General features: G+C 36.5%; 3 protein-coding genes across 7 annotated transcripts; 1 reads left to right on the top strand and 2 right to left on the bottom strand.

Annotated features, from left to right (window-relative positions):
• Positions 1-5,254: 5,254 nt before the first annotated feature.
• LOC110443701 (cell death abnormality protein 1-like) lies at positions 5,255-17,940 on the bottom strand. Its single transcript, XM_021488083.1, has 11 exons — positions 17,792-17,940; positions 14,986-15,189; positions 13,710-13,949; positions 13,117-13,215; positions 12,486-12,581; positions 12,006-12,101; positions 11,621-11,716; positions 10,397-10,492; positions 9,538-9,631; positions 8,706-8,752; positions 5,255-7,040 (listed from the first exon to the last, which is right to left on the bottom strand). The coding sequence occupies exons 1-11, from the start codon at positions 17,856-17,858 to the stop codon at positions 6,961-6,963; spliced, it is 1,215 nt and encodes a 404-aa protein (XP_021343758.1). The 5' UTR covers positions 17,859-17,940; the 3' UTR covers positions 5,255-6,960.
• Positions 17,941-21,633: 3,693 nt separating this feature from the next.
• On the bottom strand, positions 21,634-39,566 carry LOC110443706 (dual specificity protein phosphatase 23-like). 4 transcript variants are annotated; one of them, XM_021488093.1, is made up of 5 exons: positions 32,817-33,077; positions 30,016-30,105; positions 23,761-23,944; positions 23,280-23,383; positions 21,634-22,477 (listed from the first exon to the last, which is right to left on the bottom strand). In XM_021488093.1, exons 1-5 carry the CDS (start codon positions 32,832-32,834, stop codon positions 22,262-22,264), a joined length of 612 nt encoding a protein of 203 aa, XP_021343768.1. In that variant the 5' UTR covers positions 32,835-33,077; the 3' UTR covers positions 21,634-22,261. The 4 variants fall into 4 exon arrangements, with proteins under 4 accessions (XP_021343768.1, XP_021343769.1, XP_021343771.1 ...); XM_021488094.1 differs by lacking the exons at positions 30,016-30,105; positions 32,817-33,077 and adding an exon at positions 39,098-39,566; XM_021488096.1 differs by lacking the exon at positions 30,016-30,105 and having other exon boundaries at positions 32,817-33,072.
• Positions 39,567-50,951: 11,385 nt separating this feature from the next.
• LOC110443691 (uncharacterized protein C19orf44-like) lies at positions 50,952-68,145 on the top strand. Of its 2 annotated transcripts, XR_002462140.1 has the most exons (10): positions 50,952-51,096; positions 56,097-56,231; positions 56,530-57,229; positions 57,741-57,889; positions 58,961-59,237; positions 61,039-61,708; positions 62,264-62,463; positions 62,799-62,962; positions 65,362-65,803; positions 66,401-68,145. XR_002462140.1 is itself a non-coding variant. In XM_021488067.1 (9 exons), the coding sequence occupies exons 2-9, from the start codon at positions 56,142-56,144 to the stop codon at positions 65,437-65,439; spliced, it is 2,328 nt and encodes a 775-aa protein (XP_021343742.1). In that variant the 5' UTR covers positions 50,952-51,096; positions 56,097-56,141; the 3' UTR covers positions 65,440-65,987. The 2 variants fall into 2 exon arrangements, 1 of the variants encoding a protein (XP_021343742.1); XM_021488067.1 differs by lacking the exon at positions 66,401-68,145 and having other exon boundaries at positions 65,362-65,987.
• The last annotated feature ends 56,431 nt before the right edge of the window (positions 68,146-124,576 follow it).

The following is a 124,576-nucleotide window of genomic DNA, read 5'->3' as shown; positions in this document are numbered from 1 at the left end:
GTCCTGCGGTCGTATAGCGGCTCGTCTCCGTTCGGGAAGCGTGCGTCCTGCGTTCGTGCCACAAAAAGTGGATACTTGGGCGTAATTCTAACTGTATCTGGCTTCGTGGAATATGTATGTAACCGAATTAAGTTCATACTAGGATAAAATTGAAAAAAATGTCGTTTAACCCTTTTATACATTGTACTCCATAAGGTCACTGACAATGAATTCAAAATAATCGTGGCCGGTTCAAAAAGTGATCAATTATATTCAATAACGATCCTAGTACTATTTTGTTTGATTCTTACCATAAGAACATTTTTTTGCAATTTGACTTTTCGGTGGCAATACTTTTTATAGTATTAAGAAGTTATCACTTTTGATTTCCTTATCATGCATTCTAGTTAATGTTTAATAAATGTACTGACGTCATCAATATTTTCCCGATATCATCGGTACACTACATAGTCTAAAACTATGTTGTCGATTATACGACTATCATATACAATATATTTCAATGCACCATCTTTCAGGGAGATCAACTGCACCCACCATTCGAAGGACGAAAGGATTCTAATCACTTGTTTGTTTAGTTAAAACAATGATAATATCTGTTTAAAATTTCATTTTTCATTTCAAACTTCAGAGATATGTACCATGGGATATCAAATAATTGCAAAATATTGCTCACATGGGCACAACGGCAAACAAACGTCTGTCTGAATAACAGTAGGAGTCTTATCGATTGTTAATAGTTTCGTATCATCGCAATAGAGGTCATCTCTGGTTATACACTACTACTAAGTGCAGTCATCACAATGCATTTAACTAAAGCAAAGCAAGTATGTTGTTCTAGTGTGAAATTCTGTAACATTTCGTTTCAGTCAGATTTCACATCCACTTTGAATAACGCACGAGCAAGAACAGAGCATATCAACTCTTTTGTATTTCTAAACCGTTTGTGTAAACTAGTTGTGTAACCTTAATGTACTAGTTGGCTGTTCATATCGGTTCACATTGAATAGGCAGCACTTAACAAAACTGATTTTCATTTCAAACTAATAACATTTCATATCTATCCTTCACATTTGACAAAGAAATTTTCGTCGACTATTAAAAAATCAATGTTAACCGCCTTTTACAAATCTAGTCCCTCAAGGGTAGTGAATCGGTACGTTCACAATCTATTCGTACGTTTTGACGTGAAGAACGTTATAGGATAATGAGATTTTGGCAATAAGTGTGCACTCCCTTTATCAGGTTTATTTCACGTCAGTACGGATTTTACTAAGCATAATTTAATTGATCCACTTACGTGTATCTTATCCATTAAAAAAGAACTGTTGAAAAGATGAAAACAAATGTGCTGGAATTAGAGACAAATAACAGTAAAATATTCACAATAAGCCTTGACAAAGCCGGCCATACCCCCTTGACGTATTTGGACAATCCTGCACTGGTCCAGAAACATGGAGTGTCGTATTGACAGAATAATTCACCAAGGAAATGTATCGAAGATTTTATCGTTATTGTAAACGCTCACTTGAGTCAAAACAATTCCATCAGTTTAGCTTTAAAGATGAGAGCTTGACAATCATTTAGATGTGCGCTTCAGTTCACTCCAACACTAAAGCAACTAACCTCTCCTAATGCAGTGACGTAAGTATTGTGCACTCAAATATCGAATCCACACATGCACTTGACCTGTGAACAACAGATGTTTTGTACCTCGGCATTCTGGGATACATATGCTTTTCATGCTGGGAACTGTGGGCGTAAAACGAGAAGTCTAACCGTTTAGGAACCGCTGTCTCTTGTATGTTGACTTATTTCAAATCAATTTTATGTCCACTCAAAGCCTCAAATCGTAAGTGACCAGTCAAAATGATATGTCTTAAAAATGGACATCCTACTTACCGGTCGTTTGTAAATTATTGTCGAAATAGCCGGACTTAGCGGTCAGTGGTTAATTCTTTTCACACTAGCCGAACTAAACAGTCAATTGTAAATTAGTATCACACTAGCCGGATTGAACGGTCAATTGTAAATTAAAATCATACTAGCCGAACTCAACGGTCAATTGTAAAATTTAATCACACTGGCCGAACTGAATGGTCATTTGTAAACTAAATTGTACATGCTAATCACACTAGCTGAACTGGACGGTCAATAGTTACTTTAACGCATCATTATCAATTTGACTTTACAACAGTAGCGTACCCTCTCTGAGCTACTTGAATCAGCCGATGTGTAGGCTTTTTAACTTCCAGTACTGCCTAGGATAGTGAAGTTTGGTGTGACAAGATATATAACTAACATAAAACCAGTGTCGGCCATCGACACGTGCTTTTAATATGAACGTGAAGACCTCAGCTATGTCTTACGAGCTACTTCAGATAAAATGAGATTTTCTTGCCAGCGAGGAAGCAAACATTCTCCAAACTACCTGAGGTAACAGCATGTGATAGAATAGGCAAATTCCATCCATATGATAAGTGTTATAGAAGAATATGATGTAACTGGGAGATAAAGAAACGTTAACGCCAATAAAACTAGTTCCGGTGCTGGTTACAATGGCGTGGTAGTGAACATGCCTACTTATTAGATTAGATTTAGGGTTGTCGAGTGTACGATTAGGAGATGTTGAAGAATAAGATGATCGTGTGCTGTTATCTTGGATTTTAGAATACACTGACGTTTCCCTTACATAGAGTACATCTACAATCCCTTACAAACTTAAGAAATGATGCGGCTTATCATTACCACTCTCATGAACCAGCCTATTTGATTCTGATAAGACTTCTTTTCAAATGAGATTTAAAATTATAAAAATTGGAATGTTAAGCGAATGTTTCTTTTCATTTCAGTTAAATATGGTTGCTTTTGTTTTTAGCGAGCGATATATATGATATTATACACAGGCATGTTTATACATGTGCATCTGTACACAAATAGTCAATATATAAATCGGGATTAAGAAGATAGAAGAGAAAGTTCTTAAATATAAAGCGATATCAGATTATTTCTACTTCATCTAAGGTACGAATTCTAAAGATGATTGAAATAAGGACAACAAGCCTTAATGAATAAATGGAATAGGAAGCTTTGTAAGAATCCGCTTTATTGATTTATTCAGTTTTTGGTACACAACGCGGGCCCATGATTATCAAATCAAATTTGTATTCGATGACCGATGATAAATTTTGTAAAAATATCCATATGAATTAAATGCTTTTTTTTAACTATCTGTTATGTATGGAAATTGAAAATATACTGTGTAAATGCCTCTCTTGGTAGCCTTAGTATTTTCGTCTAATTGACGGAAGACTTCGTAACGGTAACAGAAATACTTACACTTTGGACTACTAAGGTTAGCCTCCGATAATAATTTGTGGAGCTCATGTTGCCTTTTGTTTGGAAGTCCTTTCGTTATGTAATTTATCCTTGTGTGTTGACGCTATTCAGGATTTCTTCCTAAGCTTTAGAGTTCGTAAATATGTTTGTTACTCTTTAAATATAACAAAACCAGTCTAGCCGTTCACACACCATTGTATTGCGTTAGACTGCCTTGTGGTTTTGTTGTCGCTACCCGAGTTCCCGAATATAAGGACGTGACATTCTTAGATTTAACTTAGATTTACATGGCATGTTTCATCGATGAAGCAAAGACGCTCAGCCTTCCGGAACACCTGGTCTGATTCTCCTTGATCTTTTTAAAGGGTCTCAATGTAACTATTTCCTTTAATTGTGGGCGGATTGGTGGAGCCTTCCAAGCAGGCGGCTGGGGTTCGATCCCCGAAGTCGCCGTACGCATGGAATATTCAGAGAAAGTATTTTTCTCCTGCCCACACAACTATAACAACCCAGGTGGATTAAAAATGATCTGGGGTGGGTGTTGCGGTATCTGTGCTGTAGCATTCAAGTGAGGTGGTACTATAAAAAATACCGTTGGAAGCACGGTCCCACTACAAACACAACACAATACATCTCCAGCACACACACTGGCATACACACATAGGGAGATATTAGCCAGGTGGCATAGGACTGGTAGTTAGCACCTGATAAGGAAGCTCCTGCGAAGTCCTCAATATTGTATTGATTAATCTATATGCTAATCGTATTGACTGTATAAAATTGTATATCTATGTACTGTAAAGCGCCTTAGAATGGCTTATGTTAGCTATATAGGGTGCTATATCGAATGTTGTATATTTGTTTTTATTTATTTAATCGTATTCTGCCCTAGTTTTAATTGATTTTGAGTTCGACCTCTTGTATTACTGGCACTTGGGTACGCTCTTGTTATTGTTTTCTTATGTAATTGTTCGAAAGATTGAAACAAGTGAGGATGCGGTTGTAACTGTAACATTCACTATGTGTATATGCCAACGATTTTACCCTTTGATTTTAGGCAATATGTCACTATTCGAAGTATAAAAAGCATCATGGGTAACATTCAAGACATTCTGAATACCAGTGAAATTGAACATAAATAGATGAGTCAACGAATAAGAAATGTTAGTTTTGACGTAAACATACGATTTAATAAATACATCTTTGACTTAATAGCTAAATTTATCGACCATTCGATATAAAGAAAGGAAGCATGTTTATTCTTTAGGTGTATTCAAATTGTATCAATTGTACATAGCGACCTGTTGTTATAATCGACATCATCCTTCATCAAAACCTTCCATTGTCCTTGCACAGTTGACAATTGATCACAATTACACCTTTTCTGTTACTTTGTGTATTTTATTTAACTGTTAACGAAAGAAAGCAAGAAAACAATGACAATAATGTTTAAAAAATATATAAGACCGACGAAAAAAACTGCTAGCATCTGTATCCACTAACATAATGGGTCGACCGGCATTAAAACAAATCAAACATAAATCTCAATTACATCCATACGCTCCGGGGTAGAATTCCGCTATCAGTGACTCAAATAGGGGACATACTTCAGTTGTTCGTGAAGTAGTTCCACGTTGTTTTCCATTAGCTCACAGTCTACACCAAAGCGAAAAAAAATCCTTCCGATCACAGTTAACATTCACTAAGTGTACATAAATATCTACATATTAAAATTAGCTATCACTGTATCAAGTGTATTCATGTGTTAACTAAACAATCATTCCGAAGTCTGGCTGTTTGTTTGGTTATCAGTTATCAGATACTTTCTTATTGTAGACTTATTGTAAATAGAGCTGCAGCAAGACTTCAAATTCCTTCAAAGTGCAAAATGTTTACCCTGTTAGCACATGCCCCACAGTAAGAACAGGCTAATATACGTAAAGCAATATAAAATGCATCACTTCATCAAAGGCGTCATATTTTATTTACTTGGGATAGTATAAATTGTTTCCAGGCTGAATGGACCATGAACATTACAGAGTTATTTCCCTTAGGAACACGAAGTTGTTGTGTAAGGGGAAATAATCGCAACTATTTCATTGTATCAATTATGTGGTTGTTAAAGAAAGAAAAGATTATCCGAAATTTCATGGTCAATACTTCCAAACTTCCTTTTATAACAGTATATTACACTGATTGATTTTGCAAACATATGTAGAAAAAATAGGTGAAAAGACTAAATTGCAACAATAATAATACGTCATATAGTTAATTCCATGTGGTGCCTTTTTATTATCGTACAACTGCAGCCAATAAAACATAAGTATACATAATTAGCGAATATCTTAATCACATACAAAGATTCAAGTAATTGGCAAGTGTTTTTCAATCTTCACTTTTCCTTCAACATACACAATACAAACATAACAAACAAGTCCTGGTATCATTGAAGAACAATTGTTTCCTGAACAATCATCATACAACACTTGGTTGCAGTTATCAACATTGGTTGTCAGAGCATTTTGACGTTATCGTCCTTCAATATATATCACGATATCATTCATATGAAAATTTATCAATTAATGAATATATACAGAAATAAATAAATGTCATACAGTAAATATAGCACCTTAAATACTTGCATTCATATTTTTGAATAAAAAATCGAAATTTTAAATTCTGGGTATAATTTTATACTTGTAAACATATTAAAAAATTACATCGAACAAGGAATAAATAGAAGAATATTTGATATTTTCAAGCTTTGGATGTGTTATTTAACCTACACACTCTATGATTAGCTTACCCGATGCGTTACACAAATATAAGTTTGCTATACAAAACAAAGTATCAAAGGTAAGTTCGTCCCTCTTTGCTCTCTCCCAGCCTGATAGGTGGACACTAACACTATTCATGAAGTAAACAGGGAAGTAATGTATCAATCTGATGTTACGATGTGTATGCAATACTAAATTAAAGAATTAGCATAAGACCCGGAACCGTTTTATCATTTGATCAGATTAAAAATATATGCTCACCACACGATCATTGCGTGCAACATATAGTGTTACAGTTCGTGTTCAATAAACAGGAAACGAAACACTTCCTTGTAAAAACAAGTATGTCATTCATATCTACAGCCAGTCAACACACATAAGCGTCGCTATTCATGCTTGAAGAAAAGTTATTTGTTACTTGTAAACTTCTCCAGATGTTTCATATCAAAACATACATTGTCAAATTTACGTCATAGAAGCCTACGCAGCACTTTCCATTTATGATAAATATCTCATACCTCATTACATGAACCTATTTCCTCTTCATGTTTGATGTCATATGTTGCAACTTAATTAAGCTTTCGTATTGCATAATGAGCTTTTCGCTCGCGCTAAACTACATCATTTTAAACATTTCACTACAGTCATGCATTTTATGTCATATAAATCACAGTAAACCTGGACATTATCACCATGAAGACTGATTTTCTATAACCTCGAAATAAAGTTTACATGTTCATCATGATCAATTTTATATTTTCATTAACATATGAATATACAGTTTTTAAAATAGTACAAATATATGTAACAATGGCGACGCAAGCACCATTTTCACCTGAGCAACAGTCTAATCCACAGCCCCAGAATTGCTGTAAACGTTCGGTTGCTCCAATTCAATGTTGCTTTTGTTGTCAGCATAGAACGGTTCTGCCAGATAGAGAGAAACGCAATAGTAATGAAATTTCCGGATCTTTCAGCATTTCTAATGCACCATTTAGCATAGAAGACACGGGATCAATCAATGTAAAATACTATTATGAATTTGGATAAATAATAGCAGTCACTCCTGATCCAAGCTTGCGAGCTTAGCCTTTCGTTAGGCCCATGAATGGCTAAGCCAGAAAGTTTTGATCGAAAGTGACATATATATGTGATTGAAGTAATAATAACAATCAATCAACTAGAAATTATTGGCTTACAATTTGACGGGCTTTTCACCTATACTAAACCTGAACTAAAGGTAATGTTTTCTATGCTACTGAGCAAATATCATCGCCCTTGGTCTCTTGGTTATTGAGAAGGGTCGTATACAGATTTTTAGACATTTGACCCCTATGGCCTTGAAAGTAGGTCAAGATCAACTATTTTCACAAACTTTTTTTTATTGCAATAAATAGCAATTGAAAGCAGTATGCTACTGAGCAAATATCATCGCTCTATGCCTCTTGGTTATTGAGAAAAGGCCGTATACGATTTTTAGACATTTGACCCCTATTACGTTTTGAAAGTAGGTCAAGGTCAACTATTTTCACAAACTTGATAGCCAATAACCTGAGCACCTTGTATATGAAATATAAATACACAAGACCTCCTAGAACTTAAAGGGAAGCTTTTTTAAATGCGTTACCCAAAATAGCACTTTTGAAACTTGATCAAAGCCGAAACTGAAAGTTGACGTTGTACACAAAAATGTTTCCCGATAAAAAGTTTTTATTTGTTAGTGTTAAAAACCTATACAAATATGAACTTTATATGTTCAGCCATTAATGAGTTATGGTAATTATTGTAAAAACGGGTATGACGTCATGGTGGTCATTTTGTTTTCTCAAGATGTCAAGAACCTAACCTTTGAAACACTATCTGGAGAAACTTTTATGCGATGAGTAATTAGAAAAATATCTCACAGATATTGGAGAGAAAATTGAGTTAAACATATTGTCGGCATTTCAAAAAGATCATAGGAAATTTTCAATATTGGGTACAGTGCAAACGGAAAACGTTATAAAAAACCTGAAGACATCAGATTTATCGGAATGACATACTGCATCGATTTAAAAAAAATAGTGACATTTGACCTAACAGCGAGGATTTTTATTTGACCTTTTTTGTATTAACATGTAATAAAAAAAAAGATAAGCCCTAAAAATATCTACAAATAATATAATGTCATGACTGCTGTACAATCAACACTTTTTGAGTTGTGGCCATTTTAAGATTTCAACCTATGACGTCATGGCGGCCATATTGAATTTTTGACCTACTTGAAAATGTTGCAATGACACCTTTTGACCTTGGCCTCCAATATACTTATAAGACTGTTAAACACATCTGCTACCAATCAAAAGATTAGTAGGCCACAACATCAGGGAAGAGGAATAATAATAATAAGAAGAAGAAGAATGACAAGAAACATAACAATTCCAATAGGTCTTTTCACCGATCTATGTACTAACATCTGGTGATGGTTTGTCGTTCACTTTTAACTGAAAATCCCGAAAATGGCAATCACAAATATTAGCAAAAGTACAAAGTTAATCTCTGCTCATGAATAAAATGCATACATAATCGAAAAAGTATTGACTCGAATGTTACCTTTTAGCTTTGCTGGACCGCAAGTTCCGGTGTATCTTTGCTTCATCCTGCAAAAACATTAGTAATATCACGTAAGTTTATTTTAGTTCAGTGTTTGGTGATGACATCTAGATATATCTTTTCAAATCGCGCTTAACGCCACTTCATCTATTTCACGTGATATGCGATGGGACTAACTTTTGTTCAAAGTTCATGATTTCTTTTATGGATGTGTAATAAAAAAAAAAAAAAACCACAGCATCACTCTTACGTCCCCGCCTTTGTAGGACCCAAAGATAAAAAATATTCAATAACAAGTATAAAAATATAATGCAGAAATTAACAAAACATTAAGTTAAGAAAATATAATTATATTAGTCACAAAAGTTCGACCAAATCACAGCATACAGTTGTTTAATGCCTTTTCATCGACAGTAAAAACTATTTTCCCAAGGGGGTGGGGCCCACGAGAGGAACTGTTTCCCAATATCATTTAGGCCTAGCAGCTGGCAAACGAACATCGTGCTTTCTTTATCATAGTGACCAATCAACAGTCGTAGTGTAGCAAACACTTGGTTATTGCGTGAACAGTTAGCAGTTGTACGACAAAAACAATTGTCGTATTACGTTTCATTATTCTAGGAGGAAAACAGTATAAAATATGCTTAATATACATTTATAAAGAAAGCCAGTAATAATACAAATTCATCAATAGGCATTGTTAAAAAAGAGTGCGAAGATACGCTCTAGTTAATACACTATAAGAATTCACCATGTATACCTTTACTATCCTCTATTGCATAGGAAAACAATATTAATATCATGTTTGATTGTTAAGATATCTCTGACATACCGAATAATAATGAAAGCGCACACTACTATAACGAAGGCCAACAGGACAGGGAAAACCACTTTCAACGCGGAGCAGTCGTTACATTCTGCTTTTTCTGCAAAAAACAGAAAGTACATCTGTAAATATCTAAATGAAACCAGAAGACCAACAAACAATTCAATGTCAACACGCAATGATAAAACAAATTTCGACGGCAACATACCAAATAAATACCGAGGACGAAACCAAGGGGAAATAAATATAACTTTTCATACCGAGGGAAAGCAGGGGATGATGTTAACTTATCACTAGAAGAAACCAAGGAATGACGTTAATTTATTTATTTAACTTATTATTGAGAGAAAAAAATGGATGATTTAACTTATCACCAAGAAAAATAGGGGGTGATTTTAACAATTAACCACAATAAAAAAATACCAGTGGATGATGTGAACTTATTTCCGAAAATTCCCTAAGGGATATGATTTGGACAACTTAGGCATTACAAAACGGTAAGTTAAACAGCGTCAAGATCCGTCATTGATATCTCAAATAATGCTAGTATATAGCACATTCTGATACACTAAATAAAACTACTATTGGTGCAATAATAACATTTAAATTAAAATTAACTATTTCGACCAGTTTGCTTTCATGGACATGTTACACTGTGAAATTATTTAAGTAGAATATCGTATTGTTTTCGTTAATGCCAAAATACCATTTTCAAAATATAAATATCACACTTGACTTCCATTCCTGTTTTCTTGTATGCGTTGTGGATACGTTTGTGTTTGCTGAAGTATGTATGTGTTATTACATGAAATACTGTTCGAACAAGTCACTAGATCACGTCACTGTATATTCTGAATGTTGATACCTGCGCACGTTCCATCAGCTTGTAGACAATGCCTTCCTTCACAACAGCCAGGACACGATTCCTCACAGGTGAATCCGTATTTACCATGCTTACAATCTTTAAATAGTAAAAATCCTAGTTAAGCAACAGTTTTACCTCTGAAATATGGGGGATTGGGCTTGGAGACAAAGCTTCATTTTCATTAATGAAGATAGTATTGATTATGTTTGCAAAATGATATCACTTGGGAGATTTGTTTTATAGTAATCTCTCTTTAGGTTTTGATTACATGTGTACGTAAGTCTTCCTTACAACACAAATGTTTCGCATTAGCTAGGTCATTACTCCATCTGGCACAAAGCCTGTAAACTTATAAAACGGCTTGGTGTTGCTGTTCTTCCGCCATTTGTCCAGGGTCTCGTGACATTATATAGTAAGCAAAATTTTCTTTATTGCCATAAAGGCATAGGTTAATGATACCAAGAATATTCTGGAGTGAATGGGTATCTGGTTTGCCAAATCTTTTACCCTAGTTACATACTAGTAGTACAAATCTGCTTAAATCTATAAACATCTTCTTCTAACAAAGAGGCCTGAAGCCACAATATATTTCCCGTAGCATGCTATCATGAGTAAAAAGCCTTCGAATTAGTTCAAATGAAAACCAGACTATCATAAGTTTAATAAAATTATTTACCTTGGTTAACTTTCCTCAACATATTTTGTTTGCTAACATCCTGACTCACCTGTTAGCGCTACATGCCTAGCAGGTAAGCGCATTTGGTACGTTGTTTTCTATCTCAGGAGTAAAAATAAAATATGTACTTTGTACGACTGTTTTATACAACGTCATTAAGATCTTCCGTTACCTTAGTATTCAACTCTAGCAAAACAAAATTTAAAAGCTGTATATTAGAAAACAGACACGTAATTGTGTATTAAGCTTAAAATTGAAAAAAAAAGATAATAAAACCCCCACCTGTTTGTTGATATTCATACACATTTCTTGACATTTTTTAAATATTGAAAACAAGACATACATGTAGAATTCGGTAATTCATGAACTTTGGATTCTCAAGAGAAAACAAACCCGTAGTTTTGACATGCGTATGGTCGTGTAGCAAAACGATACCATATATAAACATGTCCGCTATATTCTATGAACGATTATTGTTCCCAAAGCGAAACGTCAGATTTGTACCAACTATATGAGATTATTTTAGAAAATAAAATGTTTATATTCACCGGCACAAGTGCCCACTGTTTGTTCACACATGCCATTCCTGCAGTTTTCTGGACAAGTCTTGTTACAGTGTGCACCAAACTTGCCTGTTACACAACCTGTAATGTACGGTGTATTGTAAAGTTTTTTTCTGAAAAAACACATTCTCTTTGGTCATCATGACCTGTTTACCAAATACCAAATTCAAAAATATCACTGTGTCCTTGACCAATATTGCTTGAAACAGGAACTAAACTTGCTTACAAGCCAAGGTAACCCTACCAGATTTCAATGCTGTGCCCTACTTATAGTTATATACTGATTCCATTGTAAGAAATACGCCTAGTACTGGATTATTTATACATTTTGAAAGTATTTAAATATAATTTGTTCGTGTTTTGTCATCACCTTTTTCACAATGTCCTCTTTTCTTGGCACAGCTGCCACTAGCACATTCAGAGGGGCATGGTTTACAAAAGTCACCGAATGTTCCTTCAGGGCAATCTGGAAAAACGAATCTCACGATATTTCGTATTTCTGATTCGTCTGATTCGAGAAAATAATTCTCGTCAATAACATGCTTACAAATCCATATCACATATAATATTGATATTTATTCATTAATAAATCAAATTAAGCCAACCAAAATGTACATATTGTTCGTTCACTCTCGTTTCTAATTACAGATTGCTACAAAACAAATTAATATATAACCTGTAAGATTTAATACCCTGTTTTGCATATTTGTTTAAGGATTACATAAACATTTTTATTTAAAAAAATGTTCGTGTAGTTTATAACTATGTAAGTGTTATTTAAAACAATCTAACCAATCAAAACATAAAATATTTCAAAATATTTTCAGATTATTTTCTCACTCGTACTTACGTGCACAAACACCTGTTTCGCCATCACAGACGCCAGGACAGTGCTGCTTGCATTCGGAACACCCTTGTCCATCTTTGTAATACCCAGGACTACAGCCTTGGGTGGATGGATTAAGAAAATGCCTTTATAACCAAACGATATGTTCTGTAGAATTTATGACCTTATTTCATGGATAAATCGGCATTTTGATGGGATGGCATGCATTGCTTCATATGTGCACTAGTGAAAACGTTGGATTATATCGATATTTTAGATGTATATTTCGAAGGAGAATATATTATGTATATTTCGTACAATAATCTGCGTCAATGATTACGTTTAGAACATTTTTGTTTTTGTGAAGATAATTTACAGACTATCCATTTTACAACAACAAAATAAGCATATCAGAATTGGTTGATATTATACAAAAGGCAACGTCCGGAATTGTTCAATTCCTGTAGACTTTGTAATGAAGTGTGGCTCTTTGGGTTCAGTTCATATGCCCTTCGTAAGATTCTTACGATTTTAGTCATCGCTCTGAATGCCGCATTACAAGACGATAATTGGTCCTTCAATGTGTAGTAATAGTGTACGCTGAAAGTGTTACATCGTGCATACAGCTCAAAACTAAAATAGCAAACATACTTACGGAGACATATACCAGTGGAAGGGTGGCAGTTTCTGTCAACGCAGCTAACGTCACAGGACGAGTTACAGTTACCAGTCCCGTAATAACCTACCGGACAACCTGTTCAACATCAGCAACAACAGTTTAACCTATTTAAGTTGTATTGAATGCTTATCAATGAATTGAATGTGTGTTACTCCAGTAAATAGTCCACCTCAATAAATCGTAAGTACTGAAGATTCTCCAGATGGTGAGTACAAAGGACTAGGACGCTGAAGATACATTTATCGAGTCCTGCTGTGGTAAAAACGTAAGGCTTACGGTGTTTATTAAAAGTAAAAAAGCAATTATTTTTTGAATGTTGTAAATAAGTAACAGTGATATTTGTCCAAAAACACATTTAACATTTCTCCATATGGTCAAAATAACACATTAAAAGAATAAATAATATTCCACATTTCAGAGTTGTAAATGGAATGAAATTTGATGTAAACATATCGTTACGTCCAAATCCTATATATGATAACATAATATATATGTAAACATATGTTGTATGTTTATAATCCATAGGTTTATCGTTATGTCTTTGTTACTAATTATGTAAAGTTGATTACCGTAGACCTCGATTTCACACAGCTCTAGAATGGCAGCACGTGAGTACCAGCTTCGCAGCTTTACTCGGCGGTCAACGTAAATAGTCAGAAACTGGGCGACTCCTTGACATGTGTTGTTCTGTAGGCTCGGCAATGAACATTTTGAAGGGGACTTGTCAATGTAGCAACGATCACCTTGTGCCCATTCACTAGTATTTGACAGAATGATTTCGTAGCCTCCTAAACGATGTATCCATCCGTCTAATCAAAACAAAAAGAAACGTGTTACTTAAAAAATATCTCTTAATCAGTATGATATGCATATGATGAATTGTGATTTGTTTTTAAACGTGTATTCAAAAATAAACTGTATTTGATGTAGTTTTATGAAATTTTTCAAGTTGTTTGAATGATTAAAAATTCGTGTAATCATAATTACTCTACGGTTAATCTTGTCGTTCATATAAGTAAAATGCTATTATCGAATTATGATATTGCTGTGTTATGCTTCTTTTTTCTTTGTAGATCAACTATGAAAACAATATAATATTAACTATATTTCAACAATAGCCCCTACCCCCAATAAAGTAGAATTATTAGTGTTCAATTTCAATTAATGTAAGTAACAAAAAGGAAGATGATAAACATTTAAACATAGACAGGTACGTTGACCATGTGCGGCAGATTGACCTTAAAAATAGTATGTCATAATATGGTGAGTAAGATAAGACTTTAGGAAGTAAAAAAAAATAAAATATTATACGCATTTTCAATCGACATGGATAAATCGGAAACCTTAAGGTGATACGGACATTTTCTGAAACAAGGGAAACAAAGCCAAGTGCTCCAAAACGTAGACATTTTCTGAAACAAGGGAAACAAAGTCAAGTGCTCAAGAGCGTGACCATTTTTTGAAGCAAGTGGCACCTATCACAAGAAAATATTACGTTTCAGTCAGTGTAAAAATAATTTAGGGAAAAAACACACATGTATAAGCCAAATTTAAATCAGTAGGCTGTGCTTGGGGATGAGAGCACAGTAGATATAACACTCGCCTTTCACTACGACGGTTTTGATTCCACGATCAGACGTTCAATGGTATTTGGTTACCTGCCCGATAATGTAGTTTTTCTCCTGGTACTCGGGTTTCCTCCTACATTGATACCCTCTTTGGGCTTCCATACGTATTAGGAAGATTATTTAATGTAAGTTGGAGAATGTTTTAAAATTTTGTTTTTAAAATAAACTTTATATACTTAAAAGTACGATCAGCTCATTTTTCAAACTATACACATACCTCTATAATAAATGAGGACGTTTCCTACAGCGATTGGTTCCTCTAAATCCACCCACCACCAAGCTTCTAAAAGACCTTGATCACTTGTATGCATACAACAGCTCCTAAAAACGTTTTGATTTTTACATCCATCAACAGCTAAATCACTTGACCATGTACCATAGATGCTGCTCATGTTTGTAGGCTTGCCTCTGCTTAAATTTTCTGAAAAAGACCATAATTAATAATAAAATTGTATAAATCACTTTGTAGGCTTACCTCTACTTAGGTTTTCTGAAATAGAATATACTCAATAGTTAAACTATATCAGGCTGGCTGACCTTTATTGATGTTTTCTGATATAGAACATAATTGATAATTAAATCATATCGATTTCTTTGTGTCAAACAATTGCACATCCAAGGTGTTATTTTCAATTTGTAATAAAAAAACAAATATGTAAGGTATTATATGCAAAACATTATTGTTTTGTCATTTATTTGAAATGATATTATATAAATTTTCTCTTTTTGTTTTGTTTTGATGAAGTATCCCAAAACATATATGTAACTATAAATAATAATATGAGATTATTCGTACAATGAAAATTTGTAATTATTTATGAAATATATAAAGCTAACTAGAAACAAAAAATGTATACCACAACGTGAATGCACAAGCCTATGGTAATATATGGTACCAGAACCAATGCATCTTGTCAAGGTATATACTCTAAAATCTTGGCCTTGGAAATAAGCATTGGATCCTTACATTCAAACATACATGTATCTCAATGATTATCCATATTAGGCCGGTCTTGAAATATACATAGGATTCCAGGTAGGATGCATTTCCTTTACTTCCGACCCACACAGGTTTTACAGGTAAGTTTCACATTTCATGATTTACTATTGCAGCAATTTGAAAAGAAGAAAACATAAAATTTCAATTTTATTAGTATAATATTACATTTTCCATGAAAAAAGAAGGTCTTGAAAAGTATGCGTCTGCAGAAACTCTGTTTCAATAACTTCAAGGCTGACTTAAAATAGGCTCGCTTTAAAAACAAGCCTGACATTTCTTGCTAAAAATGTAAATAAGCCACAGTGTATAATCAAGATTTGAGGGCATGTCATCAAAGTAAATAAAACACTCGTTGAGTATTTTATAACAGTAGGCAATGAAAGTTTAAAGCTGTAAAAATATGTCGAAGATGAAAGCTGAAGTAGAAACCCAATACGTTTATCACAGAATATTTACATTCTGTATGCTTGGACCCATTGGCGAAAATGACATTCATTTTTGCATAACACAGGTGACCTCATCACTGCGTATTGATACATTTTAATGACGTAGCACAGGGCGTACGTGTTACACGTCCGCCGTGAAACAGCCCTAGGTGTAGTTTAGTTATGCTAATATGATTAACATTAAACATGATAGGCTTCATTTTAATTCTCAAATGAGGTGTGTAAGGTACATGATAATAATATCCGACGTGTGCAAGTTCTACAAATTAAATTTGAAAATATAACTATTTTCTGTTTGCTTTGTTGCCATGCTGTTGGTAGGACCCCCCCCCCCCCCCCCCCCCCAACGGAAGTTTTACATTTTCGCGCAAAAACACGCTGTTCTCTCTACTGCGTTGCCCCATGCACAAATATAAAAACACTGCCGCAATTATTGTTATTTATGCTTGCATCGGAAATTTCAAAGCACTTAAAATTGTAAATATAAGGAATGAAATTTATTTCATCAACATTCATGAGGTCATAACAACATTGGCTTTCTGGGCATATCTACCAAGAATCGCTAACGCGATTCATGGAATATGTCCACAAAGCCAATGTTGTTATGACCTCATGAATGTTGAAAAATTAACTTTCATTCCTTAACTCTGGTAATAACGTAAGGAACATTACAGGAGGAGTTTTTCTCCCGTTTTAGCAGAGAAAAATCAGCTTGTCACCTCCTAGGGGGAGATAGCCTCGTGCCGATTAGCACGTGTTCAATTGTGACGTCATTAAAATGCGTCATCGGTAATTGTAACGTCATCAAAAGTGAATGACGATATGCATTCCCTACAAGTGTTTTTTGTTTACAAACATGGCAGACTACTAACGGTGGAGCTGTGACTGAAATAATAGGATAGGAGAAAATAATCATCCCCTACCATGAGGGTGTAACAGAGAAATCTCCAACCCTCGGGGTGATTTTTTTGGTTGTCTAACCCTCGGCAGAGCCTCGGGTTAGACAACCAAAAAAAACATTACCTCTCGGGTTGGAGATTTCTATTAATCTTATTGTAGAACAGACGGCCAAATCCACCGGTATATCGGGCATAACATTAATTATCATTTTGGTTTAAAAATTGAATGACATTTACAAAATAAAAGTGCATTAATTGTCTTTATGAGTTTTTTTTTTTTTTTTAAAGAAATGAAAAAAAAAGAAATCGAGCACTGCTGTTTACAGCAATTTGTGTGGTTACTTTTAAATATTTATCTATACATTGACAAAGAAAGATGACTACATGATACGTTCATGATGGAGCTAGCTCTTTCTCACTTCTTACCTGATACGTTCATGATGGAGCTAGCTCTTTCTCACTTCTTACCTGATACGTTCATGATGGAGCTAGCTCTTTCTCACTTCTTACCTGATACGTTCATGATGGAGCTAGCTCTTTCTCACTTCTTACCTGATACGTTCATGATGGAGCTAGCTCTTTCTCACTTCTTACCTGATACGTTCATGATGGAGCTAGCTCTTTCTCACTTCTTACCTGATACGTTCATGATGGAGCTAGCTCTTTCTCACTTCTTACCTGATGCGTTCGACAAGTGTATGAAGGCTATACAAATGACCAACAGCTTAGTTTTTCCCCTCTCCATGTTTCCGTCCCAAATTTCCACTCGTGTAAATTAAAGCTACACAATATAAATAACAAGGGAACATACCCCCTGTCAACTACAAATTATCATATTTACATGATATCGAGTTACAATTTTATTTAATTATTTTCCAATTAAAACGACCACTACAACAACAATGTTAAGTACGGCATAGCATTCTTAATGAGCCAATCAGGAAGAGTATGAACAGCACCATAATAAGTTTATCTTAGTGATGTAGTTAGTATCTTTATAGGTCAGTTTTTGTTACAGTACATTAAGTAAACTAATAGGCGACATATCTCTATTTCATCTGCAGTACTTTCGATAACATCTCTGTACGTTTGGTTGTACGCATTTCCCATAGATCTTCATGCGTACGTATTTTGGATTTCAAGTTTATCTCTGTTTTTGATACATTTCAGCACATACTGTAAACAATGGTTCTAGAACACCAAAATCGCTGAAGACTCTTTTTCTTTTCGTTACATTGTTTTTGGTAAAATAAATCTTTTTTTTTCATTGGTAGAGACGTCTAGGAAATCAGGTTTTATGAACTGCTGAATGTGAGTGTCATTTATTGATTGCTTTATTTATCTGTCCATTTTCTTATTTAGCTATTGTTGTGTCTTTTCGTTCAGGAAAAGGAAAATTACACATATACTGGTATGCTGTACTTCACTGACAATCTGTATTGGTTTGCAGTAGATGATACATGTATCTAGCAGTGTGTTATTGCTATCTTGGGCATATCATGGCGCTTTTGTAAAAGAATTGTCTGCATTATATCTGTATAGTTCGGAGCCTGTCGTCGTTCACGTTTGTTAGCATGAGAACGTTTCGTTCACGTCACCTTTTATTGTTTTGATTAAGTATACAGCATGAAATAAAAAGGTAATAATATATGCATTGACATTTTTTTACCTTTTATATTCAGTATCACATAATGTGTTCTCTTAATCAAAAGAAACAGAAAAGGTAGTTTTGTATCAAAAAAATAAATGTATACTAGGTATGGAGTTGCTGAAGGTCGTTATCAATCTCATGCTATTTAATTTAATACAATTGAAAATAATGAATTTATTTGCAAATAAAAATACATATTCCTATTTATTTTAGAAAAAGGTGAAACAAAGTTAAATTATACGTTTAAGTTTGGAAAAGGATGTAGTAATTCAAATTTTGAATTACATTTGGGTTAGCAAGATGTGCTTGTATAAAGCAAGCGGACGTTCAATCTTTTCCTCGTTGTCCACTATGTACAGTTCAAGGAGCAATACTCCAAATGAACTTGAAAGTACTGTTTATCACAAGCACTTTTCATCTTTCCCACTTTTTCTGAGTTATTAAATGTGTAACGAAGCTAAAATTCTGAAGTATGTTCTTAAATACTTCTTAAATAATATTTCCATTGCTCCCTTATTCCCGTGAGTTCATGTTAAGGTACTGTACAACTATTGAAAATGTCGATCCTGAACAGACAACAGTGAATGAAGAAGTCCTAATCATGTCATATCCATTATCTAACAAATACGAGTATTAATATTTCCTTAATTATTATCCTTAATATTCTCATGTTTTCTTTCTTAATAGGCAAGTCCTATATCAAAGTTCTAATGCCAGGTATTTTCGCTGATTGACAGAAAATGTCTTTATCTTCGGCAAATCGTTATCACTTATATACCGTAAATACCTTATAGGAGGGCTTTGATCATGTCATGTCCAATCCTTCTGGTACTGTACAACCCGTTGTCAATTAGATTTGTTAGAAGTATTCATACACCCGTCACGCTAGTACATACAGCATTTACCATTAAAACACAAAACATAAACACAGACATATTGTAAATTGTGTACTGCGGTAGAAACACAGTAATTTTATTACAGCAGTACTTTCAAAGCAATTATAAAATAAAAGCTACATGATACAATTAATGTTATCAAGTATATAACCAGTAAGATATGATATGTATAATGTAATGTAAGCTAAAGTGATGTTACACCTGACGCACCTTTTAGTCGTGTGCTGTGTGATGTTGTCCTCGTGAGCGACCTAAATGTTGTGCTACCAAACACCAGAAATAAATCTGTTATACTGGTTTATAGGTCAAAGGGTCAATACCTTATTTAAACAGAAGGTAAATTCAATCATCAATAGTGCACATGTATACAAGTGTGCATTTTTGGTGTCGACAAAGACGTTATTTATACACAAAACGATTTAAGTCTTGACAATACTTTCTGTATAAGAAATAACGTCGTATTTCTTGGTAAATACTGTTGTTTGTTGGTATACGTTGGTGGTGTTAGAGTTTGAATTTACTGCGGTGGCCAAGTGGTTAAGGCGTCTGACAATCTGCTACCACTAGCCATTCAGCAATGGGTCGCGGGTCCGAGACAACTCCGGCTTCCCTCCAATACCAACACCATGTACGTCCTTAAATGACCATAGCTGTTAACGGGACGTAAAACATAAACAAACCAAACCAACCCCGTCTTGTGATATGCGTGTAAATGTCTCTCCTTGTGTGTATGTGTGTTGTATTGTTGTAGGCAACACTTATGAAAACGCAATATGATCAGCCAATCATCTACGTGCTAAGAGTTCATCCCCGCCTCTGAACTGCCTGAAACACATACTGAGCAAATGGACAAAGAGAAACACATGAACAAACATTGTAGGTTTTTAACAATCATAATAATGTTTTAAAATCTAATTTGTAATTTATATAAACGGCAACAATTGAAATGTCATTGTCTCTTGCGAAATTTTAAATATATTCGAATAAAAAAAGTTTTTGTTCAAGATATGGATTCATTTTTACATATCATCCAAATGAAATTTTGTTATCGAGTTTTAAACTAGATAACATTACAAACGAAGTAATAGCATTTATTGTGGTCAATGTTTATAGTAGCAAGACAGGCTGGTAAAGTCTAACAACATGTGTTAATATGTATACATTATTGACATAAATTGTTAATTAAGACATTAAGCACGGCACAGTCCTACACAGTATATACATACACTGGCTTAAGGAAAACAACGTTTGTTACAGTACCGTACGTGACCGTCCTCGATATCCAGGGTTTACGCTCACTTACGCTCACTGCACCCCTGGAATATGTCATAGCAAAATTGAAGGCAAAATTTGGTTGGTCTCAAGTTAAAAACCTGACCAATCACTAGGCTGATACCTGTCCTTTGAAGATTACAGAGGAGCAAAGCTCGACTTCAAAGACGGTCAATTTTACCGTTACGCGACCGCGATATTCTTTTGGTGTACATCAATGGATCGAACAAGTCTTCTTGTCTCATCAACAAGGTGGTACATGTACACACTGAGCCTTCAATATTGCTTTGACATATTCCAGGGGTGCAGAGAGAGTAAGTGAGCGTTACCCCAGGATATCGAGGAGGGTACATGTACGTGACCAGATTGCACTGTAATGTTATTCAATTGTAGCGTTTGGCTGAGGTCGATACCTGGATTTATTAACCCGAGAATAGATATATTGACCGAGGACGGAGTCCGAGGTCACTTTATCGTTTCTCGGGTTTTTCAAAACAGTGATGTTAGCAATCTGACAAAAAATAACACAACAAAAACACTTCGGCAGCAGGACAGTGCATTGTTTGGAAACACGTCATAATTCTATTTATAAAAACACACAGTCCTTCAAAAAAAAAAAACTGCTTCAAGTCAATATCGGTTTTTATCGGTGGATACGTGATGCACTCCTGGCCAATCACTTGTTTGGAATAATATGAAAAAATAATAATACCATAAATGTCCGGAATGAAAATAAACTTAAAAAGTGGTCCTCTATATCTAAAAATATCATGTTAATCGACAAATCTGATCTTACACGTCACATATTCTACACACTTCTCATTTTTCAATTAAAAGGATTTTCCGGAGGATAGCTTATCCACCGACATGATCCTTTACTCTTTTAGTTGCAACCCGTATTGTTTTGATTCCCCTCATTAAATTTAATGTAAGCAGTCGGAGAAAATTGCGTAAGTGGTAGAAGGATATGCATATGAGCGTTTTACGTCTTTGATAAATACACCGAGTAAAGGATATTTGAATCAACATGTGTCAGTTACCCAAGTGTCGTTGAAATGTGTCTTAGGGTTTAACAGTGACAGCCGTACACGACCATGTGAAATCGATGTTCGAGCATTAAAGAAATTTCGTGATAACGGGACAACATTTTTATGAGGGTGGGTCCGGACAAAATTGTGTCTTAAAATAAAACAAAATATTTAAAAGTTTAAACCACCTGATATGATATCAATAATTGGCACTGTTGTCCCGGTTGGTCCTGTTTTCAATTGATTCATTTCACAGCAGAAACACTTTCTTAAATCCGAAAATGTGAATATATTTCTCTTCCTACTTGTTTTCACAGTCTTGTTTATGTTTTTCCTTTACATAATTTGCATATTCAAATATGACCTCTTCCTGTTCTTTGGTCTCCACTGAGCCAGGTCTGTACATGCGTATCTGGTCGAGTGCCCGCTGGGGCTCCATACAGAACTCCCTGATGAAGTAACAGGCCAACACCGTTCCCGTCCGTCCCTTCCCGTGGGCACAATGTAAACCAGCAGCCTGAAATGAGATACTTAACGTTTGTTCATCTTATCCAACAGGAAAGACAGTAGTGTGCTTCCACTGAGGGTCAAATCAGCGACCCCCAGCTTCCCAGTCCAACGCACTTCCAATCAGAGGGGTACACATTTGAATGAGCAAGCATGTCTTACAACGTTTGTCGATCACATTTCGTTCTAAAGAACAATGTTACCGCATATGATTTCGAGTACAGATAACTGTTATTGAATCCCGTCTTGCTGCATTCCAACATGCTTTGTCCATGAAATATACGTACTGAGGTTACATGCAACTATTTCCTGCGTTTAGCTTGAGAAACGCGGTAAAATAACATGCTTATAAATATATACATGTATGTTTGTGGTGTTAATACGTTTAAGATAGAACATTTTGTAAGTATATATTGTGTTTGTTACTGTTTATTATTTGATTACCAAATTGACCAATTAACCGGTTACTCACTCGGAAGATTGTTCGAGTAACCGGTTACCAAATTATGACTGGTTTGACAACCCTAATCACTATAAGAAGACTTAAATAGGAAATATTATCTTTATCTAATGTAAACCTTGCCGTCCAATGAGTGCACGAGTTGTCCTTGTTCATTCATATACCACGATCCTACTTGAAATGTGTGTTTCCTTTTAACCGTTTTCGTCCAATTCGTTGCGACTATTGGTGAAATAAAACAAACGGAAAAGTCCTGAAAAGGGATTTTTGATTAGACATACACGCTCCCAACGTTTCAGAACACAAAAAAATACCCAGACTAGAACAGGCTTACTTAAGTGAATGTACTTACCTTTCCCTCTTGTAATGCCTTGTCTATGATGTCTAAACATTGATCTATCTGTTCCAGAGTAGGCGGTGTAAAATCGAGAACTGTTATAGGCAGAACAGTGATTTCTGAAAGTGAAATTTAACCATAATTGCAGATAGCAATGCTGTATTAGTTCATGCTAACTATAAATTGAGGCTAAAAATATATTTTAACAAAACATATTCAGCTATTGATGTTACGGTTAAACTAGCAATTTAGGTAGTGAGAATAATCTTTTCAAAATTACCGTAAGAACTGCGTTACTGATATTTTAAAAAAAATGCGTTCAAAATATAACATTTCACACAACGAAAGACTGAATGTGACTGCAGGTAAACTAGGTATTACCCAACATAAAAAGACGCTAAAGGTGACTGCTGTATACCGAGGTCGTATACAACGTTATGTAATTGGTATTTAAACTAAACCGTTACAGACCGTACGTTAATGGGAAGTTTCATACCTGGGAAGTCGCTTACGGATGGCTGTCTTTCGGCCGTTAGTGACACCAGGTAGCGGACGTTATTTTCTAATAAATACAGCATGTTTTCAGGCGATCCGGGAAATCCCATAGCACATACTTGTGAGTCCACAACCCAGGAAAAGTTCTTCGGCATCTTAGACTTAAGAGCATCTCCAACGGTTGTCTGAAAATATATTGTGTAAAAAACGTATAATACAACCTAAGAAAATTTATATATATAATAATAATAACAATAATTCCCAAGAATCCTGTCAAAGACAAATATCAGATCGCGAAAAGATGGGAAATTGATGCTACACATGGTTGTTAAGACGACATCCGGAAATGCCAACTGAAATAAGTTAAATACTTATATTTTCCAATTTTACGAATTAGTTTACGTCATAAAAAAAAGTTTTCGCTTATCAATATTCAGCACTTTGTTCTATGTAGATTGGTCGTGTCTCTTGTCCAATGAATAGAACCACCAACTGTCCTAGGAGATCGGTGGTAAATTCGGTAGATCTTCATTAAACAACAGTTTCGGAATAGCAGTGGATAAGAACCATCAACTCAGAAAAAGAGTCAAATAGCCAAACACAATGGCAACAATCATTTTGAGGTCTTTTAATCATCTGGTTATTTGATAAGTTATTTCCAATATATAAATATCTAGCTAGAACTCATGAAACTTTGCAAGTTCATTCTGGTCTGCGTACAAAATTAAACAAATAAAACATATTTGAGGAAGGTTGTAATATAAAACTCAAAGTATCAAGGTTGTAATACAAAAACTCAAAGTATTAAGGTTGGTAAAAACTCAAAGTATTAAGATTGTAATATAAAACTCAAAGTATTAAGGTTGTAATATAAAACACAAAGTATTACTATAGTTCATTTTGTAATTTCGATACAGAGGCCACTGGATTTAAGAATCTGAAGGACGTTTACCCAGGAACTGGCAACGAAGGTCAACCGTTGAAATTTTCCAGCATATTTGCACTTCGGGTAGTAAGTATGTAATAAACTACTAGAGGATGGTGTGTATGGCCCTTCGCTGAACAACAATGGATCCTTGCTATAAGATTTCAAGTCGGTGATTCATTGAAAGTATGAACATTAGTTTGAATGTTATCATGTTTCTGTAAATTAAGGTCCTGGTTCAAAAGAATTGTAACTTGTATACATGTGTACGAGAAAATGTATTGAAATACTTTTTTTAATCATGTGGTTAGCATGTGCTTTTTACCGAAAATGTCACGGCAGGTCATTTTCCTGGATGTTCTTTATTTAGAAATGTATTGTGCTGCTAAAAATAAATCTAGCGTGGATATCCATTATAACACTAGGCGGTGTGTTGTAATCACGAGAGTTTCCATAAGCACGAGAAATCTCCAGGGACACACGGACACATTAAATTATATATTGTATATGATGTCTCGGTCTGTTAATGGTTTTTGATTCCCACTGTGTCTATAGTTCAAATCCCATATAAACTTTATAGATATGACCAAGACATAATCTATGCTCAGAACATGTAACGTATGTAGTAATCACTCTATCATATCTTTATTTAATTATTTAAAAAAAAACAAAAAAACTTTTTAAATCAGCTAAACCACCTTGGTGTAGACGTAGACAACCGAACTATGGTCGGGGGCTTTAAACAGCTGAGCCGCCTTGTTATAGGTGTAGACAACCGAACTCTGGTCGGGGGCTCTAAACAGCTGAGCCGCCTTGTTATAGATGTAGACAACCGAACTCTGGTCGGGGGCTCTAAACAGCTGAGCCGCCTTGTTATAGGTGTAGACAACCGAACTCTGGTCGGGGGCTCTAAACAACTGAGCCGCCTTGTTATATATGTAGACAACCGAACTCTGGTCGGGGGCTCTAAACAGCTAAGCAACCTTGTTATAGGTGAAGACAACCGAACTCTGGCCGGGGGCTCTAAACAGCTGAGCCGCCTTGTTATAGATGTAGACAACAGAACTCTGGCCGGGGGCTCTAAACAGCTGAGCCGGCTTGTTATAGGTGTAGACAACAGAACTCTGGCCGGGGGCTCTAAACAGCTGAGCCGCCTTGTTATAGGTGTAGACAACCGAACTCTGGTCGGGGGCTCAAATCAGCTAAGCTATCTTGGTGTAGATGTAGACAACCGAACTCTGGTTGGGGGCTCTAACCAGCTAAGCTACCTTGTTGTAGATACAGACAACCGACACTGGTCGGGGACTCAAATCAGCTAAGCTACCTTGGTGTAGATGTACACAACCGAACTCTGGTTGGGGACTTTAATCAGCTAAGCTACCTTGTCATTTGCGATCGATCAGTTTAGTCCTGCTACAAGATATAAAAAACATATACGAACCAGTTCTGTCTCCGACATGCTTCGGTCATTTATGTCCCTAGTGTTACCAACAAGTGTGCGTCTGGACGTCAACACTGTACAGTACAACCCCACACATATACACTGTCATTATAAATAATTCAACTTTCAGCTTCAATTCACACGAAGCTTGTTCTGTGATATCCGGGTGAGTGGAGGAGAAACGGGTATTGCTGATTTATCACGAAACGCGTGTGTTTAGAAACAACGGGCCACGCAAGCGTAAGTGTGTGATAACCTGTGTATAGTAACAGTGCCGGTGTACCTAGGAAGTAGTACTTACAGTTAAAGTTGATAACGATGAACATGAAGTGCAGACAAGTACAACGTTAATGACTAAGACCCTCTCTTGTGAAACCTACCGTGAAGGTCAACACATGGTTTTAGTGTTGTCTATGGCTTTTATAAAACGTAGAAATCAATACAAAGTTGTGTGTAGCTCACAGACCGTTTATACTGATAACCACACGTCTTTGATGGTATTTTATAAGCTTTAGTCGGAAGTAATACCTGCAATAATATGCCAACAAATATAAAGGTGTCTTAGACTGTAACTGTAACTTTAATTTTAATATAACTTACATGTACCTGTGAGTCGCTTTAAGCTAAAATGTATGTTCAGTACTGTAACTTCAAACTTGTCATCATACAAGTACCAAAGATTCTTGCAATAATGACGCATAGACTGTATATAGTATGTGTGCGTTTGTATATTACATATTATGTCGGTTCAAGAACGCTTCCTGCGAGATACCTTCAGAAATGCGCCTATATAAAATCAACAGTAAAAATAATTGTAACAGCATTACCAAATAACTTAAAAAGTAAACCACACAAAACACACACAGCAATACAGACCTGTGTATGGTTGAAAACCAATGAAGTGAAAGATGATTGTACGGGTGAAACGTGGAGAGTAATTTAGAAACACGGCATGGATGATTGCCCTTGGAAAATGTGGATTTGAAGTTAAAAACAGTCGATTTACAAGCTAAAGAACATGGCGTCCGGATGTATGTGTAAATGTACCTGTAACGTCAAAAGATGAAATAGTATTGTTGGTAAGGTGTAAAGGGGAACAACCCATGGTTTTTGATTCATTCATTGAGCTGTTGCAATCAGATTGAAATACATTGGTTTGGATTTGGTACTGACGATGTTATATATATTTTTATCGTTTTCTGACACAGGTATCAACATACAGATAAATACCCTTACAGACAGTTTACAAACATCATATTTATATGTGTGTGTATCTAATACCTGTGTACTAAACACAACAAATATTAAACTTCACATGTGTGTAACAAATAATTAACAAACACAAAAACACAACGTTTACAACGAAACAAAAAAAAACCATGTCCATTTGATTAAAACCCTTTCGGTCCGTATCTCGTTAATCCCATCACCGAAGTTGGTAAATCCTCGAATGCAATTACCGGGGGGCTAAAGGCAGATCAAAACGACAGGAAGAAAAACAAACGGTAAAGCATTCACATGTGCATGTATAAACGACCTAACACTCGGATAAACTGTCACCAAATGTTGATATCTGTCGGCGATTTGTTATGGTATTTCCCACAAATAAAGATAGTTCGTCATGCTACTATGCAATAGACCCGTGGTTATGATTATATGAGTATCTGTTTGACCACTTTTACCACTACAGATAATATTTCAGTTATAAGTTATAAGCAACGACGTCCAAAGCTCCATTTTTCAGTATAATTTCTGGAAATATGAGATATTTTAAAAACACAATGTGATGAATTACCACAAAAGCAACGTTCCTATGTGGTTTATTTTTATACCACCTCTTCCTAGCGTGCATACAAGCCAAAAGTCACTAACCTGCGCCTTCTGGTAATTCAGAATAAGACAATTAAAGATTTTAACACATTTACCTTATTTTATGACCTTGAACATGGCTTAAGGTAATTCATTTGAAGAAACTTAATACACTGTAGCACTTTACTCAATCAAGCTATATGTCAAACACCATATTAATAGACCTCCTCGTTATACAGAATAAGTTGAAGGTGTAACATGTAACACGTCCGAGCCCAATGACATTAAATTATGGTCAATGTAATTTCTTTTTGCAAACTTTGCAGCACTCCAGGCTAACAAGCTATCAGCCAAATAGCATGACTCTAAGTCTTTTTGTTTTAAAGAAGAAGTCTTTAAAGCATAAATCAATGTCGTTTCTGTTCAAACTTTATGGCATGCCGTGTCAGCAAGCTACTGGGCAAATATCATGACCTAGTATGTTCAGAAGAAGTCGTTTGAGTGTTTTAACAAATTTGACCACTCTGACCTTGAGTCATTATCGATACTCCTGGAGTCACTTTTCTTTTTCTCTGTGCAAAACACGAAAGTGAGCGTAACCCCATGAAGTATCAAGGATGTCCTTGGGTATAACAGTAATATCTTTTTGAAAACACTGCGTAGCACCTCATTTGTTTAAGCTATCGACCTAATAGCATGCCTCTAGACATTTCGGTTCCTCAGAAGAAGTCATTCGAGGAATTTGGTTTTACCCAAGTGACCCTGAAAATAGGTCAAGGTACATTTTTGCAAATTTGCAGGGCTTTATCAGAGGAACCTGCTGACCAAATACCAATACGCTGGGCCTCTTAAGGATCGGTTCTCTAGAAGATGGTTTTAACGGGAAAGCTTACGGATGACGGATATCGCACCACGGCAAAAGCTCACTTTGATCTTCTGGCTAGGTGAGCTTGTACACGATCAGCGAGTTATCTTTCTTATGTTGTAGTGTGTAATACGTATATAGCATGATGAAGTTATAATATTTAAACTAAAAAAAATATAACGAGAGGAGTAAAATGGAATGTTGTATTACCTTTGCCATTGCAAGCTAGTGCACTAGCTTTGCTAAAGAATAGTGTTACGCAGTCCTCAAGAGGGGCTTTTTCTGATGCCTTTTCTCATGAATATAAAACCCCGAATCACTCTTCAAACTCTTTTCACAAAACAAGCAACAACGAAAGGTAGAAGGCTACTCCTTAATAGCAAAAACTGATAGATTACCCATCACGATATATATTTTTAAGTAATTGAAACAGTGAGTGATGTGATTTAAATAACGTTAACTTAAAAATAGTACATTCATGAGGATATAATATTTAGGATCTCTCAATTATCACAACCCATCAATGTTCTACCGTATACAGGTCGGTCATAGATAGGTACCTACATGTATCTGTTAAATATGCATTCATACATGTATGCATGTACAAAGAACAGTAAGATAGTAGTAATTTCCCAAGAGTTAGAACGTTTCGAATTTCCCCCATCAATGTTACAGGAAAGTGTTAACAAATACCATGACGGATAGCTCAGTTCTGTTCCTCTGCAATTAAGAGATCCGAAAAATCCCGAGAAGACGTTTTGTGCAGAAGAAACAATAAGAGATATGCGAGGCAAGAAACTCAATGTCAGAAAAAATATGTCTTAAAATAGAACAACGGCAGGACACTAAATCTTTATATGAAGACCACTCGAAATAGTGTGGGACCTCATCATCTCAAATATTATACTGAAAATGGAATTGGAGACGTCTTTGCACAAGTTTTATAACTGAAATGTTGTCTGAAATTATAAAGGTGGCCAAAAAGATATCTTAAGAATCATAACTACGGGGCTATTGGTAACATAAAGAATTAGCTTTAATCATGGGAACATAACAATTCTCCGACAGAATTCAACTTTTGGTGCCAGTTTATCCGAAAGTTTGAAAAAAACTCGAGGAGCTGGAAGGTCGTTTATACATGAATATGTGAGAATTGTTTCCGAAATAACATTGGCTATGTCTCATTTCACGAGGCTCTTTAGTTTGAATGCCTTACCGTTTTCGTTTCTCCTGCTGCTTCGATCTGCCTGTTGCCGCTATGTTTTACATACGTAGATTCACAAACTTCTGTCACGTGATCCCCCACCTGTTTTTGATTGTATTTACCTTCATTGTAACTAAATGGATGTAAGTGAAATGTGAACACCTAAGTCCAATTAAATTTTAATGTGTTGTAACAATATCCAATCGAATAATTAAGAAAACCATCTGGACTAAATACCAAACAATACATGTAAAAAACAAAAATTGACAAAACACATAAAATGAAACTAACTACATGTAAACAATTAAATAAACCAAATCAAAACAAGTACTAACTTAACGCACTCATAAAATAACAAGCACAAAAAAATGAATAAATGAATGAATAATGAATAATAAAAAAGATAAAACAAGTGCCAACGAAGTAAACATACATACAATGTATACGGTAATGCTCTTCTTTATCCTTTTCCACAACGAGATATCCTCTAAGTCGATCGTCGACTACAGCAGTTACGAACCTTCTGTCCGAGGGTACATAAAACCCCTCAATTTTTAGTCCGAGTTTCCTCTGGTCCTGACACCAGACTAACACATTTTGACAGATAGGTTTCTGGTCTAGCGTAAGGACCAGAGGAAAATCGGGCTTCTCAATTTTGTACTTGTCAATACCAAAAACGATTCTTTAACATTGCAAATATATAAATTGCCTGGCATTGAATTGGTCAAAATTGATGAAATTCAGCTCAAGGCTAGAGAATTATCTAGTGTTTCCCATGATAATACTTTGATATAGTTTTAGAGAACTCTAACCTTGATGGAATACGGGGCAAACGCGATTTTTTACGGCAAAAATTAACATTATATCTATAGGAAAGACGTTAAACATTTATCCTGGGATGAAAAGTGATATCTCAATAACAAAGCCACGAATATTAACATGAATATTACCAGAAGAAACACTGTGTAATTCGTTAACAGTGTGCAAAGTTTTATCAAAACTGGATGTCAAACGGAGTCTTTTTAAATAGCATAGAAACCAATCGAAAAATGTCGTAATGTGAAAGATTTATGATGACACGGTCTTGTATGTCATATGCTATTTTTAAACAGTTTCTGTTTGTCGTTACCTGAACCTCGTTAGCTTCAACGGAGAAGACAGTTAAAAGATTAAAAAGTCATAAGCTACGATCTTTCATTCAACCCTGTTTGTAGGTAAGACCTCGCTGAAAATAGTCATGCTCCCCAGGACCAACTCCACAGTGCTTGAATTGATTGCCTACACCCAACATTATATCCGACTTGAGCAAGGTACTCAGGTACGGATGTGTAAGAGGCATACACATGTGGTTTGGTTTGTTTTAATTCTGTTAAACGTCCTATTAACAGTTAAGGTCATGTAAGTACGTGTCTGCACGTGTGTAATGTATGCCTGCTTGTGTGTGTATATGTGGATATACAAATGAGGATAAAAAAGACAAGCTAAATGACTTTACACGATCCCGAGACTATAACTGTTTAATCAGAGGATATCGGAACGCCGTTTTACTATTTAATCTCATTTAGTGCTCAACGTAACGTATTTAAATATTGTAGTTACACCCTACATGTTTAATGAGCCGATTCAAATGTTGAGTCGATGATATATGGCAAGGGACATAACATATGATACCAGCAAAGGGGTTTCCAAAAATATCAGAATTAGCTCTAAAATTTCGGTATGTAGACTTAATTAAATCGACTTGCTATAGCGATGTGAATTATTGAATTAACTAACAGTGATGTAACCGATATTGTCACAGGCACATGAGAATTTGGCAATAGTAGTTTAGATGCGTCAACAGCTGAGCCGCCTTGTTATAGGTGTAGACAATCGAACTCTGGTTGGGGGCTCTAAACAGCTGAGTCACCTTGTTATAGGTGTAGACAACCAAACTCTGGTCGGGGGCTCTAAACAGCTGAGCCATCTTGTTACATGTATAGGTGTAGACAACCGAACTCTTGTCGGGGGCTCTAAACAGCTGAGCCGCCTTGTTATATGTTTAGACAACCGAACTCTGGCCGGGGGCTCTAAGTAGCTGAGTCGCCTTGTTATAGGTGTAGACAACCGAACTCTGGCCGGGGGCTCTAAATAGCTGAGTCACCTTGTTATAGGTGTAGACAATCGAACTCTGGTTGGGGCTCTAAACAGCTGAGCCGCCTTGTTATATGTTAAGACAACCGAACTCTGGCCGGGGGCTCTAAATAGCTGAGTCGCCTTGTTATAGGTGTAGACAATCGAACTCTGGTCGGTGGCTCTAAACAGCTAAGCCGCCTTGTTATAGGTGTAGACAACCCAAATCTGGTCGGAGGCTCTTAACAGCTGAGCCGCTTTGTTATATATCGAACTCTGGTCGGGGGCTCTTAACAGCTGAGCCACCTTGTTATATACCGAACTCTGGTCGGGGCTCTAAATAGCTGAGCCGCCTTGTTATGGATGCAGACAACCGAACTCTGGTCGGTGGCTCTAAACAGCTAAGCCGCCTTGTTATAGGTGTAGACAACCGAACTCTGGCCGGGGGCTCTAAATAGCTGAGCCGCCTTGTTATGGATGCAGACAACCGAACTCTGGTCGGGGGCTATAAACAGCTGAGCCGCCTTGTTATATGTGTAGACAACCGAACTCTGGTCTGGGGCTCTAAACAGCTGAGCCGCCTTGTTATATATGTAGACAACCGAACTCTTGTCGGGGGCTCTAATCAGCTAAGCTAACTTGTCATTTGCGATCGATCTAGTTTAGTCCTGCTACAAGATATAAAAAAAACATATACGAACCAGTTCTGTCTCCGACATGCTTCGGTCATTTACGTTCCTAGTGTTACCAACAAATGTGCGTCTGGACGTCAACACAGTACAGTACAACCCCACACATATACACTGTCATTATAAATAATTCAACTTTCAGCTTCAATTCACACGAAGCTTGTTCTGTGATATCCGGGTGAGTGGAGGAGAAACGGGTATTGCTGATTTATCACGAAACGCGTGTGTTTAGAAACAACGGGCCACGAAAGCGTAAGTGTGTGATAACCTGTGTATAGTAACAGTGCCGGTGTACCTAGGAAGTAGTACTTACAGTTTAAGTTGATAACGATGAACAGGAAGTGCAGACAAGTACAACGTTAATGACTAAGATCCTCTCTTGTGAAACCTACCGTGAAGGTCAACACATGGTTTTAGTGTTGTCTATGGCTTTTATAAAACGTAGAAATCAATACAAAGTTGTGTGTAGCTCACAGACCGTTTATACTGATAACCACATGCTGCTTACATGTCCTTCGTGCATTGAATATAAACGATGTACATCATACCTGTATTCCATTTTTATTATTTTAATTTGCAAAAACAATATAATGTAGTATTTCATTTTCAATCAAAGTGTTGCTATAACTTATGTATATATTATACATCTATGATTTATGATGCCTGAAGTATTTATTTATTTCAATGGCTTCAATTTTTTCTTTAAAATGTGTTATAATAATATGTTATTGTACATTCTGTCTATTGTCAGTGCTTCTTTATATAAGCATCGTCTTTGATGGTATTTTATAAGCTTTAGTCGGAAGTAATACCTGCAATAATATGCCAACAAATATAAAGGTGTCTTAGACTGTAACTGTAACTTTAATTTTAATATAACTTACATGTACCTGTGTGAGTTACTTTAAGCTAAAATGTATGTTCAGTACTGTAACCTCAAACTTGTCATCATACAAGTACCAAAGATTCTTGCAATAACGACACATAGACTGTGTATAGTATGTGTGCGTTTGTATATTACAATTGATGTCGGTTTAAGAACGCTTCCTGAGAGATACCTTTAGAAATGCGCCTATATAAAATCAACAGTAAAAATAATTGAAGCAGCATTACCCAAATAACTTAAAAAGTAAACCACACAAAACACATACAGCAATACAGACCTGTGTACGGTTTCAAACCAATGAAGCGAAAGATGATTGTATGGGTGAAACGTGGAGAGTAATTTAGAAACACGGCATGGATGATTGCCCTTAGAAAATGTGGATTTGAAGTTAAAAACAGTCGATTTACAAGCTAAGGAACATGGCGTCCGGATGTATGTGTAAATGTACTTGTAACGCCAAAAGATGAAATAGTATTGTTGGTAAGGTGTAAAGGGGAACAACCCATGGTTTTCATTCATTCATTGAGCTGTTGCAATCAGATTGAAATACATTGGTTTGGATTTGGTACTGACGATGTTATATATATTTTTATCGTTTTCTGACACAGGTATCAACATACAGATAAATACCCTTACAGACAGTGTACAAACAACATATATATATATATATATATATATATATGTGTGTGTATCTTATTCCTGTGTACTAAACAAAACGAGTATTAAACTTCACATGTGTGTAACAAATAATTACCAAACACAAAAAACAACGAAACAAAAATAACATGGCCATTTGATTAAAACTCTTTCGGTCCGTATCTCGTTAATCCCATCACCGAAGTTGGTAAATCCTCGAATGCAATTACAAGGCGGCTAAAGGCAGATCGAAACGACAGGAAGAAAAACAAACGGTAAAGCATTCACATGTGCATGTATAAACGACCTAACACTCGGATAAACTGTCACCAAATGTTGATATCTGTCGGCGATTTGTTATGGTGTTTCCCACAAATAAAGATAGTTCGTCATGCTACTATGCAATAGACCCGTGGTTATGATTATATGAGTATCTGTTTGACCACTTTTACCACTACAGATAATATTTCAGTTATAAGTTATAAGCAACGACGTCCAAAGCTCCATTATTCAGTATAATTTCTGGAAATAGGAGATATTTTAAAGTGAACACAATGTGATGAATGACCACAAAAGCAACGTTCCTATGTGGTTTATTTTTATACCACCTCTTCCTAGCGTGCATACAAGCCAAAAGTCACTACCCTGCGCCTTCTGGTAATTCAGAATAAGACAATTAAAGATTTTAACACATTGACTTTATTTTATGACCTTGAACGTGGCTCAAGGTCATTCATTTGAAGAAACTTAATACACTGTAGCACTTAACTCAATCAAGCTATATGTCAAACACCATATCAATAGACCTCCTCGTTATACAGAATAAGCGGAAGGTGTAACATGTAACACGTCCGAGCCCAATGACATTAAATGATAGTCAATGTAATTTCTTTTTGCAAACTTTGCAGCACTCCAGGCTAACAAGCTACCGGTCAAATAGCATGACTCTAAGTCTTTTTGTTTTAAAGAAGAAGTCTTTGAAGCATAAATCAATGTCGTTTCGGTTCAAAACTTTATGGCATGCCGTGTCAGCAAGCTACTGACCAAATATCATGACCTAGTATGTTCAGAAGAAGTCGTTTGAGTGTTTTAACAAATTTGACCACTCTGACCTTGAGTCATTATCGATACTCCTGGAGTCACTTTTCTTTTTCTCTGTGCAAAACACGAAAGTGAGCGTAACCCCATGAAGTTTCAAGGATATCCTTGGGTATAACAGTAATATCTTTTTGAAAACACTGCGTAGCACCTCATTTGTTTAAGCTATCGACCTGATAGCATGCCTCTAGACATTTCGGTTCCTCAGAAGAAGTCATTCGAGGAATTTGTTTTTACCCAAGTGACCCTGAAAATAGGTCAAGGTACATTTTTTGCAAATTTGCAGGGCTTTATCAGAGGAAACTGCTGACCAAATACCAATAAGCTTGGCCTCTCAAGGATCGGTTCTCTAGCAGATGGTTTTAACGGGAAAGCTTACGGACGACGGATATCGCACCACGGCAAAAGTTCACTTAGCTCGCCGGGCTAGGTGAGCTTGTACACGATCAGTAGTTTTAGTGTGTAATACGTATTTAGCATGATGAAGTTATAATATTTAAACTAAAAAAATAAATAAGGAGGGGAGTAAAACGGAATGTTGTATTACCTGTGTCATTGCAAGCTAGCTTTGCTAAAGAATAGCGTAACAAAGTCCTCAAGAAGGGCATTTTCTGATACCTTTTCTCATGAATATAAAACCCCGAATCACTCTTCAAACTCTTTTCACAAAACAAGCAACAGCGAAAAATAGAAGGCTACTCCTTAATGGCAAAAACTGATAGATTACCCATCACGGTATATATTTTTAAGTAATTGAAACAGTGATTGAAGTGATTTAAATAACGTTAACTTAAAAATAATACATTCATTAGGATATAATATTTATGATCTCACAATTATAGCAACCCATCAATGTTCTACCGTATACAGGTCATAGATAGGTACATATATGTATCTGTTAAATATGCATTCATATACTGTACAAAGAACAGTTAGATAGTCATCCTTTTTCTAGAGTTATATTATGTAAAACGTTTTGAATTTCCCCCCATCAATGTTACAGGAAAGTGTTAACAAATTGCATGACAGATAGCTCAGCTCTCTTCCTCTGCAATTAGGAGATCCGCAAAATCCCGAGAAAACGTTTGGTGCAAAAAAAACAATAAGAGATATTCGAGGCAAGCAACTCAATGTCAGAAAAAATATATCTTAAAATAGAACAATGGCAGGACACTAAATCTTTATATGAAGACCACTCGAAATAGTGTGGAACCTCATCATCTCAAATATTATACTGAAAATGGAATTGGAGACGTCTTTGCACAAGTTTTATAACTGAAATATTGTCTGAAATGATAAAGGTGGCCAAAAAGATATCTTAAGAATCACAACAACGGGGCTATTGGTAACATAAAGAATTAGCTTTAATCATGGGAACATAACAATTCTCCGACAGAAATCAACTTTTGGTGCCAGTTTATCCGAAAGTTTGAAAAACCCTCGAGGAGCTGGAAGGTCGTTTATACATGAATATGTGAGAATTGTTTCCGAAGTAACATTGGCTTTGTCTCGTTTCACGAGGCTCTTTAGTTTGAATACCTAACCGTTTTCGTTTCTCCTGCTGCTTCGATCTGCCTGTTGCCGCCATGTTTTACATTCGTAGATTCACCAACTTCTGTCACGTGATTCCCCACCTGTTTTTGATTGTATTTACCTTCATTGTAACTAAATGGATGTAAGTGAAATGTGAACACCTAAGTCCAATTAAATTTTAATGTGTTGTAACAATATCCAATCGAATAATTAAGAAAACCATCTGGACTAAATACCAAACAATACATGTAAAAAACAAAAATTGACAAAACACATAAAATGAAACTAACTACATGTAAATAATTAAATAAACCCAATCAAAACAAGTACTAACTTAACGCACTCATAAAATAAGAAGTACAAAAAAGTGAATAAATGAGTGAATAATGAATAATAAAAAAGATAAAAAAAGTGCCAACGAAATAAACATACATACAATGTATACGGTAATGCTCTTCTTTATCCTTTTCCACAACGAGATATCCTCTAAGTCGATCGTCGACTACAGCAGTTACGAACCTTCTGTCCGAGGGTACATAAAACCCCTCAATTTTTAGTCCGAGTTTCCTCTGGTCCTGACACCAGACTAACACATTTTGACAGATAGATTTCTGGTCTAGTGTAAGGGCCAGAGGAAAATCGGGCTTCTCAATTTTGTACTTGTCAATACCAAAAACGATTCTCTAACATTGCAAATGTGTAAATTGCCTGGCATTGAATTGGTCAAAATTGATGAACTTCAGCTCCAGGCTAAAGAACTTTGATATAGTTATCCGTTTCAGAGAATTCTAACCTTGATGGAATACGTGGCAAAAGCGAATTTTACGGCAAAATGTAACATTACATCTATAGGATTGACGTTAAACATTTATGCTGGGATGAAAAGTGATATCTCAATAACAAAGCCGAGAATATTGACATGAATATTACCAGAAGAAACACTGTGTAATTCATTAACAGTGTGCCAAGTTTGATCAAAACTGGATGTCAAACGGAGTCACTTTAAATAGCATAGAAACCAATCGAAAAATGTCGTAATGTGAAAGATTTATGATGACACGGTCCTGTATGTCATATGCTATTTTTTAACAGTTTCTGTTTGTCGTTACCTGAACCTCGTAAGCTTGGACGGAGACAGTTAAAAGATTAAAACGTCATAAGGTACGATATTTCATTCAATCCTGTTTGTAGGTAAGACTTCACAGATAATAGTCATGCTCCACAGGACCAACTCCACAGTGCTTGAATTGATTGCCTACACCCAACATTATATCCGACTGGAGCAAGGTACACAGTTACGGATGCGTAAGAGGCATACACATGTGGTTTGGATTGTTTCTATTCTGTTTAACGTCTTATTAACAGTGAAGGTCATGTAAGTACGAGTCTGCACGTGTGTAATGTATGCTTGCTTGTGTGTGTATAATGTACGCGGATATACAAATGAGGATAACAAAGACAAGCTAAATGACTTTACACGACCCCGAGACTATAACTGTTTAATCAGAGGATATCGGAACGCCGTTTTACTATTTAATCTCATTTAGTGCTCAACGTATTTAAATAAGGTAGTTACACCCTACATGTTTTGTAAGCCGATTATAATGTTGAGTCGATGATATATGGCAAGGGACATAACATATGATACCAGCAAAGGGGTTCCAAAAATATCAGAATTAGCTCTCAATTTTCGGTATTTAGAGTTGATTAAGTCGACTTGCTATAGCGATGTGAATTATTGAATTAGCTAGCAGTGATGCAAGCGATATTGTCACAGGCACATGAGAATTTGTCAATAGTAGTTTAGATGCGTCAACAGTAGTCGTAGACTATAATGGTATGACGTCGACAACGGTGAGTTAACTGTGAGCTGTTACAGGACATGTATCCAAACCTTTCCTGATGTGTGTATATCAGACATTTTAAAGTTTTGGATAATCATTTGTTATAAATGCTTATTATAAAAAAAATGATGTCTCTGTGATGTTACCGTAAATAGGATAAAAATGTAAATACGGCGCTATGTTGCTTTTTAATCACGTTCGATCAATGATTTGAAAACGGCGCCTTATGGTATCGCGACTGAAACACAACAGCTGATTCACCAGCATGCAAATGACATAAACAGGCATGTACTTACCGAAAATAAACAAACGAATAAAAGGAGGGACGGAGAAGACATTTTGGATACGGTGTCTCTGTCAATGCCCGCTAACTATCCATGAAACACTCTGCCGTACAAGGTTAAACCATACTGGTATAATGTCTACGTTTCACAGGCTGTTCATCATGTGGCAACATTTGTGGAATCGATCATCTTGTAATTTTGCAAACCAAAGACAGACGATATTGATCTGTCTATATTCTTCATTGCATAATCTTTGATAACACACACTCGAATGTCGTATTGCATATAACGTTGCTCCTACTTTCCTTTGTTTTAACGCTATTTGTAAGCCAAAAGCTCCACCCAGCCCCTTAATTAGCGAAGTCAGTGTTACAGTCAGGGCAGTAGGTACAATTTGGCATCATTTCAAAATGATGTCTGAATGGAATGGATATATACACACTGACGCACGTAGTTTCCTGTACACATATACACGAGTCGAGCAGTGGTTGGCTGGGCCTACGTCACTAATACACGTGTACATCAATGTGTAGCACGAGTTGTCTTTCTTACTATAGTATAATCTAGAAGTCTGCGTGTGACGATTGGTAACTGTCTATTTTTGAACCCATATTTATGTGTATAGAGTGACAACAGACTCATTAGGGTATTTTTATAGCAACACTCCTCGGTCATGATCTAAATCCTTAAAACCTCTAATATTACTCATCAGCATAATTCCAAATATACGTCCTGGAACTTAATCTCAGTTTGCTATGGAGTAAAACAGTAACGAAAATCAAACTCTGGTCTGGTCTGAACGTTTCGAGTCGAATTACATTAAATCCAACACAATAATTGACAGAATTTACAGTTATCAGTTTATAAATTTCTCTAAAGTGCTTAGCATAAAAAATAATCTTAATATAAAATAAAATGCATTTATTGTCCTTACTTTAGGGAAACACGATTCGCTGTTTCTCCGCCCTCGTGATTTTTGTCATAATAAAATATAAATTGTCCTAGGAGAAGGTATAGCGAATATAAAAACGCTCTTGTTATATTCAACAAATCTAAAAACGAAGAAAACCGTGTCTGTCTTATTAACAAGAAAAAAATGTACAAAATATTAGAATACAAACTTAAAAAAGAATATAAGTGTCAAAAAGGCAACATGCTCAATTACATGAGAAAATATAATCCTAAGAGTTTTTATAAACATTTCAAAAAAAGGAAGCAAAAGGTTAAAAACGATTTGAGTGATACTGATTTTTTCGACCATTTCTATAAATTAGCTTCAACCAAACCAACTATTTATGCTAATGTTAATTTTTTTCTGCAAGAACATGATTTTAACTCTTCGAATGTTACATTTGACGAATTAGACGCAAATATATCAGAAGCCGAAATATTTGTTGCAATTAAGAAATTAAATGCAAATAAGGCATGTGGCCCTGACAATATTTTAAATGAATACATAACTAAATGTAAGACGGTATTGATGCCTTGTTTTGTAACTTTATTTAACAATATACTTAAAGCTGGTCATTTCCCGGAAGCATGGTCAAAAGGTAATATTGTGCCTGTCTTTAAGAAGGGAGATGTCAACGTTGTAAATAATTACAGAGGCATTACTCTTGTTAGCTGTTTGGGGAAACTTTTTACGTCAATCATTAATAATAGGCTTGTGGTATTTGACCAAAAATATAGTAAAATAACGGATGCGCAGTTTGGCTTTAAGAAAAGCTTGTCTACTATTGACGCCATATTTGCTTTACAATCTTTGATTAACCGCACTCTAAAACGTAAAAAAAAGATTATACTGTTGCTTTATTGATTATACAAAGGCGTTTGATTTCGTCAATAGACAAAACTTGTGGTTCAAATTGATAAAAGAAGGCATTGATGGGAGATTATTAAAGCTAATAAGGTCATTGTATAGTAGTGTTAAATGTTGTGTTTAGCATAATGGTTCATTATCCAATTATTTCAATTGTGAAAATGGATTGTTTCAAGGTGAAATTGTATCGCCATTATTGTTTACATTATATGTTAATGATTGCGAAATGCAATTTTTAATTGACAACTGTCAGTCGATAGAAATTCAAACACTGAATTTGTCCCTTTTGATGTACGCAGACGATATGGTGATTTTTTCCGAAACGCCAGAGGGTCTGCAAGATATGTTAAACTCTTTAGAATCGTACACAAAAAAATGGGATCTAACAGTCAATACGGATAAAACAAAATTTCTTGTTTTCCGAAATGGGGGTATTTTGAGAAATAATGAATGTTGGAAATACAATGGTCGTCAGCTAGAAATTGTAACTGAATTTAACTACCTAGGAATCTTACTAAATTACAATGGAACATTTAGAAAAACACAACAAAAAATTGCAGATCAGGGAAGAAAGGCTTTGTTTTCAGTTATGAATGTATGTCGGAAAAAATATTTTAATATTGAAACTCAATGATCAGTTGTTGATACGTATGTAAATAGCACTCTAAGCTACGGTTCTGAAATATGGGGCTTTCATAAAGCCCCAGATATTGAAAAAAATCATACTTTGTTTTGTAAACGACTGCTTGGCGTAAGAAAAAATACTTGTAATGTTATGGTTTATTTAGAACTTGGGAGGTATCCATTGTCATTGGTAAGAAAGTTAAGAATGATTAAATATTGGATTAAGTTAAAAAGGACTAGTAATTGTATTTTGCAAGCATGTTATAAAGATATGTTAGAGAATAAGGATAAATGGGTTTTAAACATAAAAAATGATTTATTTAGAATTGGCCTTGGTTACATATGGGAAACAGAAATAAATGATGATATGTGTTATAATGTTATTAGAGAAAGACTTATTGATAAGAATGCAAAGAAAACGTAAGATCATCTTCAAAGGGATATATCTATACATATCTTTATAACCAGTTTGATTTACAGTGTTACTTAAGAAAACCATTATCTAGAGAATATTTGAAAGAGATTACAAAAATTAGGTTATCTGCTCATAATCTAAATATAGAAAAAGGTAGATATCAAAATATTGAGCGTAGTCTTAGAGTGTGTACTGTATGTAATTTAAATGACGTTGAAGATGAGTTTCATTTTATGTTGAAATGTCCATGTTAATCGGATTTGCGTGTTAAATTTTTGAAAAAGTACTATGTAAAAAAACCAAGCATGTTTAAAATGATAAATCTAATTAATGTAAATAACACAAAAGAACTTGACAACTTGGCCAAATATATAAAAGCGGCAAATGTAAGAAGAAACCAATTAACTTAATTTGTTACACTCTCCATACTTTTGTACATTGCTGGTATTGTATTGTATGTATTGCATGTATTGTATTGTATTGTCTGTAGATATTGTAAATATATCTTACTTTTGAAACCGATGGGTCAAACGACCCAAGGTAATAAAGTACTTGAACTTGAACTTGAAGGTTGACGCACCATTATTGTCGTCTGTTTCTGTCACTCGGAACTAAAGTGTGGTTGATTATTCTAGAAAGGTTCCGAATAAGGGAAATGTGATCGGGGGGATTTGAGCGGGTGAGGGCAACATGATGTTTTAACTCTTGTATGTTTTTCTACAGAAGCTCCGTATATAAGGGAAATATGACGGAGAAAATTTGAGTGTGTGAGGGCAATATGATGTGTTATGCCCCCGTCATGTTTCCCGTATCATCCAATCAGACACGCTGTTGTAAAGATGAGGTATAATATGTTAAACTGTAAATCAGGTAACATTCAAGGGGGAAATATTCTACCGTTAGTCATTGTGATCTTGCAGTGCCTTGCATAGTCTGTGATCAGGCTTATTGAAGTTATTAACCATGGTATACTTTTCAAACGTGAGTATTCTCACGAAGTAGCTGGTGATGCACTCTCCTGGGTCCAGTACAAGTCCTATTGCAGTGATCGACGACAGTGTGTTGCCATATGATCTACTACCTCATATCACAAAATCCAATATTTCGGTAATCTTCCGGGATTGATGTTCGGACCACGACATCATTGCCTTTATGTCGGGCGTCAAAGCCATTCACTAGCATTGTTGCGCTGATGACATACAAAACTACGAGGCTATCAACCTACAAGACAATTAGGACACTACACCCAGAGAGGTTGCAAGCTTGTCGAATAGACGTCAATGCCTGAAAGAATGCCGCTATACAAAGCTTAATCAGGAAAAAACAGATTTTTTTTTTCTCCAAAAAATCCAGCAAACACAAGCTTTCCGAACACGGAGAAACTGTAAATCGCTTTTGAAAATTCCAATTACTACCAGATCAGGAATATTTATGCATTCGGCAGTTTATCATTACAAAGATACTTTTTTCGTTGTTCTTCACCTCTTGTTTTGATTTTCATTGGTATATACATTGTATCTGCACTGTGTTACATGTATATCTGATGCATGTCCACTAATTCGCCGTCTGTAGAGGCCCGGAACACATATATGGTTACCCGTTCATAATGTGACGCCGGGAGCAGTCCAGATCGACAAGAAAATGTTTTTCTTTAATTTGATGTATGATTTGCCATATATCATGCAGTATTATTTTCAGTAGGCTTCATGAAACATCGAAAAATGGTCGAATTTCAGTTGGTCGGACACTGTGCTGTCCACGGGATGACACGCTACACGACATGTCCGCTATTCAATGTTGGTACAGTGTTTGTATGATAGTTCATGACCTTGCATTATCATGTCGGACACTCGAGTCCAGTTTTCAAGCTGATCAGGCTGACGATCGAAAATCTGAACAGAGCCTGCCATTTTTTCTAACTTTTGTGACTTCGACGCTGATTGGATTCTAAATCTAACGGACCAATACAATGTAAACACTTTGATATTAGATCGCTACTCTTGTCTTTGAAATCATGTACTTAAAGAGTATGACTTGACTATTGTATAACGTATGTATTAATAGAATCCATCCCTGATGTGAGGTATGGATAAGGTTATTCAAGGTTATTGAGCATTATTTTATCCCGAGGGTTTGAATAACCTTATCCTTTCCACACATCAGGGATGGATTCTATTTCTTGTTATTACCTAAAACCCGTAAAAACAGCTGCTCTTTTATTAAAATCGTAAACTGTCCGCACATTTCTCATTTGCATATGAAGCCCGGATGGCAATTGTTAGTAACCTCAATGACCCTGACTGACCCCAAAACGTCATAAAATGACGTCACGGACAATAGCGTGACCCCGAAAGGTCGCCATAATTCCCCCACATGTCTGCGCGTGTAAGCGATCTAGACCCGTGGGTCAGATAGAATTTTCCAGCACCGCCGGAAATGCGGATATCTCGGTCTAGTATGCAAGAATGTATAATCAATAAGCTGTATTGCCATCATGAATTTGGAATATGACTTATGTACACCTATATTATCATATGCTTTTTGTTACACTAGAATTAATTATATAATTAACAGGCACATATAGTATAAAGCACCTCTAAGTAATTTTTTACACTCTCTGCGTAATATTGTAAATTAAACAGTGCTTTCAATGGAAATGTTGTGTATTTTTATCAATTGTCTTTAAAGAAGCAGCTAAACGTTATGACGTAACGTCATATGATGACGCACAAACGAAAACTCGCGGATCCCGCTACATTAGCGTTATATAAAATCTAAATATGGATCAAATATATATGTAATTATATACCATCTTGTTCAGAACAATTCCATCTTCCTGACTATTTCCTGTAACAGAAATTGAGAGTATATAGTGAATAACCTCTGATATAACGTCGAACTTGGTCATTTTCCCAATGTAATGTGTAACATAATCTGGTTGCGCGTTTAATCAAATAAGAATTTCAGAGTAAATATAGGCACATTCCGAAAGTATATTATTGAAAGCACACAACAATTTTTTTTTTAATTGTATGATGCATCAAAGTCGAAATCACTTAAGAAAATTGTAAGAAATATAGGAAACCCATATCTATTATTTGTGTAATGTTTTCCGTTGTACAAAATATATGTTTATTCGACAGATAAATTCTAGATGATTAAATCATGTCATTTGCCTGTGTTTTCAAACGATTTGCAGAAGGTTTCTAGAAATTGAAGCAAAAATATTTGGAAAAATTGGATATTACTAGATCTAGCCATAACTTAATCAATCTATGCTTTATAACGAACATATCATGGTTAACATTCAGGTATCAAAAATGATACTAATGCGGATAGAGTTATTTTATCACATTTTCTATGACTTTTTTAACCTTTACCTTCACATTCAACGCGATCATTGTCAAACTCGGCTTCACTTGTCATATTCAAATCGTGACCATATGAAAGATGAAACGAAATGACGTCAAAAGTGTGTTACACTATTGTGCGTCAACATCTTACGTTGCGTCTATATAAATTAATATAATTAATATATATCTTAAGCTTCAAAATGAATTGAAGCCATATTTTTTCTCTCTTTTTTTCTCTCTTAAATATAAAGATCCCGATCCAACATTTTGACAACTGAATCAAGTTCAACTGTAGTTGGTTTTGCTTTATGTTTATTTTTTCATATTCATTATAAGACACACGGACTTAGATTAAGTTTAAACATATTTTAATTATTGTACAAATATACAAATGGATTGGACAACAAGTTATTTCAACTTAATACAGTCCTCTCCTCAATACATATGGTAAAAAATAATGTACATATGTGGTTTTTTTGGGAACGGGAGACGGATACGGTGGAGAAGGAAGGGTGGGGTGTTACCTCGAAAAGAAATCATGTAAACTATGAAAATCATCTGTATTTGAATAAATTATGAATTATACAAAGGGCCTGTTTCCAAAACGGCCCCTTCTCTGATTCAAATTTCCTGTTGGTGGTGCATTGCCCATGCCGTTGTGGTCACAAATCTATAAAGTATAAAGATTTAGGTCACTTGGTTTGTTTTTTATGGCTCCTCAAAGTTGTACCTTTCAGAAGCTGTCTAAGTGTTGATAAAATGTGCATGTTATGTAAAATATTAATGAAAATCTAATCAAATGATGGTCACCGTAAAGAATACATTCATGGCATGATTGTGACAAAAAATCATGTTTCCATCGCGCCATTTGGCTGTTTTATGGAAGAAACAATCTCAAAAATGCCATTTTCGATGATAACATTTTAGACACAAAAACTGTGTTTTTTAGAGAATACACCCTTTTATGGGCGTTGGATGCAAACCAATTTTTATCCTATTAAACAGTACGTAATATGCTATTGATGAGAGGAAAAATCATCAAAATGTAAGTGGTGGAACATTTTCAAATGTTGGGTTGAATTAGCCTATGGTTGAATTGCCGATTTTCGACTTTCTTTAGATAATTAACAAAAAAACGAGAGTATTTGCTCGGTATGTTGAGAATATGTACACAGATATGAAAAAAAGTGAGAGAAACACTTTTTCATAAAAAAAATCCAAGATGGCTACTTCACAAGTCCCCGTGGTTGAAGACATTGGCTGACAAATAGACAGAACAACAAACAAAACGTGTTCCTTATGATTTTGGTTGGTTTTCGCATTTACGGGAGTGTTCATAGCTACGGGCGATTGTATAATACCTATATTTATAAGTTTGGTTAGTCACATGGTAACGGGGATCTTTCATATCGAGCCCCAAACATACTTTCGACATATGCACTCCGTTGCCGCATGGAAAACTATTTCAAGTTTTGTCGGAATTTCTTTACCTGTGGTTGTAATGGTCGAGGGTTTTCCAGCGTCCTGTAATACCCAAGGTAGTACAAGATACTGGAGATGTGCGCACACATTCCCATCGTTCTCTCTCCAACTGGGCACTGGCAGTAGTAGTCCTTTATTGGGGCCTCAACATCGGGTGAAACGGTGAACCGTATCCAAACGTTATATTTCGTTTGGCTTTTGTGTCGAGAATGTATTTGACATCGGAGAAGGTCTGGGGAGTGCTGGTAAAGCCACACCTCATAGTCTCCGTCATCACTTAAATGTTCGGCGATGTAACCAGGAGCCAGAGATATCTGATACGTTCCACACGTAATGGTTCTCAAGTAATCAAGATCGAGACGGGGAAACAGTACGGAAGATGCATCCATCTTGACAAACTCGGACCTTGCCCGTCTAGATAGATCCGGATCTGTCTTGACTCTCTGAGCTAAACCATTCGGTGTTGTCAAACGGTCCTTCATACGTTCAGCCATTAGCCTATCTTTGGCATCTCTCTCTGGAGATCTCTGGTAGATCGGTCCTCTAATACCATTCAGACAGGCTGTGACGGTTCGAAGCAAAGCCTCGATGACATTGATAAAGCTGTTAGACACCAATTGCGTTCGGAAGAACGTCCAGTGTTTCAGACGACCATGATAGGATTCCACAATCCACCTCGATTTGGTGATAGTTCTGTCAAGATTTGCTTGGACGTCAGAATGTTGACTTTGACCGGGTTTCAGGTATGACGGCATGCTAGCATTGAGGCCAGAGGCTTCGAGAACTGGTAGGACATCTCTAAAACCTCGGTCAACGACAACGTTGTCGTCTGGTTGTAGCCAAGTAACTAGCTTGTCCATGACTTTTTTTGTAATTGTAGCATCATTTTCGCTGCCAGTGAATGGTCCTACTGTGTCCAGAATGTAGCCATCTGGTAAGGCGATGCTCATGAATTTGAGATAGTTTCTCTTCTTCTGGCCACAGTAGGACATTCTCTGGAGCTTGTGGTCGGAGCTTTTCTGGATATAAATATAGGTGCCATCTAATATGGCAGTGGCTTTATCTCCAAAAAATGCTTCTGAAAAGACAGTATTGTGCCCGAGCAACTGTTCTCTTGTCAAGTGATCCGGACCTAGAAATTGTGGGACTATCGATGTGTCTAATGCCTGTACTATGGAGTGGAAAGTTTTGGACACACTTGACTTGGAAATTCCAAAAAGAGAAGAACACTGACTCCAGGAAATGTCGGTTTTCAGTTTTACCCAGAACAGTAATAGAGCATCGTGTGTAGTCTTGGTATATATACCAGATGAAAGATATGGGGAACAGTGCGAGTGGATTTCGAGGAACTGATCTTTGGACCAACCTGTCCAGGCCATGCATGCCGAGTCATCAAGAGAAGAAAAGCTTATTGTAAACGCAGACTGGTTCTGTGAAAGGACGTGCGACACCTCTAGGAGGTCATTAATGATTTCGGACGATTTTGATGGTAACTGAGATTCCAAGGAACCTCTACCATCAAGGACAACCTCTGTAGACGGATCTAAGTCGTTACCAATAAGGTGAATGGAGCAGACGCGGGATGAGGTGGGACACCACAGTTTGTGTGAATAGATCAGGTGATGTCTTGCACGTTTTGGTAAGACTGATGATTTTGTTCCATTTCTTGCAAAGGTAACAAGACAGAGACAGCATTTTTTGTGTGAAGATGATCCATTCAAAAGATCATGAAGGGTCAGCAACGGCAGGATATGGGACGGGGAGTCGTCTTCTTCCTCTATTTCCTGGTTCTGCTCGGGTTCAGGTTCAGGCTGATTTTTGTTCCGAAGATACTTCATGTAGCACTTCTGGCAAATAAGTGCTTGTTCCTTTGCTGACATCAATCCTTGTTGCACCAGCGTATCTAGGAGCCATTTATATTGTGGACTATTTACATTGCGTGCACTTCTGTTCTTATTGCCACTACGTTTCTTGAAGTATACTTGACACCCTTCTCCAACACATTTACCCTCCATCTTGAAACAATAACGATTGGTTTATGAAGCGTCGATAAAGTAACAAAATAGCAAGCCACCGATGATTGCTGTAAACAGCTAATACTTAGTAGTTTGGTACAATTATGCGAAAATGTGTGATAAATAACGAACAACTAATTACACAAAATAACAAGACAATATAATAAATCACATTCAATACCTCCAAGAAGCGCAGAATTGATTGATTACTTAGAACAAAATAAAGTATTTCATATGGATAATCTATCTATTCGATGTGGCGTGGTCGGCAGGCACAAAGAAAGTGAGACAAGTCAGGGTCCCAACCCTGACAGAGCCACAACGCTTTGGAGATGGGACAATAAAACAAGGAAAGTGAGACAAGAATAGCTAGCGTCGAGTCAATGATTCCGTAAACGTATAGACAAAGACAAGAAGATACGGATAAATGTACAAGGCCACACGATCAGAAAATTCAGAAGAGGACAACTTGAGATAGAACAGTATTCATGTATCAGGGTGTCCTCAGTGTAAATCTTTATATCGATACTGTTTATTTAGTCGTTACACATCATAAAACTGTCATGAAAATATCCGCTCTGATATTCAATATAAAAGTTTGTATATAATAAGCTATATAATAGGGTTTCAGACAAGGTTGTTACTCATTTCCCCTTTTCTTTCAATTTACAACCACATTCAGGCGGCGATATGAGAACGTTCCACCACATGGAATTAGCTGATTTTTGGTACACATATGAAACAAGTAAAGCTCTATCCGATTTTCTGATGGAAATTTGCATCCAAAACTATATAACGGGAGAAAATTGCAATTTTATGGCATTTTTCTTCATAATTGTGTCTCTGCAAGTGCATTTTCATCCGAGAATATTTTTTTTTTTGTTTTATGAATAAACACGATGTTTTGGAAATATTTATCAAAAGAAATTTATACTATGTTGCGAATTACAATTTCGAGATAACCTTCTTTTATTTACGAACGTATGTCTTTGATGCTGAAATTGACAACTTTATAAAAATACATTTTCACTGAAATTATGAAATCTGGGTGTCGGAAAGGTGTAAAATTATTCTTCGGAAAAGAAAAAAACAGTAGTTGAGCTAGATAAAAAATTATACGGGGGCAGGCTCCTATGGAGAATTAACATTACTGGAAACATGCCCTTTCATGACATGCAGCCTGGTAGAGTAATTTCATAATGAACACAATCAATGTACATGTAACAAAGAAATCAGGCAAAATAATGAAATGCAATTTCATAAACACATATCACAACGTACACACATAAATAAATTGAGGAAAATAATTATAGTTGTCAAAACCTATTGCTGGATTTGATGTAATGATGCTCATGTCTAAAAAATGTTGTATTGATTTCAACCTAGAGTTGAGTATTTCCAAACAAAACTTGAGTAGTTGCAAACTAAAATCAACATGCAAGGCATTCAAATTTTGGAGCAGGGTGCGTCTTTCGTTGTTAAAAAGTAAGCACTCACAAAAAAAAGCAATATGATTCCCTATTGATTAGATGTTACACTTTAAATTTGAGCAAATTAACGAGTTTCGTTATTTTCTTCATCCCATAAAGTATCCAAATTCTACGTGTGTGAATGTGATTTATTAAGTGTTTTATTTTGTTGTCGATGTGATTATGAAGCATATAATGTTTGGAATTAAAAAAATAATGAACGTATGTGCAATGTTAATGTACATACAACTAATAATGGATAAACAATATTTGGTGGGGAAAATAAGTTTTAGAAAATCACTGCTAAGCCTAGCCGTCGATCACCTTTCCTTCTTTTTTGTTTTAAACTTATTTTATTGTAATTTATATACAATGGGAGTTGGGCACAAGTTTTACAACTTATATTAAGCCCTTTCCCTACGATATATATATATGTACTACAAATTACCAAGATGGCATATAACAGAGAGAGAGAGAGAGGCACAGGGACCTGAATTTGTTATAGCTTATTTTTACCCGTTTTGTGGGTCCAAATATAGCTGTAACAAATGCTCAGGTCACTATATTCGAAATAAGACTGACACAGATCCCAATTATTATTTCGGCATCGATTTTTTTACATTAGATGTCAAAGCAATTCAAGCGTCTGTTAGACGCATATACTAAAACGCAAAAGCGACAATGATTTGTTTACAAATGGCGGTCCCAGAGCAGCGAGAATATTATTGTGCGAGTTCTCTAACTTCAATCGTCAATGAAGATTGAGGGGAAAATAATACCACACGGAAATATTCTGAAGATATAAATATGTCAACCATATTTATTTGACAACAGGTAAAACCATTGCACTAGGTGAAACTCATTGTCCTAGCACAATGCTACGGTGTCCAGACATGTTCTGATCATGTTTAAATGTTTGTGATGCCTAGATTCAATTTACGTGCAGTCTCTGCTGGATAATATATCTCGTTTAGTGATTCATGTGACGTATATGTGACCAAGACGCAAATGCTGGCGTGCGCAGTGGAGGATCCAAAGGGGTTTATGGGCTTCAGGAAATCCCCCTGGAAATTTGGAAACACCCTAGATATGTCTCTGGATCCGCCACTGGTGCACATAAACTCTGTGTGGCAACCCCAGGCGTTTATGTATACTCTAACAAAATTCCTCGATGTAACAATCGTTACACTAGTACTAATATTAATACCCTGCCTCCTCTGCCCCGACGCAATATATTAAAAAGGTCTCGTCGTCAAAAAGCTACGTTATCACAGCTATCATTACACAAAAGAGGTATTTGTGTCTTGTTACACTAAGGGTTGTTGTTGCAACCCTTATTGTGACAACTAATCAAGGGCGAAATAACAGATATTTGTGTAATAAAAACTGATTTTGTTTCTATAGGGAAACCCTGGGTACATGGCCTTCTACCATAAGTGCTTGAAGTTGATGTGTATTGTCATTTAATCACTTATTATAACAGTAATTCTACTGTTTATTACTTTTGCTCTGTACATATACATTTAGTGTAAGTTCAGCTACTGTATATATATGTCTATATCAATTAACTTCTCTTCTGAGATGGGAGATTTTACTATGAGTAAGGAGTATGACATGCTTGAGTGTTTGTGATGTCATTATCCTTGTGATGTCGTCACAATTGTTGACAATGTGTTTGGTGTGGATTGTGGATTTGGCTATTAAGCACAATTTTGAATAAAACAATGTTTCTTCAGTATGTGACAGCTAGGTTCTAATTTACATTCATACGAAGGATTATAATTTACATTCATACAAAGGATTATAATTTACATTCATACAAAGGATTACAGTCGCCTTAAAGCTTCATGCTACTCAATTGGTAGAATGGCAGATTGGGAAGCTATAGCTATGGGTCACTGTTTCGATCCCTGGTGGAAGCACACTACTCAGGGGTGGCACGATTTACCCAAAAACACCCCAAAAGACCCAAAAAACACACCAAAACACCCAAAAAACACCGATAAGACCACAAAAAAACACAGACGACACTTAAATAATATTCAGTTAATATTATAATGTAGTAACCTGTTTTTCGGCATCAACTGTCAATTCCTTCAATTCGAAATTACGAGAGTATGGTATATGTGTTACCTCCCTTGCATCGCGATGTTACAGATGACAGCATTGTTAAACACATCAAGACTCACAGTCAGATTATTTGATCATAACCATTTATTTTGATAATCATATTTTAACACATATATATACATAGATTACAAATACAACGATGAAAATAAGTTTGTTAAAATTTGTGAAAATACATTTGCAGTACATAAAACATAAAATTGTCATAAAAGAATTGTTGAAATAAATATTATTTAAACAAGTTGTCACAATTTTGAACAATCAGTTGATGTAATAAAACAATTTTATATGGAAGTGTGTATTGAAAACGTTATGATACAAATAAACGAAATCAACAAGTATAATATAAAATGAAAAAAATAAAACATATAAGCGGATCTAGTTTACTTATACATGAATAATGGAAAGATAAATATCCCAAGAGATATCTTCCACGTAAATAATGGAAAAAACATATATCCTAAATACTTTGAATTTAAACAACACTATAAAATAACCTAAGGAAAATGGGGGATGAAGAATTTATGACATTAAATAGAATTAAACTAATCATACCTGCCAAGTGAGCCGATTTCGTCGGGTTACACCCGGGAGTTTAGCCTTTCACCCGCTTTTATAACTTCACCCGCCGGGTTACGATTTTGACCCGGATTTCGTCAATTTCACTCGTTTTCACCCGGAATCTTTTCGTATATTAGAAGTTACCGAAGTCACTCGGAATTCTCTAGACTCCTCCATCCTTCTTCATAAGAAAGACGATCTATTTTTAGCTCACCTGCCCGAAGGGCAAGTGAGCTTATGTCATGGTGCGGCATCCGTCGTACGTCCGTCCTCGTCCGTCAACTTTTCTTTAAACAGCTTCTTCTGAAGGAGCCCTACAAAGTTTGAGAACGAAAATGACCTTGATCTACTTTCAAGGTCACAGGGGTCAAATGTGTCAAACACTTCAAACGACTTCTTCTGAAGAACTGAAAGGTATAGAATCTTTATATTTGGCTGGTGAGTTCCCAGGATAGAGCCCAACAAAGTTTGAGAATGAAAACTAGTTTGACCTACTTTCAAGGTCACAGGGGTCATATATGTCAAAAGCTTCAAATGACTTCTTCTGAAGAACTGAAAGGTATAGAATCTTTATTTTTGATTGATGGCTTCCTTGGATAGAGCCCGACAAAGTTTGAGAATGAAAATGACCTTGACCTTCTTTCAAGGTCACAGGAGTCAAATGTGTCAGACACTTCAAACGACTTCTTCTGAAGAACTGAAAGGTATATAATCTCTATATTTGGCTTGTAGCTTCCTAGGAAAGAGCCGAACAAAGTTTGAGAATGAAAATGACCTTGACCTTCTTTTAAGGTCACATGAGGCAGATATGTCAAACACTTTAAACGACTTCTTCTGAAGAACTGGTAGTTATAAAATCTTAATATTTGGCAGGTGGCTTCCTGGGAAAGAGCCAAACAAAGTTTGCGAATGAAAATGACCTTGACCTACTTTCAAGGTCACAGCGTTCAAATATGTCAAACAGTTCAAACAGCTTCTTCTGAAGAATTAAAAGGCATAAAATTATAATATTTGGCTGGTGACTTCCCGGGATAGAGCTCACCAAAGTTTGCAAATGAAAATGACCTCAACCTACTTTAGAGGTCACAGAGGTCAACAACATTTTAATGGATTTGTTCTTGAGAACTAAAAGGAATGGATTCATAAGATTTGGCTGGTAGCTTTTTGGAATAGAGCTAACCAATTTGAGAAGGAAAATGACATTGACCTACTTACAAGATCACAGGGAAAAATATGTCAAGCAACTTCTGAAGAAGAATCAAAAAGCATAGAATCTTATAATAATATTTTGCTGGTAGTTTCAACAGATGGAGCCAACAAAGTTTGCGAGGGAAATATTTTTAGTGCAATATAATATTTAATGAGAATATTTTGCTATGACTGCTTAAATATTCAGGTGAGCGATACAGGCCCTCTTGGGCCTCTTGTTTGTTTTCGTTTCTCACCAACAGGTAAGTTGCGAGTTGTTTATATACGTACTAGAACCGTTTTTCCTAATGTTTATACAAATACCATTGTTACTCTAATGAATGACACAACATGTCAATTTGCGAAAAGCAATATCTGAAGAGATAGCGGATCATGTTGTGATTCACCAATACAATAATCTATAAATATGTAGCATAAGAGAAATGGGGAAGGAAATGAAGACGATGTACGTAACACAAAAGTCCCTGTACAGTAGATACTTGTGACCCAATACTCATGGAACTGGCCTATTGTTTTTTTTTTACTGTTCTCGATCTTTCAGATTTTTGTCTTTTCCTTTGACATGGCTTTTTGCCACAGTTTTGCTTCGGTTTTGGGCACACAAAGTCAGTGTCTGAAGCCTTAGTAAATTTGCTTTCGCGGGTAATATTCTTTCTTTTGGCCAAAAAGGTTCTAAAATATGCGTCTTTTTCTTTCTGTGTTTTTTTATTCCAAATTTCCTGGTCCACCTCAAATGATGTAGTTTTGCCTTCTAGCCTAAAGTTGCCAGTTCCATGTAATGCCCGTCTTAAATCAAGTATCTGCATTTGAGACACTAAGGCCATTTTTTCAACTAGCTGAGGTAATTTATGCTGTTTGAAATTGGCAACCTGTTTCAATCTGTTATTAATTGACTCCGAATTGTTGTTGGTCCAAAGAGCATTGACTTTCTTTTCCCGAAGAGGTGCCATGACATATGCTTTGACTTTGCATTCAAGAAACTTTAACCAATAATGCTGAAACTTTGGATTTTTTTGAGGACAGACAGAATGGACCAGCGATTTGTTAGGCAAGCCATAGCAACAGGTGCAGAATTTGCATTCCTCCACGTCGGAGGTAAACTTGTTGCAGGGGAAGTAACTCAAATACGTATAGTTAATATTACTCGCGTCGCTATAACTATTCAATTAACGGGAAACATCATTATGTTACATAATGCCAGGAAGTAGACATAAAAATATCTGTACATATTTCATGTTTTTGTGTGTTTTTTTGGTGTTTTTGTGTGTTTTGTGGGTCTTTTGGGGTGTTTTTTGCTGCCACTACTCAGCACCCCTATTTTTTTTTCAAAAGACTGATTTACATTATTTGTATGTAACAACTAAGTTGCTTCTAGGCCCAATTGTTTTTTTTATTATCAGTAAAAAAAAAATGGGCCTACAAGCTACATGTACAGTTCCCGCAGCTTACAAATAAGAACCTGAGGATACCAAATTTTGAAAATCTATCAATCAGGTATACCCCCAAATCTATAATTCATAGGGAACACAGATTGTTTCATTGCACACAGTATCTGGGTTTAACCTGTTTCCAAGCAAGACTGACAGTATCACTGTGACACAACCAGGGAAGTATGCTGACATTGCAAGTGTAATGTGCAAAGTACAGACCCCCCCTTCAGTTGCCCAGGCTATACTAGGTTATATTAAGTAAACTAATATTTTTTATTTTTTACTGCTATAGTTTCGCATCACTATCCGTGATAATGCTGGTCTTTTCAATAAAAATCATGATCAATTGGTGTATTACATCAAGTAGAATATCCTTGATAGGGTTAGCTACACATTAATCAATTTACTCAGCAAATTGTGTGAGAACAAAAAAATGGTTTTTGTGGATGTTACAGTTTGAAGTGTGGCTATTTGTATCTCTATGAATTTGTATTACATTTCTGCCAGATTTCTCCTCCTGCCGGGTGTTTGTTGTTCCATCTTATTTTGACAATGAAGAGGTCCAATGCTTTGCTACAGAAGGTTTCATCACAACTGAAGGGAGACATAATCAAGAAACCAACAGAAGAGGATGATCTTGAGGTAAGATCAAATACAATGTAGTTTTATACTGTTGAATGACTGGTCAAGATGACATATGAATTTTAATGATTTTAAAGCAGTTTTTATGAAATCGGTTCATAATCTTATATAATTTAATTCTTAATACACATGTATACTTATACTGTATATAAGTATTGTCTTTCCAAATGAATTATTTGTTAATGTATAGATCTATCTTTCTTTTAAAATTATTTTAATGGTCTTTCTCCGAAATAGATCATCCATGACTGTACTCAATAACCACATCTGATATTGTCTGTTTTACCGTATTTTACAGGCCTATATCAAGAGTCTTTCACAGAAGACAGCACAACATAAGAAATCAGTAAATTTTGAAGACATAGGTGATATATCCATTTCTAGTGAGTTGGATACAAATTCATCTACCCAACATAAAAAAAATGTTCCCACTGTCGGAAGCAAATTTCTGAAAAAGAATACTGGACAAAAAACTGCACCAGCTCCTCAGTCAAAGTTTTTAAAGAAACCACAAACATCCGCAGCTAGTCCCATCCCAACTGTTTCTTCTCAACCACGCCCTGGCACTTCCAGGGGGGCTCTACAGCAACAAGCAAAGGGTCCCGTGTACGGACAGCCAAGACCAGGGACACAGAAATCCTCCTCATTAGACAAGGCTGCAGCTCTCACTCAGAAGATTGCTGGAAGACAAACTTTTGCAAACACCAAAAATGTTTTTACTCTTGAGACAGACAGTGAGGACACATGTACATTGACTACTCCACGAGCATCCAACCCTACCCCCGGTAAAAGACAAAACAACAGGGTCCTTAGCCCTAGTCCTAGATCTGTGTCCTCTGACAGTGTCAAAATAGGGAGAGATGGTGGCAAATTCATGAAAAAGAAACAACCTGCTCCTGCAGAGGAAAAGTCTGCACCACATAGAAAACCAGAGCCTAGTGGCAGGAAAAGTCCTGTTCCGAAAGCTAAGCAGGCAGGAGAAGGCCAGAGAAAGTCAGGTTGACACTTGTTTTGTTTTTAGTTCATCCAGTTTGTGTAATGTCAAATATTTTATTATTTATGTATTGTACCTCACATATTGTGAAACAGCTAAAATCTTGTTTACTCAAAGTCCTGTGACTAGATGAATAACCAACCTAACTCAAACACATATATGTAATTTGATTTTAGCCAACACATTTCTTTTCAAATATGAGATACCCAGACTTCTTGATACCTTATCCTCAATTCTGAAAAAGTTTGTGTTATTAAGAAGTTTTTTGATGTATATTAGATATGGTAAGCCAAGATATCGTAAGCCATTTATCATTTTTATTGGGGTTTTTTTTTCTGTCATAATCTGAGAATGAATAGCTTTAATTTCATTAATGCTTTGGGTGATATGTATGTATAGCCTGTTAGTCTGTTACAATTTAAGTTAATTCCTGTCACAAATAAAATGGTTTGTTAAAATTATTAAAATAATTGCACACACAGACTTATAAATCTGAAATTGATGATACTTTTTAGCATCTCCATTTCTGCTGAAGAGTTCTCAAAGATATTCCACAGATGTTGTGTTATCGTCTGAAGAGGAGAGTTTGGCCGAGTTTATCACTGGGCTTGACGCTGACTCCTCGGAGGATGGTAAAATTAGGGAATATATGAAAAGGATCAAGGTAAGCAAAGTTGGCATTTTTAATTCTACCATTTTTTATGTATTTTTATCCTATGCAACATATTTAGGTCCTATTCATTAAGGACCAATGCAGAGGTAGTTCATGTCTTTCATCAAATTTACATACAGGTCATTACATTCATACATATATATATCTACCCTGTATACCATGCCAACTTTAATTTGTCTCCAAATCTTGGTGAAACTTCATATAAACGCTGTGTGAGTGTAAAATATTTTAATATCTTGAACAAGTTTGTATTTAAGAATTCTGAGGTCATAGTCACTGTTACTGTTTTACCAAAATATATTGGCAGTTGTTCTGGTCATTTCATTTTCAAAGAGATATTGATAAAGTTTTATACAAGTGTAACGTTGGTAACGTTTCTCCATTGTGCATCAGTTAAGGTGATGGTAACTGTTACCACTATTAGAAAATCTGTGTCATCAATCCAGTGACTTCATCACCCGATGGGAATCCAGTTAGGATTGTATACTTCAAACAAGCCTCAGGGTCCACATCCTGATGTCAAGATAAACGTTGCATACTATTTATTGGAAATATTAGTATTTCCTCTATAAATAATGATACCTTGCATCCAGTTCGGGTGTTCACGTTCTGCCATATACATAAACTATGACGTGAAAGACAAAATGGGGTGGATACTGACAGACAGGGCTCCTCCACTGTTTTACATATGGTTTTGGAAATTTTGGAACAAATTCAGTTAATTAACTTGTTTTCTTCTCTACGTTAAAAGTGATCAAAATCAAACATCTTTTTCAGTATAAAGAAAACGCAAATGCAAACGAAATTATGAATGAAAGAATAGAAAAAAATGCCTCTTATGAGGGCCTGTTTTTGCACAAGGAGGGAACCTAGTACCCTTCAATCCTGGCCCACCTTATAAATGTGCTGAGGAGAGAAAAACTTCCCAATTCCCATGAATAATCTTTTAAATAAAATCAAATATGTTCATGAATTCTTAAAATGTGCTTTTATGGGGTTATTTTGCAACAATTTTCTCTATAGCAATCATGATATGATCAAAGATAAAATAAATTTTAACAGTCCAATGATAAACTGAAGACCCGAGTTCCATCACCTCCTCCCAGGAGGACTCCCTCCCCAGATGCCAAACCTCCCACGGCTATCCGAAGAACTCCATCGCCACAGAACCAACGCAGGTCGCCCTCCCCAAAATTCCACAGGAGGTCACCATCCCCGGTGTTCCGAAGGTCAAGGTCATCTGATGATTCTGCACTTTCGGACTCCCTCCAAAGTGAGGTTATAGAGGAGAGAGACGAGAGTGACGCACAAAGTATCAGTTCAGAAGATGGATTTAAATGTAAGATATCTGTATACTTCCTGTTAGGTTGTTGTATATATATACATGTGTATTGTAGATAATTTGTTTACCCACAGTACATTGAACAATTAAGAGAAAGAATCCTCTGTGCTTCAACATTGTGTTAAATCTCCCAGAAAATCAATGATGCCAATGTCATTAACAGCCAATGGTTCAGGTTATAAGGGTCTGGAATTGTCTGGATGATTAATGTGAAATGCATGTTTTTGTGAAATGAAGTCTCTGGAGAATTTGATCAATGTGGTTGTCGGTGATTGAAAGTGGTGTCGTGTGTTTAGATATAAAAATATTGCCTTGTTGAGACTAGGATTTTCCCCAAAAGAATACACAGGAGCCGCCCAGCGCCGTCTAATCTAACATGTTGAGGAACAGTTTTTAAGTTTGATTGTGTGATCATGTGTATTTGGGGTTTAGACACTGACAAGTAAATATCAGTGGCTTGAAAGTGTGTATCCCGATATACAAGATGTACAATTGGGTCACCGATTGCATACAACCAGGATGGTCTTGCATGTATAAAAAACTTATGGCTAATTACACTTGCCCATCATTTCATATGTCATCAATTAAATAGTTATCTACCGAACTACATGTACAATGTTTTCATGCTGTAACTTTTAACTAATATCAATGGTATTATACTGTTAACTTAAATCAATGGTATTGTACTGTTAACTAATATCAATGGTATTGTACTTTTAACTAATATCAATGGTATTGTACTGTTAACTAATATCAATGGTATTGTACTGTTAATTTATATCAATGGTATTGTACTGTTAACTAATATCAATGGTATTGTACTGTTAACTAATAGCAATGGTATTGTACTGTAAACTAATATCAATGGTATTATCCTGTTAACTTAAATCAATGGAATTGTACTGTAAACTAATATCAATGGTATTATACTGTTAACTAATATCAATACTGTACTGTTAACTAATATTAATTGTATTGTACTGTTAACTAAGATCAATGGTATTGTACTGTTAACTAATATCAATGGTATTGTACTGTAAACTAATATCAATGGTATTACACTTTTAACTAATATCAATGGTATTGTACTGTTAACTAATATCAGTGGTATTGTACTGTTAACTAATATCAATGGAATTATACTGTTAACTAATATCAATACTGTACTGTTAACTAATATTAATGGTATTGTACTGTTAACTAATATCAATGGTATTGTACTGTTTTAAAACTTCATTTGTATCTCGAACTGCTGACAGCTTCGTCTTGTTGATGTGAAGAAAACCTGCTTAGAAGTAAACATATTAAGATTATGGTACATACAGGCATAGTTTTAGTGTCTTTATCACTTCTGAACTTATTGTATCTGGAGCACAACACTGAGTTAAACACATGCACATCACGTGGTTACATATAATACAATGCTTGTGACTTTGTGGAGACCTTGCAACTAAAGATCTTTGGCTATGTGTCGATTTTTCGAATTTCTTAAGAAATTTCTGTCTATTTTATCTATTAACGCTTACCGGTACATTGGCAGTAAATGGAGAACACAGTGGAAATTTGGATGATTGCAAGTTTGAATATGTACATATTTTGCAAATTCTTTTGAAATAACACCCTGTTTAAGAATACTGGTTTGTTCTTCAAATTGGTTTTATATATTTTTATATCTTATTTAAAATATATTATGGTATGTATTATTCTTATTAGCAATGTACGTTGTATAAGAAAAAATAATAATTCGTGTTATGTCATCAATTGTCCTTTGATATTCATCTAATCTGTCTGTTTCCAGTCAATCTCATGGATGCCAATTCTTTTGAGCCGGTAGTGTTTGAAACAAAATCACGAAAGACAACCAAATCTCCTGTTCAGAAGAAATCAGCCAAATCTCCAGTAGAAAGAAGGTCAAGGGAGACTATGAAAACTGCCAGTAAACCAAGAAAAGAATTAGAAAAGAAACCCAAGAAAGAAAAGAAAAATGATCTATTTAGTTCATTTGGACTTCACACGGTAGAAGAGTTGTTGGGGGTAGGGGATATTTCTGAGGTTCGTGATATAAGTGAAGCATCAGAGATTCGGACAGAATCTTCTCAGTCTGAGATTCGTACAGAGAAAGATGAACCATTTGTCTTTGGCCAAAGAACTAAGCCAGAACCAGAGTCAGAGATAGAAATTGTCTCCGAGATTAAAACTAGGGACTACAGCACTCAGCGAAAAGACTCATATTCTGAGGACTTTGAACCAAGTATTTCTGAAAGGATTGGTATGAGTTCAAAATCCCACCGATTAAAGTCAGGTTCTGAGATTCGGACACGATACAGTAGTGAAGGCACTGCAGACGACTATACAGAAGAATTTAATAGTGACACAGACTCTATAGCCACCATTTCAAGAACTTCGGCAGGGCCACCATCTGAGATGACAATCAGTGACAGCTATACAGACCAATCAGCATCATATAGGTGTGTTTTTATACATTATCTACTACATGCATAAAAAAAAATTAAAAAACAATTCAGGAATAATATCCTTTCAGATTCTTCATATGTTGGTAAGATATTATCACAACCAAAATTTTGAAACAATTTCCTTATATGGGAAAATGTCAATATTTAAGACAATTACTATAAAAGAAAATGAAATTTCAGAATAACTTTGCTTATATATATGATTAGGCTTTATTGATTAAAAACATGTTTCTTTTACAAAAAGAGATTTATTTTTTTATCAATCTAGAGAATGTAGTTTATCTGCATTTGAATTGTAAGTCAATAATCCACATATATAAAATTACTTTGACAGCTATACCTCATTTTTTGATAAACTTGTATGAAATTATTATTGATACATGGAGTGGCAGTCTGATATGTTGCAATGATTTCCTTGTGGAATTGTTTTGATTTTATTTGCTTTGGATTCCTTTTAAATTCATCGATTTCTGATATATGTACGTTAAAAACATCCCAAGATGCAGAAGGGTCCATTATATCCCCGTTTTTACTCTGTCGTTTTTCTAGTTATACAGCTGAAAAAAGGAAGCCTAAGACGGGACACGTGAAGATGAAGAGTGTGGAGGTACAAACGGCTGAGCCTGGTCTGACATTCTCCTGGGATTCCCGCTACTCTGGTATGGCCATGCCTGGGCCAGCCCTGGGGATGGGCTTTGTTGACCCCACCCCTATAGCTACACATGTGGTCAGCCCAGAAACACTAGAAAGTAAGTAGCGTGTATGAAAACAGTGATCTTTCACTAACTTTAATTTTGGAATTACAACTCCATTCATGGTAGGTAGTGCACGTGGAAACTTGCATAAATTTTTAGTGTAACTGAAGTTACTAATCAAGGTCACTATTTCTTAAAAGCAGTGTTTCTTAACTAACATATTTGAAAATCTAGGGGTTAAAAGGTCAAAGGCTATAATCCATTGTTAAGAGAATTAAGATTCTTTTTTCAGGTTTCTGACATTATGTTGCAATTGAAAAGGGATTTCGGAAACATGGACTGAAAAGATATTCATCTTATTTGTAATTGGCTGTTTTGGTTATTTGCAGCAATGACAGCATACAGTCCAAGTATGATAGCCCTGCATGACATGTTACGACAACAGCTGGAGCTGACCAGGGACTTCCTCAAATCACAGAGATATATGTACCAGTGTATGATGTCTAGTGTAGACCAACGCCACACCTACACAACGCTGGAGGATACCAGAAAGGTCAGTTTGATTTACTCAACACTAGAGGATACCAAAGGGGCAGGATTGGCCTGGGGGACGGGCCCTATCCCTAACATCTTATTTGCCATATTACTTTCATTTAGAATCTTTTGCCATGATTGCTTAAATATCCTTGTGAGCGCTACAGGCCCTCTTGGCCTCCTGTAAATGAAATGAGATTAAAGAAATGAAGAATTTTCATTATAAAGGAACCATTCCATTTGGATGTACTTCCCACATGTGAACATGAGTAGTCTTCATTTGACATCATGAGCAGCTTTTGTGAAGGGTATTTCTATATTCAGTTTTCAAATTAAAGATACCAAATAGATATGTTCTGCTGACATGTTACACAACATATAGAGCATGTACCTGTACGCCATACAGGTACAACAGATTGATTGGTTCAGACATCGCTCGTATGTCATCTGTACAGTTCTTGTAAACTAATTAAGGTAACATCACAAAATGATTAATTTCAAGCACTATGTATTCAATTTTAATATGGCTGTCTGGTTTAAATTAATATCATGAGTTATTGTGGGTAATTAATTTCATTTACAAGGCATCATCGTAAAAGGATATTAACGGTTTCCATGTTATTAGTTCTCATATGATAGTAGCATTGTAATTTTGTGTATGTGGCCATAAACCTACACTGGTAGGTTATGATATCCTATCTGATGTGTCCCGTTATAGCGGATCATCAATCCGTCAGGCTTACATCAGAATACGGATTGATATTTTGTACTGCTACATGTTTATAAATAGTACAGGTTTATAACAATGGCATGTCTATAATCATTACATGTCTGCAACAAGTACATGTCTATAGGTATATATCTGTCTTTTATTTGGGCCCAGCATCAGAAATGTGTATCAACACATCTGTCTCTGCAGATTATCTCTGATTCCGCATAAGTGTAAAATTTCAAGCGATAATGTCTAGCTCTGAAAGCCTGTTTAGTTTGGTAAATATAAATTAATGTACTTTCAAATAGCAACACTTTGTTTAAATAGTATCCTCAATGTAAGCCACTTAATCAGAATTGGGTTAGCTGGTTACATGTAATTTTTTTCTACTGGACTTTTTTTTTCTCAATTATAAGCTCACCTGGTCTGAAGGACCAAGGTGAGCTTATGCCATACCGTTGCGTCCGTCGTCCGTCCGTCAACAATTTCTTTAAACAACTTCTTCTTCTAAACCACTGATTGGAATTCAACTAAATTTGACTGGAAGCATCCCTAGGTAGTGGAGATTCAAAATTGTACAAATGGTTGGGCTGACCCCCCAGGGGGCTGAGGGGCGGGGCCAAAAGGAGTCAATTTGGCTATATTGCTTTAAGCGACCTCTTCTCTGGAACTAAGAAGTCGATATCAACCATATTTGACTGGAAGCATCCCTAGAAGTCAGGGATTCAAAATTGTACAAATGATGGAGCTGCCCCCTAAGTGTATTACTTGGCAATGGTTGAGAGCCCCACCATATAACCATGGTATACAATTGCTGAGTTAAAGAGAAGAATGCACATTTGCTTCCAGGATGGCTATAGGGTCTGGCCCCACCCTTGGAGACAAAGTCCCTGGGCCATAACTTTAAAACTGTTGAGATCCCCACCCCCAAAACTATATATACAAATGCTGGGCATAAAAAGACGAATGCAGTCATGATATCAGAATAGACCCTGGGGTCTGACCAAACCCCTAGGGACCTAACTTGTTAGTCACAGCTTGGAAACAGTTGAGGGCCCCACCCTATAACGGTATATGCAATTGCTGAGTATAAAGAGATGATTGCACATATGCTTCCAGGATGGCCTTGGGGACTGCCCCACCCTTGGAGACTTAACCCCTGGGTCATAACTTCGAAATGGTTTAGATCCCCACCCTAAAACTAAATATACAATTGTTGGGCATAAAAAGAGGAATGCAGTCATGATATTAGAATTGACCCCAGGGTCTGCCCCACCCTTGCAGACTTAACCCCTGGGTCATAACTTTGAAATGGTTGAGATCCCCACCCCAAAACTATATATATTCAAATCCTGGGCAAAAAGAGACAAATGCAGTCACGATATTATAATTGATCCTGGGGTCTGGCCACAACCCTAGGGACCTAGTTTCTGAGTCAAAGCTTGGAAACAGTTGAGATCCCCACCCCATAACCATACATAAAATTGCTGGGCATGAAGAATCTAATACAGATATGCGACAAGGATTTGCCTTGGGGTCTGGCATATTCCCTTGATCTCATTCGGAGAATATTTTGCCATAATTGCTTTGGTATCCAGGTGAGCGATACAGGCCCTCTGGGCCTCTTGTTAAAATATCTTTTTATTTATATGTTTATAATTGTTTGATCATTTTATTATTATCAATTGATCATTTTGTTTTTGTAGTATATACGCAAGAACAGAAGAAAAAGACTTACCTTCAAAGAAGCTCTGAGAATGGTGGATGCCGAGATGGAGAGATAGTCTTTCTTTCAGGAGAACACTGTTAGTGTGTATTATTCTTCACAGGAATATCAGAACAATACAGAACAAATATCAGCCCCTCCAGATAGAATTGCTTAGAGCAATTAAGCTTCTTAATACGCTGTGATTGAATTCTATGCAAATTATACTGAAGGACTTCTCTTTGGTCTTTAGTTCCAACATTTAATACATGTAACAATTTCAGTTATGCTAAGTCAGTTTGAAAGAGATTCTGGAATCCCATTAAAGTCTTAGAAGTTCTGTGTCTGACTCAACAGTCTGTGAGGTGTCATATTACTGTCAGATCAGCCAGGTGTCTGACCAAACAATCTGTCAGGTGTCATATTACTGTCAGAGCAGCCAGGTGTTTGACAACACAGGGAGTCAGTCTGGTGTCACATCCTTGTCAGAATGGCCAGGTGTCTGACTCAACAGTCTGTCAGATGTCATATTACTGTCAGAGAAGCCAGGTGTTTGACTACACAGGGAGTCTGTCAGGTGTCATATTACTGTCAGAGAACCCAGGTGTTTGCGTACACTGCGAGTCTGTCAGGTGTCATATTACTGTCAGAGAAGCCAGGTGTTTGAGTACACTGAGAGTCTGTCAGGTGTCATATTACTGTCAGAGAAGCCAGGTGTTTGACTACACAGGGAGTCTGTCAGGTGTCATATTACTGTCAGAACAGCCAGGTGTCTGACTATACATGGAGTCTGTCTGGTGTCATATTACTGTCAGAACAGCCATGTGTCTGACTACACAGGGAATCTGTCTGGTGTCATATTACTGTCAGGTCAGCCAGGTGTCTGATTCAACAGTCTGTCAGGTGTCATATTACTGTCAGATCAGCCAGGTGTCTGACTACACAGGGAGTCTTTCTGGTGTCATGGCACTGTCAGAACAGCCAGGTGTCTGACTACAATGGGAGTCTGTCAGGTGTCATATTACTGTCAGAGAAGCCAGGTGTTTGACTACACAGGGAGTCAGTCTGGTGTCATATCCCTGTCAGAATGGTCAGGTGTCTGACTACACAGGGAGTCTGTCTGATGTCATATTACTGTCAGAACAGCCAGGTGTTTGACTACACAGGAAGTCAGTCTGGTGTCATATTACTGTCAGAATGGCCAGGTGTCTGACTACACAAGGAGTCTGCCAGGTTGACATCAGATTATTGTCAGAATAGTAAAGGTGTCTGACTAGATATAGAGTCTGTATAATATTATATCAATGTCAGAATGGCTAGGTGTCTGATTAGATGGAGAGTCTGTCTGCTGTCATATCACTTTCAGAACAGCCAGGTGTCTGACTACACAGCTGTGAGTCTGTCTGTTGTCATATCATTGTCAGACTGATCAGGTGTCTGACTACACAAGGAGTCTGCCAGGTTGACATCAGATTATTGTCAGAATAGTAAAGGTGTCTGACTACACAGGGAGTCTGTCAGGTGTCATATTACTGTCAGAATAGCTAAGTGTTTGACTTATTAGGGAGTCTGCTGCCATATCACTGTCAGAATGGCCAGGTGTCTAACGAGATAGAGAGTATGTCTGGTGTCATACTACTGTCAGAATGGCCAGGTGTCTGACTAGATAGAGAGTCTGTCTGGTGTCATATTACTGTCAGAATAGCTAAGTGTTTGACTAATCAGGGAGTCAGCTGCCATATCACTGTCAGAATGACCAGGTGCCTGACTACACAGGGAGTCTGACTGGTGTATTACTACTGTCAGAATAGCCAGGTGCCTGACACCACTAACTTGTGGTTGTTTTGGTGCCACTCTAGTGTAACATACATGTATTGCCTTATTTTAGCTGAGTAGGGGATACTAACCTGTTAGAGATAATGGCTATTACAGAAGCTGTGACCAGACTGGGGACATGAATCTCCTCACCGTCACTGGAGTAGATAGTAACCAGACTCAGGACATGAATCTCCTATCCGTTATTGGAGTAGGTTATAATTACCCTTAAACAGACTGGCCGATATAGTGGCTCAGACATTGATGCATGTCGTGCTGATGCTGCAAGTCTATCAGTAAACAGTGAATCACCAGGACCTGTAAAACAGTTTTATCTCATTAAGGAAGTGTTTGTATGGTAGGAGATCAGGATTAGGCTCATGTACCTAAATCCATTGGCTGACACCCTCATGCCCCCAAAGATTCAGACACGTGGAAATATAAGTATTACTAATTATTAATTTATAGGTGATCTTATATGACTCTACCATCCTTGCACTTTGTCCTTCTATGTGTTGTGTAATATTTCATTGATAATTTGGTATAAAGATCACTATATTTCCTTCAATTAGTCTCATTATCCCAATTTAATATGTAGGTGACTCTGCTGAAATAAGAAGTTATAACTGAGGGTGGAAATTAGGAATTTCCGTCCAAAACGAGGATGCTTGGGAAAGATAAGCAGTGGTTTCTGTGACGTTTTGACAGATTCTGCTGTCCCTGTGGTTATTTAAAAAAACATTGGGTTTGCTGAGAAGTGTTATTTCATTTTGGCAGATGAAATACAAATGTTTTACAGAAACACCCTGAAAGAGAATACAAAGTGTATACATGTAGTAAAATAATCTATAATGTTTTACATACGACTTACATATTGTGAGGCTGTATGATATAGTATATCTGTGATATTTTTTATAGATCTAGGACCTCGTTATCTAATATGTAAAAAATGTAATTGACATTACTTTGATTCACATTTAAATAAACGTATGAAATATTTATTGTGTCTTTTCTTTAGTCTCATGGACAAGTGGAGTACTAGTGTTTGACCTGTTATAAATTTGAATATGACCCAGGCTGTTGCCAGAATGGGAAACAGGGATCCAAAACAAATAGATTTAAAAAAAGAAAAAAACTAAACAAAAAATTGAACCATTCTTCAGTTTAGACTGTAATTGCTGTAGATTGTCGTAATAAGGTTCCTGGCAAATGACGGGTTCCATTCGCTTTAAGTATAATAGTTCGCTTCTTGTGAACTGCTGTTGACCTTGAACAGAGCTGAAGGACACAGGCAGGCCTTGTGATGAACGAATTATCTTTGAAGGTCATTATGACTGCAGTCTAGTACAGTTTGATGGTTCTCGTACTTCATGGGGACGTAGTATTAACTACACATTGGCCTTTGTTGAGGGTCGTACATTGTAGAAACCAAACGATGACATAAATTGGGATGGAATCCGTGACTGGCTCTAAAACCACTCTTTACCAGAAAATGTATGTTCTTATTATCTATGCTCAGGCACTGACGCCACAAGTTAAATGTCTAACTGATTTGATTGAAAGAACTTGGAAGTTCTTCATTCAAGGTCGGTTGCTAATGGCATTACGTTAAAATAGACATTTAGAAATTACCATATCGTCAGTATAGTCGAGGACAGAATTCAAAACCTATTCAAACGAACTGAATACAAAGTGATCTAAAAAAAACATGGCAAATTCAACAAAAATCTGAAGGCGAAACAAGGACTGAGGCAAAGTTTGATGTGGAGCAAAATCCGCGCATCATTAGCATACTGTGCTCAGATTGGTTAACGGTTTCTGCATAATAACTTTGTCAAATACGGTCGGATTATGATAAGACTTTGTCAGTATTATATTATACAATGACAATGGTTATGCTGAAAGACAATCAAAGCCTACACATAATTTACTGCATGTTACATACAACTCTTTAATTATTTGTCGACGGTTTCCGTACAATGACTTTTTCAAATATAATCGGATTCTGATGAGACGCGGTCATCATTTACACTTTGTCTAATAGCAAAATCTGCCAGTAGTTGTAAGTAATGGACATACGGAATATCTTTGGTTTTAGTGTTGTTACATGAATCGATTATTGGCAGAAAAAGGTATTTTTCAATTTCTATTGTCACGGTTTGAAATATATACAAAGGTAGACAATTCCTACGAAAATTATATTTTAAAAGTCAAAGTACACGGGAATGAAATATATATATTGTTTTAACTTAAGTTGGTGAAGTAGAGCATGTTTTCTACTTTCACAATTAACATTCAATAAATAGTTGTCAACTTTACTGAGTAATACAGACAGTACAAATGTTATTTCTTCTCCTTACATTTCAATTATATTGGATACAATAATGCATCGAAAGGATTTGAAATATGTCAGATAGGCATGGAATGGGCGTATATTGTTCCTCCCTATGGTACTCTTGTCATGATACTTTAAAAACTGAAAATAAAAAACATAGATTTATCAATACACTGTTTGTCATATCTAAACATGCTGTGATGAATCAGGAATATACATGTAGGCGTTTTAGCTCGGTGACAGGCTCGGGTTGCCGGAAGTACACGTTTATACGAACATTATGAAGGTCGGGGTGACCATGCCGTTGACTTGATGACAAAACTTTCAACGCGACCGTCTAAAGGTCTAGACACGAACAAAAGTTTAACTTTACCACGTGGTACATGTAAGAGAGCGAGACAACATTTGCTACCAAGAAGCCATAGGTCAGACAGCGGATAGCCATTGGCCGAAGCATCATACTAAAATACATCCAATGTCATACGTTGTAGGATTAAATATTATGTCACCAGCACCAGGAGCTGCTCTGTAACCTGTACATCTGATACTTGGATTCGTTCACAGTGGGTGTTTAATACCACTGGCGATCTGGTAATGAACTTCCGACGTCGGATTCCACAGACGAACCACATGACGGCATGAAATGTCAACTCGTCGATATTGGTCTGGTCAGGGCTTCACGTGGAGGGATAAATTGCATCCGTTGACATTTCTGGTTTCCATGACATCAGCTGAAAGATAAGTTAGGACACACGCATATGTGACTGCACCTATCAAGTTTGGTTTGCCAGAAATTTATTAGGTGATTCGTCCTTCTGGGACTCATCGGTGATGCTTAAGACCAAACATTGGTTTAAACTACTGTTGAAACAAACAAAAAAAGCAGGGGGGGGGGGGGGGGGGGGGGAATTATCCCTGAAATTGTATTAGTTTCACAAAAAATAGAGGAGTAATGGATAACCCAGGGACTGATAAATCCACTGGCGGAGTCTACTACCTTAGACTGACCACAAGAAATGCACTTTTACAGATGCTTACATTGTTGGATACAAACATGACTTAAAACACAAATATTGTATCCATGTACATGTATCAGGGATACCAGCGCCGCTCAGACGTGAGGTCTAAAGTTATTTTAGTGTAGATAATGTATAGTTTAGTTTAGTACTGTTTAACTTCCTATCAACAGCTATGGTCATTTAAGGACGGCCTCTCCTGTGTGCAAGATGCATGCGTGTAGTGTATGCGTGTGTGTTTTGGGCGGCTGCGATATGTTCGTCTCCTTGTGATAGCGCGGAACTGATGCCGACTGTATATTGCTACATCACTGAAACATACTGTCGAAGACACCCAGCAGGACACCCCACCCGATCATATTATACTAACAATGGGCGAACCAGTCGTCCCACTCCTAAATTGCTGAGTGTTAAGCAAGGGGTAGAAACTACCATTTTTACAGACTCTGGTTTGTCTCGACCAGGGGACAGAACAAAAAGCCTTCCTCACAGGGGCGAACGCTCAACTAAAGGCCAAAGGTTAGGCATTGTCAAGGGAGACATTAGATAGAAGAAAGTTGTTTAGAAAGAAGAGAAAAGATAGATCCCAAATTTAGTCGCCTCTTACAACCATGCAATGGGGGCAGAAGGTATAATAGAATCCATCCCTGATCTGAGGTATGGATAAAGTTATTCAAACCCAAGGGATACAATACTGAGCATTTCTCATTTGCATATGAAGCCCGGATGTCAATTGTTAGTGACGTCAATGACCCTGACTGACCCTAAAACGTCATAAAATGTCGTCACGAACAATAGCGTGACCCCGAAAGGTCACTATATTTCCTCCGCCAGTCTGCGCGTTTCAGCGATCCAGACCCGTGGGTCGGATAGAATTTTCCAGCACCGCCGGAAATGCGGATATCTCGGTCTAGTATGAAAGAACAATTCTTACGCTCTACCTGAGGTCTAGAGCATTGGCATGGGTAAGCGTATGCACATTGGTGTGTCGGTTGGCAGTGGTTCGAGTCCCATTGCCGAGGATATGTACCTTTGTTGGACCACAACCTAATTGAATATCAAACATACATCTGTATCAGATATATAAGAATCATATACATGAACGCTTAAGTACTTATTTGGCTGAAATCTACATTATCCTTCACAATATCCTTCCATGGTATACATTGTAAAAGAATCCAGTTTTGTTTAATTTATTATTTTTCATGACATAGAAAATCTTCGAGATGGATATCTTGGAGCCAGTGTGACCATTTTTCACGGGAAATGGACGCATAGAGGTCGCCAATCCATTCCACTGAGCTTTAGGAAAGTCGGCTAATGTTCAATCATTGCTGGACGATAACTTGTTTTAAAAGGTTTGATGTTTAGTAGTTAGTGTTTTCCCTGGCTTGAGTTATACAGGACTTGTCAGGTTTATAGTATTAGTCTCTATATATCACACAGGCCATCACGTAGTAGAGACGATAGGGCCCTGATCACATTTCATATGGACGTTTGCCGGAGATCAGGGTTTCTTTTTAACGTTTGTCCTTAGTGATTTCGCTCAGGATTGCACGTGTTCCGAGTACTTTGATATTTAGAAATCTATAATATCACAGAGAAAAATCTAAATGTCAAAGTTGTTAGCAAATGTCTTTATTTCCTCGCCGGTGTGGATTAAAATAGGGAGAATTATCAGGGAGGGCACATCGATTTATAGCTATAGTTGACCTTTGTAGTAACTGGTATTAACTGCACGAAAAAGTGGCCAGAGTGTTTCCGCACGCCGCCGTAGACATTCTGTTTTTATCAGTATACGTATTTGTGTATTCAAGGTAGACATGTTCGCATGGCAGAGCGTCCAACTTAACATTTCCTGTAAAATCCGAAGAAAGATCGAAAAAGTACCAGACATATCTATAGATGAATCAGATAATTCTTTAAATGAATTTGATATATCATTAAATGTTAAAATATCTTTAAATAATCTCCTTTTCGTCTTCATATATCTCGACTATTAGATTCACAGATACCTCATGTAAGTTTAAAAGGACGTATCGATACTTTCTTAAAATGAAATAGAGATATCTTTGAATTAAAGATATCGTTAATTTCAATTTCAATTTCAAAAGTATTTTATTGACAATACATATATAATACAAACATATAAGTTAAAATTAAAGAAGACGTTAGAACAGTATTGACAAAAGAATTAGACAACAGGCTATGCCTATATCAATCTTCTTCTATTTCCGGTAGCTATGTACAATGCTTAAATATATAAAATGTTGTAATTCGTTTTCCTCTCGCACACATGCACCCCCACACCAGCTTATGTGTAATACTCATTGTTTAAGGGACAAAACTTGCCTGAATTATAATAATAATAATAACAATGCATGAATATTAATTTGGAATTGATCTAGCATGTATAAGTAACGAAACGTTTTGATGATTTAATATAAAAGTCAACATGCATAAGAATAGTATTATTTAATTGGTCAGGTACATTCCTGATACCATATGATAAACAGTGCAGATTTAAATATCCTAATAGATTAGAAATAGTGGTAATATGATGCCTAATATTGGAATACAGAGGACAATAAAAGAAAAAATGTATTAGATCTTCCCTCTGTGCACAACATACACGGGAAGCATCACCAATCAGATGGTGTTGTAACTTATCAAAGTTATCTTTAATTGAAGTTAGATACCCGATTTTAGCAGAATGATTTAAGCATTGAACTGTTACCAGATGCAGCATACAGTCGATATGAATGCAATTTGGGTGACAGATAAATAGAATGTCGCCCGTTATGAACTTGTTTCTATAGTCCAAAACAGAATGCATAGTCGTCGCACGCGCCATTTTTTAAAAACGTAATCAAAACACTGACATTTGAGTTTGAATTACGCTTGAATTACGTTTTCTTGTGCTATTTGAACTTAAAAACTAATCACCCGTAAACCAAAAAAGGTGCATTGCTATCTATTCTAAAACTACATCATTGTTATAACTGATTTGTTGACACATTTATTTATTTATAAGTATTTTTGCAAAAAGTGATCCGATTTGGGTACCGATCTGATTTGGATACTGCCTCCCTAACTCAAAATCTCGAAACCGAGCGCATGTGTGATGACGTTGGCAAACTGGGTAATTTCGTATCTAGAATGGCGCTTACAATAATTTAGTGGTACATTGTACCTACACATCTTATAATAAAAAAAAATGTCAAAATTTGTCAAGTTGCTTTATTGTTTGCGATAACCTACATTGCTAAATGCTAACAAACCCAGAAAGTTCTCTGACTAAAGGCCTTTTGATACCGAAAGTATCTGGTGGCAATGTATGTTCCTACACTGACCGAGTCACTGTAAATGCAGTATACAGTCTCATATACTGGAATTTGGTTTACTAACGACATATAGGCAAATGCAACACAGAATGTAAATATACATGTATATCCTGAAGTATGAGATATAGAGGTTCCCCAATGACTGTTGGTTGTTTATCAAGTTTAACTCGAATTAGCCAATAAAGAAGCGAGATTTACTGAGTGTCTTTTAACAATTTGAAACTGTACTTCCGAGAGTTAGATAAACATGATAATCAACCATCACGAGTTTAGAAGTTTTTGCCTCCCACAAAGTCTATGGATATTATATCTCGGAACCCATGTATTTCTCACGAGAGTTCATTTTTCCTGTTTACGATCGGAGAAACATATTGCCATGAACTATGGAGTCAAAATGGAAGATGACGTCACAAAGCATCGTTTCTTGACGTCGTAATTAGAAGACTTACCAATGAAATAACCTCCAGGGTGTTACCCACTAGTGAATAGCCAAAAATGTTTACCAACTACTAGCAGGTTTATCAAATGAGTCGGGAACGAGGAGACCTATAGTGGTTGTGGGAGAAATCTCTTTAATGTAAAAGATCTAAGTTGGCTTTTCTTTGTTCTCGCTCCGCTCTTTGTTTGTACATGTTTATTTCAATAACTCGTGAGTCTCTAAACTTCAATTTGACAAAACTTGGTTATAAATGACACTCTCGTGGCCCTTTCTGTAGTCATTCAAGATTGCCGCTTGCATTCTCTTTTTTTAAAGGAAAACTTTCAGCCAAACACATATGTTGTGAAAGATGAGCAACATTGCCACTTACAAAAGTTGTCGAGACTTTTTCAACTTCTGAACATCGTTAGACGTGATTTTCCGGGTTTCCGAACATCTGTGTTTTTTATGGTAATTGCAATAATTACAAAACTACAATGGTCTCTGACTGGTCATGATAATTTCGACTCATAAAGATTTTCATGTTATGTTCAGTTATTCACTGTACAACCTGATTCGACATAAAAAAATGAAACCTCACTCAAATCAGGGCCCTATGTCTGCGTGTACAAATCATAGCCATGTGTCTGCGTGTTCAAATCAGTGCCCTGTGTCTACGGGTGGATTGGTCGAGTGGTTAACACTCTGGCCTTCCTCGCAGGCGGCCGGGGTTTGATCCCGCCGGGGTTCGATCACCGAAGTCGTCGTACGCATGGCTATTTTAGAGAAAGTGACAACCCACGTGGGGTATAAATTGGTGCGGAATCTGTGATGTAGTATTCAAGTGAGGTGGCACTATAAATGATGCCGTTGGAAGCACGGTCCCAATACAAACAGAACACATTACATCTCCGGCATACACGCAGGCATACACACATAGGGAGATATTGGCCAGGTGGCATAGGACTAGAAGTTAGCGCCTGATAAGGCTGCTTCTGCTTGTATATATGCTTAATATATTAGTTGTATATCTATGTACTGTAAAGCGCTTTAGAATGGTTTATGTTAGCTAAATAGGGCGCTATATAGTTATCAAATGTTGTATATTATTATTATTATTATTATTACGTGTACAAATCCGGGCCTGTATTTGCGTGTTACAAATCCGGGTACTGTCTGCGTGTCCAAATCAGGGCCTGATGACCACATGTACAAAATGTATATTTCATGTCCCCATAACTGCATGTAAAACAGGGAGAATATGTACGTGTCTTCATATACTTAATTGAAGGGACCATGTCCCGTGAGTTTAACATTCACGTAAGCAATATACATATTACCTTTGGGCTTTGGAACTATCACAGCTTTGCATTTTCATATTTCAGAATTACTGACATATTAATGAAATTTTCAAGGAAACATTTTTAACAAGTCAACAACTGTCGAGGATCAGTGACACATCGCTCAGTTATAATTACATAACTCAAACATCGGCCAGCAGCATGTTTGACGGATAGTCAGCTTTAAAACCTTAAGCTGTCGATCCATCACTTTTTTTCTAGTCCGATCTGGGTCAGGACGAGCGTCGATCGAGGTAAGTCACGCGTAATTAGAATCTGCCAATCTGTTCCTGAAATCACAGGCTGGGTGAGATTTGGTGATACATATAGAAAGGTCTTTCCCGGTAAAAGCCTATACTAGGCAACGCTGTTCGTCCTCCAACGTGTGACCATGCGTCAACAACATGTGATTTCTGAACCATACATCAACACTATGTCCTAACCATGCGTCAGCAATATGTCCGAGCAACGTGTCACCATGCAAGTCGTGCCCTATACAATGCGTCAACAAGGTATACACTCCTTGTCATGCGTCAATAATGTGTATCTCCTGACCATGCGTCAACAATATGAAAATCCTAACCATGCGTCAACAATATGAATCTCCTAACCATGCGTCAACAATGTGTATCTCCTGGCCATGCGTCAACAATGTGTATCTCCTGACCATGCGTCAACAATATGAATCCCCTAACAATGCGTCAACAATATGAATCTTCTTGCCATGCGTCAACAATATGAATCTCCTAACCATGCGTCAACAATGTGTATCTCCTGACCATGTGTCAACAATATGAATCCCCTAAGAATGCGTCAACAATATGAATCTCGTAACCATGCGTCAACAATATGAATCTTCTTGCCATGAGTCAACAATATGAATCTCCTAACCCTGCGTCAACAATATGAATCTCATACCCATGAGTCAACAATATGAATCTCCTAGCCATACGTCAACAATATGAATATTCTTACCATGGGTCAACAATATGAATCTCCTAACCCTGCGTCAACAATATGAATCTCGTAACCATGCGTCAACAATATGAATATCCTAACCATGCGTCAACAATGTGTATCTCCTAACCATGCGTCAACAATATGAATCTCCTAACCATGCGTCAACAATGTGTATCTCCTTGTCATGCGTCAACAATGTGACTTAACCATGCGACAAACATTAGAGGTGAGAGGACAAGATATTCTGTGATAGTTACAACACTTTTACATGCATAAAACCCGTCTTTATTGATATCAAATGAATTTTCTTGTCAGATATGCTAACGTATAGGTAATGGCTATCAATTATGGACTTTTGTTGAGATAAATACAGTATATATGGAGTTGTATGAACATGAGCGATGTAGCCGAGACAAAGTCGAGGTCAATATCGCTTTATTCAGGTCCGTTTAATCGCATATTCACCAAAATCAATCCATCGTTATACGAGTTATGATATTTTGATATTGTTTTTCATTGTCAAGAGAAAAGAAAGTATCTAATTGTGATGGATTTTTGCAGAGAGCATTGTGACGTTGCAATTGAAGTGACGTCATAAAGAGAACAGTATTGATGTTTCTGAAAATAGAAACACCAAGTCATTATCACCAATCGTCGACCTCCATGTAATACAGATTCAACCAATGAGGATGTTAGAAACCATGGTGTCATCTAACACTCAAAAAAAGAACTGTCTTAAGTTATTATGTTATTGTATAAAGACACCGCGTCCACTGGTTATGTGTAAACTTCTGTAAATGAACGTATTTGTTATAAATTCTTTAAATACGAGTACCGCCTGGACGTACTGATTATAAATGTATATTAGGGAACCGCATGTACGTATTTATTCTAAATTCTCTGAGTGAGAGTACCGCCGGGACGTATTTATTGTAAATTCTGAAGATGAGAGAATCGCCTGGACATATATATAAATTCTCTAAATTAGAGAGCCGCCTGGACATATTTATTATAAATTCTCTAAATGAGAGTACCGCCTGGATCTATTTATTTTCAAATATTTTAATGAGAGTACCGCTTGGATGTATTGATTATAAATTTTGTAAATAAGGACACCACCTGGCCGTATTTATTTTAAATTCTCTAAATTTGAGTACCGCCTGTAAGTATTTATTATAGATTCTCTAAATTAGAAAACAGTCTGTCATTATTTGATATACATTCTCTCAATCACAATATCATGTAAATATCGTCGATAAACTCAGCTAAAATAACAAAAGACAATCGACAAATTACATAATTATACAGAATATTAAAATATTTACCGTTCAGATTTTAAACGACAAATACCTCTCAAATAAAATGCTCTTAATGATTTTAGTGTCTTGATTAATTCATTATAAATTCTCTAAATCAAAGGTCCGCCTCAACTAATCAAAAATTTATACATGTACATGTATACAGAGAGAACCGCGTTTGGAGGTACCGCCTTAACCATGCCTTAATCGTATATTTATGCTCTTATAATGCCGTACATATACGGTTTGGATTACAAGTGACAATGTTCCCTCTAATAATTATATACATATTTTTATCATATATGCATGAAGAATTTTATTTTTAATGAAGCATTGATTTTGTTGTTGTTGTTGTTGTTGTTGGTTNGGAGAGAGAGAGAAAACGATCGATGTTTAACCTCTTTGTTTTGTTGAATGTGGGTCCATGAAAGGAAATAATTGGTTCAAGGCCTGCTCTGACATTCAAGAAAATACAAGGAACGATTTCCTGTTAAGCGTTAAAACAGCGCACAGATTCTAGAATGTATATTTCGGTGGTTTTCGATCGATTTTAATTTGTTTTAAGAGTATCTGACGTGATCGGTAACTCCTGATCAGTCATTGTGAAACGGCAGGACCGAGAGAGCCATGCCTGCTGTCAGCTACACGTAAACAAGGTCTTCGCATTTCCTTACAGAAACCCTCGTAAGTTTAATCTAGAGTGTTGTGTGGAGAATATTGTCGATTAATGCCTTGCTACATTAAACATCGGTCTGTTCCAAAAATACACCGACAAGACCTAATTTGGAAACAAATTATTTAGTTAATATCAAATCAATGGCGGGTCTGTTTGGAACCAGAGATTCCGGCACGGCTTGTTGCCTTATCAGAGCGCATTACGCCATTAGCTTCTTAACGTGCTAATTTTTTGTGTTGTGAAATTAAAGGAGTACACGAAATAGCAGTTGACATGCGATTATTGCAGCACACCATCGATTAGTACTAATGGCTACACGGAGTTACGTTGTAGTAGATACAGTGCAGGCCATATCAACAGTCGGTGGGTCTCGGGATAACGCCTCCCGATATTTGATGAGCATTGAAAATATGGAACGGGAATGGCGTGTTCTGTTCGCTTACTTGTTAAACGTGCTATACTGTATACAATCTCGGTAGTTGGTTTGAATAGTCACGGGGTATTGTTTTCATTGTACTGTCGATCACTTACATGTCACGAGATACATATATCTACGTGTTAATTAGCGAGGAGAGAAGGTCCCGATTTTAAAATTCTCAGACAAATTACGCAAGGAATATAAAGTGGCTGTTGTTCTTATCGCGATTTCAAATACTCGGGAATTGTCTTTGTCATCACACGTGTAAAACTATTAATATCGTTCTACAGGTGCAATTACTAATAGTGCAAAAATAGAATATTTTTTAGTAAAACAACTGTGGTTCGAAATCTGGCGTGGAGTTAACTTGAGTTACAGTCTAATGGTTCTACACTGTAACATATCAGTCCTAGCGAGGACACCCCAACCCCACCCACCATAGCAGGTACGGGGGACCCCCTCCCACCATAGAAGGTACGGGGGACCCCCTCCCACCATAGCAGGTATGGGGGACCCCCTCCCACCATAGCAGGTACGGGGGACCCCCACCCACCATAGCAGGTACGGGGGACCCCCTCCCACCATAGCGGGTACGGGGGACCCCCTCCTACCATAGCAGGTACGGGGGACCCCCAACCACCATAGAAGGTACGGGGGAGAGACTATGCCTGCTGTAATCCACTTCATGTCTTGAAATGCGACTTATGTGCCCCCCCCCCCCAAAAAAAAATCAAATAAATCGATAGTTTCATTATTGTCTTCTGTTCAGGAGACATTAAAGAAATCACAATTGGTCCGCTGCCCCGATTGCAACATTGAGGATATAAGTATCTTAATATTTCTCTCTACTTCCCTACACACCTTTTGTTTCCTAGTACCTTGGACCTAGTACCTAGTACCTAGTCGTCTTTGTCCCTCCTTTTGGTGTTATTTTGCTTTGGCGGGTTTTCGTCTGTTCGTTATTTTGTTTTGTCGCTTGGTGTCTTTTCGAGGGCGACAAAGCGAAAAGGCGAAATGTCATAGGAAATCAACATAGTAAAATCAAGGCCAAACCAAGCATAGAGCCAACGTGCAGTGTGGCACCACTCCTAACAAGGGACAAACCAATAGAATGTATTTAATCATGACACGGAAAAACCGATAGAAAGAAACAATCCTAATTCACAGTTGTTACAAAACATAATAGCATCAATTTATCAGTCTGAAAAGAATAGAGAATAATAATTATACGCTGTGTACGTGGAAAAAGAAAAAGAAGCATTCCTTGCACAGCATGTGGCACTTCATGATAATGCAAAGTACCGAGAGTATGTAAAGGCAAGCTACCCACCATGCTATTAAATTCATGTTTGGAAAAAAGTTTGAATGCGAGGTACGACCTGTCCTTACCCCTGTGTGCGGCCCCTGTGTATATACAATTACGACCTGTCCTAACCCCTGTGTATGGCCCCTGTGTGTGTTATATAACGACCTGTCCTAACCCCTGTGTGCGGCTCCTGTGTGTATACAATTACGACCTGTCCTAACCTCTGTGTGCGGCCCCTGTGTATATACAATTATGACCTGACCTAACCCCTGTGTGCGGCCCGTGTGTAAATAAAATTACGACCTGTCCTAACCCCTGTGTGCGGCCCCTGTGTATATAAAATTACGACATGTCCTAACCCCTGTGTGCGGCTCCTGTGTAAATAATATTACGACCTGTCCTAACCTCTGTGTGCGGCCCCTGTGTATATACAATTATGACCTGACCTAACCCCTGTGTGCGGCCCGTGTGTAAATAAAATTACGACCTGTCCTAACCCCTGTGTGCGGCCCCTGTGTATATAAAATTACGACATGTCCTAACCCCTGTGTGCGGCTCCTGTGTATATAATATTACGACCTGCCCTAACCCCTGTGTACGACTCCTGTGTGAATAATATTAAGACATGTCTTTACTCTTGTGTACCGCCTAGTTGTGTATAATCGATCTGTCCTAACCCCTGTGTACGGCCCCTGTGTGTATTATATTATGATCTGTCTTTAGCCTTCTGTACGGCCCCTGTGTTTATAAAAGTACAACCTGTCTTTACCCTTGTGTGCAGCCCCTGCGTATATAATATTACGATCTGTCCTTAGCCTTGTGTACGGCCCCTGTGTGTATAATATTACGACCTGTCCGTAGCCTTCTGTAGGGCACCTGTGTTTATAATATTACGATCTGTCATTCCCCTTGTGTGCAGCCCCTGTGTATATAAAATTACAATCTGTCCTAACCCCTGTGTACGGCCCCATGTGTGTATAATACTACGACCTGTCCTAACGTCTGAGTACGGACCCTGTGTGTATAATAATACGACATGTCCTTACCCTTGAGTGCGGCCCCTGTGTATATAAAAGTACGATCTGTCTTTACCCTTGTGTGCAGACCCAGTGTATATAATATTATGACCTGTCCTAACCTCCTTTGTACAGTCCCTGTGTGTATAATATTACGACCTGCCCTTAGCCACGTGAACGGGTCTGTGTGTATAATATTACGACCTGTCTTAACCCCTGTGTGCGGCCCCTGTGTTTATAATACAACGAATTATCCATAACCTTAAGCTTGTGTGTGGCCACTGTGTTTATAATACTACGATCTGTCTTTAACATTGTGTGCGGCCCCTGTGTATATAACACTTCGTCATGTCCTTACTCTTGTGTGCGGCCCCTATGTATATAATACTACGACCTGTCCTTACCCTTGTGTGCGGCCCCTGTGTATATAACAGTACGACCTGTCTTTACCCTTGTGTGCGGCCCCTGTGTATATAATATTACCATCTGTCCATGACCCTGTGTGCGGCCCCTGTGTATATAATATTACGACCTGTCCATAACCTTGTTTTGCGGTAGGTATAATATTACGATCCCTGTTGTCACATTTATATGCAGCCCCTTTGTACACACCACACGTCACAATCAAAAACAGCGCTCTTTATTAATCAGCTTAGCCTGTTGTTGATGACACATGCAAAGGACGGTGATTAAAACTCAGCATCCTCAGACACATATGGTCAACAGTCGCCATCCACTACTGCTGCCCAGTAGAAGATTAGTTATACACGGTCTGCCCCGTTCAACAAGTGGACGAATACTTTGTATTAAGGTAACAAACATTTCACATAGATATTTTCTTATCACCCGCAGAACGTATATCCTTTGTAGCACAAAGATTATAAAAGCACTAAAAACAGGTTAATTCATCAACAATATATTGACAAACCACATAAAGAAGGTTCATGAATGAAGTGGTACATTTCAAAGAGTCTTGTCAATTTCAGTATGAAATGTAATAGTGCGGAGTGGAATATTAAAAAGAAATGACGACGTCTTAAGGGAGAACTTAATTCCAGCGGCAAATGAATGAAGAGCGTCGTATGGCCAATACAGGAAAGACTGACTGCCAACCTCGATCTTTGGAAAAGCAATAACATAACTATATGACGTCTCGGGGGAGATTCTTAAGTGCCAAAAACAAATTAAAACTGCCAAGCAGACTTTAAAATTGTAAAAACGGTAAAATTTGATTGACTGGAATAGCTGAGCTTGCCTCTTTAGTATTTTTCTCATATATTGATCTATTGTAATTGTGTAGCGCCTACATGTCTTTAAAGAAAACAAACTTCCCAGGCTTACGCTAGAAACTTACACAAACACTCCATTAAATGACGAAGTCACACAGTGCACAACGTGAATCTGTTGCATGTTTTGCCTATCATTCTTTCACTTGTGTCTTCAAGTAGTTTCACTGTTCAGCCGACGCTATGCATTTTCATGTTCACTCACTGCTTGATTGGGGGCTGCACTTGCTCAGATCGAAAATGGCTTTAGTCAATCTACTTTGCGAAGTTGTCAGTTTGACAACGTGTAACACCGTTGTTGATTCAAACTTAAAATGCTAGTAATTACTTGTTTGGTTCACTGTACCATCCTTTGCACCTTTGCTGATTCGCATCATTTCTAGTACTTTGTAATGTGCCTAATCATATCCCCAATTCCTCCTAACATTTCAATTCACTAATTCACTACCCTGTCTTTGTAATTTGTATGATTCCCTAACCTGTCGTTTGTAATTTGTTTCATTTTCCCATCTATTTAAATTGACCGAGCCTGATTCATTACCATGCCGTTTTACTAGTTGTCTATCAAATCACTTGTAACTTTTCTGATTCACTACCCTGTCTTTCGTAACATGACTACCTGTAATGTGACTTCCTTGTCATTGCTACTCCGTCTTCTGGAATTTGTCTAAATTACTGCCACAACCCTTGTAATATGACTACCTTGTCATTTGTAACTTGTCTGATTCGCCATAATGTCTTTCGTAACTTGTCTAACTATCCCATCCCTTTGTAACTTGTCTAACTATCCCATCCCTTGTAATTTGTCTGATTCTCCAGCCTGTCCTCAGTAATTTATCTAGCTATCCCATCCCTTGTAATTTGTCTGATTCTCCAGCCTGTCCAATGTAATTTGTCTAGCTATCCCATCCCTTGTAATTTGTCTGATTCTTCAGACTGTCCTTTGTAATTTGTCTAGCTATCCCATCCCTTGTAATTTGTCTGATCTCCAGCCTGTCCTTAGTAATTTGTCTAGCTAGTCCATCCCTTGTAGCTTGTCTGATCTCCAGCCTGTCCTTTGTAATTTGTTTAACTATCCCATCCCTTGTAATTTGTCTGATCTCCAGACTGTCCTTTGTAATTTGTCTAGCTATCCAATCCCTTGTAATTTGTCTGATCTCCAGACTGTCCTTTGTAATTTGTTTAACTATCCCATCCCTTGTAATTTGTCCGATCTCCAGCCTGTCCTTTGTAATTTGTCTAGCTATCCCATCCCTTGTAATTTGTCTGATCTCCAGCCTGTCCTTAGTAATTTGTCTAGCTAGTCCATCCCTTGTAGCTTGTCTGATCTCCAGCCTGTCCTTTGTAATTTGTTTAACTATCCCATCCCTTGTAATTTGTCTGATCTCCAGACTGTCCTTTGTAATTTGTCTAGCTATCCAATCCCTTGTAATTTGTCTGATTCTCCAGCCTGTCCAATGTAATTTGTCTAGCTATCCCATCCCTTGTAATTTGTCTGATTCTTCAGACTGTCCTTTGTAATTTGTCTAGCTATCCCATCCCTTGTAATTTGTCCGATCTCCAGCCTGTCCTTAGTAATTTGTCTAGCTAGTCCATCCCTTGTAGCTTGTCTGATCTCCAGCCTGTCCTTTGTAATTTGTTTAACTATCCCATCCCTTGTAATTTGTCTGATCTCCAGACTGTCCTTTGTAATTTGTCTAGCTATCCAATCCCTTGTAATTTGTCTGATTCTCCAGCCTGTCCAATGTAATTTGTCTAGCTATCCCATCCCTTGTAATTTGTCTGATTCTTCAGACTGTCCTTTGTAATTTGTCTAGCTATCCCATCCCTTGTAATTTGTCTGATCTCCAGCCTGTCCTTAGTAATTTGTCTAGCTAGTCCATCCCTTGTAGCTTGTCTGATCTCCAGCCTGTCCTTTGTAATTTGTTTAACTATCCCATCCCTTGTAATTTGTCTGATCTCCAGACTGTCCTTTGTAATTTGTCTAGCTATCCAATCCCTTGTAATTTGTCTGATTCTCCAGCCTGTCCAATGTAATTTGTCTAGCTATCCCATCCCTTGTAATTTGTCTGATTCTTCAGACTGTCCTTTGTAATTTGTCTAGCTATCCCATCCCTTGTAATTTGTCTGATCTCCAGCCTGTCCTTAGTAATTTGTCTAGCTAGTCCATCCCTTGTAGCTTGTCTGATCTCCAGCCTGTCCTTTGTAATTTGTTTAACTATCCCATCCCTTGTAATTTGTCTGATCTCCAGACTGTCCTTTGTAATTTGTCTAGCTATCCAATCCCTTGTAATTTGTCTGATCTCCAGACTGTCCTTTGTAATTTGTTTAACTATCCCATCCCTTGTAATTTGTCCGATCTCCAGCCTGTCATTTGTAATTTGTTTAACTATCCCATCCCTTGTAATTTGTCTGATCTCCAGCCTGTCCTTTGTAATTTGTCTAGCTATCCAATCCCTTGTAATTTGTCTGATCTCCAGACTGTCCTTTGTAATTTGTTTAACTATCCCATCCCTTGTAATTTGTCCGATCTCCAGCCTGTCATTTGTAATTTGTTTAACTATCCCATCCCTTGTAATTTGTCTGATCTCCAGCCTGTCCTTTGTAATTTGTCTAGCTATCCCATCCATTGTAATTTGTCTGATCTCCAGCCTGTCCTTTGTAATTTGTCTAGCTATCCCATCCATTGTAATTTGTCTGATCTCCAGCCTGTCCTTTGTAATTTGTCTGATCTCCAGCCTGTCCTTTGTAATTTGTCTGATCTCCAGCCTGTCATTTGTAATTTGTTTAACTATCCCATCCCTTGTAATTTGTCCGATCTCCAGCCTGTCCTTAGTAATTTTTCTAGCTAGTCCATCCCTTGTAATTTGTCTGATCTCCAGCCTGTCCTTTGTAATTTGTCTAGCTATCCCATCCCTTGTAATTTGTCTGATCTCCAGCCTGTCCTTAGTAATTTGTCTAGCTAGTCCATCCCTTGTAGCTTGTCTGATCTCCAGCCTGTCCTTTGTAATTTGTTTAACTATCCCATCCCTTGTAATTTGTCTGATCTCCAGACTGTCCTTTGTAATTTGTCTAGCTATCCAATCCCTTGTAATTTGTCTGATCTCCAGACTGTCCTTTGTAATTTGTTTAACTATCCCATCCCTTGTAATTTGTCCGATCTCCAGCCTGTCATTTGTAATTTGTTTAACTATCCCATCCCTTGTAATTTGTCTGATCTCCAGCCTGTCCTTTGTAATTTGTCTAGCTATCCCATCCCTTGTAATTTGTCTGATCTCCAGCCTGTCCTTTGTAATTTGTCTAGCTAGCCCATCCCTTGTAATTTGTCTGATCTCCAGCCTGTCCTTTGTAATTTGTCTAGCTATCCCATCCCTTGTAATTTGTCTGATCCTTCAGACTGTCCTTTGTAATTTGTCTAGCTATCCCATCCCTTGTAATTTGTCTGATCTCCAGCCTGTCCTTAGTAATTTGTCTAGCTAGTCCATCCCTTGTAGCTTGTCTGATCTCCAGCCTGTCCTTTGTAATTTGTTTAACTATCCCATCCCTTGTAATTTGTCTGATCTCCAGACTGTCCTTTGTAATTTGTCTAGCTATCCAATCCCTTGTAATTTGTCTGATCTCCAGACTGTCCTTTGTAATTTGTTTAGCTATCCAATCCCTTGTAATTTGTCTGATCTCCAGACTGTCCTTTGTAATTTGTTTAACTATCCCATCCCTTGTAATTTGTCCGATCTCCAGCCTGTCATTTGTAATTTGTTTAACTATCCCATCCCTTGTAATTTGTCTGATCTCCAGCCTGTCCTTTGTAATTTGTCTAGCTATCCCATCCCTTGTAATTTGTCTGATCTCCAGCCTGTCCTTTGTAATTTGTCTAGCTAGCCCATCCCTTGTAATTTGTCTGATCTCCAGCCTGTCCTTTGTAATTTGTCTAGCTATCCCATCCCTTGTAATTTGTCTGATCCTTCAGACTGTCCTTTGTAATTTGTCTAGCTATCCCATCCCTTGTAATTTGTCCGATCTCCAGCCTGTCCTTAGTAATTTGTCTAGCTAGTCCATCCCTTGTAGCTTGTCTGATCTCCAGCCTGTCCTTTGTAATTTGTTTAACTATCCCATCCCTTGTAATTTGTCTGATCTCCAGACTGTCCTTTGTAATTTGTCTAGCTATCCAATCCCTTGTAATTTGTCTGATCTCCAGACTGTCCTTTGTAATTTGTTTAACTATCCCATCCCTTGTAATTTGTCCGATCTCCAGCCTGTCATTTGTAATTTGTTTAACTATCCCATCCCTTGTAATTTGTCTGATCTCCAGCCTGTCCTTTGTAATTTGTATGATCTCCAGCCTGTCCTTTGTAATTTGTCTGATCTCCAGCCTGTCATTTGTAATTTGTTTAACTATCCCATCCCTTGTAATTTGTCCGATCTCCAGCCTGTCCTTAGTAATTTTTCTAGCTAGTCCATCCCTTGTAATTTGTCTGATCTCCAGCCTGTCCTTTGTAATTTGTCTGATCTCCAGCCTGTCATTTGTAATTTGTTTAACTATCCCATCCCTTGTAATTTGTCTGATTCTCCAGACTGTCCTTAGTAATTTGTCTAGCTATCCCATCCCTTGTAATTTGTCTGATCTCCAGCCTGTCATTTGTAATTTGTCTAGCCATCCCATCCCTTGTAGCTTGTCTGATTCACTACCATGTCCTTTGTAATTTTTCTAACTTACTACCAAATGCCTTTTAACTTGTCTTACTAACGGCTCCATCTCTTGCAAATTTTCTGATTAGCTGTGCTGTTGTTTTACTAACTGACCAAACCCCTGTAATTTGTATGAATAACCGACCTATTCCTTATAATTTGTATGGCTAACCGACCTTTCCTTTGTAACGTGTCCGATTGACAATTTGTTGTACTAACTGACCCGCCCCCTTTAATTTGTATGTGTAACCGACATATCCCCTGTAATTTCTATGACTTACCGACCTATCCCCTGTAATTTCTATGTCTAACCGACCTATCCTATGTTATTTGTATGACTAACCGACCTATCCTCTGTAATTTGTATTATTAACCGACCTATTCCCTGTAATTTGTATGACTAAACGACCTAACCCTGTAATTTGTATGACTTATGGACCTTTCCCCTGTAATTTGTATGACTAACCGACGTATCCCCTGTAATTTGTATGACTAACCGACCTATCCCCTGTAATTTGTATAACTAACTGCTCCCATCCTTTGCCCATGGGAATGTTGTTTGTGACTGGTTCTTGCATTGCTGTACAAGGTTAATGAATCAATCATGTTTTGCGGAAAGACATCAAGAGAATCGACGTGTTCTCGAAGACGTAATCAAAACACATGCGTTTCACGTATCAAACAGCTTTTCCCTTTAGCTAATGTGTGTGTCAGCGACAGTGAGCTATGTAGAGCTAAATGAAGTAGGAAAAACAACCTTTAAATCGAAAATCCTCTTTGCTGCAATACATATAGCCGCAAATCAGTGATTCTATTACGAGACTCCCATTATCGAAACGATGACCTTATCAAGTCCATTCTTTGAAACCTATTTGGTGACGACGTACCTAGCATTAGCTTCGCGGATTGATTGAGGATGGTTTTTGGGTCTTTATAATTATTGGATATTATGCAAGTCGGAAAACATAATGTAGACAGGGATAAACTGAACCGGAAGTACATAAACCACTGCTAAAAAATAATTAACGTTCTTAACGTTTTGAGGATGAATTTAGATACTGACATACATACCGTAATAAGGTTGATTTGTGTAAAACAAAAAAAGACACAAAAAAAGAAAGAAAGAAACGGAAAAGTGTCCTGCGTTTTCTGCTATTTTGACGATACATATTTCAATTAAATAAGGTGCGTTATTCGGAAGTCATTTAAAATTGTCTCTTAGAAAACTATAGGTAAGATCCGAATGGATCCACAAAGAATACTCTAAGTGTTCGATGTGCTCTATTTCGGGGAACGCCGCTATATATTTAAAACATGATTCCATACAAATGAGAAATATTGTAATAATGAGAATTTTGAAATATGTTTTTAAATTTTTAACAACATTTTCTGCACTTCCAGTTTATCCTTGTTTACAGATCGGCGCAAATCATTCAACTTGTTGTCTCGACTGTGAATGTACATCTCAATCAAATTAATGCTTAATCTGTAACATCGTGTTGAATGTTCTACTTACCTAATTTGGTGTACTATTGTATCGACCCAGAGACACATGGAAGTTGATTTAACATTAAACAAGAACGATAATTTTCTTGAAATTTTCCGGGGATTCCATTTTAAAAAACATATTTTTTAAATCATAAAGCTAATTCCTTTAAATTGATTATTTTCCAAGTTTTTTTCCCAATACAGTACAGCTTAATTAACCAACAAAGACTGTCTTCATTTTTAGCTGAGAATTGTATAGAAATCATATGTTTAAACAATAATTGTCCTCCGTTGAAGTCAATACAATGGGTTATCAACGTTTGAAGGATTAGTCATATTTCTGTTAATTTCAACCGAGGTTAAAATAATGTAAATAATTCATGTTATTTAAGGATTGAAATGCATCTTTTTAACGTTTATGTTAAAATGCAACACAGTTCCGTTCATACATATTTCGTTTCGCATCCTAGAGAATATGTTTGAAAGTCATTGTCATAAGTCATATTCCATTATGTACGGTAGCGCAAATTGGAGAATGAGTTTAGGGCGAAATATGTTGCATACCATGATGAATGTTAGAAAAAGATGCATTTCAATACTCATATTTACACAAACAATATATATTTAGCGTTCTTTGTTCTGATTTGGTTCAGAATACAAACTGTTTTACCAAACGTCAATTGGAAACCATTTGACTTTGAAGCAATGCCCTGACCGCACCCAATGACACAAACAGAATGACGTAAAAGCCGGAACAGTTTCTGATAGTAAAATAATCACATGTAATAGTCCTTCCTTTTATTGGATTATAAGAATATTTTTGGTTAGAAGGTTTATATAAGGTCTCTACACAGGACATGTAGATATCAGTGTTAAAAATGATATATTATAATCTGTTTTCCTTATGCGGGGGTCAAGATGGCCTCCATTTTATGTCTTCTCGTTTCCATTTTAAACAGACGACTAGCTGCTCACTTCATGTGTCATCATCCAAGCTAAACAGATGAGTCGGACAGACAGCTAAATACATCTATTACCAATCCAACTAGTCCAACAGTATATGTTGCTGTAGTTTAATGTCCTTCCATATGTGATTAGTTCCTGGTTAATATACTAGTTTATAAAATACATAATTTGATCAAAGAAAAAGTTCCACAAAGTACTTTCAGTTTTTGTGTGAACACATAAAAGGCCTTTTATATTTTAAGTTATTTATTGTATTAAAGCACTGTCGGTATAAGGAAAGGACATTTTAGTTGTATGTTGCCCGGTCTGTGTCTATCCGAGTTGAACATAACAAGATATCTTAAAGACCACCTGCGCTTTATTCGTTGCACTGGTTACCTGTACGATACAGGTCGCAGTACAAAATTCTGGTATACACATACAAGGCACTGAATGGAACAGCTCCACAGTACCTACAGGAACTTGTTACCCTGTATCAGCCGTCAAGATCACTTCGGTCGGATTCAGAATGTTTGTTTTGTGTCCCAAAATCTCGTACTGTGACCTACGGAAACAGATGCTTTGGGAGGGTTTCGGCTACGTTGTGGAATAGCTTACCATCTGCTATTAGGAAGTCGAATACCCTGCCCAGTTCAAGAGGAACATAAAAACTGACCTCTTCACGTCTGCATTTTAGAATCTTTGCAAAGACGTCATGTAAATATCACCCTTTTATTTGTTCAATTATGTGCACATTGCTTGTTAAATGTATGAAAGTGATTGCAAGTCTTTGTTGTTTGTTTTCGCAATTATAACCATTACTATTATCCATATGTTGTAAAGAGCCTTAGAGTAATTTTACAAATTATATAGGCCGCTATATAAATGCTGTATATTATTATTATTATTATAATATACACATGACAGGCTTCAGACGTCTCTCTTAATAAAAGTAATTGTTCGCCAAGTTTTAGTTGCATTCTTTGGCATGCACTATAAATCTTTCATAATATTTTCTACACTTTAAAACCGGCTACAATGGAAAATGTAATTCAAAAGACTACCGATGCCATAAAACAATTGATTTTGGAAATTATCTGACGGGTGTGTATGTATATAGAAAAGGTTGGAATCGGTATTTTGTTGAATCTTTAGGAAGTGTGCTCTGACAGGTTGCGTGTCTTTGTGAGATATGAATGTTTATGCTGTCTTTAATGTTCGTTGTTTTCATTACCCCGGTACTATTATTGAGGACGTGACATCATTTGGATATGACTTAAATCAACATGGCACTGTCGTGGATGAAGCAGAAGACTATTATTCATATTGTTTGTACTTTTTAAAGGGCCTCCGTGAAATGTTTTTCTTTATTCAATTTTTATCCTAAATTTACCAAATACCTTCTTCAAAATACTTACATGCTATCAAAACAAAGAGGAGATTATTAAATACAGACAGTTTTATTAAAGAAATTTTTAACATATTTTGAAACAAGTTGCTGACGAAGACCACTATGGACTGGGTATTTTTCTTTAAAAAAAAAAAAATCCCGAGTCATATGTAAATTATATATATTATACCTCCTGAAAATGTAATTTAATGTGATAATAATGCGTATAGGACAACGTGACGTAGATCATCCAATTATTTTAATAATGCTCTTTTCTCTATCATGCAAACATTTGTCACGTGATACCGCGTTTTGATTTACTTGAAAATCGTCATTTTCAGATGAAAACAAGTAAGATTAGAAACAAATCTAAATGTATTGGAAAGAGTTAACGGATTTTCTTGATTTGAGTGTGTGTATATATATATATATGTGGCAAAGAAGTAATATAGACAATTACTTCCTTGCCCCACATATATATAAATATATATGGGGCAAAGAAGTAATTCCAACAGTGTTGACAAGTTTAGGTTGTCAAATTTTCGGAGCGATCCGGCTGAGCTTAATTGCTGCCTTCGGCTGTCTTTAGCCGAGGGGACTATTAGTTTTATATAATAGCTATATTTTCAATTATAGTATATCAGTTCTATCTTCTTGTAATATGATGTATATGTACATGTAACTGTTCTGTTTCACTATGTCTTGATAAAGGAGCGGAACGCTCCACAAAGGGCCGGTTTCCAAAACGGCCCCTTCTCTGATTCAAATTTCCTGTTGGTGGTGCATTGCCCATGCCGTTGTGGTCACAAATCTATAAAGTATAAAGATTTAGGTCACTTGGTTTGTTTTTTATGGCTCCTCAAAGTTGTACCTTTCAGAAGTTGTCTAAGTGTTGATAAAATGTGCATGTTATGTAAAATATTAATGAAAATCTAATCAAATGATGGTCACCGTAAAGAATACATTCATGGCATGATTGTGACAAAAAATCATGTTTCCATCGCGCCATTTGGCTGTTTTATGGAAGAAACAATCTCAAAAATGCCATTTTCGATGATAACATTTTAGACACAAAAACTGTGTTTTTTAGAGAATACACCCTTTTATGGGCGTTGGATGCAAACCAATTTTTATCCTATTAAACAGTACGTAATATGCTATTGATGAGAGGAAAAATCATCAAAATGTAAGTGGTGGAACATTTTCAAATGTTGGGTTGAATTAGCCTATGGTTGAATTGCCGATTTTCGACTTTCTTTAGATAATTAACAAAAAAACGAGAGTATTTGCTCGGTATGTTGAGAATATGTACACAGATATGAAAAAAAGTGAGAGAAACACTTTTTCATAAAAAAAATCCAAGATGGCTACTTCACAAGTCCCCGTGGTTGAAGACATTGGCTGACAAATAGACAGAACAACAAACAAAACGTGTTCCTTATGATTTTGGTTGGTTTTCGCATTTACGGGAGTGTTCATAGCTACGGGCGATTGTATAATACCTATATTTATAAGTTTGGTTAGTCACATGGTAACGGGGATCTTTCATATCGAGCCCCAAACATACTTTCGACATATGCACTCCGTTGCCGCATGGAAAACTATTTCAAGTTTTGTCGGAATTTCTTTACCTGTGGTTGTAATGGTCGAGGGTTTTCCAGCGTCCTGTAATACCCAAGGTAGTACAAGATACTGGAGATGTGCGCACACATTCCCATCGTTCTCTCTCCAACTGGGCACTGGCAGTAGTAGTCCTTTATTGGGGCCTCAACATCGGGTGAAACGGTGAACCGTATCCAAACGTTATATTTCGTTTGGCTTTTGTGTCGAGAATGTATTTGACATCGGAGAAGGTCTGGGGAGTGCTGGTAAAGCCACACCTCATAGTCTCCGTCATCACTTAAATGTTCGGCGATGTAACCAGGAGCCAGAGATATCTGATACGTTCCACACGTAATGGTTCTCAAGTAATCAAGATCGAGACGGGGAAACAGTACGGAAGATGCATCCATCTTGACAAACTCGGACCTTGCCCGTCTAGATAGATCCGGATCTGTCTTGACTCTCTGAGCTAAACCATTCGGTGTTGTCAAACGGTCCTTCATACGTTCAGCCATTAGCCTATCTTTGGCATCTCTCTCTGGAGATCTCTGGTAGATCGGTCCTCTAATACCATTCAGACAGGCTGTGACGGTTCGAAGCAAAGCCTCGATGACATTGATAAAGCTGTTAGACACCAATTGCGTTCGGAAGAACGTCCAGTGTTTCAGACGACCATGATAGGATTCCACAATCCACCTCGATTTGGTGATAGTTCTGTCAAGATTTGCTTGGACGTCAGAATGTTGACTTTGACCGGGTTTCAGGTATGACGGCATGCTAGCATTGAGGCCAGAGGCTTCGAGAACTGGTAGGACATCTCTAAAACCTCGGTCAACGACAACGTTGTCGTCTGGTTGTAGCCAAGTAACTAGCTTGTCCATGACTTTTTTTGTAATTGTAGCATCATTTTCGCTGCCAGTGAATGGTCCTACTGTGTCCAGAATGTAGCCATCTGGTAAGGCGATGCTCATGAATTTGAGATAGTTTCTCTTCTTCTGGCCACAGTAGGACATTCTCTGGAGCTTGTGGTCGGAGCTTTTCTGGATATAAATATAGGTGCCATCTAATATGGCAGTGGCTTTATCTCCAAAAAATGCTTCTGAAAAGACAGTATTGTGCCCGAGCAACTGTTCTCTTGTCAAGTGATCCGGACCTAGAAATTGTGGGACTATCGATGTGTCTAATGCCTGTACTATGGAGTGGAAAGTTTTGGACACACTTGACTTGGAAATTCCAAAAAGAGAAGAACACTGACTCCAGGAAATGTCGGTTTTCAGTTTTACCCAGAACAGTAATAGAGCATCGTGTGTAGTCTTGGTATATATACCAGATGAAAGATATGGGGAACAGTGCGAGTGGATTTCGAGGAACTGATCTTTGGACCAACCTGTCCAGGCCATGCATGCCGAGTCATCAAGAGAAGAAAAGCTTATTGTAAACGCAGACTGGTTCTGTGAAAGGACGTGCGACACCTCTAGGAGGTCATTAATGATTTCGGACGATTTTGATGGTAACTGAGATTCCAAGGAACCTCTACCATCAAGGACAACCTCTGTAGACGGATCTAAGTCGTTACCAATAAGGTGAATGGAGCAGACGCGGGATGAGGTGGGACACCACAGTTTGTGTGAATAGATCAGGTGATGTCTTGCACGTTTTGGTAAGACTGATGATTTTGTTCCATTTCTTGCAAAGGTAACAAGACAGAGACAGCATTTTTTGTGTGAAGATGATCCATTCAAAAGATCATGAAGGGTCAGCAACGGCAGGATATGGGACGGGGAGTCGTCTTCTTCCTCTATTTCCTGGTTCTGCTCGGGTTCAGGTTCAGGCTGATTTTTGTTCCGAAGATACTTCATGTAGCACTTCTGGCAAATAAGTGCTTGTTCCTTTGCTGACATCAATCCTTGTTGCACCAGCGTATCTAGGAGCCATTTATATTGTGGACTATTTACATTGCGTGCACTTCTGTTCTTATTGCCACTACGTTTCTTGAAGTATACTTGACACCCTTCTCCAACACATTTACCCTCCATCTTGAAACAATAACGATTGGTTTATGAAGCGTCGATAAAGTAACAAAATAGCAAGCCACCGATGATTGCTGTAAACAGCTAATACTTAGTAGTTTGGTACAATTATGCGAAAATGTGTGATAAATAACGAACAACTAATTACACAAAATAACAAGACAATATAATAAATCACATTCAATACCTCCAAGAAGCGCAGAATTGATTGATTACTTAGAACAAAATAAAGTATTTCATATGGATAATCTATCTATTCGATGTGGCGTGGTCGGCAGGCACAAAGAAAGTGAGACAAGTCAGGGTCCCAACCCTGACAGAGCCACAACGCTTTGGAGATGGGACAATAAAACAAGGAAAGTGAGACAAGAATAGCTAGCGTCGAGTCAATGATTCCGTAAACGTATAGACAAAGACAAGAAGATACGGATAAATGTACAAGGCCACACGATCAGAAAATTCAGAAGAGGACAACTTGAGATAGAACAGTATTCATGTATCAGGGTGTCCTCAGTGTAAATCTTTATATCGATACTGTTTATTTAGTCGTTACACATCATAAAACTGTCATGAAAATATCCGCTCTGATATTCAATATAAAAGTTTGTATATAATAAGCTATATAATAGGGTTTCAGACAAGGTTGTTACTCATTTCCCCTTTTCTTTCAATTTACAACCACATTCAGGCGGCGATATGAGAACGTTCCACCACATGGAATTAGCTGATTTTTGGTACACATATGAAACAAGTAAAGCTCTATCCGATTTTCTGATGGAAATTTGCATCCAAAACTATATAACGGGAGAAAATTGCAATTTTATGGCATTTTCCTTCATAATTGTGTCTCTGCAAGTGCATTTTCATCCGAGAACATAATTTTTTATGTTTTATGAATAAACACGATGTTTTGGAAATATTTATCAAAAGAAATTTGTACTATGTTGCGAATTACAATTTCGAGATAACCTTCTTTTATTTACGAACTTATGTCTTTGATGCTGAAATTGACAACTTTATAAAAATACATTTTCACTAAAATTATGAAATCTGGGTGTCGGTAAGGTGTAAAATTATTCCTCGGAAAAGAAAAAAAACAGTAGTTGAGCTAGATAAGAAATTATGCGGGGGCAGGCTCCTATGGAGAATTAACATTACTGGAAACAGGCCCTTTGACAACCTAAACTTGTTCACACTGTTGGAATCACTTCTTTGCCCCATATACTATTTCAAGTAATTCGTATCCTACGGACATACCTCTATTAGGATCCAGTGTTATATGGGAGATTACCGTTTATATTACTTCTTTGACCCATATATATATATACATATGTAGGTGTTTTACTCGATGCTGGTGTGAAATTTCCTCCACTTTTTTTAATGTGTCGCTATCTTCATCGTTTTCAAGAGCGTGCTAGTTATCGTCACAAAATCGCGCTCTATCTCTTCCAATAGACTTCCATTACAACTTGTCATGCACAGACAGCCCACTTCCGGTATCGACCCTGTCACCATAGAAATTGGAAATTTCACAAAATAAAATGTTTCAGCTTTAATGGACTTCATTGATTCAGTAAAACATGAAGGAAATTTAAACCTTTGATTTCAATTTTCTATCCCATCATTTCTAGAGAAACACGACAAGGTAGGAACTATAAAAGTTTCATTACGTCTTGTGACGGTGTTAATTCAACAATCAACGCGAATAAAAATCGCTCTTCCCTGTAAAGATTTGAACTCCTTTTTCGAATTTTGTGTAATTTGTAACTGCATGCAACTGTACGTGGAATCTGAGATATCAGTCATGTCTCGACTAATGTTAGCGACAAGGCTTGTATCAACCAGCTGTATTAATGAGCCTAACCTCACAAAGTGCACTTCACCATGTCATTTTTCAATTCGTAAATTATTGAGCAAATTGATTGTTGTTTGATCCATGACAGTTACTATTACTTGAATACTTGAATGTTTGATGGAAAAGGTTTTCAGCAGGTTGTCTCAAGTTTAATATATTATTTGCTAAATTATTTTTAGATCATTTTACCAGAACCACTTGTAAATATATCTTAAAGACTTAAGAAAGAAAATAAGGTTTTCCACAAGTTTAAGAAATAATTATACAATACGTGGTGCAGTGACCATACTTCTTACTTTTAAGTTCACTTTAATATTATGATATTATTTAATCAAAAAAATAGTTGTCGATTTCTGTTATTCGTTTTTTTTTTTTTTTTTTTTTTTTTTTTTTTTTTTTTAATTTCCGGTTAGTTAAATGTCTAAAGCAAATAAATCACTTGGTGTTGTTAAATGTGCTAGAATTGCCGACTATTTATTGTTTAACTTAGATGCTAGTTTAGCGTACTAGTGCCACACGCTACTCGATGTCCAATACAGAACACAGTGAGCAGTTATCGGCCTCGATTAATTCTGTGTGAAGGAAAGAAGCGCGGGCACCTTATTTTAGGCATCGTGGCTATATAGGCTTCTAACACAATTTGTATTTATAAATGAGGCAAGACAAAAATAATAGTAAGCACAATAGGATTTCGGTTCTAAATTTACATTTATCTTTTTCTGTCATAAGATATTTCTATATCATACACAATCAATACTTTCCAATGTCTATACACAGTAAGGAGTTTATCAAATATGCAGATATTCCGGTTTTCTAAACTCGACACAACGGAAACGTCCGTTCGCCATGGGCAGCTGCGAGACCTATGCTTTGTCTGACAATTTCTCCTTGAAGTCGAATCGTTATGTGCTGACATTTCAATCTTAGATATTTATCATTGATTCATTCTGAAATTTTTATGGGAAATGTCTGGACGAAACGAGAGAATTGGTTGACTTTGGCTATGTCAAACAGAAGTTCACTAGCTTGGACTACATACATAGCCATCTTAACAGAACACATTATTCCCCACTGGCAATCAAGAGCTGTGATTTATACCAGCCTGACCCACTGGTAGCAGATGGTTAATTTCTTTCCGTTTGTTTAACCCAGTTTGTCTTCCCACATCTGGTAAGTCGTATGGTCGATTATGGCACATTAACTAGACTCTAGCAGACATAGGAGAACCAAAACTGGAGTTACATACGTCACCAAAGACATTAAATGTGTTAATATTTTAAACATATTTCGATTTTAATATTTTTTGTATTGTTCCTTTGTTATCCATACATTATTTCTTATACATTAATGAGTACAAGATGGGACCATGCATAACGCTGCTTCTGCATTAGAATAGTATTATTATTTGTGATTTCGCCTTATCCATTTATGCTTTATTTTTGTGTATATTTTCATTGCTTTTTGGCAAATATAATGATAGTGTATGGTATAAACTACATAACAACACCAACATACATTTTTTAACACCTAATCAATGCATAAAAAATGGGGAAAAACCCGAATATGTAGCGAGAGTTTAAGGTAGATATGTCTATATTCAACGAAGAGAGACATACGCTTTGTTCTTTTCTTCCCCATATGAAGATTAAACGGACAACTCAAGTTGTGTTATACTTATGGTAATGTTTGATTCTTATTTGTTGAAATTGTGCACATAGATTATCAATACAAAAAAAATGAAAATGTAGATATTTCAGCTCAATTAAAACTATTGAGAATTGTACAAAGAAGGTAAGGTTATATTATATTCAAATTACAATAACACTACAACACAATCATCGAAGTAAAGGGAAAAAGGCCTTGCATATATGTACAAGGCAATTGCGGCTTTGGAAAACCGCACAGTTAGATTGACAAAACACTGCAGGAAATTACTTCAAAATTGATCTTTTATAAAGCCCTCGATTAAACATTGGAATGAAGCTATTTATTTCGGATGTATTGATTGTTTATTTTAGTTATTAATATGGTACAAAGCGACGTCAACTTGGTCTGTAATAAGACATCAAGGTCGATGTCCTTATAAAAAAGTCCACTGGCATTAAAACATGTTAATATGTTGTGTTACCAAACTGAATGCTACGAAATGACACTTTATCGAAGGTTTGTCTTATACGTAAGTCATGGGAGCCTAATTTTTAATTTACGAGCTATGGAGGTTTGGAGAGGCATACCGGGTTCATATCAAGATGTTTGTTGCTTTGTGAAACCACAATACTCACAGTAAAATGTTCCGGAAACATAATTTACCTGCATACAAATGAAAAAACAATGGCCATGTGACCGTGATGAACTTAATATAAAATGTTCTTTCGTAACATATTGTGTTTTCACAAAAATGCTAAACATGCTCCCCAAACATTATAACACTATCTATTGACAACATTTTTAACATTGCTTGCTCATCTATATCACCACAAAATATTACGAAATGGCATTTTTTTCTAAATTTCATTTGTCAATGTACGTCATTTTGAAGTTCTTTTTCACAAGCCGCTAAAACAAATTATTTAGGAATTTTACTTTGAATTTATTGGTTTCACATGCCCACCGTCATCTTGATTTGAAGCTGTTGGCCTTCTCCACAGCTGGCAAAAGAGAAAGTAAGCCCCGTATGACCTAGGTATATAACGTAACCTTAGTTAATATGACATTTCTTCGTGTTCAGTTGGTTAAAAAAAGACTGACAGGCTATAATTACGGTGAGCTATTTTTATTAAGACATCGTACTTTGTGCCTTATTATTGACCTTATTGAAACCGCTAAATATCATTTCAGTAATTTAAGTTCAAGTTGAGTATATCGAAATTAAATATCTGAATTCAAATGACGAATTTGGATAATTTAATAGGACTTATCATGTGATTGAAATTTAGGGTGACCATACAATCGTTTAAGGGGGTCGTTAAAGCATTGCCGACACAATCATGAATTTAATGTATAGTGGTGTTCAAACAACATTTCATGTCAGAATTTTTAGAACATCATTTTCTCGACAATACCGCATTGTCTTTTGTAGGGACTTGCCAAGCACTAGATTGATTATTCTTTATTTGGAGATGTAGCCTCTGAGCAGTGACAAATGAAATCAGAGACATTATATGGACACGTGTTCTGTCGAATGAGCGTCAGTGAGAAGCGTTGTCGTGATTCAGTAAGTGAGCCATTATCGGCGGGTGCTGACCCAATTGGATGTGTTATACGGTCATTAAGGTCAGATAGCCAGAACAATGCGTTTACGACGTGCATGTCTTGGGGACTTAGAATGGCTTCCTAATTGATAGTGGCCACAGAAAAAACCGTGACCAAGGACTGATGAACTTCGTGAGACAGGGGCAAGAACTAAAAAGAGGGGTGGGTTTCATTAAAGATGAACATAAGTCAAACACAGACATGTAATTAATTGCTTTTTTAAAATGTTTGGTAATTGATTCAATATACCAAAGATGGATAGCACTGCACCAATCAGCTGCTTCGTCCTTCCTGGACTGATCGGTAAAGCTAGGGAACAAACACCTGAGAAGACTAACCGGTCTAAAATGCTGTTTAAAAAGAAGGGGAAGTGAGGAAATCCCTTTAAATCTATGATTTTTTTTAACAATAGATGAGATCTTGAGTTGTGCACCAACGTTTTAGTGATTACCAGGAACATCAGGCAAATATTCGCTTTTCACACCGATGAAATCCATATTCGTCCAGTGTAAGTTTCGCTTTTCACATTTTGTTTTTAATAAAGGGTATAGTATGATGTGTACTATTATTCCCGTCATGAAAATGTTTGAAGGGCGAAAAAGCCGGAAGTTAATCCGCGGCGAAACTTTCCTTGTATGCAGTATACAGATAAATGCATAGATATTGTCGGCACGAGATGGGGATGTCCCCCTGACTCTGTTCCCCAAGTGATCATTTGACCATCATGGTATTAATTTTATTGTTCTTAGATAAAGTATAGAACGTGCTATTTTTAGGTTCAACTAATTGAAATAACAATGGAACTGGTACGTGTGGATTGTATGATTTGTATAACGGTATCCATCACAGCACGCTCCATGTCACCTGATGTATGATATTCAGCTGCGAGACAAGGTTAAAGAGGTCGCTGCCCGGGAGTTATGAATTCTTGAAATCAAGCTTGGGATATATCCTTAAATAGTTTTAGAGAAGCCTGTCCGATGGTGACGTCACAAATGCCGAATGCGTCGTCTTTAGAGGAAATAATATGTCACATATGCAGTCCATAAGGAACTATGGAAGTGGGCATCCCGAGAAACATACAGACCAAGATCTTAATGCTGCTTGCAATTCTAATTGGTTGAAATGTCAAAAATGATGTCATCAAATCAATGCCACTTTTCGAAATTCCGAAGATAACACGGTACATTTGTTGAAAGGGTCAACTGTTCAGACGGCTGGCGATGCTGTTTGGCCCACTAGTCCAACAAAATATGCACTGTTCTTTAAACCATTCAACAGTTAATTATGTGTGAACTTGTCAAGCTATGGTGTTTTACTAGATTTTATGCCACGATGTATTATATACGACGCAATAATATTGATCGAACGTATTACATGTATAACTTTCTCTATGATACTATTTGTGCCTATTAACAACAAATTCGTCAATGCATCATATCAATTGCACCGGCGCGACCACGCCGCGGAGTAACATCGGCGCAACCACGCCGCGGCCCGAGTTTATTACACCTATTCTCCACAAATTATCACAATAAACCTGCTAGAACGAACCATGTACAACAGACATCGTCCATTACTCAAGATTACTTTGTTAGGATAAATTTGTTGAAAAATCACTTCCAAAACAGTAGGAAATTACATATTAGAAAACATCGCGTAGACATGTTAACGAGCTTGCTCCGAATGATAACAATAGGCACATACACGTGCAAAAAAAACTACATCAGCGCCCCTTATCGGCATGCATTCCAAAAGGAGAAAAAGTCAAGCGAATGAAATTATAATTAATTTTGTGTAAATGTGTGTGTGTGTTTTTTTATGTATATGTATAACTGTGTGTCTACATAAATAATGAAAGTAAAATACAAAAACCACTGAGTAAATACAAAGTTGTTTCTATATTAATGACAGTATGTTTGAAAAAAAAGATACCAATCTAATATGAATGTAGTGAGTCTGAACTCACCTTCGTTATCAGTTTTTACCATGTTAGGTCGATATTAGATGCTAAATTGGGGATGTCTATGTGAAAGTGATAGGATGAGTACGCCACTGATATTCCAATAATGTCGTTGATCGTATCGAACGCACCTTGTGTTTGTCTGGAATCAATAAGGCTATCATTAAGGGAGGTAGATTAGGAAACGCGGATTTTCCGCGACGTAATCCTGCTGTGACCCTCCTCTCCCTACTTACCATACATCGTTGTATCGTCTCGCCGACTCTGCTTCGTACTTCAGTTTGAATGGAAAGTTTCGCTAATGGAAGTGCCTTACCTTACCGAGCTACATGTGTTACACCAGAGGACACTAGATATCAGTCGCATATGTCTGTACATACATTGGAACTAAAGTGCAACTTACTGGTGCCTTCTATGGTTTAATGAATAAGCTATTGACGTCTATTGGTATTACTATTCCTGTGTACTGTAGATATATGCGTTATATGCTATGGTACGTAGTGCTAGAATATTCTTGTTATACAAAGTGACACATTGATCCTCACCTAAATATAAAGAGTATTTTATTACGTGCCTTATTGGTGATCAAAATTTGATCTTTACCTGATTTTGATTTTTTTTTTATGTAAAGTGATCTTATTCTTACTTAAACTACATTATCATTTTATGTTTGAGATTTTTTTTTATTGTACCAATTATTTATCAATATGAAGGTTTAACATACGAAGCATTATACTTAAAAAGAGAACAAGCTCCTACAATACATGACATGCTGTTTACCGGGATCTCCCTGACCAATAAACACATCGTCTCCGCTATTTTGTTATGACGCTTTTTTCACATCGTTGTAATGTGATACCGTGAAGCTTTATGTGTCAAAACGACCTTTCCCAATGGTTTACATCCTATCTTTTCAACTAAACATAATCAATGTTTAGGCAACGGAAAACCACATATCTAAATACATATGTTTGCTATACATGTATATCTGAATGTATCCACATTCAATTAATGACACACATACTATTTGAATACGAATTGCAATTACCGAATTCTACTTCTTTTGTAATACAACAAGAAACATTTGCCACTGGAAACGGCCAATTCGCCTTCACGCGTCCTACATATGTATACCATCTCCCAAAGCCAACGGAACAATCAGCAATCAACCATTGCCGTTCGCTGTCAATGTATCTAAGGGCGATGGCTCAAGTGGTATAAACGTTTTGCTGATTCCGATTGATCGTGGGTATCGGAATGTAATTTGCAATACACAAATCGGTAGTTGTAACGTGACAAATGTTTTCTTCCAATTCACTAGTTCTTTGTTTGATTACAGAAAATAAATCACCGTTTCCAAATAATGAACCTTAACAAAACCTCTGTGTCTGCCTTTATCAGTCTTGCGCAAGCATGTCTATGTATACGGTACGGTGGGCAACGCGATGTTTATCAGATATATAATCTGACTGTGTCCTAAAGATACGTCCTGAAACATATTCATGTATTCACTTTGTGGTAAATGGTTATTTTACGTGCTGTTTATTCCGTGATATGTTGGGATGATCTCCACCCCGTCATCAAACATTCCGCAAGCTAAACACTGGGTAACTCTACGGATACCGTTATTATTTAACAATTTACATACTTTTATATCGCAGCCACGACATTCTCGTGAAAACAATGCAGGTCTTAGTTATAATCTTAGCGAGGACACAGTCCGTGTATGTTTAAAAAACACATTGAGCTGATGTCTTTATAGGAGAATAAAACATGGATTCCGATATAATGGAATTTTCCGATTGAACTTTTTTTTGTGCAAATAATCCTGTTTGTATTCATGAAGTGGCCGACCCTCGGGGCATGGAAAGGCAAAGTATACCGGCAATCATCAGAGTCAGATAGATGCTTGACTGCTTTAGCGGTTGGACAAAGAATGCATAGACTGGATTTTTTTCCTAATGCTCATGAATATGATCACATAATGCAAACTTGACAATGCTCCGGAATGTATCGTATTGTGTCGCTGTGATTCTGTTAGAATTGATCTCGAATAAATTAAAAACTGACATAACGAATCTGTAATGATAATCATCAACACAAATTGCATATGAGGAAAACGAATACACGCTGTACGGGAGCACACAATTACTGCCACACGAAAACGACGTCACTAGGACAAAAACAGAGATTGGTTTGGAGCAAGACCAACTCATCTTGAACGAGTGATTAAGGATGATTTCGATTCAAATGAATGCCATTCTTCAAGTCACACTTCGTAAGCAATTATATTTTCGTTCTCCAGCGCCATCTTGATTTATGAGTCATATATACAGTAGTGCATCAGCTATCGTAATGATGTGTCTACCCCGATAATAGCCCACAGGCTGCAACGCAGTCACGGCAACGCCGTCTACCGCTTAAACCAAAGTGTATGTGAGAAATACATTCTGAAAGAGGGATTGAATGGAACCACGTTAATCCGGTATAAAGGCGCGTTACGTTATATTTGGGAGTAAATGCTTAAGCAGAGTTATCGTTGGCTCTAGAGAGGTTATTTCCATCGCGTCCTAATAAAGATATTTAATGAAGTCGATATTGCGTGGCAATGCACAAAAACGAGATATTTATATATATCCACTACAGCCGAGTAACGCGAAATATACACTTTGGTGATTGATTGAGAATGCTTAAAATTAATTAATTGTTTCATCTGATGTAAAATAATATTTGTTATCAATTAAAATGTGTTTAAAGACAAACAGTACACATGATCGTTATTTCGCAGTAACTAAAATGCATCCACACATAAAAAAGTACCACCACCCCCTTCCCCATACAAACAAACTACGGTTACCGCTGTACAAAATGTTCACATTGTCAAACATTGTTGCACTTGATTCGGTATTTAAAAGCTTATCTCGAATACCATGATTCCCGTGATAGATGTCGACTGCTGATGCAGGTTGATTAATATTTCGGAAAATTGTAATGGTCACAATCCTGATCTCATTAGCAAATATGCTATTTCTCTCCAGGACAACTGGTATTATTCTCCTTGTACCCGTTCAATAGTCTTCATGTAAACCGTTCCTTCCTTCATATCTTGCTTCAGTTTCATCAATGTTGACTTCAAATTATATTTTTTTGACGTTTTTGTATTCTCTTGTTGTATTATTTAAAAAATAACTAGGAGGAGAAGGAATAACAGAAAATGTTAAAATTATTTTCCAAAGCTAAGTAAGTATAACAAAGTCTTGTTTAATAAATAAACTAATCTGTTAATTTCGTCATCACTTTAATTGCTATTGTGTGGGCCAGGTATATACTGGAGTGTATCTTCCCTAGGTATCAAACCAAAGCACCAATATATCTCACACTGAAGGTTGGAATCACTCCTGTTCAACTGAAGAGGCTTGACAGACATATTTCATTCACATCAAAGGCAGAGCCAATTTGTGTATTGGTCGTCAGGGACTTCCTCAACGCCATTCGTAGCAGGTAAAAGCCCTTAAATGTGTGTACGAAACGAGACATGCGCTTTAGCAGCTGTAAAAACCCGCTGTTCTAACGACTATTCAGGGAGAAGGAGTCTACTATTGTTGTAGCGTACGTCGTTATTTATATTACATGTCCAAATGTCATCCATGATACGACTTGTCGAGTAAGTCCGTCGGCGCTCGTTTATTGTACCGTGGACAACACAGGAGATACACTGGAGGGATCTTTACACCCTATCACAACTAAGCTGGCGTTGAGCCTAATTTGAGTCATAAATGTCTGCACAAAATTGTCATCTCTTTATCAAATTATACACCCATAGTATCCTGTTTATGCCATCTTTAATACTTTCTCATCATAAAGTACAATAACAAGACAATGGAACTGGTGTAAAACCCTCTCATCTTTGGTCGTTGTTTTCCCAATCATTTCACTTTATATAGCAATATTTGATGTTAGATAAAACGGAAAATTCAATATTATGTTTTATGTTTGGTAATTGTTGAATTGTTTAATGAACATTGAATACAATTTAATTATTCGTACTTAATGTTTTTCTCTTACGAGGAGAATCAGTAAAAAGTGATAGAAAAAAATATTATAAAAAGACAATTATTCAAAAGATATTTTTTTTCTCCTAGATTACCAAATATAAGCGGAAGAAGACACTTATAAAACTTCTAAATAGAGATTACTTACGAACAACACATATTTATGAAGTTGCATGTATATACTTAATGATCCTTGTCCCACATCACTGTGACTTTTCGTATATACAGAATACATGTACCTGTAGCGAAGTTGGACAAGACCGCTTCGTTGACTTGGTAGCTCAGTCGGTTAGAGCAATAGTATAACAATATAAAGGTCATGGTTTAAATTCCGGTCTTGTGCCGTTAGGTAAGTTCTTATTTTCATATATGATTTATCAGAGCTGAAGTTATCCAGGAAATACAGTTTCCAACACGTAATTACAGTTTTTGGCAGTGGTACGGGGATCCTGCAATTACTCGACAGGGAAAGTAACATGTACTTATAGCTATATCTCAATTGTCTTGCAAAAATATTCTTTTAAAAACAAGTCCACGAGATCAATTGGTCAGACAATTACCACATGGAAACTTTACACGCGGCGGCGCTTAAGATACTCAAAATTAACGCCGATTCGAAGGAGTTGTTTCAGAATTGAGACGGCATTGTTCTGTTGTTGTGGATTAGCTGAAACCTTTCTATTTATATCAATTGTTTCGATGATTCAGTTTACCGAAGTTTGTTTTAGTTCGATACTATTGCCTCCAAGACGAGAAGGATCCAACTGTTTTTTTCGCCACCTGTTTTTCACATATCACTGATTTTTGTAAAACAGAAAAGCTTTATCAGTACATTTGGTGTCGATAGGTTTCCTTTTCAGTGCAAATCATGTAAATGATATGTGAAGTTTTCAGTGTTAACGTTGACACTGAGGAGTCCTAAATGGACGAAAAGGCCGTATTCGGAAGTAAAATCTACAAACACGAGTTTTGAAAAAAGCTACAATTTTATTGATATCTTTATTGATTAGTTTCAACCTTACACATATTAGTTTGTCAATACCATCGTGTAGCTACCAAAGACTGATTTATCGATTCTGCGCTGCAATGGGTTCATATCAACACTTCCAAGAGCACACAGTATCTGGTCTAGGCATCTCTGGAAACAGGAAGCAAGGAAGCGCCTTTTTGAAAATTTAGCAAAATTAGGAAGCATCTATTTGACATTTAGTAAGCTGGTGCAAAATGCAACACAAGATTTGCTGCATATGGCCACCTCGTCCAATAACGATATTACTCAAAGGTCAAAAGAATCAGAACTCGTTTCTATAGCGCTTCGAAATATATCTAGAATTCAAGAAAAATGGGGAAATGTCTAATAATAACTTCACTCACTTCAAATCTTTAATATCCTCCTGGAACGGTACACAATGCAAATGCTCAGCCTGCAAATGAAACCTCAACTCCATCACCCGCACTTCTACACACTTTCCTGTCGATTTCAATTTGAAATGTATTTGATCAGATCAGTGCTAATTTGTTGAATGTATTACATGAAATCTGATGAGTTTTAAAATGTGTTAGATTTATGGTTATACCTTCAATGTGTAAAATGTGTGTAACTGATATACGCTCGAAATCCGAAGTGTTTTATCTCATTAAATATTTGTAATTCCTAAATGTTGACATATCAAAATTGTCCAAGTGTAAATGTCTTTGTATGTAATATGTATGAAGGTCAAAAGTTCTATAGAGCTTATGTTATTTGTTTTACAATGCCAACCGACTTTAAATAAATCTTATCTTGTGTTGTCGGTTCGATGCCTTTCCGGGGTCGTTTGAAGGTCATGGACACTGCCCTTGTTTGACCCCTGATCGGTTTACGGACATTTTAATCCATTTTTCTATCTTTATATGTAACAGGTTTAAACCAAATGGATAGAAGTGGATTGCAAATTTCTTTTCGCGAAGGTTGACGGGTCTGTAGTTCAAAACATTTCTTTATAAATGTGCATTGCCACAAATCCCGCCGGGGGCAATTACACACAACTACGGCCAGACCGCGCAAATAACATCGTATTCTATTAGAAACTTAAACAGTGACTGGCCATGGACTGGATTGGACGTCTCATACTGCACATAAATATGTAAAAAATATTCTATTAGGTTACTATAAAGGGAGCTTGATATTCTCTAGTTGAAAATTAAGCCGTATTTTCTTCTTAATGTGGTCCTGTTTTCGAAAGTAGCTTTATAGTTTGGGTTCGGAATTGTCAGTGTTTTATACATTAGAGTCCCAAATGACCCATGGCTATGACTAGTTATGTTAAACTATTCTCCTGTAACGTAAGTACCCCCAGTCTGTTGAAATCGAGCTGAGCGACGGGCTATATGCATATATACATACATTGTTGGTAGTCGAGTTATAGTTAATTTACATTTTTGTCGATCTCATATGACAAGAAGTCATTTTTAAATCTGCTATAAATNTTAAAAAAAAAAAATTTTTTTTTTTTTTTTTTTTTTTTTATTCCTCACATCATATACAGACCATACAACTCGTTGCGGAAAGTTAACCGGTGGAGAGTTGATACGTAATTTAGAAACTATCAACGCATGTGGGTGTATTAAGGTGGCATATATAACGAGGGTGAGAAAATATTGGAAAAATAATTAACTGAGGCCGGAGTGGCGTTGAGTCACTTATTATTCCAGCATATTCGAATCCCAACTTATATTTTGTACCATAATATACAAACATATATTGATCATATCTACTCTACCAGGTGAAATGTTAGTGTGTTTTCGTATTTACAATGTTCATAGGCGTATGTTTACATTTGCACGGCGTTATCACTATATAATCTATTTAAGCTGTGTCGTTGATGGGACTTTAAATGCCATGCTCCGCGAGACACAATTCTTAGCGTATTAATATAACACAGACCGGAACTAAAATTTCCAATGTAAACATGCATGACGGCTGCTGACATATCGCTGGGCATAATAAGACTCGACAAAGTAATTATAAATTTGTAAAAAAAACACCAAAAAAACCGAGAAATTATCTAAAACAACAAACAAAAAAGACGAAAGGACTGCAATATCGTACAAAAAGCACATCGGTTGAAATAACCAACGGAAACAATTATAAAACTCATACAATTTATCAGAAATATCGTTTGTTACACTGCACTGATCTTATCATGACAGAACCAAACGATCTTCTCACTTCTTGTTTGGATTTGTCCCACTTTTCGGTGATGAATCGTCATCTAGCGGGAATGAAGCTTTAACAAATATTAAATTGTTAGACATTGATGTTGAACCAATACACTGACACGAATCAGAGCTCATCCAAAATCGTACAATGTTTGAATGATCAAAAGAGACAAGGCATATCATGTTCATGTCTAAGCACAAAAGCGAATCCTCACTCCGGTTATATAACAGGACCGAGACAACATAACAAATAGACTAATCAAACTACGGTTTAACCTATAATTAACTGCAACAAAGACAAAACCACTTGAATCACAAATTATATACATCTATTAACCCTCCACAAAAAATCGGACGACGAAAAAAATCGGGAAGTTGTTTATTTGAAGCACTGAGTGGCACACTCTCCTGTTTAACTCAGCCTGAGTTACAATCAGCTTTGTCCTACGCTCTGTCGCAAGGTCACACACTTCAAACGTTACTAGTTTCTGACGACATGTCAAATAACGAGGACGTTGTATCAACCATTAATTGTATCCAGGTTTCCATGCAATCAACAATTGTTTAATACATTAACGCCTGGATTCTTCGCAAAAATTGAACATTTCTAACTACTCATTCAACTTCCAAAAGTAACTCCCTTGTGCCTCGAGGCAAGGTGTTTGTTAGATTTTCAAAGTACTACTTTGTTTGCCAATCAGCACGCGACAACACGCTGTTCCAGCCATTGAACAAATTTGTGTGAACTGTCGATAAGGCGGCGATTTTAATTTATAAATATAACTTGTAAGTTAAAAACAAATCCATAAAAGGCAGAGAAAACGTAAATATAAGTACTGAACTGTTTTTGCAAAGCGTTGTTATTCACAAAGATCATCAATGCCATACAAAAACCTTTCAATGCTTATATATTATGCATGATGACCTAGATACCGCTTTTTTATTAAGCGTTTTTTTGCGCGTGCGAATATTTGTCACTTGATGCACTAAAAGCTGCGCGTTTTTACCATATTTGCAGTTGTCTGTTTTTGCCTGTTTAACCTGCATGTACATTTTTATTTAGGAAAGAATATTTACGCTTTATAATTTATTGACTTATCGTCAATATTCGATAAATGATAAGAAATAAATAGTATGTATCGTGCCCGCTGCCAGGTTATTATCTTTAAAAATGAGTAAGTTGAGCGAAGTTTTTGTACGGCCAGTGAAAGTCAACAAATTTATTCTCAACTTGATTAAACACTTCCTCCATGTAAGGTTCTGAGTCTACTCAGCTTAGTTTCAGAAGGCGTTTTGTTGGACAGAAAATAATCAATCAACACTGACGTCATGTGCTGTATAGAGGATGTACACCTATATTTCTGTAATATGAAAAACCCCATGTTAGACTTGTATGCTACTAGTAGCCCTATGCTATATTTGCTTGATATGTATAACCCAATGCTACTTAATATTAACTGATAACCTTCTGATATGTTTCTTTGATATGAATACCCAATTTTTACATCTGATACTTGATACTGATAGCCCTATGCTATATTTGCTTGATATGCATAGCCAATTGTTAAGTTTGTATGATATTGACAGCCCTATGCTATGTTTGTATGACAGGAAAACCAAATATTACGGGGTTTTTTATGGCACGATCATTCCGTTATGATTGTATACTATTGATAGCCCTACATGTATTATGTTTGTATATTTGTGGTGGTCATAATGACGCTTGTCATTTTGTACTATATTAATATAATTTATTGGCATATCTTTATAACGTTTATATGGTGTTTTAGAATGAAGTTATACGGAAGAATTGTCTTCCACAAATAACGGATTTAATATGTCAGGTGGCATATGATCTTACTGTATGTTTATTAAGCAGGATAATGTTGATATGATGCTATCAAAAACTGACTGTTATTTGTAGACACAGCTTTGTTCGATTTGCATTGCACTATTACGTAATACAAGTCTAATGTGCAATATCAATGCAAATGGAGTTGTTTCATTATTTGTTATGTAAGAGTTCCTTTTCTAATTTGTAGAATAACTGGATTGCCTCTGACGCGATGCTCCGTCTGACGTACAGTACATATAGTCCCGCCGCAGCCACTCACAAACACCGGTACCTAGTCTGTGTCTTTGTCTGTAGTAACAGGCGACACCTAATGGCCGTTTAGTATGCATAGCTATGCCCTCCAACCTTACAAGGCGATTTCCTGTTGCATTGAATAAAGCAATGTGCGTTTGGCATGTCCTCACGTCTAGATCGGATACAGTTTTGTTGAAACAGTGGTAAAGGACACAGCCACTCTTTCACAACAATAGGTTCTTCTTTATCTTATTGGTGGAGTACGCATATTGGTGAATATACGTTCTACATGGCAAACAGGTCTTTTAAACACTTAAGTTAGATACTTATGCAGAATACGCAAGAAACAAATGATTTTTTTTTAAACCATAACGAGTGAGGCAAAATTATTCTTCAAAATTTAAATTCAAGAAAACATATTGTTTGTGTCTATAAGCTACTTATTGTACGACTGCTTAAAATCTGGAACTGATTGTCAGTTGAATACCGAATATTGATTCCGTAACATTAATATATCAATAAATTACATTTGTTATTTTGGATATATCTAATTATTGATCCCCTTGAGCAATATTAGTACTTTCCTTGTGGTGTTTTGCACTTGCGGCGCTCTCTTTGTTCTATTTAACACGTCAGCAACTTATATACTGTATCTGTTCGTTGATTGATTTACCGTTTGTGTAGACGTACTAAAGAGACTGAAGCATCTGTTTCTGTCCCAAAGAAGAAACAAACGTATTCACCTCGGACATACCGGGCGCCTTTTCACAGCTAAATAGAGAATGCGAGATCGTCTCGTCGTTATGCAGGTATCACTGATGGGAACGATACGGGCCCGGGTCGCCATCGTTCTGTCGACACAAATCCTTGCCTACATGACGGAAATGATGTCATCCGTCAATCACTGTTTAGCAAGAATACATTTCACAAATGGTTCATGCTCATATCACAATTTCTTTTAGATCGATATATTCCAATACACGTGTTTTTCTACTGTAGACACATATTGGCTTGTGGAGTTTAAGCCGACGCATCACAGGATATTTCATACTAAACTTTATAAGACTCCGTCATGTCTAGGGGTTGTAAGATAAGGATTTTCCATCAAAGAATTCGTAGCCCTAGGCTTGCCGAGGGCTTTTACCGAATTCGAAAATCCCGAGGGTAAGATTTCCCTATCTAATCATTTCGTTTTGACTGGCTACCATTTTGAAAGAAAAAAAACAACTATTTCCCTTATATTTTTGGAAAGAAAACAAATAGGACATTGATATAAATTATAAACCATTTCTCCAAAGCATTGTTTGTAAATATTAATAAATCCATCTGTTTATATAGTTCTACAGCTTACAATTTCACCACTATTTTTTTCAACATTTGCTGTTTCCCGATTTCGTGATGTCACCTCATTGGTGACCCATTGTGACGTCACGCACTCGAAATGGGTTGTAAGATAGTAATTTTTTGACCAGTATTTTGTCCTGTATAGTTCTATCACGCAAGCACAAACTGAGAGAATGTCTAGAGTCCAAAATTATCAAGTGTTGTCTGTCGCTTAAGTAGTTTTCGATCCAAGAAAGGAAAATTCCTGATATACCATATGACTTTAACTTGACTAATAAACTATTATGCGAGACTCTGTCAAAAGCTTTTGAGATGTCACAGAAAACTAAACAAGTATGCTGCTTTTCTTCTAGATCAAGACAAATATTATGATATAATTCGATTAATTGATACACAGCTGAGTGGCCAGGCATAAATCCTGATTGGTACTGATAAAATAGAGAATTTTCAAACAAATAATTATGCAAGTACTTAAAGATAACCCTTTCAAATGTTTTACCAACCGTAGACAAAAGAGAAATCGGTCTATAGTTAGAAGGAGAATGCCTATCACCCTTCTTAAAAAGCGGAATGACTTTAGCAAATTTCCAAATGTCAGGATAAATACAAGTAGATAACAGTAAGTTAAAAAGAAGTTCAAGTGGTTTACATACAGTTTTTGCAGTGTACTTCAACATATGGTGGCTGATTTCATCCATGCCTTAGGATTTGCCAAGTTTTAAATTCAACAAGACATCACATATTTCATTGTAGTTAATTATAGGAGATTCAAATGAACTTTCCGTTTTCGGTTCTAAAATAGGACTGTCAGTATTGTTATCATCTATGTTAGTGATACTGCAAAAATTGTTATTCAATAAATTTGATTTGTCCTTATCGTCAACTAATAAACGTCCCGATGTTGAATCAACTAAAGAAGGAATAGACTGCGAGGTCCCTGAATTTCCCATCAATCTCTTGATCAGTCGCCAATAATCTTTAGGATCAGAAGAGTAATAAAATTCAATAAGATTTCCAACATTTTCATAGAAGGATGTTATTAACTTTGTTACGCTGTTTTTTGAATTTAGATATATCCCGTGGATGCTTAGAATGCTTGGCTGTTTTTCGTAATCTATCGCGTTGTCTCATTTTTTTCTCATGTCTGAATTCATCCATGTCTTATCGTTAGGTCTTATAGTAACTTCTTTATGAGGTATAAGCGTCTACAAGCGAAATCGAGAAAAACCTCAGTAAAACGTGCAGAAATATATGCGACACAACCTTCGTGGTCTGTAAAGGAGTTTTCGGTAGCTATGACGTAGGAGTCGGTGCAAGACAAAGATTCTGACACTAAAATTGGATCAAGTAAACTTGACCTGGTGGGACCTATTCGTGTAGGTTCATTTATGGTATTTGTAAAACTAAAAGTATCAATCATGTCAGCAAAAGCATGATTCTGGGACATGGTTAGCATGTCAACATTGAGGTATTCTATCAAAATAATATTTCTTGATAATTCTACAGCATCGTTTATTGTAGTCCGAATTATTCTGACGTTTTATCGACTTTTTTCATATCGGTCTGTCGTCGATTAACGACAGACCGATATAAAAAAAAAGTTGATAAAACGTCAGCATAATTCGGATTACGTTTATTGAAGCCCGAAGATTATCCCAAAATTGATTAATGTGATAAGCAGAACGGCATGCTGTCCCGATTATTGGACATTTGTCAGGAAGAATTACATGAAACCATAATACTTCGGTGTCGGGGCCTTCGAGGTCAACCAGCCTACTAACTTTTAAAGCCTCATTTACATATACTAAAATACCCCAGCCCGCAAAATTTCTATCGAGTCTTAAAGAAGAGCGGAAGCCTCCTATCAATAACTCACCTATGGGGACCTCAACATCAAGATGCGTTTCGGTGAGACACATTATATCATATTCACCTGCAATGTTTTCTATGTATTCCATTTTATTCTCTGCACTCCTAATATTTAAATGAAAAATAGAAAGCTCGTCTTTCACGGGACCAGGATTTGACTCATCATCTATATGCTTTAATACTACATGAAGCAACAGCAAAATCAACAGAAATTTCACCTGCGTTATAAGATAATCATTCAACACGCACAAAACGCACTGCACTCTAACAGACGCGCTCAACATCGCTAGCAGACGACAAACAATTAAACTACAGTGACCGGGTAACAGCTTCAGTAATAACAAATATATTTCACTCATGTCGCTAATATTTTGATATTTTCACTTGTGCTGCGCACTCGTGAAAAATATCAAAATATTAGCCACACTCGTGAAATATATTTGTTATTACTGAAGACACCATTAAATATCCTCTATATATTCTTGATATATTGTTATCAATTTGTCACAAAACTCCGAAACTGTGCATTTTATCTCTGCCTACTGTTCGGTCAAAGTGCGTGCGTTTATCGCTGAATATTTCTGCACCACCTGAACTGGTTTAACTGTATTACTCGAATGCGATCCTCGTGTTTATTTCTCTATCGTCATCGTGCTTTGTCTCTGCATGTTTGCTTAGATACGTTTCTATCATTTTTCTGGTATGGTTCTGAAGGGGTTTGACACTTGTTCTGATATAAGTCTGTTAAGTCATTCTGATATGTTTCCTTAATTTTAATTGTTTATGCTGCTCGCGAGAACAGCCATCCGTCTAGCTGTGGGTAATCGCCTCGAACATTAAATAAGATGACCACGTTCACTTCGTATGTCTGTGAGGTCATCTGTGGTGTCCTGTCCAGAGGTTGGGCTGATAATACGACTAGTGGAGCGGACTTTTTCATTTCTTGGCCCAGACTACCGCCATGTCCACCATTGTAATCGACCATTTATCGGCCGTCAAGAGTGTACGTCAATATCATGGTATCTGTTTTGTCACCGGGAGCGCGTATGCTGGGTCCCAGTCATATCTCACAGAATCATCGTGTGTGTCTTTAAAAAGTGTATTTATTCTAAACATGGGGAAGAATCGTGTATCCACGCATTAAGTATTTTTGTTTTCTAATATGGGCACGCTACAATCACATCAAATATTTTATCTGTGTAGTGTTTGTTAATAATATACAATCGAATGATTGACCTTATATTGGATAACATGTTAACCACACTTACGTGTTATGATAGCCGAATGTACAAGTACTCTCGGTTCAAACAAAATATACATGTAATATTAATATATCATATTATATTATATACAGTGTTATATTCATCGACGTCCTTTCCGAAGGTTATTGATAAATAGCAGAGCTACATTTTTAATTAAAACCGAACGTTTTGTTCATTTTATAGTAAATAAAGATATTGTCGTCGAAGATACATGTCGTTATAAGATGACTACTCCTCCTGGCACGATCCCTAGCACTTTTCTAAGGTATTGACATATCTGAAGTGTTCCCATGACGTCACGGATGACATTACTTCCGGAAAACGGAAATTGTTTCTGTTTTCGCAGTCATACATGTATATTTACATTTCCGCGGCAACCCACTATATAAACATTACCAGCATAAATGCATTTCATTTCAGTATGAAAGCAAAAATTCTCGTGACGTATAACGTGTTTTACATATGACGTCATGTATTAACATTGTTCAATGAGAGTCTTGTCGCTCCGCTTCAGTTTACATGGAGAATGCTCCTACGTCAAACACTCAAATGACAACGGTTAATTATTGGCGCCAATTTAATCAAAATAGGGCTGTTCCGCCAATGTCGTTTAAAGAACGACGCATACAAAAAACGCAGTAACTAAATGAATTATTTAAGAACAAATAAATAAAACAAAATATTTGTTCTATTGTAAAAATGTAAATATATATGAACGGCGTTTTTGTTTTACTTTCGTGCCGGTATGAACGCAAATCGGTTTCATTCATATCAAACATGAAGCCCTAGCGGGTTTGATGCAATATGAATGTAACCGATTTGGGTTCATATCGGCATGAAAATAAAACGCCGTTCAATCAATATATCAAAACCGTGAAAGATGACGTTATTGATGTTTCACGGGAATGTTATCAATGCGTTGATATATACCTTGTGAATTATGATGTTGTGATACCTTGTGAATTATGATGTCGATTTACCTTGTGAATTATGATGTGATGTACCTTGTGAGTTAGGATGTTGTGATGTACCTTGTGAATTATGATGTTGTGAAACCTTGTGAATTATGATGTTGTGATACCTCGTGAATTATGATGTTGTGATACCTTGTGAATTATGATGTCGATTTACCTTGGGAATTATGATGTTGTGATGTACCTTGTGAATTATGATGTTGTGTTGTACCTTGTGAATTATGATGTTGTGATACCTTGTGAATTATGATGTTGATATACCTTGTGAATTATGATGTTGTGAAACCTTGCGAATTATGATGTTGTGAAACCTTGTGAATTATTATGTTGTGAAACCTTGCGAATTATGATGTTGTGATACCTTGTGAATTATGATGTCGATTTACCTTGTGAATAATGATGTTGTGATGTACCTTGTGAATTATGATGTTGTGATGTACCTTGTGAATTATGATGTTGTGAAACCTTGTGAATTATGATGTTGTGAAACCTTGCGAATTATGATGTTGTGATACCTTGTTAATTATGATGTCGATTTACCTTGTGAATAGTGATGTTGTGATGTACCTTGTGAATTATGGTGTTGTGATGTACCTTGTGAATTATGCTGTTGTGATGTACCTTGTGAATTATGTTGTTGTGATGTACCTTGTGAATTATTATGTTGTGAAACCTTGCGAATTATGACGTTGTGATACCTTGTGAATTATGATGTCGATTTACCTTGTGAATTATGATGTTGATTTACCTTGTGAATTATGATGTTGATTTACCTTGTGAATTATGATGTTGTTATACCTTGTGAATTATGATGTCGATATACCTTGTGAATTACGATGTTGATATACCTAGTGAATTATCATGTTGATATACCTAGTGAATTATGATGTTGTGATACCTTGTGAATTGTGATGTTGTGAAACCTTGCGAATTATGATGTTGTTATACCTTGTGAATTATGATGTCGATTTACCTTGGGAATTATGATGTTGTGATGTACCTTGTGAATTATGCTGTTGTGATGTACCTTGTGAATTATGTTGTTGTGATGTACCTTGTGAATTATGTTGTTGTGATGTACCTTGTGAATTATGGTGTTGTGATGTACCTTGTGAATTATTATGTTGTGATGTACCTTGTGAATTATGCTGTTGTGATGTACCTTGTGAATTATTATGTTGTGATGTACCTTGTGAATTATTATGTTGTGAAACCTTGCGAATTATGATGTTGTGAAACCTTGTGACTTATGATGTTGTGATACCTTGTGAATTGTGATGTTGTGAAACCTTGCGAATTATGACGTTGTGATACCTTGTGAATTATGATGTCGATATACCTTGTGCATTATGATGTTGATATACCTTGTGAATTATGATGTTGTGATACCTTGTGAATTGTGATGTTGTGAAACCTTGCGAATTATGATGTTGGGATACCTTGTGAATTATGATGTTGTGTTGTACCTTGTGAATTATTATGTTGTGAAACCTTGCGAATTATGACGTTGTGATACCTTGTGAATTATGATGTCGATATACCTTGTGAATTCTGATGTTGATATACCTAGTGAATTATGATGTTGATATACCTAGTGAATCTATTATTTAGTTCTAAATTATTACCTTATGTTTTTTTTTAAATTATTTCTGTGAATTACGTTTATCTTGATTTACGAGTTAACTTCCATTGATTTTGACTTGGGATCTATTGTATATTGTTCCAATTCATGGAACTATCCAGTTCCAAGAAATGTTTAGTTCTTATAAAATCACCCTCTATCAATACTTTTCATTATCTGATTTTCTTCTCCGCTACTTATCAGATTACGCCTTCCAATAGATATTTAAACTTGTCACATACTACTACGCTACAATTAAATAATCAGATTTTTTCAAACTATTCTTCTAGAGGAAGGTATTCTCAATAGATATCAGCTAGGCATTGAATGAAATTTATATATATATTTGCCAAATTTGTTTAACTTTCTCAGATTTGAATAAAACATCGTTACCGAGTTGGAAAGACATTTCAATGAAGAAATCCAATAAAAGTTGCCACATTTTAGGCAAGCAATTATTGCAACCCCTTTTTTATATACTTTTTAACTTTGTATCGAGTACTTCAAACACACTATTCCGTCTTTGCGTATTGCAGAGTTATCTTCTCTTGGGAACAGGTATTGATTGTTACGTCATTGGTTTGTGTGAGAAAATTACGTCGTTTTTTCAAAAATTGATGACGTTACTCTCACAAACAAGTGACGTAACAATCAATCCCTGCTCCCAAGAGAAGATAACTCTGCAATATGCAAAGACGGAATTGAGATGTCTATAAAACTTGAATGGTCGATTGTTAAGTGAACTTGAAATTCGTTTATTTACCTTTTTGATTTAATTATTTCATTATTTTACTTGAAAAGAAGTGGTAGCTGTATGTCTGACGCGTTAACCAGTTTGCCACTGCGGCTCCTTATCAGAATGGGAGGAAAATGTTCCCCTTTTCAAAATATCTAAATAATTGATACGCTTAAAAGATTTGCAGACGAAAGGTTAAGGAGTTATATGCAAAGGACAAATATTAAAGAGAATGAACTCTTAGTTCTGGTTAAGGAACAATTTCTTCAAAAAGAAGGTATAGTTCACATTAGGTTATGATGGAGAAAAGCAAGGTGTGAAATATGATATCAAAATAACCCCTTGAATAATACCCATGTGATCATAATACCAGTAGTCCTATACTTATTATATAATTTTACAATTAACCCAAGTGACGATTACGTATTAATTTTCACCATTTATAATTAGCACTTCAATTTAATAATGCTTTGAAGATCCTTTAAATCAAAATCATTTTGGGGTTTTAAAGAAATATCGCACTCGGATTGGATACTAAAAATGTAATCTCCTTTTTGCGCTATATGTGGGAAATTACCAGTGAGATACATGTATATACGTGTCAAAGTAACAACTCTGCAAAATTCTGCCGATCATAATGAATGCAATATCCAATTACATAATGAACTGTTATATCATATTCTTAAAACGTCGATAATTTGTATAACAATATATAAATTAATATCAGTTAAAAAATCTGTATAACGTGATTGATATTCTTCATTACCTTCTCATGACGCGATATCCTTCAATTAGCAGTTTAATCATACCTCGTATCTGTATTTAAAGTGATATATTTGCATAATGCACCTCCTGCTGTTACTACCAGCACAGGGATGCAGCTGTGATCTGAAGCATCTAAGCGTTTAACGAGGCGGTCAATCAACATGATACATGTATGATAAGCGACGCGCAATTTTGCTCAACAATACGTAGTTTGATCTCATTCGTAACTGATAACCAAAATGATCAGATAAGATGATCTGAAGTGGTCATATATGGCATCGGCAGACCAAAGGGAAATATATTTGGTCTTGAGGGAACAAAAAACACGACAGGTTGACCCGAACACAGGGTCTTGGATAGAAGACAAATATGGGAGTCATTTCAATTGAGCTACTTATCAGAATCAATCATGCACACGCAGAATGCCTTCTCCCGTAGCTTGCTGGCAGCCATTAATTTATCCCGAGGTCTCTATTTGTCGGATAAAAATGTCCGCTTCAGGCTTCTAGCTTGTCAGGTGTCATCGTTAATTTGGTTCCCGATTATCGATTATAGTCTCATTTTATCGGCTACATTTGCCTCGTATACAAGATAGCGTTGTAACCATCATGTTCTATGGAAAATCAGTTATCTGCATGTTGCAATTATGTTTAACGCGACAATAATTATGAAGTACGTCCAGCTGGTCTATCGACAACATCATTAGTTAAATAAGTACAAAATTCCAACTCAAATTATATATAGAATGACAAGAAAAAGAACTTTAGAACTCTCAAAACAGAAAGGGGCATAGTGAATCCCATTTTCTTAAACACAACTAAAATTAGGAGAATATCAAAATGTTAACATAATCGTAATTATAATTCACAAATCGATAAAACTATGCAAAATATAAACAAAGGAAGAATTTGCATCAATATCTTTGCAAAATTACCAAACAATAAGACCAGGTGTTCCGGATAAGTAAGCATCCTCTGCTCCATCGACGACAGCTGCCATGTAAATGTAGGTCAAATCCAGGGTTATGTTTAATCTTTTATTTCACACAAAGAAATAGAGTGTTACCAGGGTCATATGAGAACGGGTGCCTAGGGATAAACCGCCTGAAACAGAACGCAGATGGTATAAAACTTCTGATTCTGCAGGAGGCCACACGTTTGTCGCCTTCGACGATACATATGCAGTGGGACACATCAAGTCTATTCTTGATTTTTTAATGTCCCCTTAGTAGATGACAAGGAAGAAACCAACCCCGATTCTGCCGGGGCCCACACTAGTCGCCTCCTACGATCTTGCAAATAAGGACATATTGAAGCACACTTTCCCAAACCTTCGCGGGTTGTATTTATGATATAAGATCGAGATATTTACGTATAAGATTTAAAACAATAAATCGATAGGTAGCTCTATGCTATTATTTTTTATAGTTGCACAGGTCCTGTACTGCATTTGACAATACGCATTCAGAAGGAACCCTCACACAAAAGTGGAGGCGGAATTACGTGCCTCGGTAGGGTGATCATGTTCTGTATTATATTTGTAATTCTCCATGATGTCTTCGGTCATTTACAGGCAGATATTTAGGTTGAGATCACAGGTACAGAAAACACGGTATCGGGTCTCATAATGACAGACATTCCTGGGTTTTTTTCAAGGATAAAGATAAAAAATGTCATCGACTAAAGATTGACAATGAGGGAAATTTCATTCTGGATGTCTGTTTGTTTTGGTAGAATGTGAAGATTTCTATTGATTACACATCTACATAAGCGTTTGTCAGTTTTAGACAAAATGGACAGTCTGACCTAACACACATCCATGCATCTGCAAAACACAGTATCACTGTTGAAAGTTAACTGTGTTTAGTGTGGTGGATGGGTAAGTGGAAAGTGTTTCGTTCATTAGTCTAAAATAAGCGATGTTTGGAAACCATGCTTTTAGATATTCGATCAGGTGCTTGATAGAGTCAACAAAGCTTTCCACAATATCTTCAGTCTTCACCAGTTTTCTAACGTTGGTCTCGACGACGTTCAAATGTGTTTTTGAAATAAGGATAATGGATTGATGCTTTAACATAATCAGTTAATCTCTTGATATTATTAACTAAGCTGTGTTAACGTTATATTGTCAAAGATGACTGTATATTTGCCAGGACTGAATTAGGGTACAAAATGTTATTGGTGTTAATAATATCTAGTTCTATATTAGCAAAAATTGAGTTTTACAAATAGTCGAACCTACGATCTCTTGAGAGTTTAGCAGGCCTGACAGGTTTGAAAAACTTCTGATTTGCAACATCTCTGATACTATTGGAAGGTTTGTCTATATAGATGAAAAGTTTCCATATTAGTTTACCGACATGAGCTTATCGTTTGCCTTGTTGGAAATTAAATATAAAACAGTACGAATTCGATGATTATTATATTTTAACACTGAAATACACCTATCATGAATTAACAATTTGGTAAAAAGTGAAAATATTCATTATAAATCAAATGTGATGATACGAGTTAAGATCATATTGGGTAAGGTCCGAATCTTTTTCACGGATGTATCGACAAAACCTGCATATTGATAGTAACAGCGACTAGCCTGAAAGTGTTAATCCCGTCCAAAAACGTTCTTGTCATACAATATTGAACTCAATATTGTATTGTTTGTATCTTTTCCAGAGCGAATCTCCAATCAGCTTACAACTACCGCGCGAAATTAACTATATTTTGTCATGAACTATCTATACATTATCAGCGAAGTTTTGTAACAAAATTGCTTTCTTATAGATATATAAATATCGTCTGAAACTTTTGGATGTTTTTTTTGTTTTTTTTTAAATGTTTCAAATGCACAGGCCTTGCATCTAGATCTGATCAGCTGTGACCTAGTACTGTTAACATCGTTAAAAAATAGAACCCGGGCTGATTAAAATCAAATGACTTTCTGTTGAATTGAATGTATGTAAATGAACCGTATTGTTCCGACCCAAATGTTACCGACTTACCGTAAACCAAGAACATGACGGACTCAATTGCTCGCGCAGCAAACTTCCCTTCCTCACCCTACACCATTCATTTCACTGTCAAAACGAATGATGGCTCCGAGATTTGTAAAGAGAAGTGATGCACATTTTGTCATTACACTGAAAGTATAAATTCTTTCAAATGCGGAAACAACATCGCATTGTCAAGCCAGCATATTGCATGAAATATATTACCATTATCACTTTATCACTCGTTGTAAACAAAGAATGCGCCTAGCTACGTTGTTGATAATAATCGTTGTTCTATTGACAGCAACAAAAGCGACCTCTGTGGCGAGACATTTTAACCTCCAAAGTAGTTCATTGGAATAAAAACTAAGTTTGTTTTGAACAAAACAGAAATTGAAATATTTTGTGAGCTTTCGAAAACGTCTGTTTCCTTTGTCAAGCACTGAGTGCAGATGACCGGTGTTTCGACTTTTACCCGCTGAAAACAACTCACTTACTTAGACATCGCTCATGTGCACCCTTGCTTGACAATGGGAACAAACGTTTTCGAAAGCTCGCAAAATATATTTCAATTCCTGTTTGTATTCAAAACAAACTTAGTCTTAATTATTTTTACCTAACTGATGAATAGTATTCCAAATAATTCATTAGAGGATATAAGAGCAGCTGCGATCTACCACTGTGCAACTAAGGACAAACACCAACGAGAGACCAAAGATACTAGACGAAACAACGCCAGGAAACCATCCCTCTTGGTATGACTGAACATTCTACGCTATTGCAATTGATTCTCTTATTGGCTGCCAACACTGCTAACATCGTATGGTATTCTCAGAATAAATACAATGTCCAAAAGGTGCCATTCTACAATTACCAGGCAATGCATTTCAACAAAAAATATTTTTTGTTCGGAGGTTGGTTTTGAATGGTTTAATTTCCAATAAAATATTTTGGACTCCTTTGCTTGTATTTAACTGTTGCTGTCGTGTGTTTTAACATCCTTTTTTACGAATCTTCCTCTCTTTCATTAGAAATCTCGGGAGTTGTCTGTGGCGACCTCACAAACAAAATGTCTAAATTTGATTATTGCGACGGAAACCCTGTGTTAAGTTATCTTTTGATGTATTATCATTTAATGTATAGTAAGTCCTTGTCTGTCTATATATGTCTTGAAAACGGGGCGGGTTTCTCCAAAAATACACGAGTCTCAATTAAAACAAAAATACTTGCTAAACAAATACCTTTAGATTTATGAAGATTTGTTGCAACACTTAACTCGGACGTGTTTTAGCGCAGTAAGATGCTTGGAAGTTTTGAAATACTTTAGCAATCCAATAATTTCAAGTACGGATGAATTTATATTAAACAAATGATATTAGAGGTCTTAATGTTTTCTACAACAACAACAAAAAAATAAAAAATATTAAGATGTTAAGCATGTGTTAAATCAACAGTCATTAGTGATAATATTGAGTTGTATTACAACATACATGCGTCATCAGTTTCAATCGCGTGCACTTGTTATAAACAACATATCAAGTATTCATCAATGCCACGGGTTTAATATTGGTAATACAATTACTTTACTATACAAAAAACAAGGCATTACAAAAACGATATCAATGGTCTTGAGTGCAATGTCATAAATGTCACCTCTGTTACAGCTATTTATAGAAATCTGTAGGTACTCAAAAGAGCTGTTCGTCAAAATCATAAACAATGGATCGTTAGAACATAGATCACAGTAAGGCCAACAACAATTTTGTATTTGATCAAGTCACATCAGATCATCATACTGTTTGATAAATAAACCGTACTATCTACGATCACTGTAACACGTACTTTGAGGTCAACACATCGCGTTTAAAATACCTGGTC

This window comes from Mizuhopecten yessoensis, unplaced genomic scaffold (assembly GCF_002113885.1).
Source record: "Mizuhopecten yessoensis strain PY_sf001 unplaced genomic scaffold, ASM211388v2 scaffold716357, whole genome shotgun sequence".
Lineage (NCBI taxonomy): Eukaryota > Metazoa > Mollusca > Bivalvia > Pectinida > Pectinidae > Mizuhopecten > Mizuhopecten yessoensis.
Note: the sequence above shows the minus strand (reverse complement) of the source record. Positions and strands in the feature narration are given on the sequence as shown.

Excerpts from the sequence above, each read along its gene's own strand:
- LOC110443701 (XM_021488083.1), bottom strand. The coding sequence starts at position 17,858 with ATGGAGAGGGGAAAAACTAAGCTGTTGGTCATTTGTATAGCCTTCATA. Across the intron at positions 15,190-17,791 it reads ACACTTGTCGAACGCATCAG|AAAATTTAAGCAGAGGCAAG; the intron begins GTAAGAAGTGAG and ends GGTCTTTTTCAG. Across the intron at positions 13,950-14,985 it reads CGTCCTCATTTATTATAGAG|ACGGATGGATACATCGTTTA; the intron begins GTATGTGTATAG and ends TGTTTTGATTAG.
- LOC110443691 (XM_021488067.1), top strand. The coding sequence starts at position 56,142 with ATGAAGAGGTCCAATGCTTTGCTACAGAAGGTTTCATCACAACTGAAG. Across the intron at positions 56,232-56,529 it reads CAGAAGAGGATGATCTTGAG|GCCTATATCAAGAGTCTTTC; the intron begins GTAAGATCAAAT and ends CGTATTTTACAG. Across the intron at positions 59,238-61,038 it reads TTCAGAAGATGGATTTAAAT|TCAATCTCATGGATGCCAAT; the intron begins GTAAGATATCTG and ends GTCTGTTTCCAG.
- LOC110443706 (XM_021488093.1), bottom strand. Across the intron at positions 23,384-23,760 it reads ATCCGTAAGCGACTTCCCAG|AAATCACTGTTCTGCCTATA; the intron begins GTATGAAACTTC and ends TTTCACTTTCAG. Across the intron at positions 22,478-23,279 it reads AGGCATTACAAGAGGGAAAG|GCTGCTGGTTTACATTGTGC; the intron begins GTAAGTACATTC and ends ATCTCATTTCAG.